Genomic DNA, 131,014 nt, shown 5'->3' on the forward strand with positions numbered 1-131,014 from the left:
CTTTTCTTTTTTTCTTTCTTTCTTAATACTATTATTTGTGATGAATGGGCAAAATGCCTGCTGACACAGGGGACAAAAGGTACTCAGAAGCTTGAGTTGTGCTGATAACAGAGCTGCAGAGCAAGCAGAGCTGATAACAAGATGAGGCTGTACGCTTTAGTCACCTGAATATCAAAAATGTTAAAGGTAGTCTAGTTAAAGTCAGCTCTTCACAGGAAACTAAAGGTAAGTCATGAACAAACGCTTTTAAAAAGGCTCTCTGCTGCACTCTGCTGGTGAGCGAGCAAAAGTGCAGGTCGAGACGAAAGGGGAAATTCAACATTTTCGTGATGGAAGTTTGTCAACGGGCTCGCACTGAATCCACGGTAATATTGTGAGGGTCATCGTTAACGTGGGAACGCAAAACACCAGGTGCGGAAAACGGGTGAGAGCAAGGTTGGCCCCTGGTCAGGTCATCACCGAGGATATTTATAAAAACAAAAACAAAAAAATAAAAAATACCTCGTAAACGTTTTTTCTTTACTTTAAAAAAAAAAAAAGCCATAACTCCTACTCCTATCGAATATTCTCATTGAGAAAAAAAAAGGTAAATAAGACGGAGACAGGAAATCGGCGCTGCGCAGTTCGTCACGTGCGACCGCTGGTTGTCGTGACAACGACAAACTAACAAAAGTTCCCGTTATTATTATTTTTTCTTTTCTTTAAAGCCAGGTTTCAAGCCTTTGCATCGCCTCTCAGACGAAGTAGCTGGTTTTGAAGACATCCAGAGCAATGTCGGACGAAAGCTCCGAGGACTTCGAGGACGACCAAAACAAACTCGGGGTGAGATAAGGCGAACGCGTGCGTTCACTGCGTTAGCACCGTATTGTAGCTGTAAGTTAAGGCTAGCTAGCATTGAGCGAACAGACTCGGCATCCGGCTGTTGTCTTGACTTTCTCTATGTTTTGTGTGCGTGCGCGCGCGCCCGACTGGTGCAGGAATATGAAGGAGGGAGAAACGATATAGGGGAGAGACACGGACTCGGGAAGGCTCTTCTACCCAACGGAGACATCTACCAAGGATACTATGAGAACGGAAAGCGGCACGGAACCGTGGGTTGCGATATTGTTTGGGGGGAGGCAGGTGGGAGATTAAATTGCGTTGTTTCTGGAAGCTTTTTTGTGACGGTTTTATCCGACAGGGGACATACCGCTTCAGGAACGGAGCAAGGTATGTCGGAGAATATGTCGAGAACAAGAAGCATGGACAGGGAACGTTCTACTATCCAGATGGATCCAAATATGAAGGTGAGGCCCTCCTGCTTTTAGAACAAATTGTTAAAAAAAATCACAAAAAAAACCAAAAAACGCCACTTTAACTTTTAAAATCTATCTTGAATAAGCAAAGTAGCCCACCAATAAAGTGGTGTGTGCAATATAAAATTCAATAACTAATTGCGTTGTATCATGAGAAAGAAATGAGAAAGACAACATTATGATTATTATACCCTTCTTGAAGTTACAAGTGTACTGATATGAAGATTTTTGGACCATTTTCCTTGACGGGAAATCAATAGACAAAATCTTTAGGACCAGTTTGAATGATTATTATTAATATTGTTTTTTTGCTCTGCTCTCAAAAAATAAACTATCTCTGAAAAGTAGCATGGAATATCAGATTTAAATGTTGTGGTTTGTAACAGGTCCTTATATATTTCGGGGGAGAAGCTTATATCTAAACATCAGAATACAAAGAAACTGTCAATTTTAAATTCAACTTGGTTTTTTTTTTTAAGTTCCTGCATTGAACAAGTCCTTGAAGTTGTTTTACAAAACAACTTAAGTGTATAGCCCCAAAACTGATCACGTTTTTCTGACTGAAAGTAATAATAGGGTTTTGTAGTAGCCTAACATTTATTTCTGTTAAATTGGTCTTTTGGTTATACGTCATATAACTGCAACAAAGCAACGGTCATGTGGATCTGTGAACAATTATTGCAGTTTTTCTCCAATCCAGAAATTTTATACTTACTTATATACTAGGTCATATTTGTCTTAGGACACTTCTATATAAGAAAGGGCTTTGTGACATCAAACAGTGACTGGTGGCCATCTTTTATCGAACAGGAACTTGGGTAGAAGACCAGAGAGAAGGCCATGGCATTTACACCTACCCCAATGGAGACACTTATGATGGAGAATGGCTGCAGCATTTGAGGTATATTTATGCACTCAATAGCCATAAAATTGTATTACCTACCAATAAAGTATTGGCCCTCCTTTTGCTGTCCAAACTGTGCAGTCCCAGTGAGGCATGGACTCCTTTAGACCGCTCAAGCTCTGCATTGGTATCTGGAACCTAGAGATTACAAGGAGATCCCATAAATCCTGCAAATCTGGGCAAACACTGCACAACATTTTCCGTTGTATTCTACACCTGTTCTAATGTTCTCACATCAAGCAACTTGACTGCTCACACTGTAGGTGCGGCACGTTGGACTCTTGAATACAGATATGCAAAGAAGAAGAAGAACAAAAACCTAGAAGTGTGGAGACGCATATCCAAAAATGAGGGAATGGTCAACAAAAAAGACCAAAACATTCTTCCTTGGCTAATGTTGTTATTCTGTGTAAGAAAGTGTAAAAGAAGCACTCTTTTAATCTGCGTTCCAATGTTGCCACATGCAACACATACCTGAACCTGAGGGGTTCAGGTAAGTTTGGATTATGACCCTAATTCAACAGGAAAGGTGATCAGAATTTACAAGCTTGATTTTTGTGCAAATGTACAAAAATCAAGCAAAATTTTTTTCGCATTGTATCTGGAATCAAGCTAAAATCTGTCCCAATCCCAAAATTATTGGATGCTTGGAAAAAACAGTTAAAAATCAGCCAAAAATTACACTGTGTATACCTAGTCTAATGTGCTGGCTAGCTGCATCATGGATCAGACTAATTTGTCCAGCACATTCTACTGATGCCATTTATAAAAGAATGGCCAACTGTTCGGGTAATTTTATTTGACCAGGTTTTAACCCTACACAGTTATCAGTTTGGACGAGTGACAATGAACTTGAAACATCTAAAATGAAGCCTTGGTGTAAATTCAAACTGGAAAACTCTGCATCTCGATCATCGTCATTGACCTATCTACATCGAACCACGCCACACCACGGCTCGGTGGACCGAGCTGTAGTCAAGCAACCTCTGCCTCTTCTCCACCTCCACTCTCCTGGCTCTTCAGACACCCATCCTTCACTGACCTCCACCACCAGTGTACAGGACCGTTTGAGTCTCTCCAGATTGAAATCAGTGTTGTGTGATTTCCAGACATGGTCAGGGCACTTACCTCTACAAGGACACCGGTGCAAAGTACACGGGCACATGGGAGAATGGCAATATGAATTCAGCTGGGGAATACATCTACACGAACCACAGATACCAGGGCAACTTTGTCAAGAACACTGTAAGTTTGGATTCACAAACCGATCAACCAGTTTCATGTTTCATATGCATGGTAGACTGAGAATGTTGTTAATGGTGCAGCGATGCACTCAGAAGTACAGTGGTGACCAAATGTTTGGTTTTGCAAGTGTGAAAACCACAGTCCAATTTGCAATAGATACAACAATATTCTTTCCTTAACTGCTAGTTTACCCTGCGTAGTGTTGACTAGTGACACCATTAGATAAATTAGGCGTCTTTACCAATTTATGGAATCATGTTTTTCAGCCTCAAGGACCTGGAAAGTATATCTTTGACATTGGCTGTGAGCAACATGGAGAATACCTCAAACCAGATCAGGTAAATCAACACTTATTTCAACCTGTGGAAATCAATAAAATATATCAGTACTGTAGAGGCAATAAATGTTTTTTTAAGTTTTAAAAAATGAGTTGCCATCAACACAATCTCCCTGCATTTGCCTATCATTGAAAGCGCATGTTGAATTTATTGGCTGCTGGTAAGCTTGTAAGAATTAAAGAATGCGCGCACACACAGTGTCTGTCACACAGACACATTGCCACCTGACACAGCATCGTGCCAACTGTAAACCTTCAACCCGTGGACACTGAGCAGAAGGGTGGAAACATTTTCTCTGGGAAGTCAGAGGCCATGGAGAAGGTGCTGCTTCTTCTTGAGTCAATCCTGTGACTTCTGTCTGTAGAAGTCACAGGAGTGTGTATGTGGCTGTAGATGATTCAGCCACATATATGTGTTGCACGCTGTGGACCTTTTGAACCTTTTACAACTTTGGAATCCTTTTTTCCAACTTATTCATTTTGCTCCAAATTGCATGTTTTGCTTCATGGCACACTTGCGATTTGTTCCATACACGCTAGTCAGGTATAACATTACAACCACTTTAATATCTCTTCAACCTGGCACCTGTGTGTGGGTGGCACTCATGACACTTCAAATATACCATAGATTTTGGTGTGACAATTTTGTCTCCAAAACTGCAGCTCTTGTTTACACCATCGGGAATGCTGTCATAATTTCCTGCCTGATTTGTGTGAGATAAGTTGCAATGTGTTATGGACCATTTTCTAGCATTTCTTCTTGATTGGTCTGTGTCTCCCTCTGTTCTTTGTAGGATCAACCTGAGGAAACCATAGCCTCTGATGGTGGCCCCAAGTGGTCTCCTGTGTATATTACTAGCCTGACAACAGACAATGTCCCTGCACAGAGAAATGAAGGGGAACAGCAGTAATCACATTTCCAAAATTGCCATTTTGAAGCAGAAACATTTTACCAACCCCCCCAATACCCCACCCCTACAACTAATTAAATATTCAGAAATAAAACGTTTGAATGGAAACTAAAATCAGTATTGTTTTTTTATATACTGGACAGAAATCTTATATATAGATAAATAAATATGGTATTTATAAGATCTTCTAACATCATCTCTACTTTATTCTCATTCTCCTTACATATTAGTAAATTTATTGTAATAATGCATTAAACGTCCTCTTTTTTTTAGACAATGTAAATTACAACCACAGAACTATTCTTCTTAGACTTTTAAGGGTTAGTAATACAATTTTACAATGTAATTCAGTTATTAGTTTACACGACAACGCTAATAAATAGTGTTTGTAACTGAGGCATTTCAGTGGTCAAAAGGGACAAAGTGTTCCAAAATTATTGTAATTAGGATTTCATGGCGGAGTAATTCATTTTTCTGGAGATATTTGTCGTATTTTGGTGCCTAGCTGTTCACATATGCGTTCCCATGAGTATGTGGCTTTTATTTTGAAAGACTGAGGCACCGGAAGTAGTTCAGTTGAGCCGCACTCTGAAGTGCAGCGCTCAGCCTTGGCGTCAAGTGTGCGCTGGCGGTGTCATAACGTGGGACTGATCCGAAAAACCGAACGGTATGTGAAGGTGATACAGGAAGCGGGGTCTCAGGTCAGTGTCGGCGGACGCAGGAGTCCCGCTCTTCGGCACAGGAACTCCAGCATGGACCGCTGCTCACAACAACCGGCGCCGCTGTTCACATTCGGCGTGATCGCCGACGTTCAGTACGCGGACATGGACGACGGTTTCAATTTCTCCCGGACGAAGAAGCGGTACTACCGGAGCAGCCTGAAGCTGCTGCGGAACGCCCTGGACAGCTGGTCAGACTCGGCTGTCAAGCCCGCGTTCGTCCTCCAGCTCGGGGACGTGATAGACGGCTTCAACAAGCCCAGCGGCGCCTCGCAGCGAGCGCTGGACACGGTGATGCGGGACTTCGCCTCCTGCCCCGTCCCGGTGCACCACGTGTGGGGCAACCACGAGCTTTATAACTTCAGCAGGACCCAGCTGACGGGGTCGCCGCTGGACAGCAGCCCGTACGCGGACCGGAGACCGCAGCAGGGCGACATCTACGCCTACAGGTTCAGCCCGTTCCCCGGGTTTGTGTTTGTTGTTCTGGACGCCTACGACGTCAGCCTGCTCGGCGTACCAGAGGCCAGTGAACGTTACAGCAAGGCCGTGAATCTGATTAAGCTGCACAACAACAACGAGGATCTCAACTGTCCGCCGGGTATGTACCGGGAGAAAAACACCATGTGCATCAAAAGTGACGGCCAGGCTGTTACCTTTCTTTACAAAACTATTTAAAACTGAACTTTTTTCTTTCTTTCCACGTTTTCTGGTTAATTGAAATTACAAACATAAATTCGCTTAATGGAAACATGAAAATCTGGAAGAAGAAAAAAAAGTTTACAACCATGTTGGAATAGATGTTTGCTGCATGACTCGATCAACTTCCGGACGTTATTACTGGTGAAAACCCAGAAGAAGACAGGAAGTGGAAGGAGGATGATCCGGTTTTTTGATTGTTTGTTTTGATTCTTGACAATGTGCAGCTGGCTCCACCGGAGCTTTCAAGCATTGCACAGTTCACAGGAACTCTAGTGTCATATCGGCGTGTTGAAACCAAGGCGCTTCCGTAGAGAGTAATTCCAGAAGAACAAAGCAAATTTTCTAGATTTAATTTTTGTTTGTCAAATGACTGTGCTGAGTTTAAAACTGCAGAATCCCATTTTACTGGCAGAATCCATTCAATCACATGCATTTTAAATAATAAAATACATCTGAGTCAATACAATACACAAGAATCTGGTAGCTAGCTTGTGTGTGTACTGCCAGGGTATTTATGTTGCTAATTGGGAGGCAAATGATAAAGTGAAAAAGTTACTTAAAAGTAACTTAGATTAGTCAGTGAAAAAATCCATCCATCAGCGAGAAAATTTGCATCTCTCTTTTCCCTCCATCATTTGGGTCGTTACACATGAAACGTAACTCCCCAAGGAAAAAGAAGAAAGCAACAATACACGTTTACAAAAAAATAAAATTGCAAATATAATACCACACAGTCACCTGGATACGTAACTTTAATCTGATTATTGTACTGTAAGTAGTAACGCGTTAGATTGCGCATTACAACGGGTCAGATCAGAGGAACGCATCGATGACACCATTTGTTTGACATTTCTCCTCAAGCTATTCACGGATCTGTCATTTACCATGTGTGTTATGTGACAGGTTCACACAAAGCAGTGTATAATTATGGAGTGGATGAAAAAAAAAGAAAAGATGGCCGATGTTGCATTTAGCTCCATCCATCTTGACGAAAACCCTTCCCACAGCATTATGCAGCCACCACCGTGTTTTGTTGTTAGACTGGTGTACAGTGCTAGCTTTCCTCAGCGCTTTGCGATAGAGGTCAAAGTTCAGTGGGGCATTCTTACACACGTTTGCTACATGCGCTACTTTTCACCATTTTCCTCCTGTGCTGCTGTGTGTTGTATCAAATCCTCAGAAGGTCGTGGTTGGGGACTTCAACGCTTGCTGTGCTTTTTCGTAGAGTCGCCGTGCCACAGTCGGTTCACGATGTTCAACGGCGGGTTCAGTCAGGAACAGCTGGACTGGCTGGACTCGGTGCTGTCGGAGGCGGATGAGAGACAAGAAAAAGTTACTCTCGTCAGTAAGTGACACCTGTTTCTGGCTTATGCACCCAGAGGTTATGGCAGTTCTGTTTTTACGTTACAGTTTTGCTTATCTTTAGCTTAATTTGAACCAGGCTTAAGTGGTATTAGCTGAAAGTTGCATACAAGTGGAGATGAACGGGATAGTTTATGAGAGAAATTATTTAGAGATGGTTCTAGATAACAGTTCCCCATTTGTCATATTGCTCAGAAATTTAATTTAAAAAAAAAAAAACAGAAAAAACTTGTAAAAGTCTGTTTTTTCCTCAGGCAGATTGAAAGCCAGCTAAAATACGGTCCGCGAAAAGTCACGGAAGCAAAAACCAAGTAGCAGGTGATTGCAAATGTTTTATCTCTCGTTTCCTTACCCAGGTCACATTCCGGTGCACCCCGGTTCCACGGATTATGTCTGCCTCGCGTGGAACCACGAGGAACTCCTGGCCATCACTCGCTCCCACGGCTGCGTGGTGTGTTATATGGCTGGCCACGCCCACAGCGGCGGCTACTGCCTGGACACAGGCGTGCACCACCTGACGCTGGACGGGGTGATCGAGACCCCGCCCGACAGCGACGCCTACGCCATGGTCTCCGTCTACCCGGACAGGATGGAGCTGACGGGGAGCGGCACGGTCATGGACCGGGTGTTTCTGTTTTCCTGATGACGTCATTGAAATGTTCCGCACATTTTCTGACGGATTTTCTGGGTCACTTTAACTTGACGAGATGTGCGTCTTGTAGCAGAACACTAAAAAATGAAGTAGGAATATGCTACTCGTGCAGCGTCTCCCAAAATGTCTTGCACTTAAATTTGAACCGAAAGTAATGTGCACATTTATTAATATAGGAATTTATTTTTAAAGAAATATATGAAGGTGTTGGTTTGTATCTCACTGTACAGAACTGAGGTTCTACGAATGGGTAGTTATGCACTGACGTAAGCGCAGATCTCAGATTTTACTCTGGAAATTCGTGACTATAATAAAAAAAAACATTTACATAATAAGTTTTACATTGAATGTAGGCAGTGTGTGATGCATTCACTTGAATTTGCTTGCATAATTTTTTTTTTGAGTGTGAGGGTATGGTGTGCATCAACAGTGTGCATTTTGTATTTCCTTTCTTTACATTTGAGGGTGTAAAAAGAGTGACTTTAAGGCATTGATTAATTTACTTTAAGTGGTGGGCTTCAGTAACTTGATGGAGGTAAAAAAAAATTAAATAACTATATTTGGAGTTTATTGCAAGTTTCGTTGATCTGACTACATTTGCAAAAGTATGCATGTCATTTTCAAATTTTACAAGGAAACCTACAGTCCTACAAATTCAAAGGTTATAAATGGTTCTTCCAGAACTTCAAAGTGGCAAAATGAATTGGTCCAGTGAAGGTACAAACACTTTAGAGAACTTTAGGTGTCAAACTCCAGTCCTCAAGGGCCGCTGTCCTGCAGTTTTTCGTTATGCCACAGGTACAAAACACTGGAATGAAATGGCTTTGTTACCTCCTCCTTGTGTAGATCAGTTCTCCAGAGCCTTGCTAATTGCCTAATTATTCTATTCAGGTGTGGTGCAGCAGAGGCTCATCTAAAAGTTGCAGGACATGGGGCCCTTGAGGACTGGAGTTTGACGTGCCTGTTTAGGGGTATATACTGGAAAAAAAATTAAAACGTTAACGCTCAACTTTCTTTCTTCTTGTGCCATAATGTGTATTTTGAAAGAAAAGGAAAATTCTGGGTGTTGTTTTGCATAAAGTTAACCCAAACAGACTGATTTAGCGCAGATTTACCACTTGTTGTGACATATCCACCCAGAGAAGACTGAAAGACTCCTGTCTGATAACCCATGCAAGTCTATTCTTGTATTTGGGAGATCGTGATTCGACTTGCACAGTCTTTTTAAAGAAAAAAAAAGTCTTTTTAAAGACTGTTCAGCGCAACATTGAATGAAGTGTATATGCATAAATAAAAGAAAAACTCTGGTCATTCTTCTGTTTGGATGAAATAAACCAGAATACAAAAAGATTAATACAGCAAATTTTAAATAAAGGAATCCACATTTATTCAAAAAGAAGTTCATTTTATACAGAGAGAGTACATCAATGTTTCAGAAAAGGGGGTGGTAACCAGGATTTTCGACCGTCCTTAAAGGCAGCAGCGGCCCAGACGTGGCCGTGGTACGGCTGCTGCGTTCAAGTGACGCAGTGTCCCGTCTAGAGGCAGGGCAGCCAGGGGAGGGCGAAGTTTCACTCTGCATTGCAGCCCGAGCGCTGGCTGCCGCCGGAACACAACAATGGCGACTCCCAGTCCGAACGGCAACTCCACGGGCTCCGGCAATATTCTGGGAGCCACGTCGCATCACCTTCACCAGCAGACACAGAGCAGCAGCATGCAAGGTAGGCGCTTATGGCTACTCTCTCGGTCTTTTACCGTCTCCAGCGTAGATAGCCAACTTAGTCGGGAAAGGTAGCTTGTGACTTCCCTGAGGCTAACCCTCCTGTCCACCATGGTCAAATGGGACTTATGGACGGTTGTGTTTCCGGTAATGACGTTCAAAATAAAGTACGCATACTCTTTGTCACGACAAATGTAGAGGACTTGTATGACAAATGAAATACAAATGTACAGGGTAGTTGAGAGAGCATTGTTATTTCTTTGCAAAATCGCCAAACACCGTAAAATGTAGCATAGATATAAACATAAGTATTGTAGTCAAAAGTGTTCGTAATGTGAAAACTGCATAAAGTACATTCTGTTGTAATATCAATGTGCAAATACTTGGTATATATAATCAGTACGCTATATTTCAGGTGCTGCGTTTTAAAACTCTTTGCAGTGCCATGCTTAAAAGTGTCACCTTTAATTAGTATAGCAGTATATCATAACATTCATAAAATATATCAGGTATGTTTTTTTTTTCTTTTAAAAATAAAAGCAAGTTGAGCATCGTGTATATGGGTGTTATTTTTATTTTTGTGAAAGCATTTTGGTTGTTATGACATAAAAATGTCATGCAACCAGGACAGCGAAAAATAGTTCACTGCTCAATTTACAACTGTGAAGACTTGAAACGTTATAAAAAGTAAAAATAAAATGCCTTTTACGGCGGCTTTTATTTTGAATGTCCATTTGCGTAGTTTCCGCTTACGCTCTGGCTGATAGGGTTAGCTTGCAGTAGCTCAAACACTAACGCGACTACCGTTTTAGCAATTGACGTTGAAGGGTTAACAGAGTTTCAAGGCAAACAGTCCTGTTCGGATATGTTGAAACGTTTCTATGCTACGAGACACAAGTCGCTTGTGTTCAGAAGTACTAAGTGTAAAGATGAACATTGGAGTTCTGACGTTAACTCCAATGTTGTTAGCACACTGTTGCTACAACAAGCACAAGGCCCTTCTGTGAAATGAATTTCTCGCCCCACGCAGGCCACCGTGACATTACACCCGTGTCAGCGCCCAAGTCTTGCGTCCAGGCTTGGCAAACGCCAAACGTGTTGCTCGTAGTTGGTTATTTTTCCGCTGAGTCATAACTCCCGTTTAGATGCTGTTGGTCACGGAACGACCTGAGCGTTTCTGTTATGCTAACCCAGCTCGGAGTTGTCAAAATCCAGACGCGCAAACATCAGTGACATTCTAAATGTTCTCGAACAGCGTGTTCGTTGTTGATTGTAAGCGCGCTTTGCTGCTAATTGATGAGAAACGGTGGGCTTAGACGCGGCTAAACTCACGAGCTAACAGGTTAGCAAGCGAGTTCCATTATCGGACAGGAAGCATATCCCACGGGTTGGTAAAAGTTTCAACCAGCTAGACTTAATCATTTGTCATGGCTTGCTCTTATCCCCCCCTTCGAGCTCCCCAAAAAGTGGGAAATGGGTCTCTATTAAGAAGTTCACTTGCATTAATCAATGGGCAGTTATTAATCTAATGCTTAATATTATCGTTTAAGTTTGAAGGTATTTTGGATCCGTCCAGGATACAGATTATATACACGTATGCTATTCTGAGCATATTCACCTCCATCACACGCATTTTGTAGCTGTCTTCAAACTTTTGGCCTAATTCTGGCAGGATATTTGACCATAAATGAGCTTCTTTGCACCGACATGGCTTTGGGATTTGTTTAGCCTTCCTGTTATCTGCAAATCTCTCCAAGAAGCAGGATTAACAACAAAAAAAGACAACTTTCATATTAAATACAGTTTCCAACCTAAAATCTTCCTAGACCCTTTTTTTTAAATAGCCTTTCTATTAATGTGTATATTGGCAAATCCAAGACGTCTTTCAATTTGTCCAACAAGTCGTTCAATTTATTTGAAAGATCAGTTCAAATAAATTGTTAAAGGCAGAAAGTCTTATTGCGTCCATTCTCTTGATTAGTTTATGCAAACTTCTGACCATAATTCCATTAAAAAATATATAAATTCTGCAAAAGACATCAGACAGGCCTCCTGTCCCATAATGGACTCACTTATGGCAGCTCCTGATGCAGTCTTGTGATGAACAGATCTAAGTTGCATGTCCTTACTCTGTGACTGGTGTCTAGTGTGAAATGTTTTATCTAAACCTTGCAGAAACCAACACCTGCTGGAGATGTCAAAATGAAACAGGTATTCACTTTTGTTTTCCGAGGCTTTAGCCTTCTTCTAGAGGATCTATGTTTTTGATGTTGATGGCCGTTTCTTGGCCAAGACACTCCTTCAGCTTTTCCTTATCCATCCTCTGTCATTAATTTTCCCTTTTCTTCCACTTTTCATTTGTGGAAAAATTCACCTCCGTCTTATCATCCTGTCTGCATGTTGCCGAGTGTTATTTATGGATGTTTTTGCGTCCCATATCCGGAGTTTGGGGGGAAAAAAATGCTATTGTACACGTCAGATGGCAACAATGTCTGCTTCAGAGACGCTGCATTTTTCTAGTCTGTTGGAGAGAAGCGTCTCATCCCAGCATACAGACTGTCTGGTTCCACTGGCACATGTCATTGCTCACAAATTTTAAACTAGGTTCCTACGCAGTCTGGAAACGTCAATGGGTTTTACAGTTTTCCAGGTCTGTACAAGTATGGAAAAGTAAATTACATCAACTTTTTTTTTTACCCTATTGTCTAAAAAAAATTATGCTTCTGCTTCCTTGCATTTTTCTGTATTTCTATTATTCTTGTCCTTCCCTCCTTCCTTTTGTTCTTGCATCCTTCCTTTGTGCCGCTCTTCCTTCTTTGTATTCTTCAATTTTTTTGTTTTTCCTTACTTTCTTCATTGTGTATCTTTCTTTTTTTGTTTCTTCCACTCTGAGATTTCCAAAAGGCTGCTGACGTCACCAAATCCATTTTGACCCACAACAGAAGGATAGAAAACTCATCAGCATAAAGCATATTGACTCGTTTTGTAACGCAGTCGGCAGTCAAAAAGTAAATATCTTACACTGACTATGTGGAAATGTCCTAAAAATATCAGTTTTTCTCACCAAAAACTGACTTTATGAGTGTGAGGTGGAACCACAATAAGATGTTAGTATGCATGTACAAAATATTCCAAAATATTCTTAGTGTTGATTATAGGAAGCCTGGGGCAGTTGCTCTGGGCAACATCAGAATTGGGGCGCACAAGCATCTATTATGTTAAATTAGCAAAGTTCTATTACTTTTTTTTTTTTGCTTCCTGCTTCCTTTTTCTTACTTCAGAATAAGAGTCTCAAATATGGACAAATGTCTAGCTGAAAAGCACACATTCATACTCAGACTCCAGCGACTGGAGAGGGCCTCTTGAGACACAAACGCGGTCATTTCTAGCAGACAGGTTGTTTTATTGCTGGAGATAAAGTCATCTGCCAGTGGAACGAGACAAATACTACATTTTTGGTCTGTAGCCGTCAAAACATCAAAACCAGCACCAGTCCTCTGTCCACTCATTTTCCACACACATGTACACAGCAGACCCACTGCAACCTGCCCTATATTCCACTTGCTGAAAAACAACCCACTTGCGCTGACGTAGGCCCTGAGAAAATGTAGTAAAAACGCTGCCTTTCCCCCCCCCCCCCCTTTTACTTCAGGGTTTCAGATAAGCCTGTCCGGAGTGCCCCAAAGTAAGCACTTAGAGTTTCACTCAAAGCACACTGACTTCTACTCTATGTTGGAACACGTCAGTAGTCTAAAGTGGTTTCCACTCTGTCCGGTGAGCCAAACTCCAGATTAGACACTTCTGATATCATCACCCAAACGGGTGGTGCAAAACCGGGTTCAGAAGGGACCACTGTATTCTACTGAAGGAGCCTGTGTGGTGTTCTGGTGGTCGGGTGGGAAGCTAGTGGAGGGTGGGAGTCTGTCCACTGTTAACTCTCAACACGGCCACCAAGCATTCCTTTTGCACTGGGGGCTTAAAGGTTAAGGGATCCGTTTGCGCTCCAGCTGGTCGGTCACGGCATGGCACTTAACCTCAGCACCTGAAAGCGACACCCTCACCCCGGCGCCGGTGTTAAATTCTCCCAAGTCCAGTCAAAGTGTCGAGTCATCGGTGCTGTTTGAGTGATGGGAACGCTTTGGTAGAAGACCAAAAAAAAAAAAAAAAGTAGCTGTTTGGGGGTTCTTGCATATTTTAATCAAACAGGAATTTCCAATGTCAATAACACACACTGCATGCCATTTGTTTGAGTTTTTTTTCCCCTTCCATAGACGTTGGGAACCTCTGTACACAGGGTCATTCTGCTTCTGTTCATTCTTCTGACATTATGAGGAGCTTCAGATAACCCCAGATATTTGTTTCTTTATATATTGCTTATTGGGCATTTGGGTTTATCTCAAGTCAAGACACGCATTATGTTGCATTCTGTACACAGGGGCATCTCAATACATTAGAATATCATCAATAGACTTGTCACTGTAGCAAATTTTGCCAGGTGATAAACTGCCCCAGAAAGTATTGCGATAAATGATAATGATGTTGATTGAGACAATTTTCAAGCGATTAAACGGTTAAAGTTAAACTCCACATTGGAGTTGGAAAAGCTAAAACGCAACCACAAACGATAAATAAAAAGACACTCTCCTGAAACCATCACTTTGAATTCTATGTAAACAAAATTGGCTTTGAAAAAAAATATGAATATTAGAATGGAAATAATCTAACTTACTTCATTACATCATGCGATGAATCAATTGCTTAATCATCAAACATTTCCTTTCATTTTACTAACTCGGATTAAAAAGAGAAACTCATGTACTACATCACTTCATTGCACACAGATTGAAATAATTTCTATTCATTTTCATAATTACAGTTCACCAATGATGGAAAGTGAAACGTTTTCTTTCTCTGAATACTGCAGAAATCTAAAAAAAAAAGTGATTTTATGACAGACATGTTGCTTTAAGACCCACCCAATTCTGAGTGAGACGAAAGAGTATTGAATTGTATCGTATTGAAAATACATTTTGTGCAATATAACTACTAATTTTCATGAACAGTAAGCCTTTAATCACCAAAAAGAATAGTAATAAAGTAATTCAGACTGTGTGCAATGAAGAGTTTGATGTTTTATTTAAATCACCGGTTCTACTCTGATGTATTGAGATGTGCCAGTTTCGGCTGTTGGCATCATCTGGGTGACCTTCCTCCCACTCTGTGTGGCGTGCATGTTGTGGCAACCTGGTTGTGTTTTTCTCTCTCCCTCTCTGTGTCTCTCTGCCAACCAGGCAAACGTAAAGCTCTAAAGTTAAATTTCGCCAACCCTCCGGTGAAGCCGACCTCCAGGCTCCCGCTTCATCCCACGGCTCCATCGTTCCAGAATCCTCACATGTAAGTAAAGGCGGGGAAGCCATGGAGGATTAAAAAAAATATATATATTTATTTTTACTTTGCTTTACTTAATTACAGTTTGTTTAAATATGACGTGACTGAGGGCGCCCTCTAGTGGTTTTTGTGCAAATGCCATTTTCAGCCTGACAAATTCACTATAGAGACTTTCTGAAGATGATTCTTTATCATTTTTCCATTGGCCAAAGCAATGCTGATAATTTGCTATTGTATCCCTTGCTTTGCAGTTTTTGCCCACAAAGTTTTTTTTTTTTTAAATTGTTTTACTTGATTGATTTTAGTCCTAAATCCTGAACTGACTTAATTCTTCCTGTTTCCATGCTAATGATCATTTGGGGAAAAAAAAGTTCAAACTTGACTTAAAAAAAAAACAAACCAAAAACAAACGTATCAAATAACAAAGCAGTTTTTTAGCTGTTTTGGACAAAATGATCCAAGTATCAGAAATGTCTATTATGTTTTTTTTCCTCATTATGTCGGGATTTAAATTTTTTAAAGTGTTTTTTGTTTCCATCATTTCCCACAAACATCAACGTCCCATAGAAGAAAATATTTTGATTCTCTTGTTTGTAAATGTTTGTTTTTTCATCAAGCATTTGATGTTTTAGGTTTATTTCAAAACCTAAAACTAGGAATATCATGGATTAAAACAAAAAAAAAAAACAATCTTAAATTTCCTTAAGTAGATATTAATGTCTACACTAAAAGTTAACGTAACGAGTTTTAATTAGCTGGGGGCAAAAAAACTACTTTTTGCTTTGCACGTCCTGGACCTAGACCACACAGGTGAATATTTTATGGTCATCTCTGCCAGAATGAAACAAATGTTTTTTAACAGATGCTGGTTAAGGTCTTTCAAACAATTAGCTTAAAGTCCCTGCATTTATACCTTAAGACAATAAAAATAAAAATGTCCAACAAAAAAAGTTGGACCCATGTTCTAGTGGAGTCTTTTTGCTGCTTTCAGTTGAATTTATGAAGTTAGACGGCAGCTAAATACTAAAGTCTTTAATCAGAATTTGATGAAAATGTTTCGCATACACAGCAGCTGTTTAAAATAGAGTTTATAAGTAAAGTTTGTGACTTCACAATAAAGCAAATGCTGATGATGTCACGGTAAGACTCCAAACTCTTTCTTTGTTTGCCTACAGCAACGGTTCTGGCTTTTCAGTATTTGTTTTTTTTTTTTTTTTAAATTCACCTAATTTCTTCCTCCTTTGTCATCGTCCGGCCTCTGCTGACTGCACCCGCCTCCGTTGGTGTAGAGAGCGCCTGCGGACACACAGCATCGAGTCGTCCGGGAAGCTGAAGATCTCCCCGGAGCAGCACTGCGACTTCACCGCGGAGGACCTGAGAGACCTCGGCGAGATCGGCCGCGGCGCCTACGGCTCCGTCAACAAGATGGTCCACAAACCGACGGGCCAGATCATGGCAGTCAAGGTGACTCACGCCGACCGCGGAAGGACGTCCCTGTGATGTGATCTGGACGTTTTCAGTTCATATAGCTGACCGCGTGCGACGCCTCTGTGTGAATTTCCCCCCAGAGGATTCGCTCCACTGTGGACGAGAAGGAGCAGAAGCAGCTGCTGATGGACCTGGACGTGGTGATGAGGAGTAGCGACTGTGCCTACATCGTCCAGTTCTACGGCGCCCTCTTCAGAGAGGTCCGGAAAATTCACCATGATCTCGCTTAAAGGGGCAGTATCACATAAAATCAACTTTTTTTTTTTAGCTTTCCATCATGTTATAATGTTATTCCCTCATCAAAGACACACCTGGAGTGTCACCATGACACTTCCATTATCATTTGAGAAATTATTTAGTTTCCATGGCAATGCCTGAGTGGACCCAGCCCCGCCTTTGAGTCAGAGCTGCAGTTTGTTTCCAAACTTCAGATTCTGTGATGACTTCCTGAAGGCGGCATTTCAGAAAGAGGCTCAATTTCAAGGCATTAAATGAGGAAGTAACATGTCTTTTGCCATCGCTGACATAGAAATAATATTTTTTTTTTTAGTGTCTTAAGTTAACATAGTTACTTTATTATGTTATAAATTGGCACTATATTTCTGTAAAACATAATACTGCCCCTTTAATCTTTAAAATATACTTTCCTACTAACAGTTAATGTTTGTTGCTGTTGTAAAATTTCTTCCCTTCTTGCTTTTTTTTTCAGGGGGACTGCTGGATTTGCATGGAGCTTATGTCTACCTCATTAGACAAATTCTACAAATATGTATATTGCATATTAGATGATGTCATTCCAGAGGAAATATTAGGCAAAATAACATTAGCTGTAAGCAACCGTGTTTTCTCCTTACAATTTACATGGAACAATTCATGAAGAAGATGACCTGGAGATTTGATTTTTATTTTTATTTTTAACAGACCGTTAAAGCACTGAATCACTTAAAAGAAAACTTGAAAATAATTCACCGAGGTAAGTGTTGCATTTAGCTTTTAGGTTCAGTACCTAATGTTTGCTTTTCATTTCTATCAAACTGATTTATTTTTCCCGTCATGGCAGACATCAAACCTTCCAACATTCTAATGGACAGAAGGGGAAATATCAAACTGTGTGACTTCGGCATCAGCGGCCAGCTGGTGGATTCCATAGCCAAGACTAGAGATGCAGGCTGCAGGCCTTACATGGCAGTAAGTGCCAACCGCTTAACCTTCAACTAAATTTGTGGCTCGTTTAATGTACATAAATAAAAGTTGGGCCCACGTATTCAGCGATAAATGCACCTTAGAGATTTTTAGATATGGAGAAACAAAATTCTTCAAGCTTTTTAATGCGTTGTACTATCAAAGCTGAAAGAAAAATAAATACATTTTAATGCTTTGGCCTAATTTAGTAGATGCCCTAGCCTTAACTAATGTTTGTCTGAAAGTAGTCAGTTGTGCTTGATCCCAGAATTGACTGGAAAACCTTAGAATCTGGAACAAAAAATCACATCTACACATTTAAACCAAATTTTCTACTGGCGATGTGTTGAAATGTGCTTATTTTCTTGTAATTTCAATATTTCTGAATTCACAACTGATCTAGTTATCAGGTAATTAAGCTGAAATGAAATCTGCCCTGTCTGATCTATTTTGTGTGAATGTTTTTTTTCCCCAGCCTGAACGGATAGACCCCAGTGCTTCCAGACAGGGCTACGACGTCCGCTCCGACGTTTGGAGCTTGGGAATCACCTTGGTAGCCGATAAGATCTCCAAATCTGATCTTAAACCGCAGCTCAAACGAGGACAGTGAGGGTTGCTCATACCGTTTTGTTTTTTTTTTTCTTTTCTGTGTTCCAGTATGAGTTAGCCACGGGAAGATTCCCGTACCCCAAGTGGAATAGTGTTTTTGATCAGCTGACACAAGTGGTGAAAGGAGAACCTCCACAGCTCAGCAACTCGGAGGAGAGGCAGTTCTCCCCGAAGTTCATCAACTTCGTTAACCTATGGTGGGTGTCATTGCAGGAAGCAGTTTTGCCTCGTTTTGTTTTTAGCATCTGCAGAACAAAAATTGGACGCTGCTGATGTCAGGGTCAGATGTCTTTCCCTGGGAATGCCTCCCGCTTTCCTTCTGTGCCTTTTCAGTTTCTGGCATGTAAAATCTGACCTGCTTGCAGTGATGGATAATTGGCTCTTTCTTTTTTCTTTTTGTGCAGCCTTACAAAAGACGAGTCAAAGAGGCCAAAGTACAGGGAGCTTCTGGTGAGTGCCCTTTCATTAGCTTTGTTCCGGAGCTGGATTGAAAAGAGTTTGGTCATAATTTGAAATATGCTCTGTTGTGAAAGGCTAAACTGACTTGTGGCAGAGCACTTGTTTCTTTAGTTCAACTTGTGAACTAAAAGATGCGACAAAATCTTTTGTAAAACTCATTTTGATGTCACAGATCTGTCTACAAGAAACTAATTAGCCATGCTAAAGACATGGTTTAAGTCTCTAGTTTAGTCTTTTCAGGGTTTAATTTAAGCAGGAAAATTGGAAAATGTTGTTTAATTTGAAACTTATCCATATATTGAGCATTACTGCAGTTTTTATTCTGCTGTCAATCTCTGTTAAAGCAACATTTCTCGCAACAACCAAACACACAAGATCCCCAACAGTAGTTCCCTATATGGTTGTCGCTGAGTAAAATGTGGTATTTAGCTAGTAAACTATTCTGACGTCTGAAGGAATGCCTCTAAGGAGTTTTGAGCAATTAATTTTCTTATTTTCTGCAGTTGGTAGCTGTACTGCATTTCTAATTGTAGCATTTTTATAGTCAGAAATAACGAGGCCATCCTGCCTACACCTATGTTCTTTAAAAATATGACCCACCTAGCTATTTTCTGTAATTCAGGAGTTTAAATAATAACAAAAATGTTGAAAACTAAACCCGTTTGTCCCAATGTTATTTACTTTTTTATTTTTTATTTTCCTCTTTTTTTCTATGTCTCTTCTGAACACTAAAAGTGTTTTTCACAAAAGTGCCAGACTTTTAAAAACTTTTTCAAACGGACGATGGTCAGAAACCTTTGTTGTGGACTAGATGGGTTTATGAAAATCAAGACACAGCAGCCTAATTTTGCATAATCACACATCCACCAAACTTTACTTAAACTCTTTTATTATTATTATTTAAACTCACAATGTGAGCTGAAGAAGTGATAGAAAAGGAAGGCAGTGTGAGAGGAAAAACATAAACTTAAGTAGTTCTGTGGTAATTTTTAACCCAGCTTAGCACTCAGTTAGCCTTTCTCAGGAGCATTTAATTTTTTTAAAAGTTTTTATTGCCACCTGCTGGTATAATCGTATAGAACAATAGTTTTTCTCCTCAAAAATAAAGAAATTACAAATTACAAATACTTGCACCTCTAATACTGTAGGCATTTAGGCCATATTTAACCCAAAATTTGCTCACCAAACCTGGAGCCGTTTTGATCTCAGCGACACCCAAACGAGCCTGAAGCTTCTTGCCTCCTCTCTCCCAGAAACACCCATTTATTCTGATGTACGAGGAGCGCTTCGTGGACGTGGCCAGCTACGTGTGTCGCATCCTGGATCAGATCCCCGCCTCGCCCGTCTCCCCTATGTACGTCGACTGATGCCAAGAAGAGCGTTCCCATTGGTGGAGGAGGGAGTGGGGTGGTACACTAAGCTTTGTGATGCGGCGCTTGTCAACTTAGCCTTCAGTTATGTAGGATCACCTGTTTGTTCACACGTTCCAAAGAACAAAGGAATTCAACTTCCCAGTGCAATGAGACGAAAATCCTCCCCCTCAACAAAAATAGAAACATTTTCCAGTCATTTTAAGATCTCAAAATAATCTCTTAAAGTTGCTGCTTCAAGTGTCTCTGCTTTATCTTAGTAGAGTGAGGTGCATCTTGTTATGCGACACAAAGAATAGTGTGTGTGTGTGCGTGTGTGTATATATATATATATATATATATATATATATATATATATATAGTTCACAAAAAAATCTACCAAATAAAATTGTGTGGCGCTCATGATGTCTGAACGAAACGGCAACCTAGCGGATTGCACGTTATATGCATATTTGTCTTTGCCTAAAATGACAACTTGTATGGATTATTGCTGATACACCTACTGTCTAAAAATCACACACTTTCACACGTTTTGCTGTGAGCACCTTCACACACAGTCAATGAATGGATATGCAAATGTTTCTTTTTGGAAAGCTTATGGTAGCGTGGCTTTACTTTTTTTTTTTTTTCTTCTTCAATATGCAATCTGTGACGGCTTGTCTTAAAACGTTTTATCTTCTTACACCTACTGCAGTGCTGGGCTCAGTGTGTGAGCTTTGACCTTTTTGTTTAAGTCACTTAACTAGGCATGTGCTGTTCCAGAAGAACATTTTCAGTTCGCTATTGATGCTAACCACCCAAAACAAAGTGCACTGTTAGTTAATGGCTAAGAAACGGGGGAAAAAACCAGCATTGTTGTGCAAGAAACTTTACCAAAAAGAGGAGTTTATTATGAGATTTTTGTAAAAAATAAACAAAGTTAATGTTGAAATTAGGAGCTTTCTGCGACGTTGATTATTTCGCGTAACACGTTGCTAAATCCTATTTGTCCATAAACTTTTTGTCAAAGCAAGCGCTTAACAGCTGACACATGATTTAACTTTTAGGTTTGTTACACGTAAAGCTGTTAATCTCTGGAACTTCGATTGACTTTTCTTTTTGTTTTCCCCCCCAAACTGATTAAATATGTGACCTGTAGTTGTTACTTTTTATCCAAAGAAACTCGCAAAGCATTGAAAACCAAACATTTGACCAAATAAATTAAAAAAAAAAGAGAACCAAAGACCTGTTTTCTCTGAAAACAGGTTTCATTTGCTATTTGTACATTGACATATAATATATACATTAATAATTTAGCTTACCATTTGTTCTACAAATTCCTTTTTTTTTAAGCTTTACTTTTGACTGGCTGTCATAAATACCACAAGTTACAGTTGTTTTTGACATACATGCGTCATTGCTAAGTGCCAGACAAAGAAGAAATGATGTTTACTGTTTTCATATAAATGTAGTACAAATGAAAATAATCCATACTAATAGTGCTTTTGTTCATTTCGCTAGCTAAAGCTGTCACATCGAACACGTAAATGCATTACAAACGGATAGTTTGTTTTACTAATTTGGCAAACATGATTTAGTTTCCACCACAAACTGTTCTATTCATATTAGTGCATTTGTTGAAAATCATAGAAGGTTGTTCTGCTGCAGAGTCCCGCTCATTTAGCATCATGAACATCATCACCAGCTGATTTCTGAAACGGGAAGACGCTTAGTTCTGTGACTGAAATAATAAGGCAAGACACACAAAGACTCAAACCTGAAGTTAATCCAATGCTACGTTGCCTAATGTAAAGTTGCTTTTGGATGTTGTTTTCACTGATGTAAATAGATGTGTACATAGCCATCCTCACCTGCTGTTCTTGGCAGGTTTTGCTCAGATCTTCTAAGGCTCGTTCCTAAAACACGGTCATCATGTCAGACAGGAGAGGAGATGTGGCTTCGTCCTGAGAAATGTCACCATATAGACTGTTTTTTTTTTTTTTTTCCTCCTCAACAGCCTGTCTTAGCACTGTACAGTCAAACTCACCCATACAGATCACAGATGCTCCATGCTGCCACCCACAGGCACACGGTAGTAACTACAGCTCCACATGTTCTGACAGCTTATGTCTATGAAAGAAAAGAAATAGAGTAACGGTAAAATGCTGCTAATCACATGCTACCAACTTCCATACCACAACCGCTGAGAGGAGGAAGGACCCTCCTCGCTTCGTCTCCCGCCCTTTGACCCCTCAGGTCACCCTGGAGCCTGCATGTCCTCCAGTGATTCAGCAAACGTCTGGGCTGAAGCCATCGTCCCATTTCCCTGCCTATCAATTTGTTTGACCCAAACGTGTCCTAGAGCGGCAGTCAGACTTCAAGAAGTAAGCTTAAGTAAACACTTAATGCAACACTACAGAGATCCATCAGGCAATAAATTTAAATGTTTAGGAAAATATATGATGATAATAAAACACCCATTTGGTGATATTGTAATATTGCAGTCTCCTAAAAGCAAATGGATCCTGCCATTGTGGCTTAAATCCAAAAGGAAATGGTATTCTTGATTAGGTTAATTTATTTTGGCAGTTTATTCTCATCTGCTTTGTTTTTTTTTTCTCTGGTGTTGAGCCAAAAGAAATGTTTCAAATACTTTAATGGTGCTTTAATAGTAAGAATGTAGAGGATGAAACTATACCAGCACCCTGTATGACATTCGAAATGGGCTGTATGCTCAGTTAAATGGGCAATTCAACTATAGCAGTTTACAAGATTAGTTCAATCGCATTAGTCTGTTGGAGTATTTACTGGTATTGTTACATTTGGGATAGTCAACGAAAATGCATGTTTGGTTTATTATGGGTCTGTACAGCCGTTAGCCGTGCCATACCTCCCATTGTGTGGGTCATTTTGTTACCTAGTTGGGAAAGCAAAACATTACAACCACCAGATGAAATTCTGTCATAAGGAGTTCTTGTCAGGCCTGTACGTTTTGTCTCCTTCCGGAATGGCGGTAGATGGCGCCGTTATTACGGGATGCGTTTCCAGGAAGTTCACTTGCCACTGGTGAATATGAGTCTCCAGGGTACATGTTGTACAAACTGCAATTTACCAGAATGTTCATATTAGAATATAAGATGATATTAAGGGCAATGAATATTATAATGTATGTTTATTGAGGGTTACAATAAAAGTTCCCCATGAAAAAGACTGAAAATGTGTCTGTCTGGTTGTGTGCTGCTTAGGAACATGAATTTAAAAAAAAACAAAATAGCTGTGATAATTTTTTATTGCTCTTTCAGCAGAATACAGAAATAAATCCATACTTTTTTTTTTTTTACAATAGACAAAAGGTAAGTTGGTGGCCAAGCAACATGGAAGCTTCTGTCAGATTTGTTTTTTTTTTTGCTTTCTGGCCTTGAATAACGAGAATTATGGCGATTAAGGCCAGATGGGTGAACAGAACTGGAAAACATATTTAAGACAGAAAGTGAAAACACCTTTGAATGTGATGGAATCAAAACTGTGTAAACCACTAAACATGTCCACAGGTAAAGCGTAAAACGGTCAAAAATGCTCAAATCAAACCTGATTTCACAGAGTGGATGGATGACCCACCATTGGGGCAACACTTGCACATATTTTCACTTTCATTTCTGTGTTGTATTTGTGGCAGAAGCAGTTCAATATCTGACTCGAGGCTAATACTGCATTATAATTACTCAACTTAGTTTGGATCTCAGGATTAACAGTTTTCAAAAATCACACAATAAAATGTGTTCACAAAATTACATGCCATCAGAAAGGCAAACAAACATCTTGAGAGTAGCATCCTTCTTACTCAGGACCGCCATATTGGATATGTTTTGGGGTTATTGCAGTTGGGAAGGACGCCGTCACTCTGATTACATCTGTTGTTTGACTTTCACGCGGCTCTAATACCATTTCTTCATCCCATTCACTAAAAATGGGGTGAAGAAACGGGTCAGTTGAAACCAGAACCGTGTCAAAGTGGCAATGACCGTAGTGGCAGGATGTTACAGATGACACAAACAAATCCTGTCCATTTCTCGCCCAAGTTCAAATGGCTTCAATAATCCACACTTACCAAAGTTGTGGCTTTATATTCAGCCATACTTGTTTGGAAAAAAAAAAAAATAAATAAAATTTAAAAAAAATCAAGAATGGGATAGATTTCCTAGCAAAGAGTTTCAGCAAATAAAACGGAGGGTGGTGATGAATTGGATTTAATTTTGAATGTTGAATGAAACCTCAAAAAGTGCCAAAAGTAGGTTAAATTTAGCCCCATCAATGTCAACATATTGTCTCTTCTCAAACAAAAAGAGAAGAGACACCTGCGCTAGTTGCTTTAGGAATGCTAATGCTGAGCTAATTGCTAAATCAGCTAGCACAGGTTTACCCAGAAGTTTATTTCCAAATATACGATATGAATGAGAGCTTAGCTTAGGGGATGTCTAAATAAAGTTTCAAACCCATAATTTACATCAATATTTAGCCTTATATTAGCATTTTAATAATGCCAGGCCAAATAAATCCACTCCTCGTTAAAGCTGAAAGCTAAGAAATCAGAGAAAATGTGACAGCAGTTTTAAGTTCACGAGCGTTTATGGCTTGAATTTCCAGCCAGCAGTCCTGTCTGAAATTTATGATTCACTCTGAATTACCAGTTTTTCTATCGCAAATGTTCTACATGTCTTTTCCGTCATCCAAACTTGCCCAATCTATCCCTTTTGGCTCTAAACCAACGCTTCCCACATTGATATAACCACAGTGTGTCAAATAAAATGGTTATTCTACATTAATTATGACTAGAAATTTGTCAAGCTGCATTTTAATTTCGGTTGGTGCTTTTTTTTTTTTGGCCACCTCATGATTAACAGACCTTGGTTTTGTCTTCTTGGGGTTTTCATCTGATGTACAGTGTTGAAACCGGATATGTGCACATTGTATAAAAAGAAAATCAATTCTCTGACATTCAATCCAACTGAACCTTTGAGGTAAATTAGGATTACAATTATTATTATAAGCTAAATGCATTGATAATGACTTTTGGAATTTTATTTGATCGCTTTCATCAAATTCAGAGGTTTATGCGCTTATTTTGTTTACTTTAAATAAGACCAAAAGGTAATGTCAAGGCTTTAGGAGCTTCAGATATATTCATATTGAAGTACAGTCGAATGCAGTTTCAGCCAATCCCTCAAACATTTACCATACTTCCTTGTGTGACACAAAAAATAAAAATGAAAACTAAAAAAATTCAGCCAAGATACCTAGAAGAGAGCTCTACAAGAAAAGTTCATTTTTGGGTAACATGAGCATGACTTAACAAAAGTTTAAAAAAAAAAACAAAAAACATAAATACATTGTGATGACACTGTTTGAATCTGGTAAGACATTATTCACATTGGAAGGTTTTGAAGGGCCACTAAAGAAGAAAAACATAATTTGTAAAATCCTTAACTTTTGGAGACATGCCATGGGCTCAGCAGCAACTACAATCAAAAAGTTGCCCATAATGAACTTTGTTATATTTGCGGGAACAAGGGGGAATTGAACAGAAGGTATAAGATTGACTTTTGGTATTTGCAGGCATTAGGGACCCCAGGAATACCTGAGACTTCTTATAAAAAAAAATGCATTATTTCAATAGTTCACACACCAAAGATACCACAGTATTCATTACCAGGCACAGAAGTTAATATTTACTCTTCATTATTTCAGCTCTTGTGCGAACAACCAATCAGCACAGAGGAATAATAAACGCTCCTTTCTGGATTGGCTGAATCAGAATTAATTATTAGGCTGATTGATAAACAAACAGTGCTACAAACTTATATCTATATGGCCAAAGGCATATGGTCTTAGCTGCCTTCTCCTCTCTATATCTAATTGGATACAGCTCAGGTGTTTGGGATTCATGTGGTCACTCAGGACTCATTTAAATACGTGGTCTGAATGTTGCATTTAGACCAGAATACTTGAAATCCGAAAACTCAACACTAACGTTCATGTAAGGACTGAACAAACCTTGGTAATACCTGACCCCGTTATATTACTATAGAGTTGGTATATCTTGTATAGTTGCAAGGTCATAGAGGTGGATTAAATCAGTAAAGTCCCTATGAAGGCCCAGGTACCAAATGCCTGGTAACCTGGGCCTTGGTTCTAGGTATTTCGGCTTTTCTAGCTGAAAAGGTGTGCCCGATTAAGTTCTGTCAGGAGGAATGGGCCAGGATTTCGACAAACTAGTGTCAGGATGGCTAAAAAAAAATGAATTCAAGTTTAAAGGCAGTTTAAAGCCAATTCTATTAAATCCCCTCTCATCCCTACAAAAAATTATGTAATCTTCTGACATAAAAGTAGCATAAATGACAATAGAAATAAAAATGATTGTCTTTTCATACAATGTAAGAAAAAATTTGCTTTCTGCTGCAAATACTTAGGAATATTATGGGATTGACAATGCTGTATAGCCACGAAATTGCTTTGTGGATGATGCTGCATATTTAGAACACGTACTGATGCATTTCTGTATTTTCTTTCAATACATTCAGAAGAAACTAGAAATTCAAACTCTTACTTTTTAGAGTGTTCAGAATGTTACTGATCTGAGTGATATTAAGCAGACCAATATGTCTGCTGGCTGTAGGGGGAGTTTTTAGAAGTATTCACAGGTAAGATTTGAATATATTACATTTCTTTTCTATTCACAAGTGCTTACAATGGACGGTTCACACAATCGATAACTGTCATTTGAGATAACGCAGCTTTTTAGGTCGGCTCCTTCGCTTTTCCCCACATTTTGAAACTGCTTAGTCTAAAAGAGTCAGTGGTCCAAAAAAAAAAAAAGAAATCTATATATATCTATATATATAATTTTTTTGGTTACATCAAGAAAGTATCAAAGGAATGTCAGCATAAATACAACATCAAGTATAAATACAAAATCACAAAAATAAATAAATGTGATTGACTTTGAAATAGAGATGTTGCAATTTAAGAGGACAAAAATTACACATAAAATTATCTTTTTTTTTATTAATTTTTTTTTTTTTTAGAAGTTGACTTTTTGCAGCTTTTAAAACGCCTGTTAGCTTTTGTAGAGTCGTCAATATAAAACTGGGACATTTTATTCATAAAGCATGTTTTGCAAGTAAGGCACAGTTTGTCTCTTGGTTTAAACTTATAAGACCAAAGATTTCTCAGACATCGTTTTGCCCTTTATGTCTTCCTGTACATAAATATGTCAGAAACTGTAGATATGTATAAAAAAAAAACAACCATTCCTATATTCAAAGCTCAAGCAAACTGTGACAAATATGTGTTAAGCAAGAGGTGCTCTGTGAAGTTTTTATATTTATATATATATATATATGTCTCATATTTACATCAAACGTTGAAATGGTTGTACTTTACACTTCATTTTTGGGTTGTATTCTCTCCCACATGTTTCACAACAGCATGTTGATGTGAGATTTTCCAAAACTGTTGATATTTACAAATTGGCCCCTTCTATGAAATCTAGATATTATTGTTAGTCTGTTTTAGGTGATTTTTCTTTCTTTTTTTCCAGTAACACAAATATTCCCTCTCTAGGTATGCAGTGATTGGCAAATTCTGTCTTCAAGTCTCGGTGGCGTAACACTGATGGTGCATACAGAAAGTACTACATGTGTCCACTGTCAGTCCTCAACGCAGCGACAGTTGTGCGCATCAATGTTCAAAATGAACACAAATTGTATCAAAAAGCACCTGTTTTTTTTTTGGGTTACGATGACATTGGTGGAATATAAGTTCAGTAAAGTTAAGATTCAAGATAAAGCATCAACATCTCTTTAGGCTGTCAACCTTTAGTCGACTAAACAAAATAATATTCCACTGTACGACAGCAAAGAGGAACTTCTCACACTTAGACTGAAGAAATCTAGGGGAGGTTCAATAGTTCTTTGGTATTAATGTTGGCATTATTGCTTTCACCAATGCTCCAGTTGAAGGTCCATGGCAGAGTTCAAGTTAATGTCCGTCACATCCAGGAACTCTGTGTTAAAGATACTTGGTGCGCTGGGCTGAGCAGCGCCGCCAAAAGCAGTCGCAGAACTGGGAGGCGTCAGGTCCAGCCACTCCATCGTTTCCCACGGCGTCTCGCTAAAGGCCATGCTGACCATCCCCTGGACCTCAGGGACGGCGAACACCTTACTGCTACCAGGCGACAGAGGCGTGTCTAGCCGATCCCTGTTGGTCTGGAGTTTGTCCTGCTGGGAATGGTGGGGACGGCAGTGGTGGCTGCCGTACTCTTCGGCGTCTCTGTTCCCTTCGTCTTCCTGATGTCCGTCCTCAGCGGCCATTTTAAGGAGCCCCATCTCCCCTCCCCGACCCATAGGGTTACCCAGCAGAGTCTGCAGGTGGCTCTCGGTGGCGTGATTGGCGGCATGGTCGTAGGGCATCTGGTTGGTGGAAAGGTGCTCGTAGTGCCAGTGGAACCTTGGGATGAGAAGGCCGGGACACCCTGGGGACACAGTAATGTGAGGCACAACTTGTGTTACAGAGGACCTCTCCCTCTCTTCTCTTGCGTTAGCTGGCATCTCTTAAGGAGAAAGGAAAGGATGGATTGTCTTAGCATTTCGAGGAAGTGGATGCCAACATTTCCCATAAAACTCAAGATTTCTTTTTCTGCTGTTTTACAAGTTGCTTTTACTCCCAGGAATAATTTTGGAGCTTTCTAAAAGCTAAACCGATATTCTGCTTACCTCCACTCTCTATGAGCACGTCCAACAGTTCATCCATCTGCTGACTCCTGGTCAGTTGCTGAAAGTGCAATAGAGATTCTCATCAATCAGCTGTTTAAATCACTCAACTTTGACGTGACTGCATTCAATAATTTCCCACTATAAGCTCCAGAAGTCTCTTAAAACTTCAGAGGGGAAGCATGAATATCAAGGAAGCATGATATATCGCCATCAATATCAACCGATTTTTTGTAATTTTTCAACTTATTGATTGCGGTGTAAGTAGAACTGGGCTGATATTATCAACCAACTTGTATGTCCTTTTGGTTGATATTTGTATGTGTATCAGTCCAAATTTTTATATGTGTATCTCTAATGAAAATGGTTGTAAATTAGACCTCAGTACAAGTCAAAATACAGCAGGTTCTGATGGTTTCCACTGGAAATACTGACATAAAACTGTCTCTTTGTGAAGCATGCTACTGGTAACCAATGATCTAGTGTTGGAGTCTTCAAATCCTGTGCTCTCTTGCTTCAACACATCTGCGTCAAATAATTAGGTCATTAGCAGGTCTTTGGAGAACTTGCCTGGATACAAAGGAGGTAAATCTTCCATTAGATTCAGGTGTGCTTGACAAGGGACATCTGTAAAAGTTACATGGCACCGGCCGAATACCGACTGGGTTTGAAGATCCCTGGTCTACTAGTGCTGAGTGCTGGTGCTTTTCTCCACTGGTAAGCGGCTGGGTACACCCTGGACAGCTCACTAGAGAATCTAGTGCAAGTAAAATAAATATCCCAAATGCTGTAGGAACATATGTCCATCCATATATTTCAGTGCCCTGTATAGTGGACCCCTGCCTATTTGCGGATCTGTATCTGATGTCCATGTCTGTGGAACGAAACTCCAAATTATTTGTGGATTTTTACGGAGAGCTCATATTTGAAATAAAATGCAGGTTGGGTGTGATGTTACTTCACATGCTATTGGCTGGAGTTTTCAAAGCAGCCAATCCAGAAGCTCCATTTATTTTCTTTGGCACTCATTGAATGTAACCCCAAGAGTGTGAATAAGTAACACTTCATTTTTTTCCTTTTTTATCTGGACTTTATATCATCTAGTATTTTTGATAAGACAACTAAAGAGAATTTACACGAAAACATGCATGTTTCCTGGCAACTTTGCCAACTCAATCTTTAGTAAAAATCTGTGTCAGAGTTGTCAGGAGGGTTTGAATGTTCATGCGGTGATAGAAGCAATGATTGGGACAAACAGCTGAGACAAACATGATGGATTGTCTGGGACACAAAAACAAGAAAAGAGAGAAGAAAACTGGAATCGGAACCGCACAAGTTTAGATGAATTCCCTAGCCAGCAAACTCCACTAAATTTTTTTTTTTTTTTTTTTTTTTAGCATAGAATTGAGTTTACCTGCTTCACTGCATCCTCATAGCATGGGGGCTGTCTTAAGTCAGATGCATCTGAATCTGAGCTACTGAAGGCAGGGGGGGAGACCTGGCACTTTTGGCCAACATGCCGGGAAGATGGCAATGCTGACATCTATATGAGAAATAAGTGAAAAGTGTCATTAGCATGTGGTAGGGGAGCTCACCAAGTTAGAGATGCAGAAGAAACACCAGAAATCAGGGCTCCACGTCTGAGTAACCTCATCACAGTTGTTATGTAAAGATTACTTGGCGTTTCAAATGGGTTTACTCGTGTTAAAGAGTGTGACAACATGTAACAGATATGAGAAGCGGGACGATGAGCCTCATACCAAAGAGACAATTCAGAGACAGATCAGAAATGAACAAAGAGGAGGAGGAAACAACACGGATGGGAGGGGATTTAGTTAGATAACACAACCTGACTAATGTTACGACAAGGCAAACGTTCAGATCTTTTACACGCTTACCTTTGGTTGCATATTCTGACTCTCGGCCTTGATGGGGCCGCTGTGGTTAAGACCACAGTCAGGTGAGCTGGGAAATGCAGCTTGAAGGCTTCTTTGGTCCAAAGGATAAGAGCAGTTTAATGGCTGGCTGCCAGTCCTCTGCTGCACCTGCAGCAGGCAGGATGTAACAACAATCAATTGGATCAATCAAAGATTTAGAGTACATAAAAGAAAGGCTCATAAATGGAAACAACCGCTCTGTAAAATTGTCTGTTGAAGTTTAAAAAAAGTATTTCACTTTCCAGATTTTGTCATGTTTCAACAAGCTTCCAAGAGTTTTGGAGTATTTCACAAAGATGCAATTCACATCTTTATGTTAATCTAAAAAGGAAAGGAAGATTGTACATGGTTTCTAAAATGTTTTACAGATAAAGATCTTTTTGGCTCTCTTTAGCTCCCCCGTAACATCCTTTGTGGAGTCACCTTTCAACCATTCCACGGTTGTTTCTGAATTTTTCGGTCAAGTGTTTGTACTAGCTTTTTCAAACTAAGACACTGAAATTCTCGTTGCATGTTTGTTGCAACCTTGCTCAAGTTCATTCAGTTCTTTGTACCTGCATGTTGTGACCTCTGCCTTGTCCATGGGGGTGTCCACAGCTGTCTCTCCCCAGCAGAGGAGACAGCAGGTAGGGGCTGTTAGGCGACGGAGGCTGGGAGCTGCTGGTGGGTTTTCCGACAGGAGAATCTTGTGGAGAACACTGGGGGCTCAGAAAGGCTGACACGGTGGAGGGGCTGGCAGAGGAAGGGTCTGTGTCCATGCATTGTGGCCCACCAGGACCACCGCCCAGATTTGGTATGGGGTTGTTGCAGCACCCCATGTTGTCCAAGCAGCTGCCAGGAGGGCTCTTGAGCTGCTTGGAGGAAGACAGGGGACAACTAGAGGACAAGGACAAAGGTTCTTGCTTGATTGCCACCCCCAGAAAATGCTGGCCCATCATAGGTGTGGCCTGCTGCTGGTGGAGCATTGAGGTGTGACACAATGGAGGGTTGGCGTCCTCAGTTGCTCCATAGCAGCGTTTCCTCTTGTGAAGTTGCATTTTCAGTTCTTCAACCTAACAAGTGGATTGGTCAAAGTGTGACCGACTAATATTGGTAAAGTACAACATCTCATTAGGGAGTTCCTCACCTGTCTTTGCTCCTGGTGCAATTTCCACGTCAGCTCCTCGATGACCCTCTGCTTCTCCACCAGCATCTTATCTTTTTCGGCTTCCAGACCTCCATCATTCCCTTCGTCCTCTCCTACTCTCTGGTTCCCTCCACACGCCCTGGCACCTCCTCCTCCTACACCCAGGCCCTCCTCTATGGCAGTTTGGGTTGGGGATGCCTGCAGGTTGAACTGTTTTGGGGAGGACATTGGCACATCGCTGAAGCTGTCCGGGAGGGAGCCGCTGAGAGACAGATCAGAGGAGGCCGGAGAGATGGGCGGCGTGGAAGAGGTACTTGGGAAGGGAAAGTATCCTCCCTGCGACAGATTGCTGGAGGAAGATGGGGACTGGTAGGAAGACAGAGAACCAGTGGGCGTGACCGGAAAAGTTAAAGTTGTGATGTCGGAGGACCCTGACGGTGAGGAGTCCGTGTTGGAGTCCTTAAAGGGCCGGAGTCGTTCGATGAGGGCCTGTTTGGTCCCTGAAACAGGCATGCCGCGAATGCGCAAGTGTTGCCTGAGCTCGGAAACCTTACAGAACAAAATATAGAAACAATATACATACAGAATAACTGTTAAAATGAAACCATGTAACTTTTTTAATTAAAGTGTTTTGCTTTATTACATTTAAAGCTATTACTATGTCCTGACCATAAAATAACAAAGCCCAGGTTAGTGAGAATGGCCAGCGATGACAGGGGATAAACAGTTTTCGAGCTTGACTGACAATACTAAGACACTCCTGCTGATTCTGATTGGTTGTTTTTGACCAGCACCGGTGCATTTTTGCGTAAGGCAGTAGTGGCGCTGGAAGGGGGTGGAGGAACTCCATCTTTTCAAAGATTCTGTCTCACACCGTACTGTCACGACATGGTGACCGTTTTAACAAATATGTAAAAACCATATTTTTGTAAAAGTTACATACTGCAGCTTTATACTGTAACACTTTGACTTTTAATTGCTAATAAGACTTACTTTAAGGTCATCCAGATTAGCAGGTAGTGGACCAACTTTGACAGGTGAAACATTGTTTTGATTGGGAAACGTGTTCTTGACGGGAGAAGAGGAGCTGCTGTTCAAGTTGCTGGCAGGAACACGAGAGGCGCAAGATGGTACCTGCTCACTGTTGCTCCTGGAAAGGGAACATTGAAATAGATTCATCTCTGGGAAAAACAAAAGGTTACCTTATGAATGACAAAATAGCCAGTCTTCTGAGCTAGTTTTTATTGGACATCAGCTCCAAAATATTGTCTTTCAATGGCAGAGGTGAATTGTGCAAGTGGTGGGACTTACTTCTGGGTGCTGGCTGGCAGCTGAGGCTGGTAGCTGAAGGTGGGCTGTCTCTGCTGGGTATGGGCCTGCATGGAGTGTATATGCTGCTGTTGTGGCTGCTGTATCTGTGAATGTGTGTGAGTATGTTTCTGCTGGCTGAGGATCTGAAGCTGCAGGAACAACTGCTGCTGCTGCAGGAGTCTGGCGTAGGCCGAGTCCATGGGCGGAGGAGACTTCTCCACCTTTTGGTCTGGAGGAATGTACTGGTGGTACTTGAGTTTCTTTACTTTTGGCTTCACATCTTTGGGCTTCTTGTGTCGGTTCTTGTCCGACGTCTTGGACTGTTCAAAGAAGGCAAGCTAAGCTGGTCGGTTGGTACGTCAAAAAGAAGATGACAGGATTCAAAGATTGCTAACCTTGACTATTGCAGGAACCGGTATTGGTGGAGCTACCTGGTTGGTGTTAGGGGAAGACAGGCCTTCTTCCTGGCTTTGGTCAGGTGGGCCTCTGGTTGCACTACCCTGTGAAAATAACAAACCCATCTATATGTATTGATGTTGCAATGACAAATGTGATTTGGCATATTGTGCAGCACTACTCCTTGGATTAATAAAATATCTCCATGAACCATTTTCTGAAGAAAACACATAAAGCTCAACATGGGACGGAGATAAACCTAGAAATCATTCATTTATATTTCATCAGAGACGTTTATACGTTTGGAATAATCAGTCGGGCTTTTATTGAGTATTTAGGAGACAGGAATTAAGTGGGAAAGACAAGTGGCAGAAATCTAGTTAGCAGAACTAATGACACAAATATATATTTTGGGGAAAAGGTCACTAGTAAGCATCTGTTTTTATACATCTTCGCTTGTATGCAAGCACTGCTAAAGTACTGGGAACGGATTGTGCATGCCATATTTTTCAACATGAATCAGCCATTGGTGTTACAGCCATGATGTAACTCCTTGACTGCAGGTTTCACATTTCAAGTTTCACATCAGTTACAACTGATGGCATCAACAAACGGAAATCCAGTCCAACAGTTTGGGCAGTGGACTTCACTCTGCCACCACAGGAGGGCAGTAGAGGCACGGATGTGAGAAGGTGCCGGCAAGAGACTGACGGAGGGACGGAAAAAAGACAGGCAAAGCGTTGGGTCATACCTGTCGTGGGCTGGTGAGGGCAGGTGAGGAAGAGGAGGAGGCCGTGCTGCCGACAGCGTCAGATGAAGGGCAGGCTGAGCCCTGTGACTCGTCGCTGTGGTTCTGCTCCGGAGACAGACTCTCGCTGCTGCTGTCCTCCTCAAAGGCATACGAGTCCTCCTGCTTGGGGAACTTGCCATGATTCACTGTGGGAGGAACAAAAAGAGAGCGATCAGTTAGCACATGAAGATTACATCTGCATCCACGACACAACGTTCTTGGTTAGGGTTGAACAATGTTGGCACCAACTCACCAGGGAGAAAAGAAATTGCGCGACTCTGGGATCCGATTAATTGTAAACAACCACCTTATAAGAAGTGAGAGGGACCACAGGAATACTCCACAGGTCTGAGCTATAAAATTTGTCTAACCCTTAACATTTGTTTTCCCTGTCAAGTGAGCTGGAAACGAGAGCAACTCTATTCCAATAATGAGAGGAGAGCCAGTTAATTTCAGTTTAACTATGAACAGGTGAAGAGGTAAAGGCCCTCCAGGGACTGAGGGGAGCGTAATTGTCGCAAAGTAATTATTGCAGAATTGTTTATTTGTGCTTTATGCTCCTCTGGAGCACAATAGAAATTGAAATGACAGTCGTACAAAGGCGACTACTGAGATTTTGTTGAAACTGCTTCCATCATACTTAAATGATGCAATTAATCTTATATTAGCTGTAAATCTGGCATCTGATGAAAAGTCAACACAGATCGCCTTGTTTTAAGTATTGTTTTGAAGCTTTTTATACATTTATGAACAATAGCAGTAAATGTTCTGGCTTAAAAATAGACGTATTAAATGTAATAGAGCAGTTTTCAGCAATGTTCTGTGTGCACATTTTAGGTTCTCCATGTACAAATGTGTTTTAGGTTAAGGAAAAGTGTAATTTCTTTTAAGTAACTGACTGGAAGTGTACAACAGTGGCAGTTGGGGGCATGTTGCCACATTAAGGCCAGGGGGAGAGCGCGGACTGATGGACCATGTATTGCTTTAACTTCCTGGTTGCTGGTTAGTCTTAACAAGCTGCTCTTTGGTGCCCTTAAAGTTACATGACAGTTTTTGGGTTGAAACTCTAACCTAGAATGCTGTGTCATTTACCTTAAGATGTTAATGATTTGGGTGTAAAATGAGAACTGTGGCACAGCAAATATTTTTCCTCCGGCATGTAAACGAAAGTACATTTTAGGGGGAAAACAAGATGGATGTACGGTCTTCCAGCATAGGGGCCCAGTATTCTCATCATTTCACATTACAACTAGCATATCTGGCTGTTTTAAGTCTGTCACTGACACCTACTACCACACTCAGACTCGAGGTGTTACGTTGCCCGGATGTGGGATCAACACAACCTACTTAGGTTCTGCCATGAAGCTGATTGGCCCATTAGATAAGGAGCAGAGCTTTGATTGGAGCTGGCAGCAGCTATCGGACAGAGCCGAAGGCACAAAGCCAGAAGGAGAGAAATGGTACAGGTTGTTCTGTGTGTGTGTGTGTGTGTGTGTGTGTGTGTGTGTGTGTGTGTGTGTGTGTGTGTGTGTGTGTGTGTGTGTAAAGGGGTACAAGATTGTCTTTTTGTATCCAAACATGTGACAGGCTGGAACAGACCCTGGTTTCAGTCACAGTACAAGGCCCATTCTGTGCAACTCAGTGACCTTGTAGTAGACACTCACCATACACACAAAGCTGAATACACTGCTCAGTACACAGCATTGTACTTAGGGCTATTTCCTCCCACCTGTTCACGTTTAACTCTCAGCACTCAGACACACTATTGTCCCTGTCTCTGTGACCGCTTAACATAATTTTCATGTCACCGGGAGATTGAGTTGGCAGAATTACAGGAAACCGGCACGCTGCTGACACTTCCACTTTTTAAGTGACCGGCTGGACAGAGGTCAAACCAATCGAATGGGAGTTTTGGGCATAAAGACTGAGAGCTTTTAGGTGAAAGGTTCATGCTGCAGGCGCAACAGCCCGTCTCCGTCATGTGCCTTTGTAGGTGCACTTCTGGAACCAGAGAAAGCTGGAGTTTGGCCGAGGTCAATCGTAAACACACGCGCAGGTATGTCCGCACAAGTACACACTCAAGCTTGAGGACACTTCTTCAGAAAAAGACAGGAAGCAAATACAGCTGCTGCCTGTCTTAGTAAAGGCAGCTCTCCTCCTCCTCCACTGTCCTCCAGTTGCCTGCAGCACTTTGGCTTCTTTACGCAACATGCTGTGGTGTTAGGGGGCCAGAGCCAAGCAATGTGATGACTAAGACTCAAGGTTCTGGACGAAGCTCAGTAATGATGCCACTGAAATTTACAAATGATGTCATTTCCCTTTGACTGCCTACTTTAACATACCTTACCTTATACCCTAATGTGAATTAATGAACAAGTGGAAGCCATCTTGGCACAAATACAGAAACTAATATCTATTGGTGAATATGCAAATATTGAAGACTTAATCTGAACCGGAAATACGTTTTCTCTTTCCTAAAAATAGGGAAGAAAACAGCAATGGGTAAAACCAATAAAGGATGCACGACTGGGTAAATCTTTTGAGTATTTGGCCCAATAGCTACAACAGATTATGTCACTCATCTAATACAGAATCAAAGGAAAATAAATCTAATGAGCTTCTAAAACCTGCATCTATCTTGTAGTCTGTAGACCGACAGCAGTACGCCATTGGTCCGACCAAAAGGAGATGAACTTGAAAGCTGCCCAACGCTGGCGTCACAAACAGTGACTCATATGCTGACACACACAGCAACCTGCAAACTCCACACGTCCATTCCTTTGATTCTTCCCAACAATCAATATTCCTGTGCCGGGTCAGTCATAATGTGGGTCCTTCAAACACTTTGAGTGGTAGGAAAATAAATGGAGGGATGGTAATTAAAGGGTTGAGGTTGGTGAGATTCTTAACCTTCCACAGACTCCTCTCTCTCTCTCTCTCTCTCTCTGTTACGTCCAAGGTAAATAATCCGGGCCAGCGAGAACCTGGCATGGCCTCCGTTCTATCTACGGCATTCACCGGGCCGAGTGATTATCCAGCAGAGAGCTGAGAAACTAAATCAGTTTGATTATCTGAGCGCGTAAAAGAACAAACGCACTTATTTGGTCAAATGCGATTTTAGTTGGAGATTTCAGAGGGATGAGACAGGATTGTGGGCCAAGAAGAAATGAAAGACATGAAGCTTCTGGACATCTAAGGTGGAATATTACTGCGTAATGAAAACTTCATCAGGTATGAAGCACTTTATTTGAAAGTAAGAAGAAAAAAAATTCCTCTAAAATAAGAATGGCATGTGATAATAATTATTAAACTTTGGATAAAGCAAATATTGTACTTTATGTCTCACTCAGATCAGACATTAACAATTTCCAGGAGATCAAGACTCCAGGCTTTTCTCCACGGGACGCTTGTTTCTCTAAGCGTTGGTGTATGGTTGTTTCCAGAGAGTGGAGTGTGAAGTCACCACATCTGGGTTCCAGCAACTAATATCTTTTTTTTTTTTTTTTTCAAAGCATTCAACCTCAGTCTAACTGGAGATTTGTTAGAAAACCAATGCTAATTTTGTTGACTACTTCACTACAATGCTGTCTCTGTGCTATATTAATAAAAGTATCAAATAAAGTTAGCAACATCAGCTGAAGTTCCCAGTGTTCTATGGAGATTGAATAAGAGGTTGTTTATTCTCACTTGTAAATAAACAAACGCTGTATTTAACCCCCTAAGTCATACAAGATTTGTGACTTAGGACTAAATTATCTTGGCTACTGACTGGTGTTTGGTGTACTAGGCTTGAGGTTGAGGTTCCTCAAAGCTCCACTTTAGGACAACTTCCTTTTTACCATACTGCTGTCAGGGTACAGTCTGGTAAACCACCATCTCTACATGCAGATAATACAGTATCACCACATACTGTGATCATAGAGTGACACATTTTGTGTCGTATGGATGTAGATGACACGGCACCACATATTTTTGTTTCACCACACGACCATTTAAATCACATTTGGTGTATTTATGTGGCACCAAATTTGCAAGGAATGTGATATTCAATCCAGGTTTGCAAATTACACCAGGTTCTTCATCGCGTCTTCCTCCAGCTCTGTGCTGTAGAAACAGATTTTATTGGTTTCTGCAATGAAAATTTAAGCTAAAAACTTCAGGGAAGCGGTGATATGGCTATGGAGTCAGAACTATATTTTAACAGGAACATGACCTTGATTACCAATTCAGTGTATGGCCAACTTCAAAACATCGAATACATGAATGAATTTCTGCGACAAAGTCATTACAGATATAAAGTAACTCCACTGTGAAAGCTCCCCAACCCCAAATTCCTCGTAGTTATCTAGGGACTCATACAAACAGGAGATATGCAATAAAACCTGCTTTGCATTGCCTTCTACAAATATAATGCTAGAAAATGACAGAAATGAATCAGACGCTTGGCAAACCAACAGCAACATGGAGATTTATTTCAAATCTAAAACCAGAAGGAAACGCTCATCATTGTCTGATGGAAAACAATAATATGTCGGGACACCATTTTGGTAGAAGTATCGATTTAAAATAAATAAATGGAGAAAATTGTAAAAAGATGCATAGATGATCTGAAAGAAGCAGAGACAACACAGAAGTGGACAAATATAAACATAAATGAATTGGGGAAAAGGGAAACAATGCAAAGGATTACTATACTGAGGAATAATTAGTGAAAGGATTAAGAAAAAGCTATACAATTCAAAACAATTTAGAATTCAGTTTAAATTATGAAATAAGGGAAAACAACAAATTTCCTATAAAACATAAGCTCAAATGAAACAGTACTGCAAGTTTAATTTGCAGAAATTAGCAGCAGCTTTTTTTTTTCTAACACCCTTGTCCATAATGAGGTCGGGAGGAGATGCTGGTGGGACGGTGGGAGGAAGCTGAACAGACCCCACCACGCACAGGGAGAACACGCAAACTCCACGTAGAGAGACCCGGGGCCGGGAATCGAACCTTCTTGCTGCAGGGCAACAAGTGCTACCTGCTGCGCCACTGCAGCAGCATTCAAACATGTGAAATCTGACTAGAAGCCTGAAGAAATTACGAAGAAATAAGAATTCAAGTTGCTTTGCAAGATGAACTCAAGTCCCGGAATAGCAGGATATTCCTTAAAATGTGGGGACCTTCCGACAGACTATGAGACAGTTGGTGTCTCATAGGGTTTGATGAGGTTCTCCTATTGTAAGACGTTGAACTCATTGACTTGTGGGAAGTGTGGAGGCATCTTCAAAACGGTAAAAAATATATTAAAAAGCTGAGCTATTAAGCAGCAATCTGCTATTCAAACTGTTTAAATATTCTTTTTTAGTAGAAAGTAAGTGGCCCTAATAGAGTTTGAATGATTTTGACACTCCCACCAATGTACTAAAAACATATAATATAAATACAGGAAGTTATGACACACATCTGCTGAATGCTGTGAAGGTTGAACGGTTAACACAGAACAAAGCCTGCAGTTGGCATTGGCGACCAAATAATTGATCAAAAGAATGTGAACGCTACTGCTTATGGTATTAGTAAGTGAAACAGTGGATAAAAAATGATTAACAATCGTCATTTTGTGACCTTAAGCTTAGAAAACCCAAAGCACATGAACAAGTCCGCCTCAGAAACTGATCCCGAAAGGAAAAAGAAGAGGCTGGAGAGGTGTAGTCAAAGTCTTTCATTAAATTTGACTGAGATGTTGTGGCACGGCGTTTAGCAGGCAGTTGATTCTAGAAAGCCCTTAAATGAGTTGAAATATTTCTGTGACAAAGAGCGGATCTAAATTCCTCTAGAAGATCTCGCTGTTTACCAGAAGTGTCTGGTTTTCCCGTAGCAATTCATTCATGTTTTTGGTGATCTGAAAGCTGTAGTCGTGACAAACAAAAAGCAACAGCATTAGAAATCTGCGAGGGGGGCCGATACGTTTCCACAGCACCGTACGCCTGCTGAGTGACCGTCAGAGGGAAGCTGGGTGGGCGAATAGCGTCTCCATCCAGGTTTAAAGCATCCCCCGCCGTGGAGACGAGGATCTTAAAGCTCAAGCAGGAAAAAGCACCGTAAACCTGCAGCCAGCTACGGCTCTATTATCTTTATGAGGAAATATTAGATTGGATGTGTGTGTGGAGACGGTGTGCTTCCATGCAGGCCACACGCCGGTCAGGCCTGAGAGGCTGGGGTGGATTCTTGAATAGTGTAATAAACACCAGATGTTCCCTGGGTAATGTATACACAGACCCTGTGCCGTGTCCATCTTCCCCAGCAGGAATAACACAGCGAGTCCGAGGCAGCCAGCCGTTTGAAGATTCACATCTACAGAAGCGGCAACAGGAGGAGGACCGTACCACCGTCGCCTTGCGAAACGTCTGACTTTCGGTGCCGTTGACAGGATTCTGTAGGAATGGGCGATAAGGAATCTATGGCCTGGGTGAAGGGAAAGTACAAACAAACAGCGCCAACTCAATTCCCTGCAACTGGGAGAGATAAACGGCCAATTGAAATTTCTTTTTTAAAAGAGAGCTCGGGTTCCCGTCGACCAATTGCGTTTCCCCTTGTTGCCTTATCTGTGACAGACTCCTAGAAACTGATAGGGCTTAGCCGGACCTCTGGATTCCGTTCCCCCGCACACTTACTGGGGCTTTATCTGGAGGTTGGAGCCTCTGTGAAATGGCAAACGGTGCCAGAGATATCATTCAACAAATCCCTGGTCTGCTACCCATGTCCCCCGGTCACCTTGTTGATTCTGTACGGGAGGAAAGAAAAGTCTAATGCCGCTGCCATGTTTGTGAATACAAGATTATGTTGCTTCTGGGTAACATCGACAAATAAAATGCTTCTTTACATCAGCTCGAAAAAGTACCATGAAGTTCAAGTCGCGACAAAATGTGAGACAGCTCTAGAGGCTTGGAATCTGCGTCAAGTTCTCGGCCTACTTTCTCATGAATATTGAAGAAAAATCCACGTTTTCTTTCGCCTGGTTGCTGGCAGTCAAAACTAAACAGAATACCTGCAAACACTGCAGTGTCTCACTGATCTGAGGATTACGAGGCCCCATAAATCGCAGGAACTGCGAGGATTTAGGAGAATACTCGGAGCACGCAGGCCTGCATGTCATCATAGCTGGGACTTATGTGACATTAAAAGAACAAAGCCTCCGCCTTGTAAATGGCAGCTCTCTCTGCACGTTGTCATGCTCGGGCGTGCCTTCTCTTTGATGGAGCGCGGCCCTGTAAACAGGTTCGCTCTCTGCGCTGAGCCCCTAAGGGTTGCGGCCTCTTCTGAGGCAGAGAGATTCTTCCATCACGAGATCATTCCTCAGCGGTCACTCACTGACCTGCCTGCTTGCTGCCTGTCACAATCAATACATCCACCTGCTTTGTCTGTAGCCAATCAATAGTCCTGTCACCTGATAAGTTTTGCTTAAATGCACCAGTTATTCTGAAAATGAACATGGACGTCGCTTACCTCCCCTAATTCTACGGTGAATGTCTTTTGACAACATCAGCTTCGCTGAGACTCATGCTACTTGCCTAGTTTTAAGTTTCAATGTATACCAAAGATTTGAGGTATACGATTATCCTGACTTGGAAATTCCAGAGGTTTTAAGGGTCACGCAGTTGTATACTCATTAGCAACACAAGTACCTGGCCACCAGCATGCATCACTTGGCCAAATCTAATTCACAAGTTGGCTTACTTTTAGTGTTGGTCTGAATCACTTGAGATCAGCTTTCAGATCAGCTGCTTTCTGTAGCGTAATTCAATGGATGATCAAAACTTAAATTGCCTCAGCATAAATACAAAGAGAGCACACCATCCAATCAAGAACTTAAAAGTTTTGGCTTTGATTTTGACCGTCATCAGGGCTGTTCCACACTCGGGTGCATATGCCACAATATTCACAGGAGATTTTGGCTTGGAGACACCGATGGAAGCAAATGCTTGTTTAAAAAGTACATGTTGCCAACTAAACTCCAAACCAATTCCATGAAGATAAAGGTCATCCTAGGTCCTCAACTTTCGGCTGAAAGCCAAACCGATAACCCAGAATCAAAGGTTAAACAGTCAGGTTCCAAGCAGTATTGAGTAAACTTTACAAGAAAAGCTGAGGAGCTTGATTTGTCAGTGAACATCCTCTATATTGGAAATTGGAGAAATATCTGTGGACAGTTTTATCTAGACCACCACTGCAGTCTGCCACTTCAAAGATGTCCTGGTGCTTCATGTGAGACTGAAGACGCATGTCAATCACAGCATCTCCTTCCTGGGACATCACCTACCTACCTACCAATCCTTACCCTTATGATCATGAGGTATGGGTTGTAACTGAAGGAACAAGGTCTTACAAAACGGCTGAGATTAAACTCAGACCAGACTCTGTCTTAGAGTTAAGGTCTGGAGCTCCATCAGCCATGTCTTGAAATGTCTGATCAGGATGCAAACTGCATGCCTCGCTTTGGGGGTTTTCCAGGCACATCTTACTAAGAGGAGAGGCAACCCAGAACACACTATAGAGACTATTTGTGCCTTCTGGTAAGGAATACATCAGAATGACCTGTGAAGTGTCGCTGAGGTTAAGTATGGGGCAAAGGTTCCCCACGGTTATCCCTTCTTTCTCCGTTACTATTTAGAGACAAGGGTTAGGGTTAGGGTTAGAAGAAGCATGGGGGCAGAAAGGTGTGTGTACATGTGTTCATGAGTGCGAGGCAACTCAGAGTCGGAAAACGTTACTCACGAGGCATGATGCCCTGGTCTGCCAGCTGCTCTCGTGTCCTCCTCTGCTGAAGTCTTAACTGTAGCACTGATGAAAGGAGAAGGAGCACAGGAAAGAGGGAAAGAGAAGTGAGGGACAGAGCAAAAATCAAAAAGAAGAAGAAGTCGTTTCAGAACAGCTCGTGTTTAATCAACCTGCAGGCGTCTCCTCAGAGGGACGTGCACATCAAGAAAAGAAAAGAAAAAGAAAAAAAAAGCAACTTTATGAGTCAATTTCAAATAAATCCCTCATGAATATTTTCAATCCCTGACTGAACTCCACAGTGTACTGTGCACACCACTGATAACCAGAATGAAAACAGATGGAAAGCCATTCATTTTGCCACTCAGCTGCCGACGACCATTCATTGCAGCTTAAATATGCTGCAGATAGTCACCAGCCTCTTTTCTGAGTCGGCTTGTCAATGTGATTAAGAAGGTTGGCGTCCATTCATGCCATGTCTACCCGTAGATGTTTTGGGTAGACAAGTATGCTATTGCTACTTCTTAGTCATGGCTGCTTGCGTTTATTTCCTAATAGTCCAAAAAAAAAACAAAAAAACCAATGTGGCGAGTTTGGCAAGAGACAACGGCATTTGTTGCATGCGGAGTCCTGACTGTACAATTTGACAGCATAAGTCAAGAAACATTCAAACCCCTGGGAGATTTAGGTTTGTTTTCATTCAACTAAAGTTGCTTCTGATAACCCTCTTTGCCGTCACCCTAATCTTTAGGTTTTTTTCTTCAAGAAAGCTGACTGGGTCATTTCAAAAATATTTCTGAAATATTACTTTCATTCGGAGGAAACATGGCATGGATGCTAAAAGTTACAAATAAATATGCTCTTCCTAAATGTGCTCTTTCAAACTTCTGATGATGTTTTCTATAGAATTAGAACTGTCTTTTCTGTCTTTTCAGGGAGGATATGCTGGTTTTATCTAAAATGGTGTCCGCCGGATCTTGACTAGAGAACTTGACAAAGTGCTTCTTTTGTTTGTTTGTTTGTTTTTTACGGGCATCTGAGTTTAAAGCTAAAATGAGGCCAGAGTTCCCAGGTTTTCAATGTTTCCAATTTTCCAAATTGGAAAATCCAATTGGAGCAAAATGAAGGCAGCCACACTGGATTTCACAGTGAATGTAGTGACGGTAAAAACCACGGTACTGTATTGTATAGATTCGTTTTTTTTTTTACCATTTTACTTTTGAAAGCTGTAGCATGGCTCAAGCGGTGGGTGATATCATTTCCAGATTGGCGTTCTAACTTCAGAGACCAGCTGGATGCAAAAAATACATCTTGTGTTAAAGGTGTCCTCTTCTTCAGGGCCAACAGCAGGAGCAAAATATTTCAGCCCGTTCCTGAATTAATGCTCCAACTGTTTTCTTTTCCTTCTTCTCCCTCTACTTGGCACCGCTTTTAAGGTTGCAGCAACTCATTACATTTAGCTGGTAAATAAAAGCCACATTACGAGCGCACTTGGCTTGAACCGATCGGATTCATTAAACGCAACAATGAAAGTTAAGAACTTGAGCCTGTCTGCAATCGCAGGGTGTCGTATAACATGATGCAATGGTTCACGAATCGCTCTAAATTCTTTTGATATTGCAATAACGAAAATCTGTGACATATCCAGGCTAAACATATACATCACAACATTCAGTCCAGGTGAAGTCTGTACTCATTGAGGTGAAGCTGTTTGGCATCAGAAAAGGTTTTAGAGCTTGATTAAAGAGTTATTTAGCAAACAAGATGATGTGTATTGAATATACAATATGTCTAAATTATATAGTTAAAAATGTACTCAGAAGGCAGATTCTAAAACCGAATTTTCTAAAAATATCTAAGCTCTGACTCTGAGCCAAATCAGCTGTACAGACAGTCACTAGGTGGTGCTAGAGCACCTGACCTTTTCGCTTTTTTGGGGGGGGGGGGGAGCCATTTGAAAATCTTTATTGAATAATTTTTTTAAAACATTGTAGTGTGTGGCTCAAGGTGGCATCTCTGGAATTAAAAGCTTATAAGCCGACCAGTGCCCTGGCCTGCGGGTACGACGTAGACGTCATATATTCTGTTTAAAATTCATCAAATCATTCACATCAGTTTATTGAGACTATCTATTTTTTTAAATGAAAGATAAAATCAAAGACAAAGGTGTGTATTTTTTTGTGCATGTAAATTTTGCTGTGAGATGTTGGAAGTTGTGCAGGAAAAATCTACATGAGCAACAACGACCCCACTTGAGCACCTGACCTCCAAACTATCTATGCACTGCCCTGACCCAGGTTCCTGTGAACCCAATCGGTATTATGCATGTCCACATATGCATAAAAAAAAAAACACTCGCACACACACTCATACAAAACAACGCTGCTTTCTCGCAAATATTTCTGCGAGCAGGATGTAGGGAAAGATAAACACAGCTCCTGGCTTTTAAACAGATCTGCTAGGCAGTGTGTGGTCCACGGCATGTGTGTGTGATTCACCCCGCTGTGTCCGTGTGCGTGCGTGTGTGTGTGCGCAGTAGTGGCCTAGGTGGGACTCTAGGTCATAAACACGAGCCTCCTCTGCGTCTGTTGGTCTGCTCGCGTCCGTTCCTTTCGTCTCTTTTGTCTGCGTGTGCTTTTCCTCCTCGCCGTTATCTGGAGGGTCTCCTGGTCTGATCCTGGATCTGACACACAAGTATGAAATGTTCCCGCTCCGCCTGATCACGCTCTGTTCGTCTCTCCAATTGTTTATCATCCCGCTCAGGTGGTTTCAATTCGCTCTCCTCCGGCCACGGCCGTGCACGTCAAGAACAGAATAGGACCTGCTTCAGCGCCGCGACTTTTCTCGACGCTCGTCCGCCACACCGCCCGGCCTCTCGCCGTGGAGCAGCCCAACGCCGGGGCGTTCCCCTTCTCCTGCCTTCATCCGACATCTGCTTTCGTTTACCGCAAGAGGGAGGGGTCACGACCCCGCAGCTCGCTACATCGCAGAGCAAACGCAGGCATTAGTGACTGCCAAAACATGCAGCCGATACTGCCACTGTCAAGGATTTTTTTTTTTTTTTAACGCACGCCTGATTCATGTACAGATTGGTTCATAAGTGTTTTGGTAAAAGCCAAGTGACAAAATGCAATGTCAATGTTGTTGGAAGTTAATTCTGTTCAGCTTTTTTTTTGTGTTCCTTTTCATTCCTCAAAGGGATAGTTTGAGATCTTCAAAGCGAGGTCCCGGAACATGTTTACGAGCAGTTTATATCTCACCAGCGGGAGATGACAGCCTTCATTTAGCATGAATCAGCTGAACCTGGTCGCTGAAGCTAACAGCTACTTTGTGATCGGCCAGCACTGAAACAGACCTCTTAAACAGCCACGTATATCCACAATAATAAATTGGCATTTTATAAGTCTCTTTTTACACCACTTTATTTTGTCAGGCACACACACGCAGAAGATTGTTGGCGCACTTCCTCACGTACTCCGTTTCACTGGCTATGGTGGCAGTTGTCTTAAGCTGCCACCATAGTTTTGGGTTAAAACTTCAATCAGCATCGCTAGCTGCTAGCTTTCGCTATTAGACGCTTAGCTGCCTCGCTCTTCACTAGCTTTTCCTAGGTAGCTGCCACCTGCCATATAATTGTCTACAACCAATGACCTTTGACCCTACCACATTGGGTCTATTAAGTTGAGGGGAAAAGAGGAACACGAAGATGATTTCTATACGAAAAAGCACAGAAGTCTGCTTTACAGATGATACAATCTCTCCTCTTTGGCTAATTGCCAGCACATTCTAGTGACTCAGAGTCGAATATTGTTGTATTGTCGGCCCCTGCTTGGTGCTGGATGTGGACTTTGGGTGAAAAAAAAAAAAGAATTTGTTGCAATCTCCGATTTATACTGACAGAAACCAAGAAGGTTCTCTTCTGCGAGTAAGAAAATAAATTCTTGTTTCAGCAGAATCTCGCTTTAAGAAATCTTAACTGTAACTTCAAGACGCAGATCTCGAGTGTCACAGTTCGGTTGACAAAGATAACAGTAAATTTGTTTCGCCCTGTACTCCCACACGTCCTGGAGCCAAATCCTGAAAACTGAACCCTTCTTCCTGATCAGTCCGGTGCTGCCTGCAAGCTGATAAAACAAGTTCATATTTCAGCCAGGTGACAGGCTTAATCTCACCCATACATGCAGGTTTTATGTCTTATTTTCTTGGCGAAGGCAACGCCGGAGTCAAGCTGTACTGCTCTGTGCTGAGCGCACTGACAGGTTATCAATAACTGTGCCTAAGAAAGCACAGCAGCTGCCACGCAATCTGCTCTTTCTCCAAAGCGTTGCCTTGTGCCGACTGCGGAGCCGCATCGAGCCGCGTAATCACAGATAGCTGAATCACACTGTTGACTTTGAAACCAAAGACATTTGTTTCATCCTGGGGTGCCTTGACAACAAAGGACATACAAATCGACAGCCGCATTTACAAGTGCTCAGATTTATAATGTAAATAAGCCGTGGTTCGAGGGGGTTTTGTGTGACTGAAGCGGAGATAATTAAACAAGCCAGCCGAGGGATTTAGCCATTCATCATCCATTTCTGTGCCTCACACAGGAGAGCAGCGCTAACGTCACACTTTTGCACCTTCCAATAATCTAAGGAAAGGACGCATTCGTCACCCGACTTTCCCCCTAAACTTTCATCGACACGGACAGGAATGCGTTGGCGACAGATGTACGAGCGTTGCTGTCTGCCATCTCGTAAACAGGTGTTCCCAAATGATGCATAAGGTTTATTCTACTCTAATACCCCACTATGAAGTGAAAATCCACCCTAAAACCGAACGCACATATGTTACTCCCAACGCTTTTGGCCACTTAAGAGTCAGACTTATGAAGGAGAGCCAGAGCCTGGCTGCAGGGGAGATAACACTCCACCATAAATGTTTCTGGAGAGGTTCCACTGCCTGTGACTTATGGTCAACAGTGGTAGGCTGAAAACAAGTGGAAAGAAAAAAAATAATAAATGGAAACTGTTAATTTTAATTTTTTTTTTTATGTGCAGCCAGAATGCCATTCACTGTCAGAACGTTGGAGGATACTTTCCTTGGTCTCACAAACTATTTCAGTCCAGTTTGTGTAAAGTCATTGAAGTTCCATTAAAGAAATATAATCCAATTTACTGCCGCAATAAGCTGAATTATTTCACATAGTTTCTCCCAAACCTTTTCTAAATGAGAAGCTGACACAACCAGGGAAGTTGATCACGTCCATATGAAAGGAAATCATTACATCATTTTAAAACCACCTTTGTTTTTTTTTTGTTTGTTCTTTTTTCACCAGTATAAATTAGTGATGCATGTCATTCCGGTTTTCCAGATATTTGTTGAGAAAAATCAACTAGAGTTTAACTGGCATACACTTTCCTGACAAAAAAAAAAAGAGAGTTAGGTTTCCAGGAGAATTGGGTTTGATTTTGGCCCCTGTGGAGATCAGTGATAAGTCTGTAGCTGATCAGATTTACAAGGAGCTGCTATGTGTAGATTAGGCACCAGGGGGCGTAGGCAGTGGCGTTACAAATAAAATGAAGGACTTATCAGTCGGTTACCAAAGCACTTGATTTTCAGTTGCACTCATACTTGATGGAAGTTGAGGAAGCTTCTATTGTCTCCACATCAAGTCAAGATGGAAATACCAGGCAACTGTTCATCAACGTCGAAGATGAAAACTCGTCCTCAACATGAAATGCAACCTCCGTGAAGGTTCAGTGACCTACACGGAGGGTTGACCTCTGTGATATCCGTGCGTCCCTATGCCTCACTTCCACCCGGTTGCATCCGTGATCCACACAGAACTCTGTCAAAAGTCGATTCTGCTGCTTACTACATCTATATAATAACTGTCTGGTCTCTTTGACTCATTGTCCCACCTGTTGTATCCCCCTCTGCCAGTTCTTGACGTGCTAGTTCCTTGCCAATCAAATCATTCACACGCCCAACATGAGTATGAGCACTGGTCTTCAGGGGTATCAAATTATGTCCAAACTGGGAGTAATTTCTCCTCGGGGCCCACATTTTTTTGTTAGTACGAGTAAAATCTGTAATTCTATTCGTACCGTAACTGATGAAACGTACTTCTTGGGGGAAACATAATCTATGCTTAAGATTTAGGTTTTTTTTTTTTTTATTTGTCTGCATGTTGGTGTCAATTAAACCGATATTTGCATCTTTTTAGTAGATATAAATGCTGCAATAAAAAAAAAAGCTTTCTCGATAAAGTGCGGTTACTTGAGAAAAGGTTTCTTATGTCGACATAAGAAACCATGTAGTTTCTGCATGTAGTGGACCCCTCAAGATATGACATTTATCTTAAGTTGGACCCCTCGTTCACACCGTAATGTCACAGTGTGCGTCTCAAGAACGTTGTCCACTGTTGTTTGACCTGTTAATCAAATCAACATGAGCACTAGTGAGTGACAGACTTGAAGAACATTGTGTAGTCTCTGTGGAGCTCATAAACGAGATCTTTATCTTTCCTTTTAGCCTCCACAAAGCGGAGGCAGTTCCCATGGCTTCAGCAGCGCAGCCGAAGCGCGTTGCATGCAGAAGCGGCGACGACCGGCCGTTTTCACATACAGTTAAACGCTCCCTTAGGCTACGGGCGAGCAGCAGCGGTTCCCATGGCTGGGATCATGTAGTTCAAGCGTGGTGGAAAAGTATCAACAATCGTTGGTTTTCACAAGCCGTTGAATGTCACTCAGAATGCTGCAGCTTAAAGAAAACTGTAAATTCTCCACAGGCTGAATTGTCTCAGACTCCCTCCTGTCTTCAGCAGTTAGCACACAGAGATTTACAGGCTGTCTTCCTTCTGTCGGCTCACTCAGGCACTCGTAAATTAGCTCCAACAGTCACGTTGGTTGTTATATGTTTCATCCAGTATTAACTCCTCTGACTGTAACATCAAGCGGCCTCAAGCTTAGCGTCGGTATCTCTACATCTGTGCCGCATTATCCTTTCAGAGCACTCGGGTTAGAGCAACACAGTCCTTCTAGCAGAAAGGATTTGTTACTGGAATCCTTAAAAAATTCCCCACAGCACAGAAGTTCCATCACCGTTTGGAGCACAGGAGCTCCGAAGGGCTCAAAGGAAAAGGGACATTTGGCCCGCAATCTCTGGAATGCAGTCACAGCTGACCGGCAGAGCGGATGAGAGAAACCGCTCACCGAAATTCACCTGCTCACCATTCAGTGACCTACAAGGAGCCTCACAGCTGATTCTCACCCCAATCAATTACATTTTCCTCAGGGAGGTGGCAGTGTTGGTCAGATTACACACACTACAGTGCAAACACACACACACAGGATCACACATAGTAACTTTAAATCAAGAACAAGGGTTTGAATAAGAAATGCACTGTGCCAGGGGTGTATGCCACCTCTTGTCTACTGACCGCTGAAGACGGGCACTGTCTGCTGTGACTCTGAGGATTAACCCAGTGTTGCAAATGGATGGATAGAGATATTAATGGATTTGAATGGTGTGCATCCAGGGGGAGGGAAGAATAAAAGGTACACAGAGTCTTGTGCACCATGAGCCATATTTAGTTGACCTCTGACACCTCTTCAGCATCTAATCACTCTTATCAGACAGGCGAAACCTGGACAAGCTCCCTAAGCAGCACCACCACCAGGGAACAAGTGCACCAACCTGCCTGAGGCATCATAAGCACGTGGATACATCTACAAGGAAGCAGACAGACCTGGAGGAATCCTTCCAGCTGGAAATTCATCATGGAGTGACAAGGCATGCCGCTAGTCTCAGCTCTCTGGAGACACTCTGGTGTCAACCGTACCTGCACATGTCAGCAGTGCAACTGCGCACACCTGTTGCCGGGGTGCCGTGACAAGTTCTCAATACAGAAGGGATTTAAATGCAATGATGTATGAGAGGTTTCACACAAGTGCCAAGTGTTGGCTGGCAAGGTGTTGCAGGATAACCGAGCACAAGAGTTTGCAAATGAACAGAGAGCATACAGTCAGAAGCAATCCAAAAATGAACTTACCTGATCTAAACTTGCTTCGTATCAGTACGGAGTGCTCGGAACCCAGAAGAGTCATAATGATTTCAGTACAGTCCCAGCGTTCAAAGGTTTCAAAAACAAGCCGCAAACGTTCAAGAAGTCGTACACACTTCGAGCCCTTGGGCGACCTCTGGACCACAGACTCATGGGAGACAAAGTTGGCTCTGGCTGCCTCATCAACAGCTTAAGAAGAAGCACTAATTGGCAAAAGTGTGAGAACAAACTAAATCGTTCTAGTTCTGTGGCGCTCAGTTGGTGTGGAGTCTAGCTCTCTGTCTGCCGCTGCTCTCCTCTCCTCCGCTCTCACCCCACAGCAGCTGATGTGGGAGTGTGTGATTTTTGCGGGCCGACGAGGTTTTGGTCCCTTCTGGCTGAGAGCTCTGAGCTGGGGCCGGGGACAACACGCAGAGATATGCCCTACTCAGGGAGGGGCCGAGCTGGGGCCAGGGTTTCCTCCAAGCCCCGCCTGCTGCAACCCAGAGGCACAACAGGGTTTGGCTGATGACTTCTTCCTCCCTTGCCACCAGTTTAAATATATCTGCCTATCGGCCCAGCTGACTGTCATTAGTGAGGAGAAAGGCAGATCGAGATAGAGACTCGGAGGAAGACAGTGGAGCCGTGACACAGCCAGAACGGAAGATGTCCAGTTTCACTTCTTGGCTGAGTCTAAAAGTCTGAGTAGAGGTAAAACTTTGGCCAAAAAGTCTGATCCTAAAATTCTTTACTCCGAAGCGAAATGGTACTCGAGAGTACTGGTTTTTAGAATGGGGTGGGAGATTGCTTTTACAGAAATTTGGATAATCCAAGAGATTTGAACTCTCTGATAAGCTTGGTAAGGAAGGAAAATCCAAACCATTGTCTGACGTCAAAATACCATGAGGAAGATTTAAAAGATGCTGAAGAAGCAGAGCTCTAAAGGACCCAAAGGCCAGTTTCTCTCAGAAAACAATGCAACAAAGATGAGAGTTTGGAACCTTTGGTCTGTTTTTGACAGTTGCCGCATCGCTGTAACGCAAAGAAGGTCAGACAAATAAAACCTTCAGAATCGTCATATGTTGATGATACTGCCATCAAGGACAGCAAAGAGAAGTACAGGAGCCTGGTGAGGGACTTTGTTGTCTGGTGCCATAGAAACGGCCTACATCCAAACACTTCCAAGGCAAAGCAACTGGTCATTGACTTCAGGAGGGACAGAGGCAGTCCATGACCAGATCTGATGGGAGGGGAGGTCGTGCATCTTGGCCTGTGGCTGGACAACAAGCTGGATTGGACAAGCAACACCAAGCAGCTTTATAAGAAGGCTCAGACCAGGATGTGCTACCTGAGAAGGCTGAGATCCTTCTGTGGAAAGCTGCAGGACTTGCCTTACCAGTCTGTTGTCGCCAGCGTCCTGTTGTATGCTGTGATGTCCTGGGGTGGAAGCATTGCCAAGGCAGACCTTTCCAAGCTGGAGAAGCAAATCTCCGGCAAATCTCAGTGGAGAGAGGAGAACATTACAGAAACTCGAGGCTAGTCTGGACAACACCAGCCATCCTCTGCACACTGTCATCAGCAGCCAGGAGAGCAGATTCAGTGGGAGACTGCTTCTTCCACAGTGCAGGACCAAAGGAACTCCTTTGTCCCTCGTGCAATGAAACTCTTCAACTCCTCACTGGAGATTAGAAGGAGGGCAAACAGGAGTACAATAAAAACAGAGCGACTATATTGTTATATTGAATGTTAATGTTAAACTATTTGTTTTCTTTTTTTTCAAACATTAACATTTTCTTAAGTATTTGATGTATTGATGCTGTGAACTACAATTTCTCTGAGGGTAAATCCCAAAGGGATGAATAAGGTTTCTATCTAACTATCCAATCTGTCTGTCTGATCTATCTATCCAGTAAAACATGCTTGTCTTTTTGTTGTTGCCCAGCATAACAACAGAACAGAATGTTGTCCTGCAGCCAGATCAGACAGTAAATGTCATCTACCCATATTTGGCGGACCCTTCCTCCAGTTTCCACACACCGACTAGATAGTTGTCCAAAGGAACTGGGCTCTGAACTTTCTTTATTGAGGGTAATATTTTCCAGCTCCCCCACTTGAACGGAGCAGAATCTGATAGGGACTTTTTGTAATAAACCAACGACTGAAAAATCATTTTCAAATTTCTGCCACAAATTTCCTCTTTACGTTGATACGCGTAAAGAGAACCACTCTAATCAACTACCTTCATGGTTCACCTCAACACAGCTGTGGCGGAAGTAAAGCTACAGGCTGTGAAAGTTGTTGCTTGTAGAAAGTTGACCTCAAGCCATGTTTTTGACCTACATGTAAAATGCAATATGTATCAAAAGAACCATGACAGAACATCACTCTGAAAATACAGTTTCCACGCTGCAACAAAGATGCTGGGAGGTTCGTACTGTGGGAACAAGGAAGCTGGTCCGATTTGGTGGCATGGAGCTAAATACAGGATTAGACTTGAGACTGAAGTGGACCGTCACTTTTCAGCAGGACAGTCAGCCTGAGGTACATTGAAATGATTTAAGTCAGAGCATAATCACATGTTTGAATGGTCTAGTCAAAGTCCAGACCTAATTCCAATGCAAAGCTATGGCAAGAGTTGAAAACTGACATACAGTCAGTTCATTGTGAGTGAGTTGCAGCTTTCAAATGGGCAAACATCTTGCAGCTAAAAGAGTCTCTACAAAATATTGTAAACCACATATAATTTTTTCTCTCTGTACGGTTATTCATAAATTTTTCTTGGTGTGTCACATTGTAAAGAATACTTAAAAAGATCATTACGTTTGATGGTACTTCATTCCAAGGGTCAAGCCTCTGACCCATAAATCTACAGAAACCCATTGAGCAGATAAAAAAAATTACATGCATAAAATATTTTGAATATTGCCGATTCCTTTCACATATATTCACACGATTACTGAAAACTAATTATACTTTAAGATATTTACTTTAGGTCAGTGAACGTTATTAGGTTTTATCAGTTCCAAAGATGCTGGAGAGAGAAAAAAAAATCTAATTTCACATTAAAACAGATTTAGGGACTAATAAAACATTTTAAAATGCATTCCTCATCACAATCCTGGCAAAACCAGGCGGATTTCAACAGAATATAAAAATAAAAATAAAGCACCTTCTTCTACAAACTCTTGTGTTCCCTACATGGCTTTTCCTGGCTTTCCTCAAAGAACGCATTTTTGAAAAGTGTGAAATGCTTCATTCCTTGGTCTTGATGTTTTATTCACCAATGTTCTCTCACAAAACCTCCAAGGCCTTCAAAGAGCAGCGGCATTTACACAAGCGGACGTTTGAAGGACTCTATTCCTGTTTTCCTCCATTTTAATGAGTCGAAAGCATATAAATGAGAGGTGCATAATGTAGCTCAATGTCACATACAAACAACTCAGAACTTCACAGCGTTTTAATCTCCTTGCACTGTAAGCCACGGATGATCTCCTCCACTCGCCGCCGAGATGCTCGCGCTGAAACGTGGGATATTTTAACGTGACAAATGACATGCCTTATCTGTTTGCCGTAAGTCTGCGGCCAGTCTGACGTGTGCTGGAGCGAGCTCCAAGAAGCCGCACAATACTCCAGTCAAATATTTACGTTAAGGCTTCTCGGCCTGCAAATCTGCCCTTGACATTTGCGAGTGAGTTTGTCTCTGCGCATAAACACACGCGTGCACGCGCACGCACGCAAGCCGCACAGGTGCACACACGCGTGCGCGCGAACATGCCACTCCGGTGTCTTAATTAGCAGGTGAAAGTGCTTAAAGTGAAGGTTTGACAGTGTACACACAGTGTCTCGAACAGATTCCTGAGGAGGTCACCCAGCCCCGGCTTAATCCTCCCCTTTAATTGGGCCCCATGTCAGCGAATGTGACATGTCTCATCTGAACTGTCTGGAGCCACATGCGCGTGTGTGTCTTTCAGCATGTGTCTGCGATAAAACCACAGAAGAGACTCAAAGATCACACTCGTATACCAATTAGACAGATCTGACGGCACGGCTCTAAACACCGTATTTACAGCTCCGGGCGCAGATGTGTGACCCCGCGACGGTCAGCCAAGCTGTTGATTGGCCGACGATGCAAATGGCTTAATCGTTCTCGTCTAGACGGCCACGTTCAAACCTCGCGTTGCGTAACGCCAGCGTGCGTGTTTACTGGCAAACCGTGCGGGCTTGTAAATCAAGACGTGACTGTGTGATTTCTTTTGTTTTAGATGGAACAGATGTGTGAGGCTAAAAGTAGCTAAACTGTAGAAAATTTCATAAAAACGATGTCCGAGCTCAGCAGGAGATGTATACAGTTGGATGTTCGGCGGCGAGATGTTTTATCATGCTGTTTTCCTGACAAGGTTAGCATGTTGCTATCAGTTCCAGTAAATGATGGCTCAGCACAACATGGAAACTTTTGCTACTGACCGGAACAGTCACATATTTCAAATGCCTCAAGAAGTGTACCTCATCTTTCGACCATTTGATGAGGTTTACTGGCTCACGCTGCGATGTGTTGAAGGCCATGAATGATAATGACAAACTCTGAAAATAGTGGGGTAAGGAGAACAAGACGGGACGATACTTTATTACTTTCGAGAAAACTTCAAAGATCAACTTTATGCTTAAAAAAAGGACTTTCTTCTGAAACTTTATGGAGTTTGCCACGGAAATCAACAAACTGATCTTTCATTTTCCAATTCATTTTCATCTCAGACTTTAGGCCTCAGTTTTTTCACTCTGTATGACCTTTCCCAATTGCTATTGATAAAGTGGGCTGTGATTGTTGCGTAGCTTCACATGCCCTATGATCTGATGGCAAAGTAGAGTATTTTCTTGACAATTTGTCTTTTTTTTTTATTTTGTTCATTTGAGCATCATATACTCATTTTTATCTTTGTTTTACATTGGTGTGGATATGCATGTTCCCGATTATATCAACTTGAAAAACAAAGACTATTTCTATTCTATGGGATGCAAACAATTAGAGGTCTGACCTCACATCTCGCAGAACTCGAAAGCTTGGTTGATAAGATCTTGTTGCTATTTAACCTTCAAAGGTCAAATGGAGTCCACAACTAAACAGGTCAGGGATGCAGTGATATGGACACCAAAGAACTATTAGGTTGCTGGTCATAATGCTACGCCTGACCAATGTACATTAAAGGAGTTATGCGTCTTCTGATAAGCAGGTACAACATTTTGACAGCAGTACTAAGCATAAATCAAACCTCAGTTTTAGAGTGAGTTGTGTCATATTTTGCCTTTAGGATCTGTTTTATGTGGTCTGAACTCACAGCCAGCTCATCTTCATCTGAGCTGTTCTGAGGTAAACGACGGATGTTGTGGGTTTAGATTTTCCAATCCCAAAAGCAGGCCGACTCTGGTGCTAGTTATTGAGTCAATAGTGAAATCGCTTTCGTGGTTGTTAAAATGCAACGCTGTTCTCTGCCAGACCCAGAAATCTTATCTCAAATAATAATGAGAAGTGCTGACAACGTTGATTAATCACGACGTGATCAATTTCAACTGATCGCTCAGTCACTACATTATTCTCAACTTATTTCTCATGTTGACTTCAGCCTTTGGATGCACCCATGACTCTTGTGAGATGCAGCTTCGTTTCTTTTTCATGTCTGTGGTATTTAGTGCTATTAAATCTACAACACTGCATATCCTCTGTTGCAATTGCGTCGGTATCTCAAGCTTAGCTTCACTGTGATCCAGTTGTGAATCTGGTTGAAGTGGTTTGTGCCAGTGGAGCAACTCAGAGTGCTTTTATACAGTAAGTCTCTAGCCCCACAGATTTCTAATATCCCCCTGCTTGCACCCCAAAGATCCAACGCTTGAAACAAAAGCCTGTGCCAGATGACCTCCCATCACCTCAGACAATTCTTTGAGGATAAAGATCTTGTCCCATTTTCCCTGGGCAGAAAAGAAGATAGACTGCTAGCCTTCAGGTTTGACAAAACTAATCAGTATTACTGAGGTCTGGTATCTATTTAATGGCACAGTATATAACTTTTTTTTTGTTATCAATAGAAATTGTGTGTAGTTCTTTACTTGCAGCTGAAGTTCTGGCTTCATCCTGACATCTGGAACAGTTAGACCCATTTCCGTTACAAATGTGCAAAAAAACGTCAATATTCAGATCATGTGGGGGGGAAACACAATTTATTTAATGGCCTGATCCTTAAAGTATACAACAGAGGCTGACAGTCTTCTGATGAGGGATCTTAGATAAAGACACTGGTGGGGCAGAGGGACGAGAGATGAGACTGATATAGAAGAGCTTCTTTGAGGACGAGAGGTGAGGCCGTCAGGAGCAGACAGGATACGGGTTGGGGGTATTTAGGAGGGTATATGGTGTGGATGTTTGACGTAGCGGCCTCTGTGGCCCCTGCTGAAACAGCTGTGTTGTATCAGTCTAAGTGAACGTACTGCTGCTCTGTCTCAGATCGCCGCTCCAGGCTCAGGTAAACACTGATCTTTGATTCCGTTGCCTTTGTGGGATTACAAGTATTTATTTAAGTTTTTCTGCAATATTAGTTTTAGACTACATTATGTCTATGTTGTAAAGGGTTGTTTTGTTTCTTTTTGTTAGGGAAATGGGTTGATATGAGGTCGGGTAATGGCACTTGGATTAACAGAGTCTTTTATCAACGCTCAATCAGCCTTATCAAGAAACTAAGGGTTTTCTCACGACACGAGTTGGCTGAAAACAAAAATGTGTCAGAGAAAATTCAGAGGTTGTGGAATGCAAACGGACTGAGTAAATTCTGACAAACAAAAAAAAAGAAAAGGGCCATGGTCACAAAAAGAGTTTGGAGGGGACAGAATTGCTTTGTTGCAGGAGGAGAAGAGGTGAGCGAGGGCGGGAGATGAAGAATGAGAAGCGGACGGAGCCAGACGTGGAGTCAGGTTCAGCTTTTCTCCCTCAAGTTACTGAGCCGCGGTTTATAATGAAGACGTTCCAGTGGGAGCATGTTGAATCCAAACCAGAAGTGACAGAAAGACGAGCCCGAGCCAGCAGCCCCCTCTCCTTGTCCCCCCCCCCAAACCTACAGTCTATCTACGTCTGCTCTGAGGCTCGGTAACCTTCACTCTGCATCCCCCGCCTCAGACCTCGGCGGCGTCTGAGCCGCGCATGTCTGCCGCCAGGTTGGAAACGTCAACATGCTCGGGAGACACTGCTGCTGGAATCAATCTGGGAAGAATCCCAAAGCACAACAAGGGTGCATGGGAGCTGCGCAGTCTCTATAACATGAATTGCCAAAGCAAGATAGTATTTGGTGTTTTTGTGGCTGTGTGGGGGATCGGCTTTGCCTCTGGTGAAGTCTGCAGGCGCTGGTGGGCGGCCACAAGAGCGTGGACAGGGAGGAGGAGGAAGAAGGGATGGAGGGTGTATTTCTGTGAGGCCTGAGCTCAGAGCCGGGCCTGCATCACCACAGCTTAACTCTTAACTCCTGCCTTTTGACAAGAGCCGTACCCTGGCTTTATGTGGTATTCCTAAACCCTCACTATCAGAAATTTAATAACTCAGAGTCTGCCGTGTTTTTGTTAATGTCTGTCTTTGTGCCCAACTGTTAAAAAGGAGATATCCCAAAGAAACCTGCGTCAGTGCCAAGCTTCACCTCACTTGAGTGAGTTCAAAACAGACAAAATAAAGTGCATTTTCTGATTTAAGTCACCGATTCCAGACACTGGAGTGAAAATATTCCATCAGCCCTTTCAGTCTTCATTTTATTTTATGTTCATTTCAGGTGGATTTAGAGTTGTAACCAGATATTTGCATTTACTGTATAAAAGGCAAGCAATATGCTTAGTCCCTTTAGACTATTTTATGCAGCTATCAAATACCAAGGGAATTTTCCGAGACAGGATCCGTCAACATGATTTGGTTCAAAATTTCTGTTGCAAAAGCTTGTGAGGATTAAATCCACTTTTTTGTAAAGTGCCTTGAGATATGTGTTATGAATTGGCACGATACAATATACATTGAAGACGAGGGCATTGAGTGTCACGATACAGTATAAATCAAGTCCTATACAGGTCATGAGCACAAGTTATGACATAAAGTTAGATCACTCTTTGCAAATGTGCTCATAGACACAGACCTTGGTTTTGGAGACATGTCTTTGGTCTGATGAAACTAACTTGATACGTCTTCCCATCGTGACAATTGTCACATTTGGAGGATAGCTCTCGGGCGAATCAAGTACTACCGACATGAAGTACGGGCCTGGCGGATTCATGTTTTGGTGACACCCAAAACAACTGGCTGGTGCACTTCATAAAATAGAAGAAAGGACATAATAAAAGTGTTGCAGCATAGTAGAAACATTGCACCAACACCTCAAGATGTCAGGCAGGAAGTTAAAGCTCAGGCCCAAATGAGGTGTCCAAAGTTGTCAATGACCCTGAGTTACATTGCTTCGGTTCCTTTCAAGCTAAAGAATGCATCGATTCTGAAACTTTTTCTTGTGGTTCAGTTTTTCATCTTAAAAAGAAAACATCATGTAAACCAAAACCTGCCACTGCAAAACAAGCAAGAACGTCAAGACAGTTTATTGATCAAACATCCTGTGTCCCAAACTGCTCAAAACCTGGTAAAGTACTTCGGGTACTATTACAGACCAAGTTATCTGACAAGTATATCGAATGGATGATGGGCTATGTGCCAGCATGTAGCCTAGCATCCGGCAAGCCAGTTTCTTTCTAGCCTTGACTGCACTTCAGAAAACACAGTAATGGCATATGTGACCCAATCATGAACTGAAAACAGAGCTGTGACTGTGTTCATTTTAACCTTGACTTTTTAAATTGCAAAAAACCTGAGAACTATTAAGGAAATGTGACCTGCCGTAACAGCAGGAAGGTTAAGGTCCGAGATGACCATGAAATTGGCTGATTGTTTTAACATGAATTATTATGACTTGAGTCGAGGATATAAAGACTTCATGTGACGTCCTACTCATTTGTTGAATTAATTATGTACATTTATATGTTTGCAACACTTTTAAAACTTTCACACATAATCGGTGTGACTGACACAAATATTTGCTCATGCATTTTCTTTTAAACAAAAACATTCTAACAATGTTTTGTCTCTGACTTCAAGAATCTCTTACGCATTCAGCCTCTGTGGGGAGAGTTTGGGAGTCTCTCTAGCACTTCCTAAATGACCCCATTCCAACAGTTTTGGCGTCCCCACAACCCTGCCACCCATCACTTCCCCCACTGACGTCTGTTTGACAACGTAAAACATGTTTGCAAACATACGGACGCGAGGTCATATTTCTGTCCTCGCACAAAAACATAAAACAAACACAAGTGAAATTTAGCTGCTGTGTGAGCTGATCTGGGAACAGCGGTTGAGGTGGCTGACAGACGGAGAGCAGAAACAGGCGGCCGCAGGCTACAGACTGATCCATGAGTACAGAGCTGGTATCTGCTGGTCTGGACTCCACTTGACCCTTCAAAATTGGAGATTTATTTTTAGAACTTCATCGGTGTGTGTGTGTGCACGCATTTATCTGCCCATGTGTGCATGTGTCGTGTGCATGTTCTCTCAAAGGGGAGAACGTCTTATCAGAGCTACAGAGCATATATCAGGAGTGACATTTTCTGCCACTCTACGTTCAAACCAAACACATGGCTGCATGTTCCATCGTCTCTCTGCGGGACGCGGAGAGGCCTGACTTATGCGGGTTGTCAGTGAGACATTATGCTATCGTCACTCTGCCCCATTGATTTGGTGGTTTGCCCGTTTTTATTATTTTTTCCCGTGATTGGTAATTCTTTTGGACAAACGCTGCTTTCTTCCTTGGCCCAGTCCAAAAGCTGAATCAACAAAGGGGCACCAACAGCCATGAGGTTCTGCTTGCGTTTCACGCTACAGGGAACCGCAGTGGGTCATGATCAAATGTTGTTCCAGGGTTCTGAAAGGAGCTACATGTATGTTTTTGTTGTCCTTTTCCTAGCTTGTGTGTGTGTATGTGCTCGTGGGCTTCACCTCCATTGAGAGTCTTATGATTTACCACACTTGGATACTGCCACGATTGATTGATTAATCGCATAAAGCGAGGCTGATGCTGTTGAGCCGTTTAACAGAATTGTGAACTGTGGAATACCATTGTCTTTACGTCATTGGTTATGGCAATTTTTCAGGCAGGGGAAGCACCCTCAGAGGAAAATGAGGTGGGTGGTCTTCACGGAGGGCCAGCCGGTAAATGGAAGGCACAACTAAAACACTGTGATGGAAGATACAACAACTGCTGACAGTTGGCCAACTTTGTAAAGTGAATTATGAACTGAAGTTAGGATCAACGCCATAACAATCCGACATACAGGTTCCGATCTGGCTTGTCTTCTTGGTATCGGGCAAGAAAAGCAACTTCTTCTGAAGACAGACAAGTCATTGGGGCATCGAGTTCAAAAGTGGAATAAAACAAAATAGCATTTTTAAAGACAATCTGAAGAGGAAAAGACAAATGCCACCATTGGTATATGCCCTCTGATGGACGGGCAAGTCATCCATATTGGATGTGGATGGATTGATGGAGACCATTTTCTTGTTTAATATCAATTAGGAAGCATCGACCATTTGTGTGCGAGGTTCCTGCACTGACGGTTTTAGCTAAAAGCACAGCTGTAAGTGGAGCAGAATGAAAAATAAATAAATAAATCAAAGGTTAACTTTGCCACAATGATCCAGAAACATTTTGGTTCTGAACACGACCTTCTGCATCAAAGTGTAGGACCATGTCTAAAGCCAAAAGGGATAATTTATTAGCAAAACATCAAAATGTTGGATATGTAGCCCAGATTCTGTACCCTGCCCGGTGAAAATTACCTCACAACACTGCAGGAACACACAATCTTACCAAGTATTGTTGGTCTACTTTCTCAGTACACTTGAAATTAAACAAAGCTAACTTATAAGTAACCTTTCAGCAAGATGCTAATGTCTAATGACAGAATGGTTACTTATAAGTTAGTTTTGTTTTATTTCAAGTGTACTAAGACATTTGCAGTAGAAACTCTTGGTAAGATTTTATATTTTTCAAGTTAAAGAAGGTTTTCCGGGGCTGAGATTTGTGCTAGAGATCTTGTTGCTGTGAGGCGATAGTGCAGAAAACAAAATCTCACGAAACTGCATCCACGGTTATTCTATGCATATTAGAGTAATAAAACCAAAATCCTGCAAGCCAGTTTAACTGAGGCTGAAATGAGCTCCCTTTATTACAGCGTAATCACCATGAAAATTGTTTGACAAGCGTAGTAAAAGTAACAAAGTTGCTTTGGAAGCGGCACAAAGAACCCAAACTTCTCCAATGATTCACTGGTGTCACCATGAACAGCAAAAGCAGCGGTTGCACCTTGGTTTGGCAGGTAATTTTATGGGATCAGAAATTATTGTTTGAGATTGTACACTGACATGAATAAAGAATGTTGCTGTTTGCCGTTATGATCACAGTGTGTCCGGTCACAGCGTCCACAGGGCCTGAAGAGATTGCTGTCTATGGATATCTTGTGTTGAAATAAAACAGTTGTAAATTATTGAACTGTAACTTTAATATCCATGCTTTACCAAGCTCAATTATTAAGATCTATAATAATGACAATTAAACTTTCACCATTAGCAAAATGAGTCTGGACCAGTCAAACTATGGTCCCTGGACCAACAGCGGTCCGCGGATGCCGCAATGAACTGAATGTAAACAACGGTTTATTAGCCATGACATGAGCTCAAAGTACAACATTACAGTTAGCTTACCAAAAAATTGCTTACAAATAATAATGAATAAATTGCTAAAGTCCGGGTTACTAAAAAGAATATAAATTCTAACATTTTCATGTCAGGTTGTACATATTAAGACGTGTCATTGCCGGGCCAAGTTCAAGTTGACTGGTCTGTGAGTGTTTCAATGGGGCAAGTGTTCCTCTGCCTGAGAAAGTTTGAGAAACTTTGGTCTAGACCTGCAGAAATCGTCAATAAAAATCAGAAACCTTCAAGGTCTTGCCACTGTCTTTGGGCTGTCAGCAGAAAACACACTCACCACTACAATTTGATCTGAGTCGGAGTGTGAACTCGGTGGGTGAGACAGCTATTGTGTCACGGCGACCAAACGTGTCACTTTCTGTCTCCCACATATCCACGATGAAACATGATGTCATTGGTTGGCCAGCCGTGGAGTTGTGGATCAGCGCCACGAGCGCAGGCACAAAGACTCAATGGCTCCACGCGAGCCGGAAGCAAGGCAGGGATGTGAGGCTGAAGAAGGGAGGAGTAAACAGTAGGAAAAGGAGCAAAACCACTCCAAAAGTGTTGATTACAGAGAAATGATTCATCTGTCTGAGAGCTGCAAGCAATTTATTGGTAGCATGCTGTTGGATGTCATGTCCAGGCTTTGTATCATCTAGATATGTATACATTGCAAGGCGCCAGAAAATAAAGAGATTTTCTTTCCTTATCGTTTGAACGCCTTTTAAATGATCTTATTTCAAGTTACGACTGTCAAAAATACTCCTTGCAGATTTAGTTCCAATTTTTTTGAGAATCGGCGAGGCATTAGTCAGCATTTAGTAATGTAATTCAGATTAAGTAAGGCCATAAAAGGCTTGTAGCTACAGTGGGGAACTGGTGCTTTTGTTGCGACATTATCAAATATTGAACAATCCTATTCTAGTCATCGTTCTGCTGGAATATTTCTCAAGTTTATTTCCAAGGTTAACTTCGTCATGCTATGATATTTATTACTGACCTCAGTCGCTTTGGATCCATCCAAGCAAAACATCCTTATTTTCCCCAATCCACATCCTACACACACCCCTACACACACAATCTAGAATTATGCAAAATCTACTTCCCCTTCATTCTATCAGTCTGGTTCATCGTTTCAGAATTCACATCAGGCCAAGGCTTGATGCACGGTTCAAATTTTTTGCTGAAATCCAACTTTTATTTTAGTTTTACATGATTGTTCATATTACTAATCAAACCAGTCCACAAATGTACTTCTGTGTGAACGGTTTACGTCCCCGAACGACTCACATGTGCAGAAGAAGAACGTTGATGTTAAACCAAAGCGCATCGTTTACGGAAGAAATAATGGATCCTGCCATCTAAAATTTATTCAGCAATGAGAGTCGAGAACAGTATGATAACTACGAGGTCATAACGACATGGCAAAAGCTAATAAAAAAGTGCGACTGCAATGGAGCATTGCCTGCAATTTCTGGAGGGAAGTTGGTTTAGATGCGTAGGCAGAGCGAAGAGTGATGGGACTGTATCATAGCTAATCAAATAAAGTCTTTGTTTTGTTTATTTGGGCATTGATGATCCCTGTGAGTTGTGTGCATGATAATCTGATTGCCATAGCAACATTCAAACGGTAATGTCCTCTGAGTGTTGGTTTGGGAACCTGTCCCCGGGTCCACACTGACGGCTTAAAGGGCTTGAGATTTTCTGTACTGCAGGTAAGATGTTTTCACAGTTTTTTGATAAGGAAGCATTACGGTAAATAAAAAAAAAAAGAAATCACCAGAACATTGAGACCCGTTCTCTGAAAGTGTAGTTATTGGTAGGAGTTAGTAGAAGAGCCTCTGTTCAAGGGACAAACACACCTAAACCCTCACATGAACACAAGTCTGTTCCTGCCGTTCACTTCGACTCACGCAGACAAATTGCCAGACATGCCGACCCTCATCAGGGGAGAGAAGACACCTCGCTGCCCCGCTGACAAGGAGGACTTTCACTCCATGTACTTCACACAGGCATGTAAACTGTCCACTTAAAGTCTCCCTCAGGTTGACTGACAGTTAGGAAATGTCTGGGATTCTCTGCATGTCCAAGGGCGCGGTTTGTCAAATAAACATCCTCTCAGAGCCAGACAGCAGCAGGCGCTTTGAGCAACAAGGAGCAACCCCGGAAAGCGGAGACGGGTCGCTCGTTTGGTCTGTGTCAGCGGGTCAAGTCTCTTCACTTTTCCTTTCCTATGGGCAAAGCGGCATCCTCGATCAAAGCCGGTCTTACAGCTTCAGAGTTGAACTCGGAGGAGTGCTGGACACACTGTTAAGTGTTCTGCAGGAAAGAAAGGAACAGGCAGAGTATAAACAAAACGTGCGACCTTGCAGAATGCTCTTGAGCGTCGAGAATGTGCTGCCTGGTGACTCTTATCACCGCCGTCTGTCAGACACGAGAACATTAGCGGACTTTAGGGGTTGGCTGTCTGAAACTTTCCTGCACAGCTTTTCCGTCAGCTCAGACTCTGCAGGTCAGAGGTCGCGCAGGTCACCGCGAGCACGTCTCTGACGCAGCGGGAGTGACGGCAGAGCTTGTGGAACAACTGCTGCTCTGCTGAATTTCGGATTGAAGGGAAAGGATGAACGGTAAATGTTTAATCATGGCAGATGGATTTTATTGTTTTACATTCAGTAAAAAAAAACAACAAAACAAAACAAAAAACACAAACCGTTCTCAGATGTTTGCTACTGTGGTCCAGGAATGAGATGTGAGATTCTTGTGGGACAATTTTAACAGTTTCACTGTTTTCGCTCAAATGTTGTCACTGCTTCTTAAATAAAGCATATAGAAAATTATATTTGTCATTTATTTTGATTTTAATACACTCAAGACAATTAGAATGTCATCAAAAATGTGATATTTTTTGTCGCTCGTTTCTTTTTGAGGATTATGCCTGACAAGTAATGAGCAATCAAACTCAGATTATTAGTGTCACATATCAGTGCAATGGAAATCTAAGACTTCTGACACAACGGCAATGGTGCCAGCCCATCCCACCCAGCTGAGTTTGCGTAATGCTGCTGCAGAGTTTGCATGTTCTCCCCTGATCACATGCTGGTTTTCAGCCTGCACCAGGATTTTCTTCTGCAGTCCAAAAAACGTGGAAGTTAGCTCAGCTGCAGATTTTCTGTTTCGGCTGTTTTAACGGACTGGCAACGAGTCCGGACTTCTAATTCTGCTGAGATCTTGAACTGCACCAGTACAGCAGATGAGCGAGCACTTGAGCTATTTATTAGCTTATGTCCTCCATTTCAAGTCTTTTACATACATCCTTTGCAGTCATAATCAGGAACAATTTTGGGAAACATACATATTGGTTCTACTAAAGGCCTCTAAAAGGAGAGGCCTGCAATCTTTCCCAAACAGATTCCATAAAAAGGCATAAAGACAGATTAGATATATTTTTACATATCGGAGGATACAGATAAACAACTTTCATGCCACTATTCGCCTTGTAATCGTTTACAAAATCTCTTTTAGCCTGGTCTTTGCAGGCCATAATTTCACAGTAAAGCCAACTTCTCCATCAAACCAAAGTAAACATGGTGTCCATGGCCTGATCCCACTCTGTTTTAATTAAATTTATATGCTGTGAAGAACGATTTCTGTGAACATAGAGTGATCAAAATTAGGCCGAACTGTAAAGAACACATGCGTCACCATCTCGATGTGGAGTGAAAGGTTTTGTTTATGATTCGATTCTCTAATCTGGTCTGAAGTACCAAGAAACAGCAATCACAGATTCAACTTCCTTATTTGGAAAACACCTGAAGTGATCTACGAATAAAATAGGTCTACAAAAGTGAGACTATAAACCTTTTTTTTTTGTTTTGTTTGAGTTGCAGTCTCTTAGTGTCTTCCTTCGTTGAAGCATGTTCATTTATCTGTGTGTGCTAGATTTTCTATGCAACATGCACATTAAAGTAAAAAGGACTACATGTATTATTTTGTGGTTTTTCTTTTGAAAATTTTAACAAAACTCGAAACTTTACCTACTCTTTGTTTTCTGTGCTAGATGTCTAATGTGTCCTTTTCAAAAGCAATAAGGTGGATTTAGTCATTTAAAGGGGCGGTATTATGTGTTTTGCAAGCACATCGTACCATTGTAGAGAACAATCAAGTAACTATGTTCACTGTAGTTATTATAAAAATGCAATCAAGAATGACTTAAAAGAAATTTGACTTTGTAAATTAACGTCTTGAAATTAGTCTCTTTACAAATTCATGCTCTTTCTGAAACTACGCCTTCAGGAAGTCATTACAACATGGCTCCTCTACTAACCATTTAACGTTTTTGCCAGCGCTTCACTGAGAAATGGCTCGTGTAACGAGCTCAGCAGCTGCATGGTTCCATCGGATGTTTGCTAATTGCTGCTGGCTAGTCTGAAGGAGCTGATTGGCGGAGGGCTGCTTTGTGAGTTGGAAGATCGGAAACTCAAGGCAACAGAAAAACATCATGTAAAGCTAAAAAATAGTACATTTTACATAATACTGCCCATTAATGAATTAAAATGAGTAACTCGCTGACCAATGGCATGTTATCAGTGGATTTCATAAACTTCTGTGTTCCTTCTACTTCATGTCTGTTTTAGTATTTTTCTTTTCAAGCAAAGAAAAAGTAAACTGAAGCAACTGGTCAGTGGATCCAATATATATTTATATCTATAGAATGTAAAATGTGTAGAATAGCAGTCTCCAAAATATTGTTGCATAGATTTAGAAAGAGTCCACAGGAAAAAAAAAAAGACTATTGTTTGTTTCCCTCCACTTTTAATCAGATTCTAGCTCATAGATTTTGCTCTCAAGGCATTAAATAAAATGTAGACCTAAATCACGCAGATTAGACTTTAAAGTCTCTGCTGCTCGCATGCTTTTCTTGTCAAATTTTTTGAACAATTCAAGATGAGTTTTGGAATACTACAGCGGTGTCCATGTCCAAAACTGGCATGCACAAGCCAAACGCATTACTGCAGAGTAATTTACCATGGCAGAGGCCTAAGAGAGCCTCCTTTGTTTTGTTTTTTTGTTATTTTTTTTAATAAAGTTAGTTTGCTTGATCACTTCAGAAATTATTCATCATTTCTATTCAACTCCGCCAAGAACATTTTTCTGGACAATTTGTGGATTTGTCGTCCTTCAGCCTTAATTTATTGCTGTAGTCGTGCTTCTTCACCGCTTTGTTTCATACTCGCAGAATAAGTCTCGGCGGAAAACTGACGACAAAATGCCTTTTCTCCAAGTTTTATTTCCAACACCTGTTTAAGATTTGGCTCGGAAAGAGAAAAAAAAGACAAAAAATCCCCAAAACGGAACAACACCTGAGAGTCGAAAGAACTCTGCGTTCGAACGAGGCCACATACTGAGAGGGAAGCAGTAAAGCAAATTGCAAGCTAATTTATAGAACTTGAGCTTTTTATCTGGAGATTTGAGGATGTGATCGCAGCTTTATGCGCCCTCAGTACGTCTGTCAATCAGCCGGTTTCAAACGAAGCCTTAAGATATCTTTGTTTTTGTCAATGTTATTATTTGAATAGACTCAGACTGACTGCGCTGCGTTCTCCAAGAATGCAGCTCGCTGTGTGTTTCTATCGTCCGGCCCTAATCACAACCAGGTGCCTCCGATTCAAATTAACATATGGTTCTAACTCTCCTCCTACTTTGACAAATGCATACCTGGGTTGCTGACTAGTAAACCCATAAAATGAATTCTTCAGTTTTTGTCTTTATTATTATGATTATTTACAACATGAGGATGTGAGGGAGGGCGAGGTGGGGCAGAGCTGCGAATGATTTCACCTTGCACGCAGCCCTCGTCTTGCCCGCGTTGCGCACCTCGACGCACGACTGCGATCGCACATTATTAGAAGCAGGACTTGTTGCACTCGTTCTTTTTTTGGTTCACGTGTTCATTATTTGGGTTATTGGTGCGTTCGCAGAGGGTGATAAAAACCAAACGAAAGGCTTTAATGTGATATACTCAGGATCTGACGTTTTGGATCTCCAGACAAGTGCCTGGAAGAAATGTGAGAAAGAAAATCTGCCCTCTGCCCTTTTGCATATTTACATTTATAAACATTGTGGTGGGTTAAAAAAATGCTGCAAGAAAACACAAGAGATTGCAGTGAAACACATGGTGCGACTCCTTCTCCATCTTGGATATATAACCAAACGATTATCCGATTAATGTGATTAATCATATTAATTGTGATGAATCAAGTCTAATTACTAATTTAGTAATCGGTCAATTAACTGGAGTGCATTGTTAACGACTCAAAAAAAGGCCAATAGCTAGAACAACATATTGTGCTGTAATTGAGTAAGATAAAGATGAAGTAAATATTTCTTGAATATAGATCAAAACTTACTTGTTCCACTGGCAGATTGTTTCCCCCACTTATAAGAAGCATTTTCCTGTGTTATGAGTGGAAAACAAATCTGCCAGTGGAATAAGAACTTTATCAATATTCTGGAATGACTGATGTAAAACAAGCTCCTACGTCTTGCAGAAAATGTACTTGCAAGTTAATTTAGACTTATGTCAAGTGTACTGAAATATCTGCACTAGAATTTAGGCAAAAATACTTGGTAAGATCTTGTGTTTTTGCAGTGAATGGGGCACAACAGTGGTTTAAAAAATAAATCAAGCGATGTAATAGGGATTTTACAGACAAAATAAAAAATCTAAATGCACAAAACTGCGTCGGCGTCGGAATATCTATACATATCTCACTGCTCCAATGTGGAATTACCAGACTTTTTCTTTGATATCTGCACATTTTATGCAAAGTAGAGGTAAATAAACCTTAGTGTAATTCTCCTTGCCTCTTAAAATGCAACTGAATGGAAGCTCAAACAGACTGATGCTACTGATCCTGGTATGAATGATCAATATCATCTTTTGCATTCTCTAAATAATCTGGTATTTTAATTTCCATTCTATTACATTAGCGTCGCACTGCTTCAATCAATTGGATTAACTACACACAGACGGCTGTTTGAAAGCCTTTGTTTCTGTTAATTATGACTGTTTTCCGCTTACAGTTAATGAGAACATGACATTTCAATCAAAATATTATATCAGAGCAATAAAATCTATTTTTAACAACAGAAATCTGGACGTAATGAAGAAGTATGTTTGATACTCGCTTAAAGATCACTTTCGAAATCCACTTTCAACCTGACAAATGATCCTCATGGAGACGCTCAAGCGTCAAGTGTCACAGAGCACACTGGACTTTATTAATATCAACTATAAATATATGATCTTTGCTTGTAAAAAAACTGTAGTTTATATGTTGGGCACATTGTGTTCCAAGATGTTCTTTCATAGTTCTAACAATAAAGAATACGAGTGCCGAGGAGCAAAGACAGTAGTAAAAAGTCGAACAGCGCGAGGTTGTATGAAGACAAGTGGGATGGCACACAATACGGAAAAGTCATACTTTAAGGCAGTTATTTAAAAATCTGTAAAGGGGCGGGGGGAGGCTACAAAGTTCGTTGTCAAATCTTGTTAAAGGTAGTTTTGGTTTAAGTGCAACGTCAAGACAGCTGACGAGAAAGTTAATTCCCAAAATTAAATATACAGCTATTTGTCTGGCCAGAGCTGCGTTTTAGCCATAACTACTTTGGTTTGAGTTACCCAGGTTTGGAAATCTGGAGCTTAAATGTCTAACTGCTTCCCAAAAACAACAAACTGAGACGGCACGTGGGTTATGAGCAGAGCTGTAGCTTTGAGCTGAAGCAGAGAAAAGTATCTATTTAATATTTTATTGACTTATAATCAAGAATTCGACTGTTGTCCTCCCATTTATTCGTATGTATTGAACTATTTACTTAATTGAAACTGTAACCAGATTACTCCTTAAGATCTTGCTCATGCAATTATTTGTTCAAATTATCATTATGTTGTGAAGGTACAACATAAGATGGATGATTTGTGAAAAAAATAGAGAAAATAAAATCAAGCTTCTTTATCTTATCCTTGTGCTCCCAGCAACAACTCGAGAAACAACCAATCAGAGGCAGGGGGAGGGTCTTAGCGCTGTCAATCACCCTTTCTCGCTTCCTCTTTGCTAAGCTACAACTAGTTGGGTTGAACCGAATTGTAAATATTTTGATATTAGTCGTCTTATGTTTAAAGTGAAAAAGTTAATTTTGTGGTTGTACAAATACACCAAACAAGAAATGAATAATAGCAAATTTATGACCGGGACGCCAAAACCTCAGCTGTAAAGGTTTAGGGGTTTGCAGTAATTTCTTTTGCAATGGCACATTTTTTGTTGCTGTCCAAAACCGAAGCCGAGACATGTTGTGTTTTACTCCTAATCTAAAACCCATGTTGCAGCTTCGGACTGGGCCAACGAAAGCAATACAACATGACAAACAGTCTCAAGAAGTGCAGAAAATGACGGAACGATATGTAAAAAAACGACAGAATGGATTAAGGTGGGCCTTTTACTCATATTTATTTTCATCAGGGTGTTAGATAGTGGTATTACAAGGCGGGAAAGGGATGTGAAAACTTCGTAGACGTTCCCGGTTCTCCCAGATTCCTCCGCCCACCCCTCCGAAACCCGGACAGAAGCGTGCGGCGTGTGATTGATATCCGAGAATGATCCCGAGCTGTCTCTCGTACTCTTCTTTTAGTCCTGGAATGTGCTCGCATCTAAGCCACGGGCTGGATCAGGTCTGTGTTTCTGTTTTCATTTCTACTGTGAAGAAGAAGAAAAAGAAAAAAAAAACAGCCTGCTGCCCAAAAAGCTCTTGTATCCACAATACAACACCTGGAAAAAGAAACTCTTCATTAATCCCGGCAGCCCTTGAGAATCTGTGGTTCTAAGCGCCGCTCTTCCCCCAAACCACATGTGAGGCGGCACGGTGGCTGGCCGGCAGAGCCTTTGTTTTAGAGCAACTCCGGGTTATTGTCGGGTCGCCGTGGCTGAGTGGCTCCTTAATTGAATTTCGAAGCGTTTTGTTTTAATACGCCACCGTCAGAGCTCTCCGGCCCCCTAAAAATATCCAAGTGGATGCAATGACCTCATCTTTTCCGGAGTTTTGGAGAAAGATAATCCGACATGGTCTTTATCACTCTAACAGCTGATGAAGGAATAATTACAGGCAACCACAGATCCGACCGCCGTCCGTGTAACTTTAGAGTGCTAAATCGCACAGCGATGACCTGATTCGCCGATATCTCCGAGCAGAGATAGCGACGCTATTTTCTTTCCCCTCCTTTCTTTTAATGGTTTGTTTAAAGTATTCAAGCACTTTTCCCCCACTTTATAGCCTAATAATTTAATGTATTTTGGGGGGATTTTGTGATTTAAACCAACACATCATAGAGCATTGTTGTGAACTAGTTTTAAAAAAAAGAATCTTTTTTCTTTCAAATAAAAATTAGTAAAGTTTGCATCTATTGCATTCCCTTATAGACATATCCCCCTAAATAAAACCCAATTCAACCACTTACAATCAGAAGTCACCAAATTAGTACATAGAATCCATCTGTGTGTTATTTAATCTCAGGATAAATCCAAGTTTGTTAGAGATTAGAGAACAAACAGCATATGGATTTCAGCAGTGATGTTTTGCAAAAGTTTAAAGGAAAGTTAGGATGCAAACCAGTTAGTTTTAAAATAGTTAGGTTGGTAGATCATAGGAAGGTCGTGTTGGTTCTTATAATAAGACTGTAGGTGTTCCAAACTACCTCTGCTCCCGTACTAACACAAAAAGAATATTGCCTATAACTTTCAGCAAAAAAATTATTGCTCTTTTATGACAGATTATTAAGGCAGCACTAAGAAAACGCAAATAAAATTACAAGAAGCTGTGCGAGAATAAAGTAAAAGTTGTAACATTCTGACTTTATCCTCGTACGACTTCTCGTAACTTGTTGACTTGATTCTTCTAGGACATCTTGTAAGATTCTAAATTATTCTTGAACAACTTCTTGGTACTTTATTCTTGTATGACTTATTTCTCATTCTTTATTCTCATGATGTTATGGCTACTCGTAATAATTTTGTACATATTTTTTATTATTTCTCAGTATTACTGTAATATTTTGTCGTACACTTCTGCCACACATTTATAAAATAAAATATTGATTAGACACTTGATAAATACTGACACTTCAGTCATTCCATCCTTAAGCCTGAATTTCCCAACAGAGGAACAAGTTTTTAAATTTAAATCAATTTCAGTGGTGTCTTAGGTGAGCATTTTTAATGTTTGGGTACACATGCCGCCGCTGATCGTGATGCACTCATGCGGGTGACTTCATCTTTGTAATCACTTGTCAGTAATGGAGGACAGCAGCAGAATATGCAAACCCCAGGAACGTATCAACACAACACGAGCGTGTTTTTACTTCCCTGGAAGAAGTGGTGACTAAAAGCTGCTCTCCCGCTGTAACAGCCCCGTTCTGTATTTATATTAGCTGCAAAGCAATTTTTAACTGTACATTCCAGGTAGGTGAACAGCTCTTGGCCGGTGCAGACGGATTTTTCAAAGCTTTGAGAGAGAGAAAAAAAGAAGTAAAAATTAAAATAAAAGAATGAAATAAAGTAAAAAAAGATGTCCAGTCAGTTGGCAGGAGCAGCTGTGCAGCAAAGGCAACAGAGTCATTTATTTGTCTGACTTTGCAGTATGCCTGTATAGCTGTCAGTAGGTTTTTACTGTAGAGAGCCTAAATATGAAACCAATTACAATCTTGGGTCTGCACTCCAAACACAACCCGCATAATTTTTTTGTTGTTCTCCTCTGAAATGCAAGCAACTATTTCAAGCCTTACACCCCCCTTTTTTTTTCTTTTTGAGTTTTTCATCACTTTACGCGGTGTGGTTCGGATAAATAATAAACCTGTTTACCGCTCGTGTGAGCTGAGGTAATAATCTATCAACTGAATCTGGTCCGTGTGTCCGCCGCTCTCTGCTTCGCTCGGGTGATGAATGAACATCTGAGTAATTTCATGGATGAATTAGGAGCTAAAAACAACAGCGCACTGGGAGGGGAGGGGGAAGCATCGGCAGATATTCCACCTGTTGCCTAAGAGTAATAGAATAGTACGATTTTTCTTTGTTATGGCGTTGATGCTTCACGCAGATAGTGTTTCAGACAGAACTCCTGGCAGCTCTGCTGAAAATGCTTTTTTGGTCATTTAGACAGCAAAGCAAACAAGATCATATCTGGAGTAATATCTGTTCATTACATTCATTTCGGTTCTTTTTCATGCTGTTCTCAAAGTCTGAATCTTAACCACAGCCATGAAAGCTATTACACCGACACACAATCTCTAATAAGAGAGCAAAGCTAATTATCTCTGATGGGGATACATCAGTCAGCTTAGGGACACAGCGCTACATCAACAACAAGACCAGAGGTTGATGTTAAACTACATAAAAAGATCAAGAGTCGGGGCTGATCGCGTCCATCAGCGCCGCTGGCTAATGTCCTCCAGATGAGCGTGGTCTCCCCCGCTCCCCGACTCCATGCGTGCGTCCAATCAGCGTGGAATCCGCCCAGCTCGCGGGGTGAACCTGCTGCAGGAAGACTCTTTTAACGCTACGTGTTGGAGAGCCGTCAGCTGCCAAGCAGGCATCGCGTTCGTCTCGCTCTGCGAAGGAGCGCCGCTGAGTTTCTAAGTTTTAGAAAGACGGACTCGATGTTTTCTTTACAAAATCATCTTGAAACGAGTAGCATGCATTTGTATTTACTCCAACACCCCAATGTTGTTCATTTCCTTTAAAAATGGGGTGAACAAACGGCTTAAAAAAGACAAAGGAACACAGCAGATCAGTCAGGGAGAGAGTTGTGGAGAGGCTTAAAGCAGGGATAGGCTGAGGCACAACACTTCAAAACAAAAGCCTTGAACATCAAGTAATGAGGTCATTAATCAGAGGCAGACAGCCATGAGGCCCCTGATAACTCTGGAGGAGCTGCAGAAATTCACTGCTCATGTGTGAGAAACGGTCAATAGAATAACTCTTTGAGGTCCACTGAAAAAAGCTGGCCTTTATGGAATAGTGGCAAGAGAAAAGTCTTCAAAGATGTATCGTTTGCAAGTGGTCACTCTTACAAAAAGCTTTGTAAGAGTGACATCACGTGTCATTTCAAATATGTGGCTAAGCGAGGCTAAGTTAAGTTAAGCTAAGATAGTTTTTCTCAAACCACAAAATACGCACATACAGGCAGGAGTTGTGGTTAGAAGGTAATACTATATTTTTTCTCCCCAGATTTTTGGGTTACATGTAAAACTACTAAACTGGGCACATCGGACACATTGGGTAGCGACACATATGTTATGGAGATGCATTTCTTAAACTGGGAGAGGGAGATGATGGTAAGCTGAATGGATCAAAACATGGTCAACCAAATTGCAGCAAAAAGTGCATCTAGACACTATTCCACTCCTGAGTTTTGACTCAGCATAAGTAACCACAGAGATTTATGAAGAACGAGCGGGAGGAAACATCATCACCTTGGTGGGATCCTGGGTACTGACGTTGGGCGTTAGGCCAATCCTGCCACTCCTCTGCATTGGCCAGACTGTAAACCACAGTTAGATGGATTGTGGTCTTAAGCGTCTCAAGCTGAACGGCGATGCAAACACACCGGGTTGTGTTGTGGAAATAAATCCACACTGGAACACTTTTTGAAAGCCCCCATGCATCATGGCACTAACAAATGTTGTATAGAAAAAAAAATCTTCCAAATAAAGAAACAACTGACAACTGTCCAGCGGAGTGACAAATCAAATCCTCAGAAAACCTTCGGACCACATGCAGGGAGCCAAGTACAACATTTTACTTCTCTTCATCTACTAAAAGTACTTTGCTTTTTGCACCAAGATTCTAAAATGTATAAAACTTTTTATTTATTTATATAACTGGTTCTATGTGGAGGAAGAACCCAAAGAGTGGGGCCTTTTTGGGTTCTTGTCTGACATGCTTTAACATGTCAGACAAACCATGGAGGTGACAGACTGTAGTGTTTGTGAGCGTAAAGTTACCCAAATTTTAAAATGCACTAAGCTTGAGTTTTCCCTTTCAAATATCCCTGTCACTGCAAAACATTCACCAATGTCTAAAGAGGTAAAGTTCTAATTCCTACCGATGTTCACATACAATTTACAAAAAGATAATCCATTTCTTTCTCAGGGTCTGACATTAAATCAGGCCACGTTTTCTGTTTTAGCTCAGTCAAGCTTATCAAAATAATTTCTCTTAAGTGTCTCAAAACCCAAGGTATGATATAATATCTGTATAACTTACTTCCTACGGCAAACACTTCTGCTTTGATAGTTTACTTGCCATGCTGCATTTGGGTCTTCACAATTCATATTATTTGAAACCTCAAACCTTTCAGATTACAGTGAAGATGACTCATGATTTGAAAAAAAATTAACCAATCTTGTTTGCTCTGAAATGTAATGGACACAAATATTGGTGATAATCATATGTGAGCTAAAACAGGAAAAATCTAGAACTATTTCATGCCAGGCAAAAATGTTGCATTTGTTATATAGTGTATGCAAACATCTGGTTTTTAACTATATATATACATATATATAGTTTACCTGAAATTGGGACTAGCTTAAAGTTTGAGTGTCGGGTCGAACAGAAAACTGTGAGTATTTTATTTTTTTAAATATTTTGACAACTATTATACCATTTTTCATGTAAACATTCTCAAGTAAAACTCATGTGATAATGTGCAAAAAGAAAAAAAGTGAGACTTCTAACTGCTTCCATTCACTAATGTAATGTTTAACGTAATATAAAGCCAGCTATACTTTAGAACGGGGCAAAACACAATTCATTTTTCTGTTTTTAGATTATTCTCTTTAAAGATAGAGATTTGATTATAAACTTAATATCTTCTTGCGAGTTAAAGATAAAATATTTACATTGATTAAAAAAACCATCCACCCTATAGTGTATTTGAGCTTTTATAAGTTGATAGCGCCAGGCTAAAGATCGCATGATTTCCAAGTTAGAATAAGTAAATATAAAAAAGACACATTTGTATTTGTATTGTATTTGTCATTTTTCTTACTGTGTTATTTACTAAAGGCACATTAATGTATAAAATCCCTCAGGCTCTAGTGGTCAGCTATGAGATGACGACATTACACAGGATAACGACCATTAGGTTTGCTCAAAATGCTACATTCTGCAACTAATGATGAGGAGGTCACCATGTCAGTGAGAGTTATATCATTTACAACATGACACTTTTGAGACTGTCACGTTGTAATCTTGAACGCACCCCTTCTCTTGTTTGTTTCTCTTAGGCCCCCCCCCACCTCCAAACCACTGGATAAAGCGACTGGATGAAATTGAGTAGATTACACTTTATGTCCATCGCCGTCTTCTGTTACCCTTACTCCCTCGCCACACATGACATCATGGAAAACTTTGCGGGGCTTCAGCTGCAGGAAAGAAACCCTCTGTTGTTTTAGCTATTTTGAGAGCCTGTGTGCATACACAGGGCTAAAAATATTGATTCAAAACACAGGATTCCGCAAATGTTTCCACCTCCGGCGCTGTCATGCGAGTGGCATTTGAGTCAGGTTGAATTGGGCCGTGATGCTGAAAAGGAGATATTTCAGCGTGGATTAATCTTCAGAGGGATTCAATGGGGGGGAAAAAAATGTTCAAGGTACGTAAACGGGATTTGGAAAAGGAGCGCCACGTAAAGCCTTTCTGTACTAATTGCGGCGCTCTGACTCTTTCATTCATTTCCAAAGGTAAACAAGCAGATGTTGTTGAATCAAACTGAGAAATCTGCAACCTTGTTATGCTTTGGGTGGGAAAGGCATTCAGGAATTTAGATTTTGCAAGAAACATGAACTCAACACTGAACAGCTTCATCCTAACTAGGCAATGTACGGGGACAGCGTTCTGTACGCATCTTACAGTTGTCAACCCGTTCACCTATGTATACTCAGTGTGCAATCTGACCACCACCTGATTATTCAACTATGTCTCATAAAATGTAATTATGTATTTGTCAAGCGTGAGAAACAACTAAGCTTTGGGTTTAAGTTCAGGCTTTCAACTAAGTGACATAAGACTCAGACAACCATCGACTATAATATTGTACCAAGGTATATGGCATTGTCAGTTGTTTGTCACATAGTATTCCTACTAGATGTAATTTTACAGCACTTAAGTTCCTCTAATTGTTTTCTGAGATGAAATGTATTTTGCAATAGCAATATGGTTGAACTCATTTGTCTTTGTTTGGGGCTAACTAGCATTAGCGCGGTAAGCGGCTCGTGTTAAGCCCTCTGTTGAAGACAAAAGAGAAATCCTACAGCCACTAAAGTCCACTCCAATTTTGTCTCCATTTCGTGAAGAAGGAAGTTGCGCTCATGTGTTCCTCACAGGGTGTTATGTTGTTTCCTTCAGCTGCTCTTAGTGCAGCGCCTCCACAGGAGAGGAGGTGAGCAGCTCGCTCAAAGGGTTTGGCTCGTCTGACGCAGCGCAGTGTGAATGGAACTCAGTCTACCGGACTATCATGCACAAAAACACCCTTTGAAGAAGTTAGTCAAAGTGGAGTTATCTTCTACTCTACCCAACTTCATGTTAGCATACCTCAGAAAAACAAAAAAAAAACTTTAAAAAAAATTTGTCACAAATGCTTGAACTTTGGAAAAATATAAATATAATTGGACTCACCATTTTTGCCTTCGCTTGCCTGTTTCCTGGGTCTGTGGCTTGGCCTGTCTGTCTGCCGTCCAGCATGTGTGGCCCTCTGTGGGAGACCGGGATGCCGTCTGTCCCGTGGAGCCTCGTTGCAGACCTCTGAGCATTTCACAGCGTTCATGGCTCCCCCTTCACTCCCCTGCGGATGACATTTCTTCTTGGGTCACCTCCCTTCAGCAGACAAGAAAGATGCCATGAAAGTGAACGCTTGGCAGACAGGGGGGCCACGTAACGGTTACAGTTAAACAACCACTGTCAATTGGAGTTTCAATAAGCGCATAAAACGTCAGAAGCACACGTGAATGGGTAAATGAGAAAACTCTTCCCTTGACTCTAAAAGCTGGAATAAATCCAAGTCAGTGTTTACAGAACATTTCACGTTTCGGAGGCCCGTCTCGGCTCAGGCAGGCGGCCGGCGTGTGGCTGGTTGTTTATGACCCTGGTTTAAACTCTCATTCAGCCATATGTGTGCATCTCTTAACCAGGTGGAGGTATTCCCTTCAGGTGATGGGAATTTTTTTTTTATTTAAACAATATCAAGAGAGCAAAGTTTTAAAAATCCCGAAGAACAACAGAAAAACAAAGCATTACAAACACATCTCCATCCTGTTCCCCTACAATCTGAATGTAAGAATAAATATTTAGCAGTTGAGCAGAGAAGTTTGCCAGCAAAGATTTGATCTGAGCAGAGACAAGTTTTGAGCGCAAGGAGAAAGGTCTAAGAAAGCACAGTGAATATTTGAAAACGAGCAAATACCTTGGAGTACAAGCATTACAAGTTTTAAGTCAGGAAGTCCTGCTTTCAAAATGAAAATGTAAGCTGTCAGTATTAAAACTTTTGAGAACAAAGGACATAAAATCCAGCTTTCAGATTGAAAATATGCGCCCTCAAATTATGGCACATAAATTGCCCCTTACTGTCAGGATTCTGCTGTGTGAGTGTTTGTGAGTGAAGCCAAACGAAACTTTACCTTCACTTGTAATGACATATGTCAGGCATAGCTTAAAAGTCTTCTGATTTCAGATAATAGCCGTAACTGACGTATTAAAATGAGCCTCTGTCTCTTTAAGAATCTCCTGCCCTTTCCGACACTCCCTTTCTTCAGGCCGCGTCATCACGACAATGCTTCTTCACGTCGTCCGTTGATGCCGTTGGTGCGGTCAGTTCCACCCAAGGTGCTCCACCAGCTGTTTGCTAATCGCTGCTACTAGCAAACAGCTAGGAGCAGCCGTTTGCTAGTAGCAAACAGCCTCTCTGTGGGGGAGGGGGGAGGGAGACGCTCCAAAATGGCCGCCAAAGTAAATTCAAGGATGAGTCACAGCAGCACTCTTGGTATGTTTTTATGAAGAAATGGCATTATAATGTTCTTTAAAAAACTACAATTATCATTAAAATATATAAAAAAGAAGACTTTGTTCATTAAAAAGAATGAGAAAAGTTGATTTTATGTCAAATAAACCTCAATCTCTTATCCATGTGTGAACAGTCTTTTACACTTGGGCCACCTAAATATATAAAAATTTGGGGGAAATTACAGTAAGAACACAACATTTGATAAACGGTGTGATGCTGTGAGAACCCCTCCCCCCAAAAAACTACTTCCTGTATTCTTCTTCATCTTTTGGGCAGTAGCAATGTTCCGAATGTTGAACATGTGAGAAGGAATTTTTGAAAAAACAAAACAAAAACAACAATAACCAAAAATTATCCGAGAGCAAAACATTTTTGAAACTTGTTTTTTGTCTTTTTTTTTTCGACATTGTGGTGTTTCCATAAAACAAATTTAAGTTTGCGCAACTTTTTATGATACAACTGTTGCTAATTGTAAAAAGAAGCCTTTACCCTTTCCCATTTTCTTTCAGCAATTTTGCATGTTGGACAGGAAGCTAGAGCACAAAAATTATTTACACGGCAGTCCACACGTGGAGGGACATTTACCAGTTTCGACAATCGGCTATAAAATAGCATGAAATAATTTTTTTTTTTTTTTTTATTTTTAGAAATTTAAACCAGACTTATTAGATGTGGCTTCTCAGAAGATCATGTCCTGGTTGGTCCTCTGGGATTGGACTCACATTTTCATGGAAACGTCCCTGAATGCACTGCGTCTACTCACACGATATCTTGACACATGGATTACATGCTGTGTGCCTGAAAGAACAAAACTGGGTTCCACAGCATACTGTACATAAACACTGGCCTCGGCGGAAAATAACAAACCCATGCATTTACCTCCGAATGCAGACAACAGTTACTGTAAATCAGCCCGTTAAAAGGCCAGAAACGACTGGGACTCTTCCTCGCAGCATCAGGAGGAACCTCTTTACTGAAGCCTTAACTGATGGGCCGGCTTTGAAAGCCCACCCAGAGACAGATAGGGTCCGCTCCGACAATTTATACCACAGGGGACTTGAAAATAGGCAAAGAGATAGGCGAAGGAAAACATTGGCTCAAAGACACCCAAGTTCAGCTTGGTGTTTCATATTAGCTCAGAGCACAACAAGTTATCAGCGAATCTCCTTTTTTATGTGACACTAGACTGACCGAGGGGGAAAAAATGTTTTGTGTGACTCAGAGGCAGAAGCGTGCATCTGAGGAGGGAGGAAGACAAAAAAAAACAAGAAAAGACAGGAAAAAGTAACCTAGCCTGTCTTCAAAAGAGTCAGGTTTATAATCTGATGCTATCTTGTGAATGGTGCTCTGCCTTTCAGAGTCAACACAATGCGAGCCAAGACACGTGGACACGTGGCATTAGGAGCTCCATCAAGATGAGCTGATAGCAGATTCCTATAAAGAGTTGTCCTCCCGTTGATTCTCTCCGATTGCCCTGAATGCTTTCTGCATTATCTGCCTGCGTCTCTAATGACTCGCAGATTAAGGGGTGGCTGGGAGAACAGGCAGCCGCTTATCTGCCTGAGTTCACAACCTGCCCTGTATTTTCTTCATGATGGGGATGTTAATCTTTATTACGCGGCAGAGTTTAAATAATTGCTCTCAGATCTTACTTGCGGAATGTCACAAAAGCATGAATTTTGCCACGTCGGTCATGGCGGTGCTTTAATCCAACAGCCTTGTTGCCTCCTCTTTGGATTTCTGATGAAGTTTCAGTTAATTAACAACTTGGCATTAACATAAGTCGTTGCATTTTTTAAATGTATTTACTTTTTCTTTTTTTTTTTACATCCAAAAGACCTGAGCAGGAACCTTTGTTCTGTGTTTCTGGTATGCCTGTACATTTGACACACAAGCAACATCCGCAAACAACAGCGATGAACGACAAAACCGCTTCTCTCTGCCCACTGAGGGTTAATTTTTGTTTCAATAAAAAACGTTCTATTGGGAAGCTGGACAAGACAAGTGCTGCCTTCAAGTTAGCATTTCATTGAAACCATTCACGCCTAAAATAGCACCTCAACGCAAAAAATGTTGCAGCACCACTAATTCAGATGCAGCTTTTTAATCCTCCCTGCTGATAGAATCTTTTGATACTTTTCTACAGGCCATTATTTGGTCTGCTTGCCACTGGTCTACAGACATCCCAGAGTTCGTCACAAGCGTCACACGGATGTGTGCTACTATGAAAAGGTCAGTCGGACTCTGCCGCCACGTAATTATGGAACGAAATGAGATTAAAAACATTTCTGGAGCCATAAACATCGAGGTTATCTCATCGTATTCTTCTGACAGTTACATACTGGTTGAAATATGCAAGAAGTGCTTTTAAATTGCGAAGCCCCAGAGGCGGGCTGTAGTAGTCTACTTCCTATTATAGAAAGCGTGTGGGTTCACAGTGGCATTACATAATTCATGAGCAGGATATTTTAACTAGTTTTTTGTTTCATGTCATGATTAGTGAAGACTGTATTTCACACTGAATGACAAAGAGCTGTCTGTCTGTAGTTTCGAAGAATCACACGTTTTGCCTTTAGCTGTTCTCCTCGTCTGTCCTGCACTTTCATTGACAAACTATTCACTCGAGCAGTCACATCTGGTATGTTTTCTTTCCGTTTTGTGTCTTCTCCTTTACCCTCACACTTTTCAGCTGTTCTTTTTTTTTTTAATCGTTTGAAAGTGGCCACCAGCTGAGTTGGCACTGAGCCAAAGATACAAGGCCTGTAATGTTTGACTTGGGGTGGGTCCAGGATTTCCAACGGAAGATTGTGAATTTATGTTGCAATCAGTCTGGCAAAGTAAAGCCTCCAGCTGAGCTCATTATGATAACTCCTTCTTGTTTTCTGCTTAATGACATGTGATTTTACGCATCTGAATAAGAGCGTCGTAGCAGGTGGGTTTTTTTACAGTTAGCGCGCCTGCAGAAAGAATTCATGTCTCTTGCACTTTCTTACATTTTGTGACATTACAGCCACAAACCCCAGTGTTTTTATGAGGTGTTTATGAGCTAGACCACCAACATGAATTAACAAGGTGTATGGAGCTATATTGGTGCCATAAAGTTTGTTCATAAGAAAAAGAAATTGAAACTAAAATAAAGATTTGAAATTGTAAAACTGGAAAAAAAATATGTATAATTTTTTCAGTTTCAAATCTTTTTTAGTTTTATTTTTCTTTTCTTTTAGAACAAATTTTGACCCCAGTTTAGCTCCATGAAGGTGCTTTAGTAAGATGATTTTGACCGTTTTGGCCTACATGGAAATTCAAAATGATGCATATCATTACGTTGTCACATAAAGAGATAAAACAAGCAAGAAGTTGTAGAAGTAATAGAGACAATTATGTTCATAAATCTATCACAATAAGTGTGAAATGAATTAATCACGTTAAATTAAAATAAGCTCAATTTTCATTAGCGTGATTTATCATTTTTCTCTCTTGCTTACAGAGACTCCATTTCATTTGCTGCTTCGGTTGTGTTGTTTATTCATTTTGAATATTTAAAATGTTCCATTGTTAAATATTCATTTCAAGTTAAAGTTGATTAATTTTTGAGAGGGTATACTTACATCATTCTGCCGTTACTAATACATTACTTGAAAATGGTCTCCAGCCAGCATTATCATTTATTGGAATAACTTTTGGGATAATTTAAAGTCTAGCACAATTTGATATTGTGACAGGCCTACATATTGTACACTTATGTAAAGGCATCTATAATAGTACAGAACATTCAGTAGCTGATGAAAGCAGTCTGTACGTTACACAAAACTGAAAGTGATCGACTGGATCTCAAGAAAAAGGCCATTTCATGCCGCCTCTGATTTGTCCTCGCTCATATCTACGGTTCACATTACTGCCAATAATGGAAAGCTTAATGAACTCCCAGATCAGTTTTCATTTCCAGTGGACGGTAGCGTCAGATCTGGAAATTCTTCCCACAACAGAATGAGCCAAGAAATCCCAACATCTGTCCTCGCGGTGCAGAACTATCCAAATGTGAGCCGGTCCCAGTGAGGTTCTACAGTGTCACTTCTCCCGTTTCCTGAATCAGATGGGGTTATTAAATTGGACGGGGCAGATCTCACGGAACGCCATTCGGTTTATCATCTGAAAATGAGAAGATTATGACACCTATAAGATAAGCCTATGGACATAAACTAAATTCCCAGGCTAGGAGAGCATTAATTATCAAATCAGGTGTCTGTCAACAAGTTTACTGTTGCTTTTACACTTCACAAGTCTGGCTTTAGAAGGAAAGTGAGGCAAAAAAGCCCACTATATTACACAAGGAGAAGCAGCATTCAGCTTCTATGCAGCACAAATCTGGACAAACTTCCAGAAAACTGCAAAACTGACAAAACACTGAGTGACTGACTGAAACCCCACCAGTTTAGAGTTGCCTTTGATTCCTAATAACTGGAACATTAATTGGAATTTTTGATTTGCTTGATGATTTTGATGGCGGCAGACAAAATGTTGGTTACTTTCTTAGGCTATTATGATATAAAGCAGGTTGAGCTGCCTTGTTGCTGAAATGTGCTATGCATATAAGCTTGAATTGACAAACTTATCACGAGTCACTCTTTTGGTCCATTGCATAAAACCATGAAAAATACATATAGTTTTGTGGCTGTAATGTTACATAATACAAAAAAATCACACAGGTCTACTCATGTATTACTACTTGAGATTTAACTGTCCGATGCTCTTTTCTGGAATGCTTTTATCTCAGGGGCTTTTCCCCAAGACTGAACCTGCCTTCACACAATTATGGTGGTAATCTCCAGTAATTTCAGCATCCAACACTGCATCCTCGCATTTCACGCTGCTTTAATCCAGTGGCATGATTATCAGAGGGGAATGTGAGGCTGTAGCTGTAATAGGTGACATGGTGTCTCTTTACTCACTTTGATGTTTCCAGATTTGTTTAAAATGACTTGCAAATCATGCATATTCAGGTGACTGCTTTTAGTACATTTAGTTATTGAAGAACCGCAATCTCTAGTTTCGTGGGGCTTTTTAAGGGTGACTAGAGAGCAAAACAAAATCATGCTTTTCATCTTCCAGCAAAATGGCACAAAGCATACTCTGAGACGAAAAGGAGCTCATTACATCAAATTATATTCAGGTGGTCTAGTCAAAGGCAGAATCTGAGAAACTGTGCTATGATTCTCAGATGTAGCTGAGCAAAATATGGCTCAGCTATATCTTGTGAAATACGAACATACCTCAAAAATCACAATTTTCAAACATGTACTTTAAGAACCTTTTACATTTTTATTTTCCTTATAGCTGAAAATAGTGAACTACCTCCTGTTGGTTTAGCGACTCCCATTAAAATCTATTGCAGCTTGAAGTTTCAACGTAACAGAATGTATGAATAATTGTGCGACCTCTTGCATTCCCTACTCCCTCTCGCTTGCTCTCCCAAGTTTCTATGAAATGATTTTTTTTTAAAACAAGGATCTGGCAACATCTCAAAGTTTTGCCATTCTATAATAAACAATGACATGATATCAGAAAAATATTTACTTCAATCTTTAAAGTGACTTATGGCAATGTTGGCTGCTAAACAGAGTGTCATGAGTGTTATGCTGTCAGGTGGCACAGTCTGTATAAATACTCTCTGTGCACTTGTTTATAGGAAATCCCCCATCTGGTTTCAGCAGAACACAGTCCAGCACACTGGTGACCTCTTGAGTTATTTTTTCGTTTTTTTTTCTAATGGAAAATATAACGGTGCTGGAATAGCCAGGCTCAAGTGACAGACAAGACAACAATTTAAAAGAGTGCAGGCTCCACATCCCTGAGTCCAGCCCTTTCCCGACTTGTAAACACAGAGCCCGGCTTTTGAAGAACTATCCAGAAAAGCCCAGTGGCCTTTATGTCATCCCGCTTTTATGGGATATAAAGGATAACACTGTTGTCATGCCTCGCGAACTTCAAAGTACAAATGAAGAGTTTAGCAGATATAGCTGCAAAAAAATTACACAGCAACGGTGAAGATGTGATAAAACACGCCGACAGAATCTTGAAGAACGTAAACAGAACCATTAGCAGCACGAAGAACACCTGGATTATAAGATTTCCACACCTTCCCAGCTTCACTTCATTCTGGGATTTATTGTGATCCGCGTTCATTTGAAACCACCTTAAGCAAGTCTAGATTTTTTTTTGTTACTTTTACCTATTTTATGGCCAATTTGGTTTAGTCTAGAAGGCCCCTAAGAGCAGAGGGTGACGGCTGATGCTTACACAAAGCTGCCGTGACGTGAGGCCAAAAAAGCATTGAACAAAGTCAAAAGGACAATCGTTTTAAAATGTGCAAAAGAGACGTTACAACAACTGGCTTTGTGGAAAAAAACCCTGCTTTGACATCAGCAGGGTTTTTTGACAATTGGTAATACAACCAATTTATTGCTTATGTCATTGTTACCATAGGAACAGAACATTCTAATGGTGCATTCACAACAAACACGTTTTGAGCGTCAGGCGAGTCTTTGGTTTACATTCAAAGTCTATGTGGAATGTTGGACGCCATGGACTCACTCGATGCGTCAAGCACTCCAAAAGACTGCGAGACGCTCCAAACGTGCCACATCGGCCCTCGACGTGTACATTAATAGTCTAATGTGTTGGATATGATGAGACATTAGAAACCAATCAGAACCAGATGTTTGTCTTTTGGTTCTGATTGGTAGTTTCTGGACAGCAGCAGAGCCAGAGGACAGATTCTCTATTTCATATTCTACTGTCAGAAACTTTTAACAAATATTCATCCATCAACTAACACACTTATCCTCATCATTTCTCAAAAATGAATTAATGAATTGTCTAAATTCATTAATTAATTCATTAATTAATTTTGAGAAACATTACATGCATGTACCGTAATTTTCGGACTATAAGCCGCTACTTTTTTCATAGGTTTTGAACCATGCGGCTAATAAAAAGGAGCGGCTATTCTGTGGATTTTTTTCCACCGCTAGGGGCGCTCTAACCGGAACTAGAATCAAAACTAAGATAAAATAAATGCAAAGAAGAATACACTACTTCCTCTTTAGCAGATATAACTGGTAGAAGCAGATAGAAGGACGACAAATTTCCAATCCTATTATCTTCTTCTTCACCCCTTCATCATGGAACCCACACAAAAAAATTTGTATGATGCCAGTTTTAAGTTGAAGGCCATCGATGTCGCTATACAGAAAGGAAACCGCGCTGCTGCTCGGAAGCTAAGCATCAATGAGTCTATGGTGAGACGCTGGAGGAGGCAGCGGGAAGAGCTTATGCAATGCCCGAAGTCGAGGAAAGCTTTCAGACAAAGGTTAGGAAAGGATCTATTTAGGTACATACATGTTCATTTACAATTCAAAATTGTTTTGTACCTGTAGTAAATATCTAATCTAAAAACATAAATATCTGTGGCTCGCAAAACTTTTTTTAATGAGTGGATGCGGCTTGTATGTCTTTGTTTAATTTTTATTTTTTTTAAATAGAGCGGATGCGGCTTATATGCAGGTGCGGCTTGTATGTCTTTTTTAAATCTTTTTTTAAAAATAGAGCGGATGCGGCTTATATGCAGGTGTGCTTTATAGTCCAGAAAATACGGTAGGAAAGTTTTAATAATGTTACCTTTGCTGTTTTGAACTCTGAAACTGATCTTGCGTTTTCTCCATTGATTTTCGAGACAGGAATTGTATTTGGTTGAGGACTGTGTCTGTTTTCATTGCCCAAATTTGTATAAAGCCTCGAATTTCAGAATAATACCCAGAGTTAGCAAACCTAACCTAGGATAGTGACCTAGGTTAGTACCAACCTCCATGCAACCAGTGGAGGTTGGTTAGACTTAGAGACTTAGACTTGACTTTATTGATCCCTTGGGAAGACTCCCTCAGGAAATTATAGTTACCAGCAGCTCACAGGCAAAAATGTGGCACACAGTAAGCATACACAAAATACAAAAAAATACAAATTAAATACAAAACAAAGAATATAAATACAACACAAAAGGAAATTATAGCAATTTGGTCGATAGATTGACCAGTGATATGGTATTGCACTGTATGGTTTGGCCTGATAAATATGGAGTTCACATTTGTAGAAAAACTACTCCTTCTTCCCTCTGTCCTGTGTCACCTCCGACCCCCCAGTGAGGAGTTGTACAGTCTGAAGGCGTGGGGACAAAGGAGTTCTTGAATCTATTGGTCCGGCACTTGGGAAGCAGCAGTCTGTCACTGAACAGGCTCCTCTGGCTGCTGATGACGTCGTGTAGAGGGTGGCTGCTATCGTCCATGATGTCCAGCAGTTTGTTCAGTGTCCTCGCCTCTGCCACCGTCACCAGAGAGTCCAGCTTCATGCCGACCACAGAGCCGGCACGCCTGATCAGTTTGTCCAGTCTGGACGTGTCCTTCTTGGATGTGCTGCCTCCCCAGCACACCACGGTGTAGAAGAGGACACTGGCGATCACTGACTGGTAGAACATCCACAGCAGTTTGCTGCAGATGTTGAAGGACCGCAGTCTCCTCAGGAAGTACATCCTGCTCTGCACCTTCCCGTACAGGTGGCTGGTGTGTTTTGACCAATCCAGTTTACTGTCCAGCCACAGCCCGAGGTACTTGTAGGAGCCCACGACCTCAACCTCCGTTCCCTCTAGTACGACTGGTCTCGGCATTGGTCTGGACCTCCCAAAGTCTATAACCAGCTCCTTCGTCTTAGAGGTGTTGAGTTCCAGGTGGTTTGTGTGGCACCAGAGAGCAAAGTCCCTCACCAGACAGCGATATTCCTCCTCTCCGTCGTCCCTGATACATCCGACTATGGCTGTGTCATCAGCATACTTCTGTATGTGACACAGCTCCGAGTTGTAGTGGAAGTCAGAGGAGTACAGGGTGAAGAGAAGAGGGGCCAGCACTGTGCCCTGAGGGGCTCCTGTGCTGCTGACAACAGTGTCAGACACGGTGTCCTTTAGCCTGACATACTGCGGCCTGTTGGTGAGGTAACTATGAATCCAGGTGACCAGGTGCTGGTCCACTCCCATGCTATTTAGTTTGTCCTGGAGCAGAAGGGGCTGGATTGTATTAAAGGCACTGGAGAAGTCCAGAAAAGGATCCTCACTGTGCCACTGCCCTTATCCAGGTGGGAGTGGGCCCGGTGCAGCAGGTAGAGGATGGCATCCTCCACACCAACATCTGCCTGGTAGGCGAATTGCAGGAGGTCCTGAGCATGTTCCACCTGAGGTCTGAGGAGGCCGAGGAAGAGCAGCTCCAACGTCTTCATCAGGTGTGAAGTGAGTGCCATGGGCCGAAAGTCATTCAGCTCGCTGGGCCTGTTCTTCTTGGGCACTGGGACGATGCAGGATGTCTTCCAGAGGGTGGGCACTTCCCTTAGCTGCAGGCTGAGGTTGAAGATCCGCTGTAGTGGCTCTCCCAGTTCAGCAGCGCAGGTCTTCAGCAGCCTTGGACACACCTGGTCCGGCCCTGCTGCTTTCCTGGGCTTGAGCTTCCTCAGCTGTTCTCTGACCTGGTCTGTGGTGATGTGGGGTGGAGGTTGTGCTGAGGTGTGTGGGGGGGTTGTCAGTGTTTTCTTGTCTGTGGGGAGGTGTGTGGTAAGGAGCAGAGGTGGCTGCAGTGAGAGAGGGGGTTGGGGGGGCACAGACTGGTTGAACCTGTTGAAGAAGTTGTTCAGTTGGTTTGCCCTCTCCATTGTTCCCTCAACGACTCTGGTCTTTGTGTTGAGGCCAGTGATGGTCCTCACACCTTCCCAGACCTCCCTCATGTTGTTCTCTCTCAGCTTCTGCTCCACCTTTCTCCTGTAGCTGTCTTTTGCTTCCCTCACACACTGCTTCACCTCCTGCTGTGCTGCCTTCATGGCCTCCCTGTCTCCTCTCCTGAAGGCAACCTTCTTCTTGTTGAGGACAGTTTTGACTTCCCGCGTTACCCAAGGCTTGTTATTAGGGTAACAGCGGACAGTCTTAGCAGGGGATACCACATCTGCGCAGAAGTTCAGATAGTCCGTCAGGCAGTGTGTCAGCCCCTCTATGTCCTCGCCATGCGGGCTGAACAGTGCATCCCAGTCCGTGGTGTTATAACAGTCTCTCAGAGCACTCTCCATCTTAGGGCCATCTCCTGATGGAGCGAGCTGTTGTAGGCTGCTTTTGGACCAGGGGGTGTACAGTGGCTGTAGGTGAACGATGTTGTGATCTGACTTCCCTAGTGGGGGTAGGGGTGTTGCTCTGTATGCATCCCTCACATTGGCATACAGGAGGTCGATTGTCCTGTTATTCCTGGTGGGGCAGTCAACAGCTTGGTGGAAAGTGGCCAAAGTAGAGTCCAAGGTCACATGGTTGAAGTCCCCAGAGATTATAATAAAAGCGTCAGGATGTTTTGTCTGTAGCCTTGCTGTGACAGAGTGGATTTTTCACAGGCAGTGGTAGCGTCCGCTCTCGGTGGGATGTAAACGCAGATGGAGATCACGTGACTGAACTCCCTCGGCAGGTAGTATGGCCGCAAGCTAACGACTAGTAGCTCGAGGTCCCGACAACACCAAACAGTCTTTACAGTGATATGTCCTGGGTTACACCATTTATTGTTCACATACATGATGAGTCCCCCACCTTTTCTTTTACCACTCGCTTTCGTGTCCCTATCAGCCCTCACAGCGGTGAATCCTGGCAGGTCCAGGTTTGCGTCCGGCACGAGGTGGTTCAGCCATGTCTCTGTAAAGATGAACAAGCTGCTCTCTCTGTAGATCCGCTGGTTGTTCAGTGCAGACAGCTCATCCATCTTGTTCGGCAGCGAGTTCACATTCCCATGATTACAGTGGGAATCGATGGCTTGTAGCGCCTCCTGTTGTCCGCTAGCTTAGCCTTTAGCTTAGCCCCAGCCTTGCAGCCCCTCGGTCTCCTCCTCAACTCCACCGGAATGTTGTGTCTTATGCCGGCTTGTCCCATTGTTCTAAAGTCCAGCAGTTCCTCTCTCGAATAAGTGAGAAGTTTGGAATTATCCATAGGATAAATAAAAAACACACACAGCCTCTTCTGTGTTGAAGAGGCAACATAAAAAGTTAAAAAAGAGCTAAAAACTGAAGAGCTACTGGAGAGGCAGCCGTCTCCCACAGCGCCAAATTGAAAAAAAAAAAAAAAAAAAAAGGGGGTTGCATGGAGGTCTGTCTTTCTTTGGACCTCCATGGTTGGTTGGAGGTCTGTCTTCTCTTTGTTTCCTCTGTTTGTAGAACGTCTTCTCTTTGCAACCACGGAGTGGGTTGGCGCAAAGGTCGAGCCAGGATATTCGTGGAGACCCCTGGTGGCATGAAGGTCTGTCTTTGCTCTGGTTGCAGGGGGACTTCTGGCTGGGTGGAAACTTTCGATTGGTTGTTTGCCAGAGCAGTTTTCAGCTTCACCTTCAGCTCTGCAACCAGAGCCTGCAGAGATTTCATACTTTCCTTCTGCTCTTTGAATTTGGATATTTGCTCAGACTGACTTTTGAGCTGTTCCTCGTATTTAAGCCTCACTCTATATTCTTCAATCATAACTTCTATTAGACCTTTATTACGGGAGGAATATTTTTCTGCCTCCCTCTTGAAGTAATCCACCTGCTGAAGAAGGCTCTTGTCGGCTTTGGCAGAGGATGAAACCTTCGAGCCACCTGTGGTCTCTGGCACGTTTCTTCCATGGTCACTTTTAACTTGTAGGTGACGTTCTTTCTCCAACATCTTTTGGAGTTTTTGAATTTCCTCCTGCTGTGATTTGACTTCAGCCTCCTTTGCGATCCTTTGGTCTCTTTCCTCGTGGAGTTCACAAATTTTGTTCTGCAATTCTGTATTGAGATTGTCTACCTGGTTTGAGAAGTTTAACATTTTTGTTATCAAACATTATGGAGACAAAAAAAACAACAACTCAGAAATATACAGAGCCAAACTCGCGAATCAACTCAAACCCAGTTTCACACAAATACAAGAAGCTAGCATAAATGTTTGGCTACATCGCTATCAAGCTAATTTCGTTTTAGCTAATTTTCTTCTCTCTTCTACCAAGAGACATGAACATGCCTTTATCTTGGCTTTTTTCTATTTTTCTTCTTTTTCTTCATCTTTGAAGAATAAATAATTTTTTTGCAACACTGATTTGTTTCTATGGAAGCCCGTTTCTGCCACGCTGTTAAAAAAAGAAGAAGAAGAAATTCTCAAAATAATGAGATAGTATCTCAAAGTAATGTGATAGTATCTCAAAAATAATGATACCTCACTGTACTATAATGAGATCATCTACATAGACTCAGGACTTTTGGAGTCGGTTCAGTCCATCTGTACCGGTTTGTTTTTATTGCCGGTCACATCTACTGCCTGCAAGCACCAAACACTAGGTAAATATAGCTGTTTACAACGGTAAGAAATGTGGTTTTGTTAATTTAAGCCAAATCTGTATGTAAGCTAGAAATATAAGCTAGAAATAAGCTAGAAAATGATAAAGTAATCAATTTGGCAGCTTACAGGTTTTTTAGTTATGCCACAGGTACAAAACACTGGAATGAAATGGCTTAGTTACCTTTTCCTTGTGTAGATCAGTTCTCCAGAGCCTTGCTAATGACCTAATTACTCTATTCTGGTGTGGTGCAGCAGAGGCACATCTAAAAGTTTCAGGACACGGGGCCCTTGAGGACTGGAGTTTGACATCTGTGGCTTAACAAGATGTATTCATATCTTTGAAATTTTCTGTTTCTTTATTTCATCGGTCCACAACTAACTTTCCGTTAACTTTAGTTAATATCTGAGGATTACATCGTACTTCTATTTGCTGTAATGACACATGTTCAGTTTACCACAAAGTCGTGGTGTAATAACAACTTTGAGTAGTTGCCTCTCATTCCGAAATCACTGCGACAAAAAAGCGATACCTCTGAGCCTATGTATTTTTTTTTTTTAAAGTTAGGCATTTTATGTCACGTACTCTTTCTCTATCTTCACATAGAAAAAATAGATGGAGGCGAGTGCAAGGAAATACTGCAGGAACGTCTGTTGGTGTGCAAAAACCATGAGACTGAGCAAAATTTTAACTTCCAGAAGGACAGCAGTCACAAATCCACAATGTAATAGTTTAGATCAACACACATTAATGTATTAGAACGGTCTGGTCAAAGTCCAAACTTAAATCCACTTGACATTTGGTGGTCACAGTCACTCAGTTTGACTGAGCTTGAGATAGACGTATGACCCTGTCTGCAAAGTTCAGCGTGTCTATTTTTATGAACAGTAAGCTTGCGTAATGCGACTTCAAAACACTCTTCAAACTTGTGGAAGGGAAAGGGTAAATGAGAAGGATTCGGCACAGCACAATTGAACTGTTACCAACGCAGCTGGGCTCCTAATATTCCCCCTTCTTTAAACTGTTTAGGCTTATTGCATTTATCCACATTACTCACATAAAGATGCCTTGGGCGTATCATCAACAGTTTGCACAGGGAAACTGTGGAAGACATCCCAAGCCCCACTTACGCACACATACAACAGGAATTAACTGAACTAGCGAGCAGCAGAAGGGGCTTAGACCGTGTCTCGTCTGCTTTCACGTGCCAAGAAACAATAAGATATTCCAGAGAAGCCAATCTGCTTATGCATTTCAGTTCACCAGATGGACATAGTGTTATGAAAAACATGCTTTCTATGAATCCATCATCAGGTACAAGTTTCTGGTCCTTGCAACTCAACAAATTTGTTAGAACCAACGGCACGCGGTGCGTCTATAAAATCTACTTGAGTTTCTGGTTTCTCCATTGCCCAAAGCCTAGCAACTTGCAGAGCAGCTGTAGAACCCAAATTGTCCTAGATGACAGTTTTAAGCAGGCACCTAAACAAACATCCTGGGAAATTAAAGGGCCTGTGTCAGACCTCTGCTGCTGTGTGCGGTAATTTGCATGATTTTCCACAGGCTGACAACAATCAGGTCTCATCTCGCTGCCCATCTGAAGAGGATTTACTACCAAAAGGAGGAAGAGTTCACATTTTTTATGGTACCACAAAATAATGAAGGAAATAAAAGATAATTCTTTTAACATTCCTCGTCACAAATAAAAGCTAACTGAAGGCCACACAATGAAAAACACTGAGACGCACAAATCGGGAGTGACCATGACTTCTCTTGAACTGAGTTAAAACTCATCCAACTCACAGGAACACGGAGGCCCAATTTAAAGAGCTTTGGTTTTTTTTTTTTTTTTGAGGAAGTAAACACACACACACACAAAAAAGAAGGTTTCTTAACAAGACTGCAATTATTCAAGGTAATTGCAATGTTAACCAGAAACTGGAACTTGTCATTAAAAAAATTCATTGTCCAGTTAATATGGTGGTCTTCTGTCTGGACTGCTCAGAATAAATATTAGGACTTTTTGTAGACAGCACACGTGGCCTTGCAGAGGGTCAACACTGCTTAATGTTTATCTTTTAGCTCACAGGATAGTACAATAGCACAGTTTATTCTATTGCTTTGAGGTTGATCTGTTCAGATGGTTAACAGGCTATAATGGTCTTCTAAGTTTGATGCCTCTGTGGCTCATGACTGTTTGCTCTGTCCCTGAAGTGCACCCTTACGTGAAAATTAAAAGAAAACCCAACATACCTTAAAACATTGAACATTTCTACAGCTACTGGTTAGGTTCTTACTAGAGCAATACCTCACATAACAGGAAAAAAGGAACATTTCTGACTCAATGCACTTTGTGGGAAGATCAAGGAAACCCCAACATTCAGTAGCTTGAAAGTTGGTTCAACACTGGGCATGGGTTGGAATTTGTGGAAATACACCAAATTAATCTTTTTATCATAGAAGTGGTCACTCCTGATGATGATGAGTTAATCAGCTTTTGCGGTATTTGCAAAACCCGCAGCCGCTCCTACCTTCCTCCTTAAATCCCACTGAAGCAGCAAAGATGTTTTTCACATCACTGACAGTTATGGAAACTTTCATTTTACTCATGACTTTTCTTAGCTTTGGAAGAAAATAAATTTTAGTGCTTACACATGAGTGGCTGTTAAGCTGCAGTCCAAAGGAATTTTATTTTACAGCTGATACAGTTCAGCTATGCAAATGTGAAAGGTTTTTGATGCGATTGCTCCATCTTGATCCAAATGTTACATAAGACCCCATTTGAATGTATAACAGATAAAAAGAATATATTTCCTCACTGGTAAAGCTTATGTGAAGTAGTTTCAGCTCCGTCTGTAAAACTTAACGAACTGCAAAATCTTAACAGGATTAAGAGTACCAATGGTTATTCCAAAACTGAAACAGTTGAGATAAAGAGATAAAGCACTTGGATGGACTTTGTCTGCTGGATAACCCCTGCTTCATTATTCAACAAAATCTTATTATAAAAACTTTGACCTGCAGAAAGAGTACGATGGTAAAATGTGTAGTTTTGAAAGTCTAACATTTTGAAAGCTCCGTATCGATCAATACGGGTAATCCTAAAATAAACAATTATCAAACTTCAGCTAGAGAATAAAGAAACTGGTTTAGACTAAATTAGTGATAATTTTATATTTAGATGACTTGTTAAATCTGTTGCTCCGTATCTATCCAGTGAGGTTACTAAACTTAAGGTTTATGAATGAAGGCTTGTTGTTCCTGTACTATACAGCTGAGATTAGCTTTATAAAATGATGGCTCACGTTTTTATTTTCACTGGTTTAGAATTCAGACAAAATTTTTCTTGTTTTAGGTTAGGATTATTCAATTTCCTCATTAGGAAAATATCATAATCATGGGAGATGATTTTCTTAGTAGATTTTATTTTATTTACTAAGACATAAAGTAACTTAACGCTTGAGGGGGAGAGAGAGAAATTTAATTCCAAACAGTTAAATAAAAGTTTCTTTTTTTTTTTTTTTTTACAATGGTTTATGCATATGTCTGACAGCTTTGGTGTATGTATGCGATTAATAATAATAATATTAATAATTAGCGGCTCTCAAAAAGCCCCTTTTGTTAACTACTCTACATATAAACACTGAGCAGAAATGTACGTAGTTTTTATCTGCATCACTATTGCTTACAGTGCTGAAGGAAGAGCAGCGGGGATTGTTAGTGAGTGAATGGCTGTAAACTGATAAGTATGATACTACTTTACCTGTCCTGCACTAACCCCTCTGACATCACAGCGCTTTGGCCCAGCAGCCTTTGCACATCAAGACAGACTCCTTGCTGGCAACAAGAATGATGACTTGTGTGTTTATCTTGCTCAATACAAAGAGGCCATGTAATCTAAATACATAAGGTAATATAAATACAAAGGTACCATATAATGTCATCCATTGTGGCCGCGGCCCCAGGAGTGTGTGCTGATGGGGACGTCTTGCCTATGCCTCCTGGCCCCGTCTCTGGTCTGGTAGGCTGGCACTCTTTGTGTTTAAAAAAACTCCCGGAAAGTTTACAGTGAGTGTACTTCTGCCGCGCTCTGTGTGACAAGATTTAACGCACCATACCCATCAGCGGCAAAACAGCCACAGACCTCCCCGGAATCCACTCTGCCCTTTTCCATTCATGCATTTCCACGCATTCCCCGGCTTCCTTCGACTTTCCCGTCGCAGCAAACCTCTGTTGACAATTAATATCGGCTCTGTTTGTCAGTCTGCAAGCTCAGAGGCTACTGTGTGTTTACTGCACTTTTGTTCTGTCGTGTGTCACCCTTTGGAGCAATGCATGTTGGAGACGCGCACAATTTCCAACACGTCTGCTGAAGAAAGACACTGTGTACGTGAATGGCAATTTTGTGCAGCAGTGCTACCCCAGGCTCTTCTTTTTAGTTATTTAATTTAAAGTGATATGTTACGCAAAACACGCTTTTATTATATAGCTGCACAAAATGATAAGCTACAGTGTCACCAGTAAGTATTTATACCTTTGCATTTGGTTATGTTCGAGACTTACGAAAGGGACTTTTTTAAAGGCATTCTATGCAAAAATAACCCATTATACTTCACTTACAGAAACATTTCATTGGATTTAAATCCAGATCTGTTTGTGTCACTCTAAGACAGGTCCTACAGTCACTCTCTGGATCATTGTCATACTGGAAGACGAAGCGTCATCTTAGTTTGGAGTTCTAAACTAAACTAAGAAACTATGAGCTACAGTTTCTGAAAGAATATCTCCACGTTCGGTTGCTATCACCTCAATTTCCAATTTCTAAAACAGAGGTCTGTAACTCCAGCCAAGTGCCACTGACCTACAGCCTTTGGAAGCCTCCCAGCTCCAACACACCTGAATCGTGGAGATGGTGTTAAGCCAGGTCATGACCGGTGCCTACTGATTGGAATTCAGGGTAAAAACTTGTTTGTTGTTTCATCTGACTAGAGAATCTTGCTTCTCCTTGTCTGGCGATTGCTAACGTGGGTTTTTGCAGTATTGAAACAGGCTGCAGTCTTTTTGTTATAAAACAAAGGCCTGATTAGTGGAGAGCCTTGGCAGTATTTGATCTTTGGGAGACTTTTTTAATCCCCACCAGTGAAGTACTATAGCTCCTTGTAAGTGATCATTGGGTTCTTGGTTGCCTCTCTGACCCTTCCTTCCTGACCTTTACTTTAGTCATGAAGGAAATGGAGAGGGCTCTATTTGTTTTACAGGCCATTTAGTGCAGCCAAAACCATTTTTTCTATGTTTCCCCAGATTTTTCATTTTACATAATCTTGGGCTTTCCACAAACAAATACTCTGACTTGATTGCTTAGTTTCTGCTCTGACATGTACTGCCAACAGTGAAATCTTGTGTATACAACAGTGTTCCATTTGAAATCACGTTTAATCAACTAAATTTATTACAGATGGAGTGCGATCAAGTTGCAGGAGCTTCTCGAAGATGATCTGTGAAAATCCAATGTATCCAAAGTAAATTTTTAGCATCAAAGCAACAAGGTTAAATATGTACAATGCGTCCCCCCCCCTTTTTTTTTTTACACTTTTATAAAAATGTCTCACTTTGTCTTGCCAAAGGAAAGCATCCCCACACCTATTACACACAAAATCAGAATAAAATACATTTAAAATGTTGTTTTAATGCGACAAAATGTGAATAAGTTCAAGGTGTGAGATTAAGAAAGCATTTTGACATTAGAAACAGACCCATGGCTGGTCCCAGCTTTACTGTAAATGTTATATTAAAGCTACTCCCTGGTTTATCTATGCTATCTGTTTTGTTATTGTAACTGAAACAACTGCAACTGTAAAACAGAATGACTAAAAAGCTCAGTATTATATATGTCAAACAACTTACATTATAATCTAACAGCAGCACCGAGAACATTCCTCTCAGGCCTCTTGTTTTTCTTTAGCGTGTGTGTGCTCCCGTTGCTCGAACACTGGAAACGTGTGACGAAGTAACGCTCCGACTGTGAGAGATGGAAAGACGAGGTAGAACATCATTGATCTGTTATTGTAACTTGCAGCAGATATTGCTAAGAATAACACGCCTCCATGATGTCAGCATTCCTGCGGAGGAAAATTTACACCTTGTTTTGTGCTTAGCAATCAGACAGCAGTCGGGGCAATGCTGGCAGCAGGAGAGACAAAAAATCTCACTGCATCGATCTTATTCACGAGAAAACATTGATCTGAATAACGTTTTTCATCAAAATAAAATCAAATGTGCAACGTCTTTTACTACTGGAGCAATTTCTTTCTTTCTGATTCTAATTATTTTTTGTTGGAAAAAGGTGCGTTTTGGAGGACCTCTTCCATGTTGAGCTCCGATGCGGCCTTTATGTATGGAAAGGAATGAAAAACCTTGAAATCCTAGACATAATGTAAACATCTGCTTTATTTCAGCCATAGTCTTTTACAGACACTCCACTAAATGTGCATACCAAACATGACAGCAGGGGGGTTATGAGGAAGAGGAATCCTTTCCTTCATGATGACTGCTGACATCCATTACAAATATGAATTGTCACCCTGACCTTTTCTGCTTTCATCCAATCTTTTCACCAAAATGAAAGGTGTGTTTCTTTTGGTACTCCTCTGAAATGCTTTGACTCCAGCAAGCAAACCAAGGTGTTGCACATCGCGCCATCATCAGGGTGATAGTAATCGCGAGTGGCAGCAGGCACACTTACTGCCTGCGCAGATCGCCTCAAATTAGGACCCAGCACCATTGTGAGCTCAGGAATCAGACTTGGCAACTTCATGGAAGCTCCCCCTGCTATTACCACACTGCTCTCTGACGTCCCAGCGAAGACAGTCCTGTAGTCATAACATTCATGTTGGGGTTGCTCCGCTCTCAGATGGCTGACCTCGACTTAAACCCACAGCAGCAACACTGTGACTGTGATTTTTAATAATGTTTGAGATTTGAGAGAGGCTTGCTAATGCTACGGTGCCCTGCATGCAGTGTGTTCATGGGCCCTTTGAACTTTTCGCTTTTTTCTGCCACTGTACAAAATCTCATTGGGGTTGTACGGAATAGAGTCATTTCTTTACCATAATAGTAAAGTAAACGTGATCCGTGGTTGATCAAAATGGAAGTTCTCCCATATTATCATTGCCTATATCCACCTACCATTGCAGGGGCGATGTTTCCAGTGATTATTGGATGGGAGGTGTGGCACACCCTGGATCATTACAGGGCAACACAGAACAAATAATAGCACAGAGACACACACTTATGCCCAGGAGAGCAGTTTAGGGTAATCAATTAACCTAAAAGCCTTGCTTTTGTGCTGCAGGAGGAAGCCAGAGTACTTGGAGAGAAGCCATGTATTGTTAAAGTTTTTCATTCTTTTTCATGCATAGACCTCAGTATGGAAGAGATTACTCCTCATTCTTTAAAACTGCAGATTTTTCAGCTGAAAATAATGTAGCTCTAATCCTAGAAGTGCTACCCTATTTCTTGTTTTATTGTGCAAACTACATGCAAGTGTGACTATTAAAAGTATCTTGTGGGTCAAGCACTGAAAAAAGCAAGTGGAAAAAAGATGCTCAAGGGTTTGCTGTAGATTCAGTGAATTAAAAAATTTGAAGGTTTTTGTTCCTACATGGCAATTCAAGCAAAAACGGTTCTAACCTTTGCACCCAAGTTTGTACATTATTATTGGATTGCAGAATTATTCTGCCAAAATTACATCAATTTACATGATGTCATCTAAATTGGGAGACATTCATGATATGTGCAAAACAATGTTTCCTGTCTTGATGTTTCTTGCTGTTGTTTTAAAAGAGCAATCCTATGTAGGTATGAACATCTGTAAACAAAGGGAATTTTATGAAACATCAAATCCTGACACATCTTTGAAGTGCCTTTATAGCTTTGTGGTGCTTCTCTATCTGTTCTGAATACTGCATGAATTGAATGAGAATTGAGTGTGTTGCTACATTTTGACTATGCAACACTTTTCTGTCATGTCAAAGTCTTTTATTTGTAATGAAAGGTCACCTCACCATTTGGGGATAATATTCCAATTGTCCCAGGACCCAAAGTGGTCAGATAATTGTTAAATCACAAGTCAATGATGATGTAAGTGCCATTTTCATTTTCAAGCATCCAGCATCCTGAAGTGAGTGAAGTGTGTCTGTTGAGGTTTTGCACAAGACAAAAGGAGGTTCTGTATGAATCTTTGAAGACGTGTGGCGGAAAGATGTTTTGGTCAGATGAGAACAAAGTGTAACTTTTTTTGGCCTTCATGTAAAAACACTACGTATGGCAGAGAACTAACAAACACAAAAATAAATAAATAAATAAAAATGGTGGTGGTAGAATCATGCTAAAGGTTATTCTCCTGAGAAAGGGTAGTATTTCAGTACTAAAATAAAAAAATAAAAATAAAATGCTAACATTGCGTACAAATCCTTATAGGAATTTTGCAAGATGAATTCACGGGTATCAGGGCCCAGGTTAGAGGTTGGCTGGTGAATTAGCAGAGTCACCAGATTAGCCTGGACAATATAAGGTGTGATGATGATAATAATGATGATGTGTGAAGGGCCAGATGGGAGATTTGTGGAAACCTACACTGGGGTGGACCATTGAAAACACCAGAAACATTTCTCGACACTATTAAGAAGCATTTCTTGAGTGTAAAACATCCAAGATCCCTGCCTCTGTTTACAAGCTTAAGTTACAGTTGCCAGTATTCTGCTTAGCCTTTGCGGTGGCCAACCAAAGGACTAAAAACCTCCCATCCGTCCTCTACAGCGACATCCTCAGCTTTTCTAAAACCTGGCATGACATGACAGAGCTTCTCATCGATGAATCGGTAGAAGACTGGAGACACACAGCAGCACCTCCCTCCACCCAAACATCAGAACGTGACATGCTGCAGGTGCGTCTCGCTCTGACACGACTTCAAGACGAGGTCCATGTGTGGAATTTTTTCCTTTTTTTCTGCCAAGTGTCCATTTTTCCAGGAGGCTCTGAATAGCTGTATATCTGCAGAAGGTAAAGAATTGATGGGTGTGTTTGTTTCCAGCGAGCAGCATGTCTTGAGATCTGAGCTTGTGCCGGCCTCTTCAGACACAGAGAGCGCTGCAGATACTCGCAAGATGCAGCTCTTGTTTAATAAACGTCGCTTCGTCTTTAAAACACTAAAAACAGACAGCCAAGAGCCTTTTTTTCCCCCCTGAGGCTTCAGATCAATGTGGCCTGCGTACTTTCACAGTTTCATAAAAAGACACGGAATACAGCCAATGTCTTTGGTTAAAGATGAGGCGTTTGAGTGTTTCTAAATCTCTGGCCATTATTGTTTACTGCATGTGCTCACAGATCCAAGAAAATGTTCAAACTCTCTGATTTTCTTTGTTATATTTATTCATGCCGATGAATAATTCAGCATTTTGAGTGTTTAGAGAAATCTGCTGCAGATAAGTGCAAAAGAAATTTTGAATACATGATGTCATCTAAATTGAAGCCTGCTGTATGTTATAAATGTTATAAATGAAAGTGCTTTGGTCAGAGTAGAAACGATACACTTGTGCAATGAGTGGAGATGTGTGTGGACTAATATGGTGGTTATGGTTTGTCTAATTGGCAAGTTTGAAAGATTTGCAAATTTGCTTGCTTTCACTCTGCAGGCCACTCCGGAAAAAATCTTTACTATCAGTTAGTGATGCTAGGCTAGGTTATGCAGAAGAACAATGACCCACATTAATCCAACAAAAAATAGTTGGGGGAAAATCTGATTAAGGTTTTGTGGCAAGATCTCAAATAAAATGGTCTTCCACTCTTAAAGAACGTTGACACAAAGTTGCCACATTTTATATCTACTCGGGTTAAGGTTTGTTTATTTCAAACATCCGACTGTCACAAAAACATTCCTTGTCGTACAAAATCTAACTGTGTAGAAAACGTATTCGGACGCATCTACTGTAACGCCTTATCACTTTTGAATTTTTTTTTGTCTTGTCTTATTTTTCCAAGACAAGCAAAGTAAATGCCAGCAGTTTTTGAGGCCCAGATGAAACCTCTGAGGTTGAGGTGGCAGGAGTCTCGCCTTGAAAGGGGAGGGAGACAAGAGAGAAGAAAGGAAGGGAGTAGTGATGAAATGTGGTGATGATATTTAAGTTGAGAGAAGGTAATTTTCCTGTGCGAGAGGAAAATAGATGCTTTAAAAAGAGACCAAAGCTCCTTCACTGCAAATGATAAATTGCCATCTTAGAGTTCAAAAAATGAAGGTAGTTCAGAAAAAATTCGCTTTTTATGGCCTGAAAGTGTAAAAGTAGACAGCATTTCTCTTTTAGGAAGTAAAACAAAACTGTCAGTCTTTTTTTATTTTTTATTAATTATGACCCCAGAAAGTAAATTGTTGCTTGTTGGGCCTCCTTTTGCATGATCTGCTGTGTGGAAAAGAGACGATCAGTCTGTGGCTCAAAGGCTGATTGTTGGGTCTGGAGCGTCATTTCCTCTTGACAACATCCCATAATTTCTCTGTCAGATTTTCTGGCCAATCAGAACCAGCTTTCGGTATCTTGACAAGTTCTGCCGGAATAATGGCTTGACATATTTGACGTTGTTCATGACTATATAATTGATTATTTTTTCATTTTTAACGATTTCTTTTTGGATGACAAAGTGGCATTATGTCCCATGATGTAGCTTCAAATCGTGTGTAAAGCTGCGGCTTCAGACAAATTGGTACAAGTCGCAGAAAAAAACAAACAACTGATAGTGACAATATGTGGTAGTCAGATTCAACTTCCATGTGAAATAATCAAATTATGAACAGAAAAACATCATGAAATGTGTTGAATTTAAGTTTTTCTGTTGGATTCCCTCTTGAAGCCAGTGGGCATATTAAGCTACATTAAGGACTTCGTGTGTGTGTGTGTGTGTGTCATGTGAAGGCTGTGTGTGTGTTTACAGGGCCGGTAAGCAGCGATCCACATCATAACCATGGAGACTGTCACAGGGTCAGCTCTGTGCCACGCTCTCCCCAGTGGGAAACAAACACTGGCGCTTCACACCGAATCCTCAGCTTTCTAATTGGCTGCTAATTAGAAATGAGTGTGACCCCGCAGGTTTTTATTCACAGCCCTGCGTACCTGAGATGTAAGTCGGCATCAAAGCGCAGGAGGAGCTGGACTAAGTCAGCGGATTAGGGATGAAATCTGATTACTGAAGTGAAAAAATCTGCCTTTAAAGAAGCATGAAAATAAATTCCTGCGGTGTACCACACTCTTTCAGTTTTACAGTGCTACGGTTCTCAAACAGTGGTACGAGTAATGTTACAATTAATATGATACTTTATGCACATTTTTTTTCTTATTGCGTCATTTTTGTAAAAGAGAAACTAAATGAACTAAAAGGACTCGACTACAGGGTTAACTCGTCCCATGCAAGTTATGACTCGTTATCCGCTGGGAATGAAAATGTCATTTTTTCTGGGCGCTGCATGAATGATCACAATCACAATAGCTTTATTGTCACTTTAAAAGAAAGCTCAACGGAATTTAAAACATTCCAACTCTCTCAAAGGCAGTGCAAATAAATATAAAAATATTAATAAATAAATATATTTCAAGAAATAATAACAGAAATGACCAAAATGTTAAAGGAAACATTATTCTATGTCATCTGTATTTGAGCAGCTTGATCTGCTGTAGGTTCTGGGACAGTGGAAGGAAAAAGAAACTGTTCTGTCTGTGACTAATGTGCTGTTTAAATGTTTGTTTACTCGTGAGAGCCGTGTAATTTTATAGCAAAAAAATAAAGCGGGTCATCACAAACAGGAGGCTTGATTTATTGTGTGTCGTTCACAAATTACTTGCTTCTTATCAGATCAAATTTCTGCAAGAAAATGTTGATGTGGTCAGTTCAGATAGATAGATAGACAGATAGACAGATAGATAGACAGACAGACAGATAGATAGATAGATACATACAGACCATACATACATAGATAGGATTTCTCTTTCGTCTTTGGCAAAAGACCGTGAGCCTTTTCTCCCACAATCACCAGACTTTCGCCTTTGTTTTGGTCATATTTACCCAGAATGCTCTGCGCTATAGCCTGCTTCCTGCTTTTGGTCCACTTGCATCCACATACCCATTCGAACCATGCCAGACTTCACTTCAACCAAACTGAGACCAAGGTTTGTAGGTGGAAAATTTCGAGTTCACTTGTGTTGGTCCGCATCAGGCCAATTGCACATTCAAACGTACCAGAGTTAACAGAGCTGGTGTGAATGCACCTTGAGTGTATACCTAAAAAGTTAGCAATGCAGGAAATGTTTTATGCAGTACTTTGTTATATTTCGGTGGTATACAGTGCATTGTGTCTGCATGTTTAGCCTGAGATTTTCCTCAGGCATTTCAGAGAGTTTCTGTCCCGTTATTGAAAAATGATCGCGCGACATTTGTGTTTTGACAAAGCACGCCGAACCCTGCTGCCTCCATAATCCCACACTTCCTACGACACGGTGCCCGCCTCACAGCCGAGGGCTTCACTAATAACTTTCTTTTCAAATGATCGCTTTGCTACACTACTTCAGAAGAAAGCAGCGAGCATGAAATTCAATTACGACGCACACGCTCCGCGGCGCTGTCCAGAGCTGTCCGTTTTAATCTCTTCTTTGCCCCTCAAAGATTCTCTTGAGTCTTTCAGCTAGACTTCTGCTTTCTGCTGTCTCTTTTTGGGTTATTTCTCAATTTTCCACTCTTGTTGTACACTGTCAATCTGAACTCTTTCCCCTCTGTACATAAATAATAGCTCTCCAAAGAAGATTGGATCAAAAGCAGCGTGGTGCATGCTTTATCTGTGCTTTCTTACAGCATGCTGCCTCTGCTGAGTTACAGTTATTACGTAGTTACTTGAGGGCTGAGTTGATGTCCAACTGGGCCGACTCTCTCCTACAGTCTGATGGTGATTTAGCTTCGAAACTGCTGCTGTCAGCCTCAGAAAGTAAAAACACTTTCCATCTTTGTCAATGCTGTCCACTGAATGACTCCTGTTCAGCTGAGCAATCCGCCCATAATATTCTCAGTATTAGCAGAAATCACATCAATCCCGTTATTATTTCTACAAGACAGCACAGACCCCATTCAATAAATTAGGCGATTGCTGATAAGCCCATTTATTTCAGGAACTTTATCACTAAGGGAAACACATTATACAGATTAATTACGCAGATGGATGCTTGAAACTCTTGGTGTTGATTATGATTTTCCTCCTACAGGTAATGCAACCTTGACATTTAGAATTAGAATATTACATCAGACCTATAATAAAAAAAAATTGGAAACAGAAATGTGGACTTAATGTAACATATGTTTAGTTTAAAATGTTATTTTAAAAGGTAATACAATGTTTTGCTGAAGGATTCACACCCTTGCACATTGGATTTTTCCACTGGACCATTCAAACACATCTGCTGCGATTGCTATTGTTCTGCAACACATGTAGACCAAGAAGGTCAATTTTTGACCTTATTTGAACATGCTCTTGTCATGTTTTCATACATACCAGATCTAGATGTTGGTCTACTTTTGTCTCCTAAATCTGATTCCTCCGTCTGAACTGTGAACATCTAAGCCTCCTTCAGGGGCCTCTTGTTTGTCAAATTAGGTGGATGAACATGTTTTGGTAGGTTTGCAATAGTGCCATATTCTTCAATTTAGGAGTCACAGGTTGAACGTGGCTCTGAGACAAGTTTAAAACTTGGGAGACCTTCCCCTTAAGATGTCCTCCTGTGCTTCTGATTCTTGAAATGAAATTTATTTATGGATATCAGATTAGAAGGGCATAAATTGAAGTGGATGCTTCACTTTTTGGACTGGAAACACAATGTCAAATTTTCATTACACTTGACAATGCATAGGTTTGTACTGGTCTATGTTGAAGTCACTGTCTTTCTTTTCCTTTAAAGCAACGCAATAATAATGCCTTCATTGACTCGTCATACCAGATTAGCTTAGACAACAACAAGCAGTTGTTGCTCAGTAAAATCTCTCTTGGAACTTTCTTCGTTTTCCCGTCCTACTCTTGGGTTCATCTGTATTTATTTCTCTTACTATCAGCAAGGGTCAGCTGCTCAACAGCAAAGACAAGACAGGCTGTGGTGTCTAGGTCTGGGGACCGTGGGGGTGGCTTGTGAATCCAAGGAACGCCAATTCCAGACACACTCACTGTGTGGCAGGAACCGCCAAGAAACGCAGGGGAGGTTTCCTGCCCCGGATCCTGGGCTGGGAACACAGTATACTGTATCCCAAACCCATCACCAGACCCCCTAGGGGTCCAAAGACAGAGGGGAGAATCACATTCTGTTCCTATACTAAAAATACTTCCAATTGGCTCTGCTGGCATCCCTCCTGAATCTGGGAGCTGCATGATTTCATGTCTTCTCGTTCTGGCTCTGCTCCTTAGTCAGTACCTTGGACTTTCACTCTGACTTCAGCTGTTCCTTCTGCCGTGTCCTCACTGCGTTCCCTAGCTGTGAGTCCGTTACTCTGGTACTCTGTGTGTGGTTGTGAGAAAATAAATATCAGGAGGGGTCGACTGAAAGCGAAGCTGCGGTCTGGCCTGTGGTCAGCCACTGATTCACAGATTTGCAGATCTCTGTGACATCGTGTTATGATTTCTTTTACAAATTGTTATATGAAAATATTTGCACGCTTGAGAGACTTTAATTCTGATATATGTCACAGTGTAAGATCCAAAGCTATCACACAACAAATTTTAGCCAAAGACTTGACACAGGAACGGAATCGGTTTGTGGTCTAATAAAGTGAATGGGAACCAACGTATGCAGTGCTCTGTGCCAAAGTCTCTGCATCATCAATCCTTGTCCAGAGTTGCGCACACTGTTGTATTTGAAAGAAAGTGAAACATTTCTTTCAGACAGTTTTCAAAGGTTTCTACAAAAATCTGAAGAGTGTGTTATATGTGTGTATTAAACTTTCTTTAATACTTGGTAGAAATACCTTTCATTGCAATTACAACGCCAAGTCTTTGAGGGTATGTCTCTATCTGTTTTAAATGTCCTCAGTTAAATTTATTCCAATTCTCTACCCCAAAAAAAATAATATATATATATATAATATATATAAATAAAATAAAATCAAAAATAAATCCCATGGTGATTAGATGAAATTTGTGAACAACAAACTTCAGGGCTTGCTGTAAGTTCAGATAATTTATGATATGGTACATACATCACAAATCATTCAACTCAATTCTCATCTCCCTCCAAAGATCCATCTGTGATTTCTCCCATTGAGCTGGATTTCTATGGTAGAATTTCAACAAAGCCAACTAGCGAACAGAACAATAAGTTGTGAACGATGACGTCGGTTTTAGAAGTGTAGTCTGCTTGTAGTCTGCTAGCAATGGCAGCGGAGGAAGTGAACGAAGCCATTCAGTCCATGTCGGCCTTGCTTCCAAATATCAAATGAAAATTCTCATTTGGATTGGCTTTTTTCTACTAGCAGTGGAAGATGGTCGTTTAAAACGCAGGCTATTTCCAGTAAGCCTCATGGCGGAAAACTGGGAGATTGCAAATGTCACGGACATCCGTTACCGATTGGGTAAAGTTTAAGAGTCCACGCTTCCAGGAAGCAAACGTTTCTCAGTAACTGAGCGCCCACACCCTCTGTACGAAGCAAAATGTAGAAGAGACTTTTTTACCAGGCTGTAATGGTTCATATCCCCTTCCAGTCCCAAGATGGGAGTCCAGAGTAGGGCAAGAGCATATCAGTTTTTGAACATGATTTACTCTCTTTAGCTTTCTGTGCTTTATTTCAACTTTTGAAACAGAATCAATGCCACTGAAGTAAAAATGATGGGACATGTTGGCCAAAAGTGCCAGGGCCTTTTTATCCAGTGCAGGTCTGTTCTGAAGGCTTCACGAAGACATCTGGATTTAATTACTCAGAGATGGACTTCATTTGTCAATTAGGTGAAGCCATTTGCTTGCATTGAATTTTATGTATGGGTAACCACATAAATGGGGTAACAAAAAAACCTAAAATGAAAACTGATCTCTTTTTTTCCCCTTTTACAGTTATGCACTAATTTGTGTTGAATGGTTGCATAAAATACAGTAGTATAGTGGAATAGACGAAAAGCCTGATTAAGGTAGTTCATGCACAAAATTAAAAAACAAAGATAAAAGAAACTAAACAGACACTTGAGAATGAATAAGATTCCGATTCCTAAATTTGGTTGGCTGCTAACAAAGAATCTATGGGAAATCCCATATTTTCATTCTTCAGACAGTGAATGTGTCAAGGGGCCAAGAGGCTGGGGACCCACAAATCACAGTCGGCGAGTATCATGCTTCTAAACCCAATATCATGTTCAACAGCTCCAAGTAACCTACTGCACTGACTGTTTACTTGGCTGGAGAAATTCTGCGCTCATCCAATTATCTTGTGAAAGATTGTTCGACAGCCAGTGAAGACTTGAACAAAAAAAAGAGAAAAGGAGGAAGAGGAGCCTTAACAAAATGGCTCTGGGCTTTTGCCAAGACGAAGGAGTCTCCCATGGGGACAGCTAGTGTGCCGTTTTGAGGAGAGCGGACGAAAATAGGTCCCCAGATCCCAGGGAAAGCCCCAGTAAAATTCTGGGATAGTGACCACAGGCCCGCCTGCTGGACATCCAGCTGCAGTCACAGCACTTGTTGTAGAGGAGTGACGTTAAGTGATGGTCCTTTCTGGCTGCGCCGCTCAACATATTTTGTCTGATTCTGTTTGTGGTCCTTGCAGATGGGAAACAAGCTGGATGCCTGTTCTCCAGAGTTCCTGGGGAGCGCGGGACTGGAGGGAGGCGATGCTGCCAAACTTCCATGTAAGCCTGGCATTACCACGGTGACAACACTGAGCGGGAATGGCAGACATGAAGTATTTAATCCTAAAGGCTTGTTCACACAATTAGGCACTTTTGAGTTCAGAGTTCAAATAAATAACTTGCATATCTTCATGGAAAACAAAGTAGTTTACTGCAATTAAATGGCTCATTTACTCTAAACATCTAAACGTCTAACCAGAAGAACCCAGATCCTAGTTATCAGATCTGGGTATTTACAACATTTGTGTTTATATCTGTTGTGTTTTTGAACACACTATGTAAGCTAACGATGTCAAATTTTCTTGGTCGGCCATATTGGCTTGTATTCCATAATATCACTAGCAACCAGTTGCTTGTGATTTTTATGTATTCTACTTCATTTTGGAGGAGCAGGTGGATTATGATGCATTTTTAAGTATTTGATTGAACCTCAGAGGCCTCAGAGGACTTTCTAAAAGTTGAAATGGCTGACGAGAGAGACACAGAGTTCCCCACTCCTGCCCTAGAAGGTTCAGGTCACATAAATAGGCCACACTAAAGAGAGCCTCATTATTTATCAGATCCATGTGAACCGTGTCTTTCATGCAGCACAGGTTTCAAACCAATTCCGCTTGTCAGACTACACCCTGTTCTCAATGGTTGCTGTAAAGTCACATGACCTTTCAGTGCACCCAGTTTGTTTATATTCCTGTCACTCTGATTGCTTCATTCTTTAGTCAATGACTGTACCATAAACTACTACTTCTACTAATAACGATAATTAGGGTTCAGTCTGATAACGTCTTAAAAACAAGCCAAATTTCAAAGATAAACCCAAGTCCTAGCTAGCCGCAATGCTAACCACGCCGCCATCGTCAGCGTTTGTCAGCTTGTTATTAAAGCAGCTCTCATTATGATTGTCGAATTTCCACATCATGGTAACAAGATACAAATAAAGTAGGGGTGTTTTCATAACAAGACTGTGTTATTTGACCATTCCCACTGTGTCTCATATGCAGTACAGTCCATAGAGAGCGTCTATAAAACAGTGTGACATAATTAACACTCATGACTGACAAAGTGATTTTCTTGCCCCCTAAGTGTGGAGGACCTAAAGAGAATTGAAGGGTCTGCGTCATTTTGGGAAGGTTGGGGGTCTCTTTGACTGCGAATGGGGGATAAAAGAAGAGGGCGACCGATCAGCCTGAGCAGCCTTCATGGTGGATATCATGTGCGGCCGGCAGCAGCATAAGCAAACATGGTGCCCTTGTTCACGGGGGCATGAATCATAAGCAGGAGGGAAGTTCGCAGACAGTGGCCCTTGTGAATGTGATGGTGTGGATATAGCTCCGGTCATGTCAGACTGTGTGGGAAACACAAAGAGGGGCCGGCCGAGTCACATGGGTCGTCCTGCTCCCAAAGACACAACTCTCTCTCCGTCCCTTCAGCCCCTCACTCATTCCTTCTGCCCGCTCGACAAGCCCACCAACGTGTTTCGCATTAGTGCATTTTCTTTTTATTGCAGAAGTCACCATGCTGATTATTCAGACCACATCTTCCTTGTATGTTGATCCCATCGGACTACATTTTTATGGAGGCTTGGCATTCTAATTGTTTTTTGGCTTAAAAAATGTTATGTAAGAAAGTGGTGGGGGGGTTTTTACATAATTTCAGAAGAAGGAACTACGTCATGCTATCTTTTACTGATATGGTCTTAGAGGTGTTGATGAAATACCTAGATGATACCTGGTGTGATAGCGCCGTTGAATACTCACACCATTTTGCGTCAAAGCGACATTCATCATGATTGCTTCTGCATTCTGTACTGTCTATGTCTATAGAATCGCCAATGTTTAAAAAGCGGCAAAGACATTCATGACATTAGATTATATGTATAAATATATTACATTTAAAGCAATGTTATTTTGTTTCATGAAAAAGACACAGGCTTACCCATAGTCTAAGTGTAGTGCTCCTTCAGACTAGCCAGGAGCAATTAGCAAACACCTGGCGGAACTGGGAATCTGCCGAGCTCATTATGCGAGCTACTTCTCAATGCAATACTGGTAAAAATGTTGTTACAGGGTTAATAGGGAAGCCATGTTGTGATAACTTCCTGAAGGCGGAGTTTAATTGTGCGTTCACACCAAACGCGTTTTGCACATCAGACACATTTTACATTCAAATTCTATATATAGGCCCATTTCGCGCGCCTAGCGCAGCATGATTTGAAGCAAGGGCCTCCACTTGTGGCCCGTGCTCAACCCCCTCGCCACCTCAGCATCCCGTAGAATTTATATTTCACACACACACACAGCATTTTTATAACAACTGAAGGTGACATAGTTACTTCATTATGCTGTAAAAAGGCACTATGTTCTTGGAAAACACATAACACTACACCTTTAAGCTAAGATGCATGAGTTTGGTCTGAGGGAACAAGCCGAAACGCGTGTTCTGAATCTGTGCAGCCAGCCTAATGTACAGCTGATGGAAAAAAGTCTTGAAATTGAAAGATAGATGTTAATATTTTTTCATTGAGAAAACTTCAGAACTGCCATCCTCGGTGCTACATGCACCAACGAAAACCCAAACAAACAGATGGCTATATTAAGCTCATGGGTAAAAGCAAAGCTATTTAAAAAATTCTGCAAGTTACATATTGCACCTGTTAGCAAACTGCTGCCGCTGTTTACTGAGGGCGACAGGAAAAAGGTCTGGAAATAACTTTCCCATGAGCCCCTGGTCCAAAATAAAATAAAGGGGGCTGGCAGGAACCGCCCATTGATCTGCTGCAACCCAGCCATGGGAACCATGCAGAACTGTCTGTGGAGATTTGAGCTGAATAAATGAGTAAAACAGTCCTCCCAGAGTGCGTCTCTCTATTTGCATCTCCGATTCAGTCGCTCATTTGTCATTAGCAAATGAGGGTGCACATCTGAACATCTGTATTCCCTGCAGATATTCAGGGCGCATGTCCTGCATTCGCCTTTACTGGTATCCACGGAACACAATGAGCGGGATGAGGAATAAGTAAATGGCAGCTGAAGTGTGGGAGTGAAGAGCCAATAATTCTTGTAAACAAAAAAATTTAAAAAAGTAGCATGCTCGCCACTATGGCCAAAGTAAACACACTCACACACAGCACGCCTCAGTGAAAACATTTACATTCAACATCTCACAAAAGGCCGTTTATTAAAAGAAAACAGTTAATGCCTCCACGACTCGCAAAGCCGCAGCGTCTCTCAGAACCCGGACTGGCTTTATCCAGCAAAGACGAGTCCGGATTTCAGCGGGATGAATCACTGAATATTTTGGGGGCAGAGACGGCTTAACCGTAGCACACCAACCGGCGCGGTTCACCTTTCCGTGCTCCATTCTCAGACTGCTCTGCTATTTTAGGGACCTCTGATGATGACTCCATCTTGGCCACATCTAGCTTTTTCCACTGAAGAAGAAGAAGAAGAAAAAAACAAAACTTACTCATAATCCTCCCAATAACTCAACGCTGTTTGTCCGGCGTCAATAAAGGCGAAGGCAGCTCTTTTAACCTACATTTTGCATTCTTTAGAAGTGAACGGCGAGGGCGACTCTGTTGGCTGCCGGGAGGCTGTTTACACGGGGGGACGCTGCAGAGATCCAGACAAGAGACAATGAAAAGGCCTCTGTGGGTGGGCAGCGGTCGCCCCCCAGATCATCAACATGATGCATAAAGCTCTCAAAAAAATTGACATATTTTGTGCCAAATGATTTGTTTTATGACATATTTATGGCAGCAGCTCTATCTGGACTTTACAGCGTGTCGCTTTAAAAGGAAAAAGGCTGAAGAGCACGCAAAGATTGTTGTCAGAGTAGCAACAAGGAAGGAACTGAAGGTTGTTGATCCAGGGAATCCCCTAAATCCAACCTGTCCAGCTTTAGGATGCTTAGGGGCAAAGCATCCTAAAGCTTTGCTTTAGGATGCAAAGCTTTGACCTCTCAGAGAGGTCAAAGGTCGTAGGTGATGCAAAGCTGTTGTGGCTTACAAGGTGACGTTGTTGTGTTTTAAAAGGCTGAAAATGGAAAAATTGATGTGACCAAAGTTTGAGTTTCGAGACTTCAGATTAGATTTTAATTCACTGTGTAAAAGATGAAAATGGAAACAACGAAGGGATTTTTGTATTTGTTCAGATCAGGGGGCCTCAATACGTCGATCGCACGAAGGTTTTGAGTCGATTGCCTGTTTGGGTTGTTTCACCTTTGTTTACCTTCGCTGTGGCGCATCACAGAACATTCAAAAAGCGACAAACTTGGACCAGTTACCTCGTTCGTTTGTGAGTATGAGTCATTCACAACAAACATCAAATAGGACAAATATATTTCATTAGGTTTTAAACAAATGGTTTCTACCATGACAATTATGTGAAATTGAATTAATTATGTCCCAACTTCTGCCTTTATCTTAACAGAGCTCTGTGGTTCCTCCCTTCAGTCTGTAGTTTCTCATCAAACCACTGACACAAACTGACTGACACAAACCGACTGACACAAACCGACTGACACAAACCGACTGACACAAACCGACTGACACAAACCGACTGACACAAACCGACTGACACAAACCGACTGACACAAACCGACTGACACAAACCGACTGACACAAACTGACTGACACAAACCGACTGACACAAACCGACTGACACAAACCGACTGACACAAACCGACTGACACAAACCGACTGACACAAACCGACTGACACAAACCGACTGACACAAACCGACTGACACAAACCGACTGACACAAACCGACTGACACAAACCGACTGACACAAACCGACTGACACAAACTGACTGACACAAACCGACTGACACAAACCGACTGACACAAACCGACTGACACAAACTGACTGACACAAACCGACGACTGACAAACCGACTGACACAAACCGACTGACACAAACCGACTGACACAAACCGACTGACACAAACCGACTGACACAAACTGACTGACACAAACCGACTGACACAAACCGACTGACACAAACCGACTGACAAACCGACTGACACAAACTGACTGACACCTGCTGACCTAAGGTTTGCAACCAGCTTCTGACTGAGAAGCCAGGAACCTGCTCCCAGTGTCAGTCTCACTGGGTAAGAAACCGCATCAGGTTTTCTATTACCTTAATATTTCTGCTATAACTGATGTGTATTTGCATATAAAATAAGTCACAGTTTTACTGGTCTCTAGATCGTTTCACTTTTTGGTCTAAAGCTGGATATGTTTGGTTTAGCACTGAAATTCCTGCTTTCATTTTATTCTGTGAAGTAAAAAGTTTCCCACATACACAATTCTTATTTAGCAGTAAGTAGTACTACTAAACAGAGCAGAAGAAATCTTGTGTTTTTTTGAACAATAACAATATTTGTTGTTAATCTGTTGCTAAGAGACGAGCGCCTTCTCTGGTCACCAATAAGTAAATGTCTGATTTTTACTTTTGCAAAATTTACCAACTGTAATTTTCTTGTGTCTAAACAGATGAGCAGTATTCCCAAAGATCTCATGTTTTATAAACAATAATATTACTTGTTGATTTGGTGTTGAGAGATGAGCGTTTTTTCCAGGTAACGAACTTCCACAAAGTATAAATCTGATCTGATATTTACTTTTATATTGCATTTACCACCAGTGACAAAAAATAGATAAAAAAAATAAACTTTTCTGCAAAATTCACTAACTGCACAATTCATGTTATGTAGTAAAGTAGTAAAGGATAAGAAGTATTTCAAAAGAGCAGCAGGAATCTGGCGATGTTTGAACAATAACGATATTTGTTGTTTATCTGTTGCTAAGAGATGAGCTTGTTCCCTCTTTTTTTTTGCAAAGTAAAGAGGAATAGTAATTGCAAACTTTGGCTTAAATTGTATGTTTTTAATCAGAAACATGTAATCCAGGTTAGATTTTCTGAATTACAGATTTAATTGATGTAATTAAGCTCAAAATGCCAAACCAATGGAGAAAATGTGTAGTGTTATAACTTGTAGACAAAAAACCCCAAAATTCTAAAAATAATTTGCATTCAAATGTCAATAATGTCATAAATAAAGCGACAATAAATTTAATGCAGATCTTCAAATATGACCCTTAGCTTATAATCTAAAACAAGGCAGAACGTCTCATGAAGCGTTCTTATTTAGTTCAGTTTTTGTATTTTATTGTTATTTACTTGCTGGGTTTCACATTGATGTCTTTATTAAAGACATGAATCAAACATAGCGAACACAATTATGCAACAGAGATCTTTGGTGTGAAGAAAAAAAACGTTTTTTACCCTCAACAACCTGCTGGATTAGAGAAACGGCCTTCTAAACCAGACTCCTGCAAATTTCAGCGATCTCTCCGGTCTTTTTCCCATTTCCCGCTGATGTTTTAGAGCGTAATCTGAGATTTACCTCGGCAGATGGACGGTTTCTGACTTTCCCTGCCATCAATCCAGGCCGGCAGAACGTTAACAGCTCCGCTGGCTATAAGTGGAAGACAACCTGACATCGCACCGTTCCTCAACTTTGACTAACTTGCACCGCACAGCGTCTTCTTCTGTCAGCAGGGAATTTACGAGCGTCAAAGTGAAACAGTTTGTTGGAGAAAGCAAACGGAAAGCTGCGAGCGGAGAGAGAAACCCAGATGGTGGCACCTGTAGCTCATTATCCTGCCGGTGTCTGACAAGCTCCGTTTTTTTTGCTCTCGTCTTTTTCTTTTGAGCTAACCCGCGGATTGGAGAGTGGACTCCAACACGACTCATGCAAGGCTCTGATTTACTCATTCATGTCAGGAGTTTTGATAATGATAATAAAACTTTCTGTGAACTTTAACTGATTCTGATGCAACATTTTTGGGGATTAAGTAACTTTACCCAAGCTCCAGTTGTTTGTTCTTCAAAATAAAATCCTGACAAATGATGTGGACTTCTGTTATAAACCCCCCTAAATATAAACCTTTGCTAACTAGTTGACTCCAGGATTGAGCTCAACTAAAACGTTCCTATGGAGGGATTGGAAAAAGGAAGTTGAACCAAAGTTGAAGCAAAACCCTAAATAGTCCTGTGGCTCAGCATGTGGGATGAATAAAACTTTTTGAGCGCCATGAATACACCGCTTAGTCGAACACGGCGCCGCCACCACGTTTACAGGTCAGGGAAGCAAGTCAGAGTCGATTTTTGGAGATGGATGGGGCTCAATTAAAGGCACAAAAAGGCTGCAAAATACTTGAAATCATGGCAACGGTTCATCTCCCAGCTGGATGTAGACCTTAAATACATCCAGTGCTTGATCTACAATTGAATGGTTTCAGAAGGATCTCGGTTCGACATTGTTTTATTTTTAATTCTAGCAGAGCTGTCCCTTAACTATCGGGGAAAAAAAAAGAACAAATTCTCCTTACAATTGACATAAAATTGCATAAAATTGTAGGCAAATGCAACTGGAACCTGAATATTTTTCATCATTACCGCATAACCCACATATTGCATGTAAGCAACTTCTAATAATCCTTATAAAATTCAACCATATGGTAATAAAACCCACCATGCACATGCTCTACACTGACACTTCTCCTTTGCCCGTCTCCACATTAACTCAAGCAGAGGAAATAAAACGCGCAGAGATTTGCGGCTCTTAAAAAGCAAGACGACTGACCCGTTTCATTCACCTCTGACCTCAGGGGAGGAGGAAGCGTTAAAACGAACAAGCTGCTGTCAATAAAGAGCGTTCACTCATCTGGTCAAAGGTCACCCAGAAGATGCTGGCAAGAGATTGGGAGCTAATTCGACAGATAGCATCGAGGCGAGATAAAAGACCGGGTGGCTCGTCCATCTGTGGACAGAGCCGACCGCTTATCTGCGCGGCCGCAAAAATCACGGGCACAGAAACCGCCGAGGGATGCTTCAGTGACGCTTTTGATGAAGCTGCTTGGAAATGAGCTCCTCTTACTGTAAAGAACTCCGCGTGCTTTTATTTTCTTCTTCTTCTTCTTTTTTTTTCCGCTGACAAGCTCTAATAAATGTCGCAGCCGTAGTGTCTTCACAACGCTGACAAAAAGCACACCATCACACAGGTAAGGCGCAAAGTAGGCCTGCAGAGCGGCTTCCAGAAACAAAACCTAAACAAAGCTCCTCGTGCAGATTGATATGTACTACGGTATTCTTGGAAGTTGAGCACATGCAGAGGAAAAATAGTAAAGTTGTTTGTTTTTTTCCCCCCCTCAGGCCAGAAGTGTCTATATACTAATAATAAAGTATCCATCGGTGACATTGTTAGGACGTTCTTGGGATTACACTTAACGGATCATGAAGAATAAGAACCTTATGGTTATTTTGTTCATTCGACTATTCAAGCACTTTTTTGGGGGTAGAAATTCACAGTGGTGTGTTCAGGGTTGGTTTCTTTGAAGTCTGAATAAAAACTGATGCAAACTTAAATAATACAGGTATTAGTATTTACTTAGGTTTTCTTCTTTTTGGGGTTATTTAAAGGTTTTCACCTGCTTCCGGACCAAATGTGAAAGAGAATTTTCTGACATGCTGACAAATAAATAAATAAATTGGAGATAAAAGAAGCTAAATGTTTGATTTTTTTGAGTCGACATCATTATTGGGGCCTGCAAAAGAAAAATATTTTCACTTTTCTGCCAAATTTGCCAAATGCACGATTCGTATTTAGTATTAAGTAGTATTTAAAAGAGCAGAAGAAATCTTATGTTTTTTGAACAATAACAATATTTGTTGTTAATCTGTTGCTAAGAGATGAGTGCGTTAACATTAGCAGTGCACTGACCCTCACTAGCAGACTGCCAGTCGTCTTTTCCCCAAAATGAGTTTCTTACATTTTATTTCATTTACCAGCCATGTTTAACACACTGAATGAAAGAAGAGAATACAAGTCAATATGCTAGTGATGGTAGCATTTAGCCTAACATTAACATTTTGGCAAATTGTTTGCTTATACTCTATTTTTACTCAACATGCGTGTGACTCTCCACATGCTATTGAGTAAAATGCAGCTTACTTTAGCATTGATGTGAATTTTTAGCATCAGAACGCTGCATTCCAAGCAAGGGGCACGCTTTGGCAGAAATGTTCTGGTTATTTATTTTTATGTGTGTAATTGTTGTTCAAACGTAACTACATACTTTTCAAACAATACAGTCAGAAGTGTGTTCAAGAAGCAAACCCCCTGTTGCCTCCCACACTCAGCCATTTCTTGGAATAATTCTGGTTTTGGGACTTAGAAGGCCATGACAGTGTGTGTGTGTATGTAGACTATGTATTTATTTGATATTTTATTTCTGCATGAGAAATGACGACCCTTCACAAAACAACTTTGAAAAAGTTGTCTGACAAACTAAAGTGTGTGATGTGCCCTCTTACATCTGCTTACAGCTAACACATGTTGATTTTTTTATATCAACAATCAAACATGGTGGTGGTAGTGTGATCCTGTGGGCCTGCCTTGCTGGGGACCTGACCTGCTTCCTGTAAATGATAAAACCATAAATTCTGTTATCTAGCAGAAAGCCATCTGCTAGATAATTGGTTCTCCAATTGGAGGTATCGGAGTGATGTAAAATCGGACTTTCTTTGCATGTCATGGCCTTAAGGAGGCTGTCTGCTTATGCTGGAAAATCCCCCAATGTGTGTGAATGAAAACAACTCTCCTTAAAATAAAAAATAAAAAAAGAAGTTGGCTGATATACTCCTCAAGTTGACTTATTGTCAATTAAGACGACTCCAGGACAAACAGAACATTGGGTGAGTTTTCCAATTCACATTTTATTTGTCTTATTTAGACAAATAAGAATGCATTTAGCTTGAAAATGAGTAGATGAACTTATTAAATCCCACTCACTATTTGTATACATTTTTGTGGTTGCCACAATAATTTGAGATTTTGTCATTTGTGGTCTAAACACAGTTTTTCCTGATGCTTTTTCTTGTCAGTTGATGTCACCAAGCATCTCAATTATATATCACATAATTTAGGAATTATATCATTTCTCTATGGATATTTTTCAATTTTGATTCTAGTCAGTAATCCTAAGGTACTGGTGCCGACGGTGGTCATAATAGATTTGAATTGTGAATTTTGTGTAATAAAAAGCCAAACCGTTACATTACAGTGGTGGCAATGATCCAGTAATCATTAGTCAGAGGTAACTCTTTAAACAAATGGGATTTTAGTGTTTAATGTTTCAGCAGCTTTGCAGTTTTCTGGAAGTTTGTTCCAGATTACAAGAGCCTAAAATCTCAGTTCTGGTTCTCCATGTATGGGTTCCAAGGTCCAGGTCATCACACCCAGGATTCATGCCCGATCATCAACAACTGAAGCTGCGCGCTGACTCTGGGTCAGTCATCTTTAGGTCCAAAATATAATAACTTGAGTTTTTGTTTCTGTTCAGCTGAAGAACTTTATGGAACATCCGCACATTGATTTGTTTTAAGGATTTAATTGGCGCTTGAATGTGTTCAGTGTCTCCTGGTGACATTGCAGTGCCTAGCTGCGAATCGTCTGCATAGTTACAGTAACTAATCTTATTGCTTGTTACAATCTGAGCTAGACAGGAAAGGGTTATCAATAACACCTGATTGCAGGTGTTGTAGTCAAAAGTGGCAACAACCAAACGTCAGATTTAGGGGGTGATTTAATTTACTCAGATTACCGTCGTCTGGAATACTACTAGTCAGTTTGATGATCACAAAAAAATGAAAAATCAGAAGAAGTACTTCATCCTCAGTCTCATTATTTCCTGTTGCATATTTGAGAGAGTCCTCTGCCTGTCACGCTGCTGCCTGTGACAAACGGCGCATCAAAGCTGGACCCCCAGAAGCTCCGGCGTTTCCCAGCAGAGCACAGTGCTTGGACGGGCTCTCGCCTTCCCCTTCGCCTCCTCATCTTCCTCCCCTTCTCCAGCAGGTCACCAAGTCTGCCAAGTGAACACGCATCTAATCAAGCAGCCAATAAATTGAGCAGAGCAGCCGCTGCAGGAATGTTCACACAGTTAAAAGCGGATCTCGTCGAGCGCCAGCAGCTCCGCCAGTCCCAGGGGGGCTCCGCAGGAGGGTGCAACAAGGAAGTGGCCTCGCTCCAGGTAATTGAAGAAGACTTGCTTTCTTGCTCCTCGAAGCCAGAGAACTCTGAACTCGTTATGCAACTGTGCGGATGCAGCGGATGACGACTGATATGAAACAATTAAGAAGAAAGGAAGGAGGATCTTACTCGCTTCATTCCTGTTCCTGTTCTTGTTGTTGTTTTGTAGTGGTCTGCACGTTATGTTTCAGAGCATCTCCACGTATCTTGTTTCACTATCTTGCACAAGCAAATATTAAATAATAAAGACCCATTCACACGCACATGCACTGACACACAACACTGATCCTCTTATGTGTTTTGGAAGCGTGATAAAAAGGTAATCAGATTTCAATCTTTTAATAAGCCGAGAAACTGAGATCTGTTTGTCGTCCTCTTTATGCTGGTTTCAGACCAAAACTCACTGAGCGGTGCAACTCTGATTTGTATGCCAAAGACGTTTCTACTTAATTTGATTTCCCAAACAAATAACAAATACAAATTTTCCTTTACAGAATGTCTTAAATTAACAAGTCTAATTGTTAACTTTGAATGTGTCGAATCTAAATTATTGTATATTTGGTGCAAAAAAACAAACTTGACATTCCATAGATTGCTCAGCTTTAGATTGTTTATGGGCTTTTCTTGTTTTGAACCGTTTTTGTTTCTAAAATTAGTGCTACCTCTAATCTACCGTTTAGTTAATGCACATTCCTTGAAGCAGCTGGGATCTGGCAGTGTGACCGGCTCTTAGAAATGTTCACTACATTGCTAAAATATTTGCTCTTCTGCCTGCAAAAATACAACGCACAGCTCCAAAAATTATTCATTTATATTATACAGATGTTTTCTAATGCGTGGGCCGCATAAACAGCTTTCCACCTCGGCATTCCAGATGCTTGTTTGAAATAGTTTGAATCTAAAGACTCGTTGTTTTACTGCCCTGAAGTCCAGAATTACTGGAAGATGGTGGTGCACACTTTTTCAGACGTTGAGATGCAAACTCTGTCTGCTGGTTATCTACTCAAAAAAATAGTAATAAATAGTAATTAATTTTTACATGCAACAGGAATCATTAATGTGAAGAAAAATAGATCCAGTATTGGCAAAGGTGCGAGAAAATGTCACCTTCTGCTATGTTTGGAGAAATAACCTCCATTGTCACAGGAAAGAGTTTAAAATGTTTGGAAACCTTCACTGAATTTCTTGACAATAGCTGATATTGTGTTAGACATCATCAGGCTGTACTATTTCATGTATGTATTTATTTATTTCACATATGTTTAAGTAAAAAAGGAGGCCAAAAACCAATTTAGTTGATGGAAAACAAACATAGTTTACAGAAATTCAGAAATCTTTTTCCAAATTTTGGAATTTCATAATATGCAAAAGTCCAAAAAAAAGAAACTCTTCAAATACTTTCCTGTGTATGTAATAAATGTATAAATGGGTTTAACGTTCTGAAATGCGTGACTAAAATATCAAAGTAAACTTTTTCACATACCTTTACAAATATAATCAATAGGATTTAATTGAAGCTTTATCAGGCCAAACTCTTCTAAGAATGCTTTGCTGTAGATTTAAGACATGATTATTGGACTTTTTGCTTCTTTTTTTTTTTCAGAATCCCATTCATGAGGTCAGACATTGATGTTGGACAAAAAGAACAGTTTCAGCTCTAATGCATCTCAAAGGTACTTCTGGATCACGCAGACATATTGGGACTGGAAGGGGATATTAACCAAACTGTCTCCAGAAAGCTGTGAGCATGAAGTTGCCCCTGACACGTCGTCATGCTGAAGCAGTATTTAAGAGCTCCTTTCACTGGAGCGAACTGCTGTTCTGTTCAAATGTTAACAGTACAACTACGACAAATTGTCCCAGAAATTATTGTGATAAATTATAATGTCGTCTCCAGACTGTTTTTCAAGTGACATATTGATAATGGCAAAATAGTGCAAGTTTCCGCTCTCAAAAACTAATAAACTTTAAAGAAAGTTTGTAAAGAAGACGCCACACTGGAACTGGATGATATTTTAAATAACCAAAATAAAGCACAAATAAAAGGGATTATGATGTTTTTCTATACAAAGAAACAAAAGAAATAGCAGTGATCAAAATAGAAATTACCAAGCTCACCTGCCATTAATTAATTGCTTTTTGGGACCAATGACTTCACTGAGGCGAATGCTATGGTGTGTGTCAAGAATACCTCTTAAATATCTATTCAAAGGATATTCTTTGAAATTTTTAAGACATTACAAAACATTTGACTAATCTCAATCTTTTGCTTTACGACAGACCTATTTTAAAAGTTATGAAAACGCTTAAGAACTTCCACGTCTCGGGAGTGTGAGCTATCATACCTCATTAAACTGCTGAAGCAAGAATTTAATGCTTTGTGGCCAGTGAGATCCAGTAAACATAATTCTTTCCCATGTGATAAGAAAACTACACAACCTTTCCAAGGAAATGATGCTGACATGAAGTCATGGCATTTCTCTCAGCTACTCTAATGACAACATCAAGTTTTCTCGTGCGGGAAGCGGCCAACAGCAACAGGGTCAGCCATAACTTCTACTTTTTTCTCTTTTTTTTTTGCACTATCTCTTTAAACTTGGGAGAGTTTGCCGCGAAGGCGTCGGTCGCAAGACGAGCAGTACAAGATGGCTCTCCTTTTTTCATGGTCCTTACTGACCGGAAGGAGCACAAACACGCTTTTGTTGAGCTTTGGAAGACTACATTAAGTGTTTTTTGGAGTTTTGTTTGAGTGACGCAGTCCGTGAAAAATCCGACGGAACACGGCAACAAGGCCGTAACCCCAGTCGAAGAATTTACGGCCCTGACAATTCGTCCAGACCGATGCCCGTTCTTGACAGGTTTACTTTGGTCTTTTTCGGGCCTGTTATTTTGATCTACAGTACGTACGCTGGAGGCAAGAGTCAGACAGAGAGGACTGAAACGAGAAGAAATACAACCTCTGTACTTAGATTGTTAATACAAGCACATCATGTACCCAAATATCACAGCTCTCCCATTTCAACAGAGCAATCTTTTTCTGGTACTTTGACTCAGGGGATTTTTGGTATGGTACTTATGTGAGCTGAGTAGATGTCACTTTCACATCACATCGGACTTTAATCATATCGACAGGCCTGCGCTCTACATACCAAACGCGGAGGATTACATCAGAGCTCGTTTGCTGCGGCGCACCTTCCGCATTTCTTTTGATTGCCTCGGATCAAAGTGAGCTCTAAAGACGGAGCCAATTCATTTTTCTGGAATTTGTCAGCAAATATTTACAGCGCTGAATATTCCAGCACTGAATAGGCAAAAGGCAACGTCCTGGAATGGTATCCGCTCCGTCACAGGGCCAGCTACGAGCCAGACCACCACACACACATGCACACGCATGCACACACACACGCAGTAAACGCCAAGAGTATATCAGAGTCCTCAATTCCCCCTTACAAGCTTGATTACGAACTCTGGGATAGAGTTAGGCTAGATAGGTTAGGCTGAAGTTCCTCCAGAAAATCATTGCAGTGACATAACATGCAGCTGCACTTTAAAACGAGGCCAATAGTGGAAACCATTAGAGTACAGAAACTATATATATATAAAAAAAAACGTTGCTAAACAGGGAATAAGGTGAAATCTGGTTGTGGCTTTCAGTTTAGTCCGCACATGGAGATGCTATGTCAGACAAACGTAACCTCATTACATCCAAAATGTAGATTTCAGACTGAAAATGTTCACATTTGTAGGATGCAGGTGCTATGTAAGTTGACATTCAGTTGACAATTTGGTGTTGTTCTTTTAGGTAAACAGAGTAAACTTTTTTTTTTTTAACCTGACTCTGCAAGTTGATGCTGCTGCCAATCACTGACCCAATTCACATCCCAATGATATTTTTACATGATGTTATTTTCCTAAAATGCCGTTTGTGTCTTGGTACATTTCGCAAAACTCTAAAAATTTTTATCAAGCATATTTATCTTTCACTTTTGACCTTACAATATTTTCCCCAAAGGTCTTTGGGATCATTGAGGACTTAATGGCAGCAGCAGTCGTCTGCTGGAGTCGTTAGGCCTTTGGAAAGGCTTTGTAACCTTTTCCCTCCAGATCAATTGATTTCAATGTCTTTCTTTTTCTTTAAATTTATGCATGTTGTGCCAGATTGTTTAGCTGTTTGAGAACTTTTAGAATCATATTTTCATGCAGGTTCTGTTGAAGTGATTTTGTGATACAATATGTTGGGCAGTAATCAGGTCTTTGTAATTAATCGCAGTTTAGGCGTCGTGTGACATTGTGAATACTTAACATTAACTTTGGGCCAGGTTGTTTGGGATGGGCATGTTTCCTTTAATAAATAAAGGTATTATTTGAAAACTGCCCTTTTTGTATTTAGTCAAGATACCCTGGCTATTTAAATTCAACAAGGATAAACAGAACAAACCTTTAAAGGGTTAAATACTTTTTCCTCAGCGACACATTATTTAAGTCTTATGATTGATAGTGTTGTCTTGTGAGCTGACTGTATCGTTACACTCCTATTGAAAGAGTTATCTTCTGTCCGTAAGTTACCAACTGACCAGACCTTGACGGTCTATTTAAAGCTCTCTCGTTAAACAACAGGCAGCATAAAACACTCCAATGTTGTATTTTCTGTCTTTGTTGTGACGTGTTCAAGTGAGCTGCTGTGTTGCATGTTTGTTATGAAACTGAACAGCAACTCTCGGCGGTTCTGGACTGAAGCGAAACGGCTCATATTGTCGCAGTTAAAACATTGATAACGCAGTCCCCCGACCCTTGGCTTTGTGGCCGCTGTCATTTGGAGGGAATGTACAGCAATGTCCACGCAACGGTTCATGAGAGGTGTCACAAAGTTGCAAGTCAATTACCAGTCCTCCGGAGCAACTGGAGCGGCCAACCGTGGAGGTGTCCACAAAGGAGCCTAGTCCCACTGAAGAGAAAACATCTCTTCAGCCAATTACCCGTGAGCTTATATGTTGCCAAAACAGCCAATAATCCGAGCGGTGAGTGCACAGAAAGCTAGAGCAGCTTCCAAAGCTTCGTCAAGACTCGGATGACTCCTGGGCTAGAGACAAAAGAGAGACTGCGTGGCATTAAAAACAGATGAACCATGTACGTTTATGTGCAGCAATAAGAAATCATACTTGAAACCATGTTTCTTCATTTAAGGTTTGTCAGGCTACTTAGAAGTAATAATTGATTAAATCCAGGTCCCAAACTTTAAGCGGACCGTCCAAGACATTCTCTCCCTGTCTGTCTTCGAACGGCTGTCAAGTTAGGACCCGGGTAATGGAAAACGGTTGCTGTACCTTAGCGGAGCGTGACATCTAGCATGTCTTGTTCTCTCTGCAAATTAGCTAAGGGTGTGCGTGAGATGATGTACACCCAAACACTGCACATAAAAACTGAGCGGCGCACACAAGTAAAACCAGAGTCGGACCTCTCGCGGGTGAACAAAGCAACGTAGAAACACCACATATCTCAGCCACATGACCAGAGACGGCACATCTCAAGAGGTCTGGACTGACGGAGCACAGATAAAAAGTATTGATCAAAAATATTAGTCACATGAAAGAATTAATAAGTCGGTGGGGATTTGAAGGAATAGCTTTTAAAGCGTATCAGTTTTGTATGAATGCTTTGCTCCTGCTTTTGTATAAAAATGTGCAAAACTATGATGTGGAGTTGGGAGCCACGCTAAGAAAATACAAAACATTATGAGAAAATAAAGTCATAAAATTACAAGAATAAAGTCTTGTTCAACAACATACATTCTGGTAATATTATGACTTTATTCTCATACTTTATTTTTGTAATATGACTTCATTCTTGTGATATTGCGACCTCAATCTCATTACTAAACTCTATTCGCGTATAATTTCGTTTATTTTTGCAATACTTCGACCTGTATTATTTGTAGGATAGGGTTGGGGTTAGGGTAGGGTAACGAGTTTATTCTTGTTGTAAACTACGCTGTTCTTGTAGTTTTATGACTTTATTCTCGGAATTTTACTTTTTTATCTTTCCTCGGTGTGGCTGTAGTACTCCACTGTACCAAGCCCTCTATTGGTTGGGATTCAAACTGTCTCCCCTATTGACAATTTGTCTAATTTACCTTTCAACATAACTCAACTTTGACTACCTTGCGTGGCTCTGAAAGAACAATAGTCCTCTTCAGGCCGCTAAAGGCTCGCTCTGAGCTACGGCTTTTAAGATGGGAAAAATGCAAGGTATATTTTTCCATTTTACAGGTGTGTCTTGTTTAAAAATTGTATTTTTCCTCCATTTACATGTCACTACAAGAGTTCAGAAGAAAAACAAGTTGAAGGTAATGTGGGACCCAGAGCTGTCACAGCGTGGTGGAATATTTCAGTTTGTGGACGTTGCACCTGGGTCTTTTCTCTTCACATACACCAGAATGTCCTTTAGGGGAAGGCGGTCTGAGACTCTGTGTCATCACTTAAATACATTTTGAAAATTTTGACATTTAGCACAAACCTCAAATGGAACTCCAAAGGACAAGGTTTGAAATACCATTTAAGCCAAACATTTGTTTCTGATTTGTAACCAGACATCATGAATATTTTATCTTCAGCAGCATTACTTTACTACACCTAATCGAGGAACATTAATATGACATCCAAAGTCCACATTTTTATCAGATTTGTTCTTCCACTATAGTATGCGTTACAATAATAGATATAAAAAAACCTTCCACTCTGTTGATGGAAACTAGCTAGAGCAATGCTATTCTCGTAATGCCAGTGGCCATCAGCCAAGGAAGCAGGGAGCATTTTGTACAAGTTAGCCTATTGTAATTTAGGCTACTGTGTTGCTATGCATTCTCCTGCCACATGTTGGTGTGCCTCTGGGCAAGGCACTTGGCTAAATGTTGCCCGTAGGTTTGTGTTGGTGTGTTAATGTGTGCACATTTATGAATGTAATTGAACCACGAAAAATTCAGTCCATTTAGCATTTAAATGTTAGGATTTAAGATTGTTTGATAGCAGCTACCAATTGTTAAAAGGTGGCTACATTTTTTGAGAAGAAATTTGGGCCAGAATGAGATTATCAACTCATGACAAACTTGCACACAGCTATCATGTTTTCACTGTATTTTCTCAAAAATGCAAATGTGTGAATAGATTACACAGACGTAAACTAAAATGCAGAAGAAACAGTCCTGAAGATTAGCAAACGTTTTTAAGTTCCTATTTTATATATATCTCAACTCAGTTATAACAAGCTGAAATGACCTGGTCAATTAGTCAGGCTTTCTTTCAGCCAACTGACCAGCAGCAGGCAGCAACAGGTCAGGGAGGGATAGTTCATACAGTTAACACTTTAAAGTGTGGGAACAGTGTGACGTAACCTTTTGAAACAATCTTTTTAAAACGTTGGTAGTTCTACCTTGATACTGGTAACCAGTATTGGTAACCAGCATCTCTTTTTGTGCTGCTGTAAAGAAAGTCTCATGGGTTTGGATGTGAACTGGTTTGATTATGTGTAGAAGATGATGCTTATTGCAGAAAAAGATGCATGACTCACTCCCCAGTGGAGCTAATGGGAATGAATGGAATGCAGCAAACAACAACACCGCTGCTTTCTCCCACTAATGTTTGTTCCTTGAATAACAGGACGGACTGTTTACGGTTCCCAATATTATTGGGTAATATAGTTGAAATATTCTAACATTTTGAATCATGACCATTTCCCTTGCAGCATCTGATTGTAGCTGGATGTATTAGAAGGCCGTTAATGTCTTTCACATTGGATAAACGTTGCAGGTGACCACAGGATAGCCTTCTTCTAATGGCTGTGTTCAGCAAGCAAATGCACTGTCACAAAGCTCTCGTCATCACAACATATAAAAATAAGAATAGGCTCACTGTTCTCCAGTGATATCCACCGTTGGATCCGCCTTTGGTAGATCAGGAGATTGGCATCAAGAATATGCAGCATTTGTGTCATGCTACCTTCTTATTGAAAAAAACAAATAAGCAATGTCCTTAACACCTTCTTGAAAGTCTCCAGAAACAATATAAAGCAGTGCTGCTGCTGTAAGCCATGCATAAATTGTAAGACTAAACAGCTGGTTGATGTAAACACCAATGATTCCTCTACCTACCACTGTTAGCTAGCTGCTACTGATCGGCTGATAAGTTTTAATTTATTTTATTCAAATTCATTATAGTATATCCCCATCATCCTTAAGATATATATGTAAGCATAGTGGTACGAAGAAGGTGATTATAGGTTCCCACAATGCATACAGCCATACTGGTGTCCTCTATTAGATGTTCTTTGCTGCTATTTCAACAGCTAATTTATTTTCTGGCTCTCCCTATGAAAGCTAGCCAAACCACAGAAATCCTAATACTCTAAACTGTGAGCACCTATGTGTCTGGAAGGAGAAAAATCCTCTTAGCAAGTCCAAATCATACCTCTTGTGAAACACAGTTCAATAGCCTGTTTACATCAAGCGAGGCCGTCCACCAAACAAGCGGCAGCGCTGCTCTTTTGCTCTGCCAGAAGAGCAGATAAATGTTTGTTTACCGCGAGCTAGTCATCGGTGCGGAATGCGAGATGTTTAAGGTGGGATGCTGCTGATGTTTGCATACGTACGCACGGCTGGTACGGTACGCGGTTGTCCATGTGTGTGTGTGTGCGTGCGTGTCTGTGTTGTTCCATCTGCCAAACAGTAATCACAGCAAACATGTGCAAACACTCGAGGGCCACTGTAGGTAAACTCTGTATAAAAACCAATTTAGCGTAGTAAATATGAAATGGAGGAAAGTTTATGCAAATGCAATTAGAAAACTAATGGGATTTCACATCAACAGATATCGATTGAGAACAGCTGCCTGATGTGTGAGCTCATTACATTCTTTAGAAAAGGTTGCATGAAAACAGCGACGCTCTAATCACGCTTGTTGAGCAAAGTTCTGCCACAGCATGAAAAAAAAAAAAACAGTTACGGGGGAAAAGAAAGTGCTTGTAGTGGTTTCTTCATGTTTCCTAATCTGATCTAAGCACCATATCCAATTGTAATCTGTATGTATATATTTGTAACATATGTGATAGAGATCATTGTAAGTCGCTTAACTATGGCCAGATGGTTGGGCACATTCCCATGACAGCGCATTGGAACCAATTAGAAGAACAAGTGCATTAGAGTGAGATGTCAACAACATCACATTGATTCACCGTTACGTAAAGACAAAAGCAATGTTAGGGCCATTTAATCATTACGCTAAATATGCCTTTAGTTACATAAATCAGCCTCGCTGTCTGATTCTGCGTTGCTGAGAGAGGCAGTACAAATTGAAAGAGTGGCTCAGCTGTTAGTTCAAAGGGGAACAACATTGGAGATTTCATTGTAATTGAGAAAAGAGCAGAAATAAAGCCGGCAACCTGGAAGTTGGTATCTGCATTGGAGCTTTCCATTGGTCTTGGTCTGTCAGAACCGGACTATGTATGATGGATCCAGATTTTTAGTAGGTGCCAAAACAAAATTCACTATTTTCTGTCTTGTAAAATCATCTTCATTTCTGCACTAGACGTGCACAAATCCTTGGAAAACTCAAGTTCCATATAGCCCAACAATTGAAGTCACAATCTATCAAGATTCCCACAAACTGGGACGAAGAAACATGCTAAAACAATGCATGTTTTAAAGTGCATCATCACCAGAATGATAATGCTGTTGTGACAGGAACACAGCTTTGATGAGAAAACTGCTTCAGTTCCACTTTACCAACATCTCCATCCACATCTTTCCAACCATGACCCCAACACACCGCCACGTTGCCTCAGCAATAACCGTCTCTGTTTTGGCCATTTTTCCATTGCAAGTCTGCTGATACAGCATGAAGACATCAATACTAATAAACAATCAATGAAATGAATCTCAACGGAGTCATTTCACAGAACTGTATGTCATTTTGAACCTTCATTCCTCACCGCACTGGTTTATTTATTCTTCCTTCAACCAGCTTCAGGGTACCTTGTGTTATATGAAAGTTGTGTAAGTCGGCAAGGTCTTCTACAGCGGGTTGAGTGTCACTCAACAGTGCAACCGATCTTGATACTTTGAAGCTGAAGTCCAGCTGTACTTCAACATCTCTTCTTTGACTTTGTGGAAACTGGAAGACAGATCAGAACAGGATGAAACCTCGGCCCACTTCTCTGGAGGTTTTCCAGGATTGTCCCACTTGGAGGAGAACCCAGAGGTTGACACAGAGACTGCTGG

The 131,014-nt window shown here is 41.1% G+C and overlaps 4 protein-coding genes across 7 annotated transcripts; 3 read left to right on the forward strand and 1 right to left on the reverse strand.

Moving 5' to 3' along the window:
• The first annotated feature begins 619 nt into the window (after nt 1–619).
• Nucleotides 620–4,794, forward strand: rsph1 (radial spoke head component 1). Its single transcript, XM_055057417.1, has 7 exons — nt 620–822; nt 978–1,091; nt 1,181–1,286; nt 2,106–2,196; nt 3,309–3,444; nt 3,711–3,782; nt 4,576–4,794. The coding sequence occupies exons 1-7, from the start codon at nt 772–774 to the stop codon at nt 4,690–4,692; spliced, it is 687 nt and encodes a 228-aa protein (XP_054913392.1). The 5' UTR covers nt 620–771; the 3' UTR covers nt 4,693–4,794.
• A 456-nt stretch (nt 4,795–5,250) lies between these two features.
• adprm (ADP-ribose/CDP-alcohol diphosphatase, manganese-dependent) lies at nt 5,251–9,133 on the forward strand. Its single transcript, XM_055057422.1, has 3 exons — nt 5,251–6,009; nt 7,336–7,455; nt 7,829–9,133. Exons 1-3 carry the CDS (start codon nt 5,445–5,447, stop codon nt 8,113–8,115), a joined length of 972 nt encoding a protein of 323 aa, XP_054913397.1. The 5' UTR covers nt 5,251–5,444; the 3' UTR covers nt 8,116–9,133.
• Nucleotides 9,134–9,698: 565 nt separating this feature from the next.
• Nucleotides 9,699–23,529, forward strand: map2k4b (mitogen-activated protein kinase kinase 4b). Of its 4 annotated transcripts, XM_055057419.1 has the most exons (13): nt 9,699–9,845; nt 12,020–12,055; nt 13,497–13,529; nt 15,136–15,238; nt 16,522–16,696; nt 16,801–16,920; nt 17,430–17,549; nt 17,642–17,693; nt 17,781–17,908; nt 18,378–18,455; nt 18,560–18,708; nt 18,916–18,961; nt 20,224–23,529. In XM_055057419.1, exons 1-13 carry the CDS (start codon nt 9,743–9,745, stop codon nt 20,335–20,337), a joined length of 1,257 nt encoding a protein of 418 aa, XP_054913394.1. In that variant the 5' UTR covers nt 9,699–9,742; the 3' UTR covers nt 20,338–23,529. The 4 variants fall into 4 exon arrangements, with proteins under 4 accessions (XP_054913394.1, XP_054913395.1, XP_054913396.1 ...); XM_055057420.1 differs by lacking the exon at nt 13,497–13,529; XM_055057418.1 differs by having other exon boundaries at nt 9,816–9,845; nt 13,497–15,238.
• A 3,793-nt stretch (nt 23,530–27,322) lies between these two features.
• Nucleotides 27,323–80,136, reverse strand: myocd (myocardin). Its single transcript, XM_055057423.1, has 13 exons — nt 79,966–80,136; nt 78,968–79,165; nt 43,408–43,473; nt 34,609–34,793; nt 33,857–33,961; nt 33,462–33,781; nt 33,144–33,300; nt 32,151–32,699; nt 31,579–32,076; nt 30,986–31,132; nt 30,502–30,630; nt 29,091–29,148; nt 27,323–28,927 (listed from the first exon to the last, which is right to left on the reverse strand). Exons 2-13 carry the CDS (start codon nt 79,113–79,115, stop codon nt 28,317–28,319), a joined length of 2,973 nt encoding a protein of 990 aa, XP_054913398.1. The 5' UTR covers nt 79,116–79,165; nt 79,966–80,136; the 3' UTR covers nt 27,323–28,316.
• Nucleotides 80,137–131,014: the final 50,878 nt, after the last annotated feature.

This window comes from Poeciliopsis prolifica, unplaced genomic scaffold, assembly GCF_027474105.1.
Source record: "Poeciliopsis prolifica strain line A6 unplaced genomic scaffold, Auburn_PproV2 SCAFFOLD048, whole genome shotgun sequence".
In the NCBI taxonomy this organism is placed as follows: domain Eukaryota; kingdom Metazoa; phylum Chordata; class Actinopteri; order Cyprinodontiformes; family Poeciliidae; genus Poeciliopsis; species Poeciliopsis prolifica.

Coding starts and splice junctions, on each gene's coding strand:
- rsph1 (XM_055057417.1), top strand. CDS start 772: ATGTCGGACGAAAGCTCCGAGGACTTCGAGGACGACCAAAACAAACTC. Junction 823..977: donor ACGACCAAAACAAACTCGGG/GTGAGATAAGGC, acceptor CGACTGGTGCAG/GAATATGAAGGAGGGAGAAA. Junction 1,092..1,180: donor ACGGAAAGCGGCACGGAACC/GTGGGTTGCGAT, acceptor TTTATCCGACAG/GGGACATACCGCTTCAGGAA.
- adprm (XM_055057422.1), top strand. CDS start 5,445: ATGGACCGCTGCTCACAACAACCGGCGCCGCTGTTCACATTCGGCGTG. Junction 6,010..7,335: donor GGATCTCAACTGTCCGCCGG/GTATGTACCGGG, acceptor GCTTTTTCGTAG/AGTCGCCGTGCCACAGTCGG. Junction 7,456..7,828: donor AGAAAAAGTTACTCTCGTCA/GTAAGTGACACC, acceptor TTCCTTACCCAG/GTCACATTCCGGTGCACCCC.
- map2k4b (XM_055057418.1), top strand. CDS start 14,961: ATGAAGAGTTTGATGTTTTATTTAAATCACCGGTTCTACTCTGATGTA. Junction 15,239..16,521: donor TCGTTCCAGAATCCTCACAT/GTAAGTAAAGGC, acceptor CCGTTGGTGTAG/AGAGCGCCTGCGGACACACA. Junction 18,709..18,915: donor ATCAACTTCGTTAACCTATG/GTGGGTGTCATT, acceptor CTTTTTGTGCAG/CCTTACAAAAGACGAGTCAA.
- myocd (XM_055057423.1), bottom strand. CDS start 79,115: ATGAACGCTGTGAAATGCTCAGAGGTCTGCAACGAGGCTCCACGGGAC. Junction 34,794..43,407: donor AGACCAGGGCATCATGCCTC/GTGAGTAACGTT, acceptor TTCCTCCCACAG/TGAATCATGGCAAGTTCCCC. Junction 29,149..30,501: donor ATGAGGATGCAGTGAAGCAG/GTAAACTCAATT, acceptor TTGCACTTTCAG/CAACTGACCAGGAGTCAGCA.